The following is a 121,896-nucleotide window of genomic DNA, read 5'->3' as shown; positions in this document are numbered from 1 at the left end:
GTGTGAGGAGATGATGGTCTGGACTAATATGGTAGAAAGTAACTAGTGGCAGCTAATAAAATAGTCCTGATGTAAAGGCTAATCTGGCCCCCGCTATGAGAGGCTCCAATTTATGAAGGAGATAAACAGATGATCTCTTTGCGTGTTGTACTAATCTAGGCAGACCATGACCTCTGTGAAATCATTCTCAAAAGTATGGTCTCTGGTTCTTATAAGCATCTCAGCCAATTCCAGATATATTCATTTTCACATAAAACTAAGGCTTACTTGAAACCTACTGAGTTATTAAGGGTTATGAAGTTCTGATACTCAGACTAAAATTAGTAATTTGTTTAGTGAGGACTGATTCAGTGTTCTTCCAGGAAGACAGGATGCATGCAAAGCTGCTAGATAGCACGTGTGCATATATGATTGGTAGAAAAATCCCATAATTTTCAGGAAAGACATTTTTATTATCAGTACTTCATCAGTATTATTTTAGGTTGGTTATGGTTTTTAAAAGTTGCTATTCTTACATTCTATGCTCAGTTAAGATTTATCATTACCATTTTGCTCTGGGGTATCGATTAACTTGTAACGTGCAGTAGTATATATTTGCATCAATAGTGTCTTTTTTAGCATGCCGTTTTCCAATATTTAGACATTAGGATATGTACACATTGTTCAAACAATAAGCTATACCAGAATTGCAAAAATAGATGCGTATACAATTTCCCATAGCATGACACTTCATTGTTATTCCCAACTCTTTTTCCATTGGAAAATGAAAATGAGTACACAGGGAAGTAAGTATAGGGTGTGATTTTTCTAGAGCTTTTTCTCCTGCCTAAAGCTGTCATTGGCATAAATAGTTTGAGACCAGCTGCTCTGTTCTAATTACCTGCTATTAATAAATGCCCGAGCCTTTTCTTTTCTTTTTCTTTTTTTGGGCAAAATAGTGATCTGAATTATATAAAGTAAATTTGACAAATATTATGATCTATTAACTTATCCCTCCATTTACGTTTCTTCAATAGAGTATAAAATTGTTTATCTGAGAAGCAACTTATCTGATGGCATCCAGATAACAGAATTTTTCTAAAAGGATTATTTTAATGATCAACCACTTAAACAATTAGCCCATTGCAGTAATGTAAGACTTATTTGCTCTAGTAGTGTTTAGAAGTGACAATAGCTACTTAGGATGCAAATGATGACTTAATTTTTCTGAGTAACAAGTGTTTAAAAGTGTTAAATTGCAATTTTATATCTGCATGTATGTTGTATGAATGTGTAAAATATATATGAATATTATTTACTATATGCATATAATGGATAAAATGGTAGAATGTCTTTTTCTCTTTTATTATGCATTTTAAGATTATTAAACTCCAGAAAATTCTTTGCTCTGGAACAGGTTAGGTCACAAAAATTTAGGATGAGTGATTACTCACTGTTCTGCATAATCCTAGTTTACAACTGTTTATACAGTTACGGGGAGAGACCTTCAGAGAGGCTGTTGATAGGCTCATTGGTCTAAAATGGGCAGCCCAGAGGGGTATTTGGGCCATGCAACTTTTTAAAAATTAATTCTTAATATTGAAAAGCTGGGAAATTTACATAAAATCCAGATGTGAGGTTTCTTTTGGGGGAAAAATGCGTTTGACACACTGGGTCTATATTCACTACTCAAAGTGGTGAATCAGCTGGTCCTTTAGCGTGGTACCTGTTATTCCCTGACACTGATACTGAGGATTAATTGCCATTTAATGTCATACTAGCACTGTATGCTTTTTGTATTCACCATGCTCACTCATTTACTTCCCGGCCTCTGTAGGCATTTGAGTGTATGATATCTGGGTTGACTTACAGAGGGCTTGGGATAATTATGGAATTTCACCTAGAGCATATTCATGTAAGCTCAGTCCCATATAGAAAAGTAGGAGGGGGTTCAAATTTCAGTATGCTGCCCCTATGTTTTTAAGAAAATCCAACTAATGGTGATTTCTATTCCAGCATAATTTCATTTATTGGCTAATGATATTGTGCTTATTTTAAAATATGTTGCCTTAGTATTTCTCCAGCTAGGCTCTGTGGAATGCCAGAAAATGGTGACTGGAAAACAAATGCTTCTCTGGTCAATTAAGCTTGGGTAGTACTGCATAGTAGACCCCGCTTGATGGTAGGTGCATAGAAGCATACTGAAGGCTCTGAGAAGTCCGGAAGTCACTTTGTTTACTGGTTGATTAAATAAATAAACTTATTTGACAGAGGAAGAATTTTTTCTCTTTCACTTGGAAAATGCCTCGTCCATCCATTGATCCAACAAATTTATATATGAAATGCCTACTATGTGCTAGACTCTGTGAATAAGACAGAGTTGGCCATGACCAATATTTTCACTTTCTATCAGCCCCTCACTTCTCATGAGAGCTGTTTCAGGGCATTAGCTGCACTACCTTTTGTTATGTCACTAATGGTAATTTTGTTAATGGAGAGAAAGCAAAAGAAGTTGGGAGGAGACATTGGCAAAACTGGATAGAAATGGGGAATTATTAGGTTGGTGCAAGAGTAATTGCAGTTTAAAAGGTTAAAAATAATTGCAAAAACCGCAATTACTTTTGTACCAACCTAACATGAAAAAGACTGAATGGGGAAATTGTGATGCTTTGACAGAGGCAATAAACTTGAGCAAGCTTTGGGGAAACGAAATCTGATTTGTGACGTAGGTATCAATTAGGATGCTTTTGGCTGCAAGTAATAGAAAATTCAACCAATGAGACATATGTAGTAAGGAAAATTATTGTCTCACTTAATGAGAAATTTAGGGGTAGGGAGGCTTTAGAGTTATTTAATTCAGTAGCTTGATATCATCAATGAATAAGGCCCTTTCCAAATTTCCTCCTTCCTGCATAGTGAGTTGGTCTTTGTCCTCAAGCTTGCCTTTAATGGTCACAAGATGGCTGCCACAGCTCCAAGTATCACACCCTTACAAAATAGTAATAGCTAAAATTTACATAGCACTTTTGACAGGCCAGACACTGTTCTAACTAAGCACGTTACGTGTATTAGTTCCTTTGCTCCTTACAACAACCCCCATAAATTGGTTCTATCAACCCCATCTTAACGGATACGAATACTGAAGTACCGGGAAGTTAAGTAACTTTCTCAGAGTCAACTTGCTAGTGAATGGAATCATTGAGCTACAACTGTAGGGAGTCTGGCTCCAATAAAGGAAGAAAGTACCTTTCTCACATTCGTTTATAAGAGTTAGGAAACATCATTAGAACCCCCTACTTCCTGCCTATTTCCTCTCAAGTATCATTACCCTGATTTGTATCACATGCCTATTCCTAATCACCCAAAAGGGGGAATAAAATTATCGTGGATAGTTTAGACCAATCTAGATTAATCTCTGGGGCTAGAGAGTAACTCAACCTACCCCATACATCAACTAAATGAGATTCTATAACAGGACACAGACTGAGGTGGGGAGGCTTCTGGGAAGGCAACCAACAGTGTCTGCTACAGCCTGAAGTGCGCTGGGGCCTTGAAATGGACAGATCCAGTAGGCATCTGAAGCCACATCAAAGGATGGGCCTGGTGCGCCACGTACGGGGTTGCGATGCCTTGAGGCAGTAGCTGGAATTATGAGAATGGGGCACATATCCAAGGAAGGTGGTAGAGAAATCAGAGGGCTAGAAACTGAACCTTAAAAACATGGAGGACAGGAATGATTGAAGCAATATAGTCAAAATCTTGAGAACTGTTTAAGCTGTGTGATAGGTACATGGGGTTCCTTATATAATGTTCCCCTCTGTTTTTTGTGTGGATCTGAAAATTTCTCTAATAAAAAATTTTGAAAAACAAAACAAAAACCAACCACGGAGGCTCTGGAAACTCTCACCATGTAGGAGTTTCCTGTCCTTGCTTCCCCAGCCCCTCTGCAGTCCTGTACCTTAACCCTTTTCTAAGGTTTGAACCCACTCCCGTACTTTGAGACAAGTTTGGGTACCAGACAGGGAGGATATAAGAGGCCCTAGTTTGGCTTCTCAGTGGTTCCATTTATAGCCAGTTCTGTCTGTGGTCTCTGCTGGCTGTTCTGATGAGAGTTTCTGCCTTCCTCACCATTTCTACTTGGCTTCAGAGCCTACATTTCTCAACCCTGATCTCCAATCTTTCTGTGGCCAGGTCCTGATAAGATACCTACCTTCAGATCAGTTGTCTAACTGCTGGGGTCTCTGCTATTTGCCAGAAACATAAAGCCTTTATTTAAATTTGGCCCTTATTACAAAACCTTTTAAACTAATAGAACTCAAGTCCTGCATGGCCCTTTCACCACCAATTTTTTCATTTGGGAATATTTCCCTGAACACTTGTTCTGAGAATAATTCACCTGTAGCTTTAGTCCTGTGTTCATCTCCTTGATGTCTGCTCCATCCTGAAAGTCTGCCTGGATCAGCACTCATACCCATCTTTAATAGGAGGAGAAACAGAGCTGTCAGACAAGTAAACAGGAAAGGAACAGTTGCAGATGTGGAAGAAAAGTAAGGGGAAAGTAGCACAATGTTTCCTTTAGGTTTCTGAAGCATGCACAGACCACTATATTGCATAAGCAAATGGCAATGCTACTAAGGAGCAAAAGCTGAAGAGTTGGCAGAAATTGTATAGTTTATTGTAAAGAGAAAACAAAACATAACAAAGCAAATGGATAATGTAAATGAACTTGGGCATAAATGCTAAACTGCTTACATAAATGGCTGATATTAGAGCTCTCCACAGCCAAGCATATTTAAACATTTTGTAGTTTTGCAGCCTTTATATAGTTGGGCTCCAAGTGAAAAGTGTTTCTGATACCACCCACTGTGTTGTAACCCTAATCTCAATCATCTCATGTGTATGACACACACTTTAAAACGCAAAGGAGCATCTGGCTCTGAGGCAGCCAGTTTTGGCCTCCAAGGCTATGGGGATTGCATGCAGGATGGCGATAACTTGATCAACTTCCTCTCTTAGGAGGAAGTGGGGTGGGGGGCAGGCCCAGCCTTGGTGGCGTGGCACTGAGGAAAGGGAAAACATTTAGTGAACTACTTGAGGTCTCCTAGATTCAATTCAGTAAATACTCAGTGAGCATCTACTGCGTACAATGCACAACAAAATAAATAATATCCTTGCTGAATTGGTGACTACTATCTCAGCAGGGGTTATTACTCCCCGTACTTATTTATTTATTTTTATTTTTTTGCAAAGTGTCTCTTTGGTGAATCTTGTGAATTCCTTCTCAGAACAATGTTTATAAATATGTAAAATTAAGTTCTTAAGATCTCAAAGGAAACCAATTATATTGAACTAGTCATCAAACTTAAAACAGCAAGCACATTTGTGATACAGTACTCTATATGCTTCTTTATGAGTACTTTAAATAACAAGATCTAGTGGTGAGTGTAATTATTCCTGTAATTTCAAAGTAATGTTGGGTGTAAATGATATTTCGAGAGATCTTCATCAACTCTAATGTGATATGAAAATATGCATAATTTCTGTTGGCGATATGTCACAGGTATTGCTAGTGCTACTGTGGTTTGTTGTTTGCATTTATAAGAAAGAAATGCTAAATTTCAGGTAGAGGTTAGTAAAAATAAACGTGTGAATAAACTTGTGAATTCAATCCCCTTGGACTCTCTGGACCCTAGGTTAAGAACTTCTCACCCTGTGTGTGTGTGCACATGTGCTCATATACATGTCCTTCAGAGAGGAGAGAGTGCTGGAACAATAAATTACCGAAATCATTACAATATGAGGCAGAATAGAATAAGTGATCTAGAATTAGAGTAGCAAAGCGCTACAGGGACTCAATAGGGAGAGGAACTCAGAAAAGGCTGAAAAAGAGGTAAAGGGGAAGAAAAGGAAGTAAAAAGAGGAAAGACACGAATTTTACCTTCTGGGTCATCCTTTTGCTCCCATCCTCCTCTTCCCCACCTCATTAAAGGGACTAAAGCTGGCTTGTCTTTAGAGCTAGCCTTAGGTGGAGTAGGATTTAGAGCAGTTCTCCAACGGTTTGGTCTCACCATCCCTTTGCACGCTTCCAAATTGTTGAGTACCCAAAGAGCTTTTGTTTGTGTGGGTTATATCTATTCTATAAACATTATTGTACTAGAAATTAAATTTGAGAAATTTAAAAATATGTATTAATTCATTTTTAAAAACCCATTATGTGTTTACATAAATAGCATGCTTTTGGTGAAGCCTAACTATATTTTCTTCAAAAACAATGAAAATGTTTGTGAGGAAGGAGACATTGTCTTATATTTTTGCAAATCTCTTTAATATCTCGCTTAACAGAACAATTGGAATCTGTATCTGCTTTTGCAGTCAGTGTTTCAATAGACATGTTATATAGCCTCTGTAAAGCTCCACTGTATTCTTGTGAAAGAATGAGAGTGAAATAGGCAAATAATGTCTTAATATCATTGTGAAAATAGTTTTGACCTTGTGGACCCTCAGGGATCCTCAGACTATACTTTGAGAACTGTTGATTTAGGGATTTCTTCTAATATGTTTCTTCTTTGTTTTATGATTTGAATTTTTTTAACTACAGAGAAAGATTAATTCTATAACTAGAAATAAATGGTATAAGAATTCAAATATGTGTGTGCTGGATAGCTCTTATTGTCCCTCCAGATGTCCAGCTGTCCTCCATCCTGTTCTGGGACCTGCATGAATAATATCAACAGGCTCCAGTTGAGTTTGGCCAATGAGTAGTGCCGGCAGGAGAGCAAAGGTTGGCAGGAGAGTGAGGTTGGGATATTTATTCCCTAGTTGAAGTGGGCTCCCTATGCCGTTCACCAAAGATCAGAGTTCATGCCATGGGACCAACGTTCTGCGTACTACCCTCTATCTACAGGTTTCTGCAAATCCTTCTTACCCTCATCCCTTCAGGCATAGAGGTGATAATATGCCTCCCTTATACTAGCCTAAAGGAGTTAGACCTTACAACTTATCTCTACCCTGTCTGCACCTTTGGAAAGAGTCCTTTATTACACTCTTCTCAAAATTCCTAATTTGAATGCACTATGCGTTTCTTGCCAGACTCTGATTAATGCAAGCTGTGAGAGTTCCGTGACCTTAAGGATAAACTTCAGTTATAGTATTCTGCATGGTATCAGATCCACTTGATTTTAATAGAAGTTAGAAAGCTATAAAGCCCTGGTGTCTCAGAGCCTGAGGTCTTTAATGGCTCAGGAAAGAGAGAGCCGGATGCATTGAAAACCTGTTGGTGTCTACAAAGACTTCTTGGTTTTGCCACTGCTTGAGTTGATTTTCATCTGTGCATAAATAAAACAGAAATATAGCTGTAGAAGTATTTGTAAATGCTAATGTGGCCATGCTTCTGGGCAGCAGTGTGCCAATGCCAGGCAATAGATCATGATTGGCCTAAGTCAGTAGTTCTTAAAGTGTCCCTGGACCACCAGCAGCAGAGCAGCAGCAGTAGCAGCAGCAGCACCTGGGAATGCAAGTTGTTAAAAATGCAAGTTCTCAGGCCCCACCTCATACCCACTGAATCAGAAACTCTGGGAGTGGAGTCTAGCAATCCGTATTTTATTATAACAAGTCTTCAAAGGGTTTCTTACGCATGGTAGTTTGAGAAGCTTTACTCTAAGCAACTCAGAACATCACAGTTCCCTACTTTTCTGGACTCCCTTGCAGCTAGGGGTGCTCATGTGATTCTCTCATACCCTACTGCCTTCAATTGGACATCTTATCTGAAGCTGCAGTGACCATCCTGCAATCTTGGGGCAACAAGATAATAGAAGCACTGTAGAAGCACAGTAGAAGCACTGACCCTGACATCACAGTTCATCTCCAAACTTCTTGTTAATTGAAAAAATACCACCCTACACCCTCCACTTATTTAAGCCACTGTTTAAGTTTTGTTAGTTGTCGCCAAACATATTTCTAACTGATATGACATGGTGTTTTTTTTAAAAAAGATTTTTCCCCTTATGATGATAAGAATTTTAAACAGTCTTTTAATGTTGAAAGAAGTATTAAAAATGGAGCAGAGGGCAAAATGCTTGTGGATTTGTAAAATAATTTTTAGCATGTGTGGCTCAATTCTTGCTAAATCCCCAGAAACCTTGTAATAAAAGGGCTTCAGTGCTAAGGAGTCCTCCTCTGGAAATGTTTGAGAAGAACTTTTAAGAGAAACTATGTTGGGGTTTCATGAAAGTCATGTTGATCATTTCTAAGAAAGTAGCAATGGTCAAGAAAAGGGAAAACTTGTTTCCTATTCTGTTCATGACACTGCTGACACCAAATGTGTGGGTGGTTTCCTTCACATTAAACAATTCTGACACTACCTGGAGTTAGCACAGTCCCTACAGGTGTAAGGGCTCAGTCCCCCAAATTGCCCCAACTTCAGAGACCAATTACAAGTCCCAGGTTTGTGACCTGTGTTTCTGACCAACCATGTATAAATCAGGGGTTCCCACAACCTCCTCCTTCCATTCAACAATGTGCTAGAACAGCTCGTGGAAATCAGAAAAGCTCTTTACTTACTATTACCAGTTTATTATAAAGGATACAACTTAGGAAAAGCCATATGGAAGAGATATATAGAGCAAGGTACGGAGGGGTTTGGAGCGTCCATGCCCTCTCTCGTCTCACCACCCATCCAACCACCTCAACGTGTTCACCAACCCAGGACTCTCCAAATCCAGTCATTTAGGGTTTTTATGGAGGCTTCATTAAGTAGGCATAATTGATTAAATCATTAGCCATTGGTGATTAAGTTTGTTTCCAGCCCCTCTTCCCTCCCCAGAAGGCAGGGTTGGGGCTGAAAGTTCTAACACTCTCATTACATGGTTGATTCCTCTGGCAACCAACCCCCATCCTCCAAGAGTTACCTCATTAGCATAAATTCAGGTATGGTTCATAGGGGCTTATAATGAAGAGCAAAAATTGCTTCTCTCACCCCTACTACTCAAGAACTACAAAGGTTTTAGGGATAAAAACCAAATATATATTTATTATATCACAATATCACAGGTAACTAATTTCAAAGGCAACAGTACCTGTTATCTACCATTGTACCCGATTCACGGTGAATGCTTAATAAATATTTGTATAGTGGAACTGGTGGGTTTTTTTTAAATGAACAAAACAGTCTTATTAGTGGAACATTTCCAGTGGTTAAGAAAGCAGTGGATCAATCTACTCAAATAAGACTACTTGAAGTTTGACGCTGAAGCTCCTTTTCAGAGACAGCACTGTGATCTGCATGTAACGAGCACATAAATATGCTGACTGACTGAATAAATGAAATTTCTTCTAGGTGACATATGACGATTCCTGTTCAACTCTGACAGGCACTGTCACAGGTGCTATTGTTATATACCATATCCCATTTAATCTTTGAAATAATTGTGTGAAGCAGGCAACAGTGGATTACTAGTGACTGAGTGTGGGCTTAGTGTACCAGCACAACTGGGGCACACAAATTTGTTTGGGGAAAATTGATATCTGATGTCTTATTTAGAAAAGAACATCAGAGTACTGTAGCCAATATTGGAAAAATCAGAAGTTTTTTCTATGTTACATTTGCGTATTCTTCGCATTTTAAATTATATATTGGGGAGTGCTTTGTATGACTAAGACCATCTAAAGCTCTTCATCTGGCTCCTGAAGATGATTCCCATTATATGGAACCAACTAAGGCTCAGAAAGCTTAGTTACTAGCACAAGTCACACTTAATAGCAGAGCCCACTATAATGTTATTCAATATTTATTATACATTATATGTTTATGATGGTACATACCAATTTTCCTTTTAACGGTGTGAATCTTGTTGGGCCTTCTTTAATGTTTTAATCACATAAAGCATACAAAAAAGTTAATCTAAATATCTGTTTTGATCCCTATTGTATTCTCAGCACCTAGAACAGTATTAAATATACTTTAGTTTTAGCAACTGAAAGTATAAATGATGGCAGTCATCAGCCCACCTAAATGATTGTGCTTTGTGTTAGTTTTGGGGTCAACCACGGAAAAGTGAGAAGGAAATCAAGCAGATCAAGAAAGCTTCTCTGATGCCCGTCTGAGGTTGCTTCGATTCTCAGACAAGGGTCCCCAGATGTCTTCACTTTTACCATCTTTAGGTTCCTATTTTGGGAGCTGGGGTCCCAGACTCCCTTCTCCCTATATAAAATAAAGTGTGTCAGGCAAAGGAATATGGTTTAAGAAAATGTATTCTGTAAGTCATTTAAGAAATATTTCCTGAGAACTGTATGATCCCATACTCATAATAAAGGGGACAAGAGAAAGACAAAATCTAAATGGGCTGACATTTTTTTCTTCTTTTTTATTTTTCCTTTCACCACGCAGTAGTGGGGACACTGAATTTTAGTATCACCTATGCTAGAGGGTCTCAATCATTGGTGTGCACAAAAACCACGTAGGGAATTATTTTAAAATTCACCTTTCTAAGTCTTGTCCCTAGAGTTCCTGATATTATAGGTATGAGTGAACCCAGGACTTCACCGGACGTGATTCTGTTGCTGGTGGTCTAGCCAACATGTTGTAAGAAACACTATCTTTACACAAACTTGAGTAGATTAAAAAAAAAATCTGAATTGTAATCAAGTCTTTATTTCTGCCATCCTCACCATTGCCTGGGCAATTATCCTATTCCTAAATTTGTCTTTCTCCCCAAAACATCCACAGCCCCTAAGCTAAGTGGCACTCTTTTGGGTCTTAGTTTAAATTATCTGCCCAAACCAATTTACACAAAAGAATGAATAAGAGTTAAATCCTCATTCAGGGCATTTTCATTAAAACAAAAAAGTATCCTAAGCCATTAGAATCGTCATTACACTTTAGTCTTGTTTCTTTTTTTGGGAGGAGGGGAGGATTAACCTGACAGCAACTTTTAGTCTAATTCTACTGCTGGAGGATTCATGTCCAGTTTCTTTATCTGCCTATTGAATCATTCGTTCTAGACTCATCCTATGTCTGTAAACCTATCCTCGGTAAGCCTATCCACAGGGACGACTCTTTATATCATCACCATGCCTTGCACGTTTCAATTATAGCACTTATCATCTTATGTTGGGAATGGCTAATTCATTTTTGTTATTTCTAGCTCTACTTACAGGCCCTGGCAAACAGCAGATGCTGAATAACTGTGGCATTAAAGAGTGAATGGCAAAGACTAGGCTGAAAGTTTTAAAATCAGTGTTGACTGAGAAACTAAACACGGAAATGGCAAGGGCTAAATGCCAGGCAGTGCGGGCCTAGAAGGAATGAAAATGACCACTAACAGCACAGAATCCCCCTGAAGGGATCACCTGTCCCATTTTCTCACGTCGCTTTTTTGGCCTCTCCTGACACCCCAATTTCCCGCTCACTAACTCAATTCTCTTCCCTTTCTGAGGACAGGTCAGGCAGGTATCCCAGTTCAGCTGCTCTGATTGGTCCGCGATGATTTCATTGTTAGGGAACATCCGGGCTTTTCCCCTCCCCGTAACACGTCCCCCAGAGCCCTGCCTTCCTAGTTTCCCTCTCTCGCGTGCGCCCCACCCGCTGGCTGAGGCAAAACAACCGCCTCCCGCCAGACCGCTTCTTGTCCTCGCTTGCGCCATCCCTTCCTGTCTCTGCGCCAAGAGAGGCGTTTATAACTTCCAATGAGGGCTTAGCCGACTTTGTTAGCCAATCAGCAGCCAATCCCCTGCAATTCCGGGTGGGCCTAGGCATCCACACCTATAACTGGACAGCCCGTTGGCTCCTTTATGATGCTTGTTTTGTGCAAGGCTTACAGGTCGAAAATAAAGGAGCACGGTCCTTGTAAAACGGGAAGGATCCGCACAGACTTTGGGTTTGACTGCTTTCGAAGACTAGCCAATCGCTTTTCGGATACTTCCCCGCCTTTTGCGCTTTCATTTAAAAAAAGCCGGTGTGACGGACTTGGAAATTGGTTCAGTGACGGACACATAGAGAAAGCCAATGACTGAGGGTTCGGGCCATCCTTTGGGCCAATAAGAAAAGAGAATCGCTAGGGTTTGGACTTTGCGAGGCGGAGCGCAGGTGGGTGTTATTTGATTGACGGCGGTCTCTACTTATGGCTGATAGGGCGGGTTGGTCCCTGACGTCCGGACAGTATAGCAGAGGCGGGGCTGAATGAAGTAAATGGTAATAAAGGGTTGGGTCTCGCTCAGTGGGCGGTGTTTGATGGATAGTTGACCTTGCCAATTGAAGGTGGTCATTGATGCCCAATGGAAAGCTAGGAACTCAAAGGCGGGGCATTGTGGGCGGGGAAAACTCCGTACGGAGGTACAGTGGCAGCCGGAGTGGGAGGTTGGCCGGTGATTGACGACCCGCTCAGCAAACCGAGTACAGTGAGAGGCCGCGCGGCGTCCCAATGGGTGGGATCTGGGGGCGGGGCTCGTCGAGGGGCGGGGAAGGACGGGGTTCAGGGAGGGGGTTGCAGAAGGAGCTGAGCGGCTGCTGCTCAATGGCGGAAAAGCCGCCGGTGCTCTGACCGCCTCTTCCCCCTAGCAGTTGCGGGGGAGTTTCCTGCCGGCGCGGCTGGAGTCTCTGTTTCTCAAGGTTTGGTGGCTGGAAGATGCTCCAGAGAGACGAGGCTGAGGCGGAGGAGGTGGCGGCGGCCGAATCGGCAACGGCACTAGGGTGGAGAGAAGGCGGCAGCGGCGGCGGCGGCGGCGTGCGGGGCCCGACGGTGTAAACAGCCCGGAGGCGGCGGAGGCGGCGGCCGAGACCCCCAGGGGGAAGTAGCAGCCGAGGCAGGGTCGCGCCTCCGTTGGAAGCCTGGGCTGAGTGCAGTAGGGGTCTCTGCGGCGGCGTGAGCAGACGCCCTAGACCTCGCCTCACTCGCTTGCCCCAGGTAAGGCCGCTCGGCGCCCTGCCGTAGGGAAAACCGCTCGAGGGCACGGCCGAGACCCCGGACCGTTTTCGGGGTGCCGCGGTGCCTCGGCCAGGGCCTCTGCCCGTCTAATCCTCGCCTTTTTCCTGTGCCGCGGAGCTGGGGGGAGCGGAACTCGGGCCTGGCTCCCGGGTAGGCCCCTTCCCCAGCCGCCGCCTCCGCGCTCGGCCGAGGCTGGGAGAGGCTTAGGGCAGAGAATTTTAGTTTGCTCCGACGCCTGGCAATTGCTTGCCTCTGTTCTCTGCTTCAGTCTGCGAGCATCTCTTTCACATGAAAACACTGGGGCTACCCTACCCCAGGCCTTCACTCATCCCTTCCTGGTGCTTGCCTATTTGGAAACACTACCTTTCCCATTTATTTCCTCATCTGCTTCTGCCCTACTTTGCGCTCCACTTCACTTCCTTGTTAAATCTTCTCTTTCGCTCTTCTGTCTCTGCGTCTCACCACCTTCTTCCCCCTCTTAGTGGCTTTAAATCGTTTCTCTTTCTCCTCTTAGCGGACTCCGGGCTTCTCTTTCCTGCCTTGCCCAGCAATCCTTTTCGGATGTCATTCTTTTTAACCAGTGAAGTTCTTAAATGAAATTTGCTATCGTCAGTACTCCCAAATCGACCAGAGGCCCATTAACAGTAGACTCGCCAGCTTTATGTGGCAGATCAGTTTTTTATTATTTAACTGAGCCTAACATACCTAAAAAACGATTGTATTGTTAAACGTAAATGTGAAAATCACCTGAAGTCATATTTAAAACGAATGTCACAGTGAGTGTTGAAAATAGTTATTTCATTTTTTGAGTTGCATGACCGCTTGTCAGATTTAGCAGAACTAGCACATTTGCCCATCTTATTTGGCAGAAATGCTTCTTAAGCGTTTGATAGTGGCCCAGATTCATCAGCATTCAAGTTGGCCTGAAAACAGCTTGAAAACTTGAAAAAGAATTCGACATACGAGCCACTAGGAAGCTGTTTTGATTAAGTCACAGCTAAAGACCTTTTAAAATAGGCTCCACATGTTTAATGTATCAAAATAAAGTTGGCAGGAGTCTTGTAAAAGGATTATTTAGGAATTTGAGTAGTCTTAGTGTTATAGCTATTTTGGGAAAAACATTCTTTTTCTGTTAACAAACGTTTACAACTCCTGTGATGTGAGAATTACTGAGGTTTACTGTGGGATTAACACAGGAACTCTTTATTTGAGCTACTGCATGGATGTAGAAATGGTAAATTGTTCAGAGTAGACAGTGTAAGTCAGTATGTTCTAAGGAGATGGAGAAACATGCCATCGACACTGAATGTTAATAGACATTTCATTTACTTTCTCTCTTGTGCAATAGCAAAGTTCCTATTGTTGGCCTACTTTTAAATAGAGCATTTCTAAGTAAATAGTGAGGCAAGTTATTCTAATTATTATAATAGTCTTTTCCAAGTGTACAGGCTTTTTTTCTTTTTTAAAATGTAGTTGAAATTATACTATTAAAATGATAATTTTTAAAAAATATTTTTGTAGGCCTCCTGAGTAGGCAGTGTGTTGTTTCAGTAGGAGTTTTAAAGTTTAGCATTTAGAACAGATTTTTCTTTTTAAATCAACAGATTTTCTTTCAAGGATAATCCTGATTTTTACTGAGCTTCTTACTCTCTCTCAATGTCGTTTTTGTGTTTTGTTTTGTTTTTTAATCGTTGTTTGTGTTTTCCCCTTTCCATCTTTATTTTTGCTCTCATAAAGTATTATCACAGTTTCTGTACTGATTCTTCATGTTGTTGCATTATCAGCATGGAGTAGTATTTTTATTTGGGTTTTCATAACCATTAGTTAAGATTTCTCCAGTTTCTAGTACATTCTTTTTTGGATTTGTTCACGTTATGATTATTCTCTTAAAAGTGACCAGCAGAGCTTTCAACACCTGTTTTCTTATACTGGGTGTCTGATTTCTATGAAGACTCCAGGAGTAGGCGAAAGCCTTTTCAGTTTATCTGACAGACAGGTCAGTAAATACTATTTTATGTAGTAATTCGTATGTTATTAATTACAAAATTCCTTAAGATTACATCATCTGAAGGAATGGTGTAGTATCTAAATAGCTGTGCTTCTAAGAACACCTGATTCACAAGTTGACAAGGTCAGAAAAAGTGGCCCTTGTTGAAAATTTATTTTCCTATAATGGACATTTTTTTTAGAGTCCCTCACTTTTCCTGTGAAATATGCCTTTCTTAGTTCACTGATTTTTAAGCAAAAATTAGTTGGGAAACCACTGATAAATCAGTTATAATGGTTACATTTTTTAAAAAATTCCACAATTTTAATAGCAAAATTTATTAAAAGAATGCTTAGCTTAAAATATAAAATTACAATTAATGGTAAGAGAATTTGGGGGAATATGGTTATTTCTGGATTTTCAGTGAGTCTTTTTCACATTGTACTTGATTCTTTTTATTTTTTTTTCTTGAGTGAACTAATTTTAGAATTTGAATGGAAACAATCTGCTATTTATAGATTTAAAGTTTTATTGTATATAGAATGTATCTTATATATCATAGCAGAATTGTGGATTAAGAGAACTGATTAATTGGGGATATGAGGTAAGATTCCTACCAACTGGGTAACCTCTGGAATTAATAGCCTGGATTACTTCCCATCTCACTATCCTGCACTCATACTAAACAGTGAAGGTGAAATAGGGTAGATTTGGGGAATACTGCTTTTTGTATTAATAGTTTCTACTTGACTGTCACAAAATTTATAAAATGACAGAGCTCAACATGAGCTTCTAGCGGCTGGTCTAACAAGTATAGGTAAAAAGAGGGTGCTTGGGCTCCATAATCTGCCTTTGTTTTTCTTGGTGGTACTTGTTTACATCAAAACATTGATTTAAAATAAAATAACTTTTGGTCTTTTCGACTAATATAAGTATGCTAATATCTCTGATTAGTCATCTTGGAATGTTTTTTCAAATGAAACATTTCTAATGTGATTTAACTTCTTTGTGTAGATTTGACTTGAGTTACACTTTTCAGCATTCCATCTGTATTCCCCCACACCCACCAAAAAACCCCCCATCATTTAGACTAGCTTGAGATATTTGATCCAGTTGTTGAATCATTGTTACAAATAAAAGAAGTCTTTACTAAATTCTTGACAATGTTATGAAGTTTTCCAAAAGTGTAGTCTATATGCTGCATTTCTCAGACTATATAAAATTTTTGAGATTTAGTTTTTGGTATCATCTAGCAACCTAGGAAACAAATAACGTGTGATAACTCATACCTTTTTTTTTTTTAAGTTTCCATTTAAATTTCAGATTTTTATTTCTCCCCTTCAGTTTAATGTTAATAGCAGACATAAGTATTTTACTCTAAATTATGATAGGTCATGCATGACACGGAGGAGTTCTCAAGTAAATATTTTTCTTTTTATTTTATTACAACTAACTTATGACGACATCTGCAGTATCTTATTCTTTGGCATAACATATACCTTTTATAATTATACCCTTTGCAATAACTTACTTAACTTTAAGAACCCAGTAGCTTAGCAATCAGGTGTAGTATTTCAACTTGTTCATATATTTAGAAATTTAACATGGTTTATAACATTTAAAGCACAGTTCACCAGTATAAAGCTCTTATGACTTAGCTAAATAGTTTAATATTCATTTGCTAATAAGGAAATGGATTCAAATTTTTTCTTTTGGAGTATGTTGAAATACCAAGATTATATTTATTGGCTTTAGATTGATTTGTTTCTTAAAAAATTAAAGATCTTAAAATTTAGAAACAACACTAGTTGGCAAACTTGTTTTGCATCCTTTTGAACCAAAGAAGACCCCTATATCATGGTCTGCATGATATTTAGAGGAGAGACAAACATTGGCAGACTTCTATTGGATATTAAGGAACTTTTCTTACTCTTAGAGATGGGACCAGTTATATGTAGGGAGGATAAAACCTTTCGCTAGTATTGCCGTACTTTTATCTGTGTAGAATGTTCTCCACTTCAAAATAGGTTATGAATGAAAAGTGCATTTACATGTTAGAAACATGAAAAACCTTTTCCTTCATGGAAAACTATTTTATATTGTGGTTATGTTATCAGGTATAATCAGATTTGTAGTATAAGGAAAAAAAACCCTGATCCTTTTGTAGTTCATAAGGGTGATGATGATTGGGTTGGGTGTTCATGCTGTTTTGTGAGATGTGCCTCCTTTAGGCCTTCTATGATAGGGCACGTTACCTGGCTGATGTAAAAAAACAGAAAAAGAAGGAAAAAACCCCAAGTGAATAGATTTCATTTGATAGGTCGTGCATACAGTAATCCCCCCATATCCACAGTTCTGCTTTCCGTGGTTTCAATTACTAGCGGTCATATTAAAAGGAAAATATTAAAATATTATAATCATATTAAATGGAAAATTCCAGATATAATTCATCAATTTTAACTTGCACACCATTCTGAGTAGCATGATGAAATCTAGAGCCATTTTCTGGTATGTAAATCATCCCTTTGTCCAGTGGATCCATCTCAGTTCATCTCATCACATAGGCATTGTATCATCTCATGTCATCATAAGGAGTGAACACAGTACAATAAGATATTTTGAGAGAGCCCACACTCACATAACTTTTATTACAGTATATTGTTATAATTGTTCTGTTTTGTTGTTAATATTTTACTGTATCTAATTTATACGTTAAACTTTATCATGGGTATGTATATATAAAGGAAACATAGTGTATATAGCGGTTGGTGGCTTCAAGCATCCCCTAGGGGTGTTGGAACGGATTCTCCTCTGATCATGGGAGACGACTGCTACTCTGTGTACCTGAGGAGAAGCAGGTTAGATAAAGGGTATATAATTTGAAGTTCTGAAGGATTTATAAGCACTTTAAAGCTTGAGAGTAATGTCACTGATTCTTAGATCTAATTTCCTTTTATTTTCTTGATGTAAGTATGTGTAAGTACACTCTGCACATTGAAAAAGGATAGTTAATAGATGTTCTTAGGAGTAGGAGAATCTAGAAGGGTCTATATTGCTCATGGGTGCCTAACCTATCTCGGCAGAGTTGCTTTTCCCCTCTTCTGATGAAAGTGGTAAATGTGGAGTTAATGAACTGGCCTTATCCGTTGAACACTGATGACCCTTCTTAGTCCTTTACAAAGAGGAAATAATTAACACAAAGGAACTCTAAATGAAGACTGACTGTATGGGAGATCAAGTTTAGTTACTGAGAGGCTTCCTGTTACTTTTACTTACTCCAGGCTACCAACCCATTGAGAAGTACAGAATTCGGTCTAGTTTAATGGTGTTTAGTCCGGAGGTAATTCCCCCACCCCCAATCATTATTCTTAACATTCACTGAGTGCCTTCTAATACACAAGGCACTATTCTAGGGTGGAGACTGAACGGAACAGACAACATTCATTCCTGCCCTCATAGATTTTCCATTCTGATAACAAACACTCTTCCTCAGTTTACATTACAACGTTCCCTTTGTGGATGGCTTAAATTATGATCGGAAAATTTGGGATGTATGGTGTTTCCTACTGTGCTTAAAAGCTGTGATTAGAGCTTCACTGTTTTTAACAAAAGGGAGGGAAGAAGAGTTTTTCTATAACTGGACAAAAACTGGGATGTGAAAAGAGGAAGTAGGAAGGGGAAAATGTACCTAAGATTAAAAATGAACGAAGATAGAAAAGAGATCCCTACATTAGGCATGAGGAAAGCTGGGGGCTTCAGGCGTTTCCATTTACTGTCCAACCTTAGGTAGATGAGTTCCTGGATAGGAGAATGGGAGAAAAGGTTGGGATAATGGGATCAGGGTGAACAGGACTTTAAGTATGGCTTAAATAACTTAGGGCGTACCTCTAAAATATATGTTGTCATGTTTGTTTGGAAGAGACGCTGTTTCTGTTCTTTGTGAGTTGTGTATACCTGAAAGATTAGTGATTGACCAATAGCTACTTCTGTTTTCACAGTTCTGTTGAAGATAACTGGTAGAGCCAATCTCTTAGCCTGTTGTGCTCAAATTGGTGTGTATTTGTTACTGGTCCCCTTAATAGCTGTGGTGTATTACTTGAAGTTGTGCCTTTAGTTTTCCTAGATTGTAAATGTCTGCATGAGGATGTCCTATTGTAGTTAGCTTTGAAGCAGGGGCTTAGTTTTCTACTTTCTGTTCTATAGTTTTCCTAGTGACGGTCCAGTTTGGTAACGATGTCTCCTCCTGAGTTTACACAAACGTTGCACACTTAACAATAAGTGTGAGAAATCTTTGATCTTTGTTTTTAATGCATTTTTTTGCTTTCATTTGTGTCATTGAGTCAGTGTCATGTGATCTTACTTGCTGCAATGAATTGATTTTTTTTTATTTTAAAGCAAATCAACTTGTGTTTATTTCAAAGTTCCAATATAAAAATGAACACTAGTTCCATTCATGACCTAAGAGACCTCATTTACAGTACCTAAATAAGCCTTCAAATTACTAGTTTCACTTTTAATATATTTTTGTAACTGTATTTATCACTTTTATCAAAACGCTGATGTACAAAAGTACTTGAAATTTTGAATATATTAAATTTAGTACTGTAACTCAGACCAGGTTCATTAAGCTGTTAACATTTGGACATCTTTGAGGGCCGATATTTTAGATTAAAAAACAACACAAAACAACCTTACTTGATTTCTCAAATTATCTCTTATAACTGGTTTGTTTATATAATTCAGAATTTTGTCAAAGCTTTGGTGGTTTTAGGTCCTAAATGTAAGGAAACTGAGTTTAATTTCTAATCAACCATTCTGGAGTGTTTTTGAGTCAAAATGTGAAAGTGAAATGATAACTTGATACGTAATGGTTTTCCGTTCTACTCTCCCATTTTGTGTGTTTGTTTTATCAAATCTAACTCCAGTTTGGAAGGATTAGTGATGATTTAGATTTAAATTGCATTATTGCTCTTACCCTATGTCTTGAGTCTTTTTTACAGTGACAGGTTTGTATTTTTATTTCGGGTTATTTGCTGTTCTCTTGTGCTTTTGGTTTGTGTTGCCTTTTTTTTTCCCCGTCTTTGTTTACTTAATTTTTATTTAAGCACAGGGTGGCCGTCAGTTCTGGAAACACAGGTGCATGTACAATAAATGGTTTATTGATGTTACAGTCCAAAATATGTTAAAGTACATGTATGTTTTCAGACTTTATGACCACCTTATAGAATGGAATTCATGTAGGTGGGTTTTTTTGTTCCGGTATATATTGCATGGCCAAATTATGTAGTCCAGTACAGTCATATGCTACATAACATTTTGGTCAACAACAAACTACGTATATATGATGGTAGTCCCATAAGGTTATAATGGATTATAAGTAAAAAGTTTGTTTGCGATGTTGAAAGAAAAGGCTGGACCTGAGTACATGTTGAATTTACTGCTAGCTCTGGGTGGTTTAAATAGACCAGGAGGCTCAGCCTGCTATCCACCTGTCTGAGGCTAGGAGTTGCTTAGCAATGTTTATTTGTGTATGTTTATAAGTGTATGTTAAGTGTAAGAAGCCTTTATATTTGGAGTGGGTTGTTTGTGGATAACGCTCCAAAAGGAGGCTGGTGATTGGAAGCACTGACTCTAGACTCAGACTACTTGGATTTGAATCCTTGTTCTACCTCTCCATAGATGATAACTTAAGTTACGTAATGTTTCTGAAGTTCAGTTTTATCATTTGTAAAGTGAGGATGATAACATACTTCATAAAATTGTTGAGTTGATATATAATCCATGTAAAAGCATCACCATAGAGCCTGGCACATTGTAATCACTAACATTTGAGTGCTTTCTATTGCTGTAACTACCATTAATACTGTTTACAACTACTACTACTAAATGACATGACATGGTAAGTTGAAAGTACCTAAACGAGGAGGCAGAAGACCCTGTTTAAGGTCCCCATTGAACCTTTTCATGATTCTGTGACTTTGTGAGTTATTTATTCTTTATAGGATTAGTAGCTTTAGTCTGTAATGCAGTATTTTACCTAGTCCAGAGGGCTGGCCCATATATCTTGAGGTCCTTTTGACTCTAAAATTAAGAGTTCTCTTCTAAGATTCTCGTTTTCTACCAGAGTACAACTGCATAGGGGCAACAATTGTGTTTTTTAGCTGTTTGTTCATGTATCTATATTGTATTCTATAAATAGTTGCTGAATAAATTTTCCCATAGAAACAGTGTCTTTTAGGGAGAGGAGACTAGGGGGCAGAAAGGGGGGAAAGAGATTCACATTTCTTCATAAGAACTTGGTGCTTAATTTGTTAAAGGTATGAACACATTTTTTATTCAATTTTTATTTAGTAAATATTGTCTGCTTGCACTAGGCACTTGGGGGAACAAGGATTATTTGAGTCTTCCTTGGGGGGTCGGGGTGTAAGAAAGAGTAAAACGTATATAAATATACAAGGTAAAAAGTTAAATGTGATAAAAAATTATAAGTATATGTTGTATATTAAGAATTTTCCTAAAATGTATGAAAATGGAATGGCAGTATAATTAGAGTAGCTTATAATTTTTGGCTTGTTCTCACTTTTAGAAATCAGATGCTTAAAAGGAGAAACATTAGGGTCATGAACTTGAGAATTTCTTTTGGGTTGATTTTGATATGTAACCTTGAGAACTTTTAGGGAGACTTAGGACTAATTTAATATTTGTGGAGGAGAATGATGAATAAAATTTAAGAAGCTAAATTAAATCTCATTGCATTTTTGCCTTTTATGAAAAATTTTAATCCTGTAGAACATTGTAACAGTATAGAGTACTACTTATCTACCCACCACCTAAGTCAACAGTATTTTATATTTTTGCCATATTTGCTTCATCTACATAACCTTTGCTGAACTACTTAAAAATAAATTATAGACATGATCATGTCATTTTCACTCATAAATACTCCTAAGTATGAGGCTAAAAAAATGATATTTTTCTCTATGCCTATAATGTTATCTTTCATTACGCAGTTATCTAATCCCAGAAGTCATGGATCCCTAATTTATTTACAATTGGGCCAAAAATGTCTTGTGTAGCTTTCCCTCCTCCATACCAAGGTCCAGTGAAGGATCATACATCACGTTGCATTTGCTGTTGCATCTCAATTCTCTTTTAAATTAAACACCCACTTAAAAAAGTAATACTCTTTTTGAAGAGATCAATTATCTTGTAAAATCCTATGTCAGAATTTGATTGTTTCTTTGAGGTCTTATTTAAAAACTTATTCCTTTGCCTTCTGTAAGTTAAGTTACAGCTAAAGACTGCGTTAAATTCAGGTTGCAGTTTGGCCAGGATACTTCATAGGTGCTGCTGCTTCATATGATACCACAGCAGGAGGCACAACATGCCTGATTGTCATACTATTAGTGGTGCTGTTTGATCATTGGGTTAAGGTGGTGATCGCTAGATGTCGCGTCGCATGGACCAGGAACATTTTTGTAATTACCGGGTTATTTGTGTGGCATGTTTTATTACTGTGCAAATCCATTTTCCTTCAGACTTTCACTTAATGGATTTATTGATTTCTTTTTTAAAGATGAATCTAGACAGGGTCACCATACTGTGGCTTACTGGCCAAATTTGGCCTGCTGTTTATTTTTGTAAATAAAGTTTTATTGAAACACAGCCATGCTGTTTTGTTTATATATTGTCTGACTGCTTTCCCACTACTATGGCAGGATTGAGTAGTTCCGACAAACAGTATGGCCCAGCAAAGCTCCAACTATATACTATTTTTTGATTCTTTAAAGAAAAACTTTTCTGACTCTTGATCTAGGATGTATGTATTGTTCCCCTTTTCTCATTGTAGCGGTACTAGTGATATAAAATTGGTGTTTATATAGTTGGTGTTTATATTACCATGTTTCCCTGAAAATAAGGTGTAGCCGGACAATCAGCTCTAATGCATCTTTTGGAGCAAAAATTAATATAAGACTTGGTCTTATATAGACTCGGTATTATATTATAAAGACCCAGTCTTATATAGACTTGGTATTATATTATATTATACCCGGTCTTATGGTAAAATAAGACCGGGTCTTATATTAATTTTTGCTCCAAAAGGTGCATTAGAGCTGATTGTCCAGCTAGGTCTTATTTTCGGGGAAACACAGTATATGTGGCTTCTCCTATACCCTTATGGTTTTCAAGGTATAACTGCTTTTAACATGGTTAAAATTGTGAAGATTTTGCTTATGTCCCCCAAACCATAAAGTATTCCCAGTTAGTGCTATACATGATACACAAAAATCATATGTTAAAAACATAGCAATATTTCAGTTGTAAAAAGTGTTACAAAGAATAATGAACACCAAAGTACCCACTACCCAGCTTAGTTTAGGGTATAGTACCTTGCCAGTATAGTTGAAGCCCTTCTATATGTTAAATAATCTTCCCAGATTCTGTCTTTTCTTTCCCATTATGCTGAATTTTGTGCCTACCCTCATATATATGATCTCCATGTATGTCTGAATAGCATATAGTACTGTTTAAGAGATTTTATAGTTTTTGTACGTGATCATATATGGAATGTCTTTTTACACAATATGCTTTTTTCAATTAACATTTTTATGAAGTTCTTGTTGCTCTAGTTCTTTTTTAGAATAGTATTATATATGTATTGCTTAGTATTTCATTGTATGATTATAACACATTTTGTCTAGTCTCTTTGAATGGACATTTGGATTGTTTTCGTAATTATAAACAATGGTGTTAAAACATCATTTATATGTCTTTTTGTATATGTATGACAGTTTCTCCATAGCACATACTAAGGCGTATAATTGCTGAATTGTAGACTATTCTCATCTTACAACATACTAGATATTTCCAAAAGTCTCTCCAAAGTGGCTGTACCAATTTGTGCTTCCACCAGTGGTACGTAAAAGTTTCTGTTGCTCTCTATCCAGTATCATTGCTGTCCTATAAAAGTATGTCTACCATATATGTAAAATTTTTCTAGTAGCCACATTAACAAGTTAATTTTAATAATATATTGTATTTAATCTAGTATATCAAAAAATTTTTCAATATGTAAACAAAAATTGAGATCTTCCTGCATTTTTCTGTTAAGTCTTTGAAATATAGTATATATTTTATACTTAACAGTAAATCTTACCTTGAATTAGCCACATTTGAAATTCTTATTAGCCACATGTGGCTAGTAAGCAGCTACTATATCAGATAGCACAGCTGTATATCCTTGTCCACATTTGGTATTGAAAATCTTTTTTCCCTTCAATCTAATGCAAGAGAAATGTCGTTTCATCGTGACTTTAATTTTGTATTTTCCTATTATTAGTAAGAGTGAACAGTCTCATCTTTATTGGACATTCAGATTTCTTCTTTTGTGTATTTGCTACTTTTCGAGCCTATTTTTTATTTTCTTGTTTGTTTCTTTTCTTGACAAAATCTTACAGGCATTAATGTGTATTTCCTTTAGAATACTGGTGTTTTTGTTAATTATTTTTAATGATTAATTAAATGCTGTGTCTATAAAATGACACATTAAACATTTTAACCTAAAGGTAGTTTTAAATTAACTCCAAAGATATTTGGATTGAAGTGAATGCTTGCAAGAATAGTACTTGAATGATACTATGGGGGTGAAGGTGGAGCGGACAAGGTCATTAGTTTATACTTAAGGTAGACAATCCTTTGCATATATTTCTTTTTCTCCATACATTCCTCCTTTTGCTCAGCTTAGTCTTCCTCCTTCTTTTCTTAACTCTGAGCCCAAGGACCCCTAGGAAGAGCGAGGCTGATGGATTGTGGCCTAAAGCCAAAGAGGTTCTCAAAAAGCACTGTGTGAGTGGGGAGTTGGGAATGCTTTATGCAGAGCACCTGGACAAACCAAGTGATGAATTCATTACTGTGCCCTCGTCTATATAAATGGGTGTAAGTGGCTCGGTGCTTTAAACGTGGAACACCGAAAGTAAAATTGTTGGAAATTAATAACTGCTTGTACTTAGCAGGAAATGGTACAGTAGTTTATGGTGGAGGTTAATCAGTGTTCCAGCAGATTTTTAGTTCTCTGCCAGTTTAGTTTTTTGTGTATGTGAATGTTGGAATGGCTGACTAGGATATCCTTTCTTGAAGGAGTATATTTTTAATGTGTATTTTACTCAGTACCTGCTAGGTGCCAAGGTCACAAGTTAGTAGGGTAGGAGGGAATACGGAAGGCAAAAATGTTAAAGGGAATATGGATAGTGGTGTACGAGTGGTGAGCGGGTGGGATGAGGGGGTGGGGCTGGCATCACGGAGCAGGTATGATTTCGTAGGCACCTGGCACGATTTGGTTAGCTCAATTAAAGAAGGTAGGACAAACGGACCGTGTGGTGGGAATGAGCGTGATGTGCTTATCGTGCTTGAAGCCTCGCCAGGGCAGATCAGAGGAGGGTTCAGACTGGTGTTTTGTACTTAATGTCACTTCGGGGGTAGGAAGTCACTACATTCTTTGGGACAGTGAAGGTATGTTTTAGGGAAATTAAGCTGGTCGTAATCTTCAGGGTAGATTGAAGGAAGAGGAGTTGAAGTCTGTCTGGGAGACCAACTAGGAGGCCATTAGATAATCCAGACAACAGTAGAAGGTGCTCAAGATTATGATAGAAGACAAGAGAGGCACCTAAAAGGGGAGATTTGATGGATCATAGTAACTGGTGTATAGTGGTTGGATTTATATATAAAAAAAGGATTTATGGTTTCTAGTCTGAGTTACTAGAAGAGAGATTATGAATAGGTAGACTAATGGTAGTTAATATAAATAGATTGGGATATGAAGGTAGTTTGGCTGCAGAGATGAAGAGTTTGGTTATGTTTGTTTGAAGAGATACGAGAATGGCCAAATTTAATGATTAAAATCTAGACTAAAATCTAATTTGAGAAGTCAGTATAGAAGAGATAGCTGAAGCAGTGGTTTTGGATCAGAGGGCAGATGCTGTGTGTTGGGTTGAAGGCTAATCACTGTTTTAAGGGGTCCACTTCCCTCTTGAATTTAGGAGGCTGAAGGAAAAAGGCAGTGTGAATGCTGAGTGTGTTGATTGTGAGTGTTTTCAAATTCAGCAGCAGTGTAGAGTTTCAACAAGGGAGGAGTTATCAAGTGTGAAGTACTACAAAGTACCTTATCTTGAGAAGCCTCCTTTTTAGGGCCAGACTGATGTAGGAACTAATTCTATCAAGCAGAAGCTAATTCTCCCAAGCAAGCCATGTGTGTTTGAGTTGTTTTGTCCGAATAGTGGTGATTTTTGTACTGATAAGGTCATATATTATATCATGATGAACACTCAATGTGTAAAACATTCTAAATATGTTGGCCATACTATGGCCACACCCCAGGGGAAATTCACTGGTTAATATTAGGATTATAACTATACATGAGAGCCATGTTCTGTTCCACTTCACTACTTGTCATAAACAGCACTAAAATGATTAGGCAGTCACACTACAAATAAAATTTCCTCTGAAAGCTTCATGAAACCTTTGCTATCTGGTATTTTTCTTAATTTGCTTTTTATAATGTGGAGTGGTTTACTTAGGAGGGAGGAAAAGACAGAATAATTGGAAGTAAACTCATATAGCCCTGAACTTATTTGATTGTCATAGCTGATTGAAAAACTGTTGGGATTAGGAAGAGCAGTTATTTTTATTCCTGGGCTGCTTTGCTGAAGTTACAAAGGTGATCTCTGAAAATGTTTGAAATCAATCTTGTAGTAAAACAATCAAGCATAACGTCATGACAAAGTCCACAGTACCTTTAGCCCTTGTTTAATCATCCAGGTAGTCAAATACAGATAGGACATGAACTCCCTCTGATTTCAGTAAGGGCCGAAAAAATTAGTGTTATGGTCAAGGGAAAAATTCTTTTACCTTAGAATATTAAGCTTTTAATGGGCGTGAGCAGGCAGCTGGTGATAATCTTTACCCAGGCCTAACCTACTTTTTTTAGGCTTTGCCTCCGTCTTCCAAATCTATGAGGACTCAATTTTTTTTGCTTTGTGGCTTTTTTTAGCCTTTTAATTGTTTTTATTACTCAGGCAAGCTTATTTTTTGTATTTAGCTTTCTGATTCTTGCTTGTTGTGCCTTCAACACTTTCACAACGATTTTCTGCTCCTCCATAAGGAAAGCACGCTTGATCCTGTCATGGACACACTTAGCACATATGGATCCACCGTAGGCCCTGCTGATGTGTTTTTTCATTTTAGACAACCTTTAGAGCTTTAGGTCTCACTGCACGAACTCCATGAAGTCAGCCTGGGCACACACCACATGCAGATTTTGGTGCTTTCCCATCCTTCTTGGTTTAAAGGGAAACCATCGTATTACCGGGTGGTGGGACAGTCTAGTTTCCTTAGAGGCTGGACTGTAGGACAGCGTCTGACGGCATGTCTAAAGCTGGACCATTCTGAATGCCTGTAGACACCATCCTGGAAGGGGAGGGCTCCAAAGTTTTTAAAAGCCATGGAAGCAATAAAAAGGAACAAACTGATAATAAACACAACATAGATGGATCTCAGAAACATTACACTAAGTGAAAGCAGCCAGAAACAAAGGAGTACATACCATACGATTCTATTTGCATAAACTTCTAGAAAAGGCAGCACTAATCTACTGACAGCACGTCAGTGGTTGCCTAAGTCTAGAACTGAGGGGATGATTGACTTCCGAGGGGCATGAAGGAACTTGTTTGAGTGATAGAAATGTTTTGTATCTTTGTTGGGGTGGTGGTTACACAAGTATATATATATATATATATATATATATATATATATATATAGTCAGAACTCATCCAACTACACATAAAATGGGTACATTTTATTATATGTTAAACAATAACGGGGGGTCTTCAGCAATAGGGGCAAGTTGGACAGCAGAATGGAATTTTATGAATTGGACTCTAATCTGAAGTTTTCGTAGTGAATTGGCCTTTTTTCACAGTAAAGCTCTCTAACACTGTTGATACCCCTTGGTATGTCTAATGGAGTTATATGTAACAGTAATTCAGATAAATGCAGTGATTTTACTACATTTGAAATATAAGCAAATGTATATGTATAATATATGTATGTATATAACATATATATATAAACATCAACTAAAATGTTCTGATAATGTCTCATTAAATAAGGTTGTTTTTTGGTTTGCTGGTTTCAGAAACCACTGAAGGGATTTCAGGAATGAAAAAGCTATTGAAGAATATTTAAATATAGTTGAGCCTAGCTGGAAAAACTTGAGAGGGCAAGATGCCATCCATAGGATAATCATTCTCTAAACATCAGATATTTTTTCATCTGTCAACTTAATATGGATAGTTGATCCTGGACATAAATTATAATTTTTCTGTTTGAATACATCTCATTTTATTTATGTATTAGGCTGGCTGTGATAGACTAAAGAATGCTTTATGGATTATAATGGTAATGGTATTTCTGACGCACTTACTTTATGCCAGGCACTGACCTATGCACTTAACCTGTACTATCTCGTTCATTTACTGCTACAACTCTGTGATACAGGTGCTCTTTTAGAAATAATTAGGTCAGGGTCACACAGTAAGTGGTTGAGTTGACATTTGAATTCAAGTTTATTTTGTCCTAAAGTCCATACCTTTTTCTTTTTAATGCAAAAAGGAAGCCCTGAGAGGGAGATTGTTGATTTAAAAGAGATGATGCGACTTGGGGTTTCTGTAGATTCTGTGACCCATGCTAAATGGATCTTCGATACCCAAGAATCTGGCATTTCTAGCTTTTGACAGCCCATGATGGCTGAGGGTGCTTCATGGACCTGAGCGAATGGTCCCGATAGTCATTGCGAATGAGGTTTCTGCCATTACCAAGGTCATTCCTCCAACGTTCTAGTTCTTTGCCCTCAGGAGATCCTTTCTTTCTCTTTCTCATCTTCACTTCTACCATCCTTATGTCTTTGTCTCACATCAGGTTCCTCTGGAAGGCCTCATGGGAAAAATATTCCCTTAATTCTTGCATGTTCATCAGAGTTTGTGTATACTGTTATACTTGAAAGACAGTTTTGCTGGAAGTAAAATCTGTGGTAATGTTTTCATTTCTTGCATATCTTAAATGTCTTTGTTTTCTGGCATTGAGCATTGCTTTCAAAGTTTGATGACAATCTGATATAGCCTGGATGCATATTCTTCACAGTTCACATATGCATATAGTCTAATTTTTACAACACGCCACACATACCCAAACAATGATGGGTTTTTGTTTTTCTCAGAAAATTTGCAGCTAACGTGAAATGCCACTGTCAACAGAGTTATTTCCATTTTATGACCTACCTTTCCCTTACCGAAGGGCTAGGGGAGGGATTAAGAAGTGGTACTGTTGCCTCAAATTTGAAATTTCTAGCTATGCTTTTGAGTTAGAACATCTAAATTATTCTTATATCTGGTAAACCTTATTCATCATAAATTCATTTCACAAAATCTGTGACTTGATTTGTTTTCATCATCTAATCTAGACCTACAGTTTTCATTCTTTGAGGGATTCTTAAGACTGCCCAGCATATGCCCATCAGTAACATCTCTTTATTACTGGAGCTGGCTGTGGTCAATGCCCAGATATCTAACTGTTGTAATAAAAACAGTTAAGAGTATCAATTTAACAATTATTCAGACTCTTTTGAACTTTTTCTCTTATTTTAAACTAGTACTGATGCTGCAGTACACCAAAGGTGATTTGGAAGAAGAGAGAACTTTTAATTTAATACTGAAAGCATTAAGAATTTGATGGAGGAATGAGAGCCAAATGTTCTGGTTCTCTGAGTTTGGTGAAGGGGGAGTGTGTACTTCCTTTGCTTCTCAGTCAAGCAGAGACTAGTGTTTAGGATTTGATGCAGATATTTGTGAAAGAATATGGCTCTGGATTGGCAGTAGTACTATGTGACTTTTTAAGCATCATTTCAAGCATGAGCTGAGTATGGATTTTATTTTACTATCATTAATTTCAGCGACACAATAGTGAAAGCTGTTAATCTAGGCGTTGTTCTAGTAACAGGCTGGTGGTCAAGACTACTTGGCTACATCATAGAAACATTTCTTGATAACCCTTAGGAAAATATGTGGCCTCAATTAAAATTTGAAAATAAAAAGAGGCACTGTTCTAAGCATTTCATGTGTATGAGCTTTTTTAAGTACAACGCTCTGAGGTAGAGATTATTCTCCACATTTCATGACAGCTGAGGCTCAGAAAGATTAAGTAACTTGACCAAGATCACTTAGAATGTAGGAGATAAATGCATATCCGTATAGCTTGGCTTTAGAGTTCTTGCTTTTAACTGTAAATAAAATAGAGTGCATTGAAGAAATACATTATATTAAGAGGTAATAGCTTGGCATTTTCCAGACTTGAAGAAACCTGGATCATCTGATTCAGAAAGGTCATCGATTCTCAACTTCAAAGTAAAGTGTTTAAAAGTTTAGGGTGCTTAGTCAGGAATCTAGGGCTACAGTTCACAACATGAAATTTAATCAAATTGTATGTTGTTTCTGCCCCCACGTTTTTCCTGCTGTTGAATTACAGATTTTTAGTATTCTGGCTAGTTTAAAGATAACATACCAGTACTTCTGTTATGAATGGTATAATTACTATTTATTATCAGCAGGCATGTTTCCTTTAAATTTGTTTTGCCTTAGGTTTTTTTTCATTTCTAAATACCATTTTATTACCTTTACAACTGACTTTTTTTTAATTCAGAGAAACATGCTTCATGTTTTATAATAGAAAGCCATAAGAAAATAAGTTTAGTTTAACTTTAGTTTGCTAATCTATTGAGTAGTCTATACAGCTTAATAAAGATACTTTTATATTTAACAATTTTTAAAAATCAAAGTAATACATGCACAGTTTAAAATAAAACAAATTTTATAGAGGGCTAATGAGGAAAATAAATATAGCTTTCCAGAAACAACACTTTTTGGTAATATGTGTGGGATCTTCTGGTAATTACTTGCATTATCTTTAAAATGTTTATACAACTATTTCATGATTTTTTTTTAGTTAGATATTATCATTTGCTTTTCTGCTATGGAACTTGAGTAAAAGGCACTTTCTATCATCTAGTTTTGCTGATGAGAAGTCCTATGCCATTTAGATTCCTGTTTTTGTGTAGCTGACTTTCTCGCCCCAGTCTTATCACCAAAAGCCTTTTTTTAATAAAGTTTTTAATTGTGGATAAAATACATAAAATTTGCCGTCTTAACCATTTTTTAAACGTAAGTAGTATTAAGCATATTCACATTGTCGTACAGCAGATTCCAGAACTTTTTCATCTTGCAAAACTGAAACTACACTCATTAAACAACAACTCCTCTTAACCTCCTCCCTTCAGCCCCAGTAACCACCATTCTACTTTGTTTCTAAGAATTTGACAACTTTAGATACCTCTTATACATGGAACCATGCAACAGTTGTCTTTTTGTGATCAGCTTATTTCACTTGGCATTACGTTCTCCATTTCCTTCTTTTTTAAGGCTGATTAATAACGCGTTGTATGTACATACCACACTGTGTTGATTCGTTCATCCTTCAGTGGACACTTGAGTTGCTCCCTCCACCTGGCTGTTGTGAATAACGCTGCTCAGACCAGGGATGTGCGAATATGTCTTCCAGACCTTCCTTTCAGTTTTTTTGGATGTGGACCCAGAGTGGGATTGCTGGATCATAGGGTAGTTGTAGTTTTAATTTTTTGAGGAATCACCATGTTGTCCCCAAAAGCTGAGTTCTGAAGTCTCTTCCACTTCTGATTTGCTACTTGCATAGTCTAACCTGCGGGTTTAAACCATTCTGTTTTTTTGTTTTTTAACGATTTTATTGGGGAAGGGAACAGGACTTTAAGGGGCACAGGACTTTATTGGGGAGCAGTGTGTACTTCCAGGCATTTTTTTCCAAGTCAAGTTGTTGTCCTTTCAGTCTTGGTTGTGGAGGGTGCCATTCAGCTTCAAGTTGTTGTCCTTTCAGTCTTAGTTGTGGAGGGTGCAGCTCAGCTCCAGGTCCAGTTGCCGTTGCTAGTTGCAGGGGGCGCAGCCCACCATCCCTTGCGGGAGTGGAACCGGCAACCTTATGGTTGAGAGGGTGCGCTCCAACCAACTGAGCCATCTGGGAGCTCAGTGGCAGTTCAGCTCAAGGTGCCGTGTTCAATCTTAGTTGCAAGGGGCACTGCCCACCATCCCTTGCGGGACTCGAGGAATTGAACTGACAACCTTGTGGTTGAGAGCCCACTGGCCCATGTAGGAATCGAACCGGCAGCCTTCGGAGTTAGGAGCATGGAGCTCCAACCACCTGCGCCACCGGGCTGGCCCTAAACCATTCTGTTTTGTTGGTTAATCTAATCACCATGCCCCCGTCTGCCTTATGCCTTCCAAAGATTTTTGATATCTCCCCTCACTGCTCCCTCCTAAGTTTTCATTGTTGTTTGTTTTATATTTTTAAAAAAATTACTAACATTTTGATGGTGTATTGAAAGGGAAGAGCGATAAATGGTTGTGTTCCATCTGTTTTGAACTAGAAAATCCTTTTTCACATGGGTTAATATATCAATATGAATGATTATTTTCCTTATAAATTTATTTCACTAAAAATTGACATACCATAGGGCATTTGTTTGTGTACAGATGGTTATTTTGGCAATAGTATAGATAAATTTAAATGTATTGGATTTTGAGAAAACACTGAAACTTTAAATCTCATGCCTCGTTTCTTGTAGCACTTTTGAAGCTTTTCTCTCCTTTGCTTGGTCCCATTTTTACACACTTTTTCCCCTTTTTCTTTTGAAAATAATTTTAAAGATCTCTCAATTTAGTGGGCAGATAAATTTAAATGAGTTGATCTTTTATTTGTAAGTGTTAGACCAGGCGTCTGTTAAAACAGAAGTGACATTTATTTTGGCTAAACAGTTTCTGTTCTGCATATGTGTTTACATAGCTTTTTCACACTCCATAAATTGAACAGAACAAGTAATTATATTTTTGGATTGGCTAAATTTTACTGTAATATTTATAAAGGAAATGGGTATTAGTGACCATTATATAGTAAGGGAAATGTGTTGGAATGAAATTTTACTGAGACATGAATTTTATATCAGTGTATGCAACTTTTTTAACAGAATGAAAATTTAAGTTGATTCTTGACAGAAGGATACTTGTTGCCTGTCATCACAATTTAATGGACACCAGCTTTCGCTATGTTCACTTCAAACTGCTCTCAAAAGGAAAATGCTAACAGTTTTAGCTAAATATTGTCACTCCATCTCTTCTGTCTTCTTCCCTACAATTAATTTATTATCAGGTTGGTCTTGATAGTTTTTGTTTTTATACTACTCTAGCATGCTTTTAATACTTTTCCTGTATGTTCACACATCTAAACTAATCTATTTTGTAAAATTTGTGATTTTATATAAATAGCATCACAACTTTTCCAGCTAGTTTTGAGATTTATTCATGGTGATACATTTAGGTATAATCCATACTTTTAAATGCTGTACAGTGTTACATTACATCAGCATCACTGTGTGTGTTTCTCCTGGTGGGTAGTTGAGATTTCTCTATGGTGGATATTATATAACCTGACAATGAAATTACGTGCATCTTTACCAGATAATTACGCTGAGATTTCTTGTGCTGTTCTGGTTCCTGATTCTCTTAAGTGTGACCTGTTCTTTTTGCCCCCTCTGGGAATTTTCAGGGTTTTTATCTTACCAATGTTTTGAAATTTCAGTTACCTCTTTTTGTTGTGGTGGTTCTACTTTCATCAGTTTTGCTAGGCACTTTCAATCTCAACACTTATGTTTAGTGCTGGGAAATTTTTCTGAATCATTACTTTGATAAATTTCTTCTCTTTGCTTCTCTTGTTCCTTCTGGAATATCTATTAGTTAGATGTCGTACTCTAGACTGATCCTAAAACTTTCTTAGTCTTATTCTCTCCCATTTTGAGTATATCTGTCTATCTATCTATCTATTTATTGGAGGGTTGGGGAGAGTTCCACTTTTTTGGCTGTTTTTTTTTCCCACTTGTTTTTGTAACCTTTTATTTAAAAATGTCTGTCCTCATTTAGTTTATAAGAGCACTTTTTTTTTTCTCTAAAAAAAATGTTTATAACATCTCGTTCTTGTTTCATGAACACGATACTATTATTTGTCTTGAAGACTTTTTTTCTGCACTGTCTTTTCTTTCTGGTTTGTTTTTTGTTTCTTTTGATTAATTCTGTTTTTCATGTTGTATGTTTTCCTTCAATGTCTGGGTATCTTTGGCTGTCGAATTATTCATGTTTAAGTTTGGAAGACTTGTGTGAACGGGCAGGTACTTTCATTTGGTAGGCCTCCCTGTAAGTGACCTGACTGTTTTATTGAGTGTTCCTTGTATGTAAGTAATCTGAAAGTACTTGCTCTGGTACTACTGAATTTCCTCAGAGAGCAGTAAAACTGTTGCCTGCCTGAGGTTTATAAGATTCCTGAAACCTGAGTTGGGAATGAAGGCTGAGGGTTTCAGCATTCATTATGCAAATTTATAGTGTAAATCTCTGGCTTTCAGTAAGGTTTCTTAATTAAATCTGCTGTCAAATCCAGAGCCTTTGTAGTTTAGCCTTTTCAAAGTAAACCTCCAGCCTTTTGCCATGTGTGGTGGTTTTTAATACATGTCTGCAAATTCTTTTTTATCTGCCTCTGTGAGAGGTGGGGTCTATGTCCCCTCTCCTTGAATCTGAACAGGCCTTAGTGAATTGCTTATAACTAACAAAATGCAGCACCAGTGACAGCCAGAAAAGGCCAGGTAGTTTCTGCCTGTTCCCTTGGGACATTCCCTCTGGGGAAAGCCAGGTGCCATGTAAGAAGTCTGACTACCCTGAGGTAGTCAAACTGGAGAGACCACATACAGCACTCCCAGCTGAATGAAGGCCCAGAGGAAATCGAGCCAACAGCCCCCATCTACTGCCAATCATTAGATGCGTTTTCAGGTGAATATTCCCCAGCCAAAATCTGAGAAACTCCGTGGAGGAACTACCCAGTTGAGCCCTTACAATTAATGAGCCTGTATTGATGCCTTATTATTAACTAAAGCCCATATTTCCTCAGGTTTTGTTCGTTTCTACTTAGTCTCTTTTTCTAAGATCTTACTTAGGTTATACTACACTTACATTAAATTATCATGTCTGCTTAGGCCCCTCATGGCTGTGGGAGTTGCCCGGACTTTCCTTGTATTTTATGACCTTCACAATTTTGCGGAGTACTAGGTCAGGTACTTTATAGAATGTTTTTATTGGGATTTGGCTAATGCTTTCCTCATGATTAGACTGAGGTTATGGGGCTTGGGAAGAAGACTACAGAGATGAAGGGCAATTTCATCACGTGTATATCAAGAGAACATACTATGAACATGATTATGACTTGATTTTGACCTTGATTACCTGGCTGAGATGACGTGTGTCAGGTTTGTCCACTGTAAATTTACTCTTCCTGCGGGCCCCCTCCCCCGTCATTTTGTGCTCTTTGAAAAAGAAAATCACTATGCCCAGTCCACACTAAGGGGTGGGAAGTTACGGTTCAGGGGAATAGCTATTTGAATGTAGAGTATCGACATAAATTACTTGGAATTCTTCTGCAGTTGGGATGTGTCTGTTCTCTCTCATTTATTCATTCAATCATTTTTATTGGTGTGAACTCATGGATATTTATTGTATATTTTGAGTCATAATTCAATGCTACTTTATTTCGTTGCTCAGATTATTCCAACTTTGTCCATTAAATTGTTTGATCTACCATGGGCCAAGAGTGGCAAATTAATTCTTTTCTGTTTCTGGTTCTTTCCACTTGCATTACCTGTAGTTTTACTTATGTATTTTGGCGTTGTGTTATTTGGTTTATCACTAAAAATTTCTTTGTGGATTATATTTCTTTTAAACTGGATTTCCCCCCTGAATATGACCTAAATTTGCTGTTCATTTCTTGGCTGTGATTTCTTTTTTATTGCATTAGTTGCCCTTATCATTTTATCTTTTATATTCAACCTTTCTGGGTCTCCTTATGTGTGGGTAAGTTTTTAAAATGTAGCATGTAGATAGGTGGGTTTTGTTTTGTGTTCCAATTTGAGAATTCTTTTTTAAATAGGTGAGTTTATTTACTAACATCATTGTCTTAGTTCTGAATCATCTTAGTTTGTTTGCTTTTTCTTTTTAATGTTTGAAAATTTAAAATATTTTACTGTCTTTTGGGCATGTTTTTGAAGGGGATTTTTGTCCCATTCAATTCTTTTGGGAGACTTCGCTTTTTAGGCAGATGAGGAGAGTGCAGTTGACACAAAGCCTCTTTCTGCATTTGATTTTCAAATGTCTTCAGCTCAAAATTCTTACGCCACTGGATATAATTTGCATCCCTTCACATGTTTGAAAGAACAACAGTTTAGTTAGAGATAAAACAGTTGTGTCATGCTTTCCTTCCTAGAAGTATTTGACACAGCTCCCCTTCCTCCTTCATTCCATTTGGAAGACTGAAACTAGCCTGATTTATTTACTCTTCTCCTGCTTTATGTGGCTTTATTTAGGAGGGTGTGGAGGAGAATGAGGGATTGAATTCTCTTGGGATTCTTTATTTGCCTTTAAAATTGAATAGCCAGAATATATTGTGCTATTTTTTCCTTAATCTAAATTGTAAATATGTTTTCCCCAAATCTTAGTAGACATGTCTGTATAATATTTTATCCTGTAGGTAAGGTTTTATTAGCCTTAGCACTGTTGACATTTGAACCATTAATTCTTTGCTTCAGGGCTGGTCTGTGCATTGTAGGCTATTTTACAGCCTTCCTGGCCTCTGCTAACTAGATGCCAGTAGCACCCCCTCCCATGCCAGTGTGACAATCCAAAATATCTCTAGACATTGGCAAATGTCCTTTGGGGGCCAAAATCTCCCCTCGTTGAGAACCACTGCTATAGATTTTTATTCCATTCCTCTATTGTTAGGAATGCAAGTTATTTTTATTCTCAGTATAAATTGCTCTGTAATGAACATCATTACATACGAAGGTTTTTCTGTTTTGATCTGTTGTTATGATGAGTTACATTATTGATTTCCAAATACATAACCATTCTTCTGTTATAGAGGATTTTAAAAAAATGTGCTGACAGATTCTATTTGCTTAATCTTTTAAAACAATAATACAATGCTTACGTACAATTTGAGTTATTTCTTTAAGATAACTTCTCAGAAATAGGATCCCTGGGTAAGTTTCTAATTATTATATAATCTTGGTATTTTTAGGGTACATCTAATCTACCCTAGCTTGACTCACAAAATCACTGGTGGAGAGAATTTCTGTAGCCAGTTTATAATCCTTGCAACACGTCGGTTGGTATGAAGTGTTCTACTCGACTGAGCTGTACCTGTTACTTTAATTCTTTTAATAAACTTTTAATTTTGAAGTAATTTTAGATTTACAGAAAAGTTACAAAGCTAGTACACAGTTCCCACATACGTCTTTAAACTGATTTTCTTACATTACTAGGTGTATTTGTCTAAACTAAGAAACCAACATTATTAGTATTCTGTTAACTAAACTCCAGACTCTTTGGATTTCACCAGTTTTTTTGTTAATTCCCTTTCTCTGTTCCAGGATCCAACCCACGTACCACATTACATCTAGGACTCTTGCCTTTTGAGTCCCCAAACATTTATATAACTTTTTTTTATTTTAAAAAGGAAGAAAAACATTTTTAAATGCAGTAACCACTTCAGCCTTGAGATGAAGAGTACCAGCTTGAGGCTGACCTGCTTGACTTGAATCCTGATTTGCCACCTAAGTTGTGTTGTCTGGGTCCACTAGGGATCTGTTTTCTCTGTTGGAAAATAAGAAGAGAGTAATGGTACTACTTTCCTAAATTGTTATTTGATGTAAATGATAATAGTGCACGTCAGTCTTTTAATATAAAGCCTGGTGTACAGCTCACAAAAAGTGAAGCATTATTATTTATGTTTCTATTACTTACTATTTATTTATATCATTAGTATATTACAATATACTAGTCTTCAGAACTTCTTTAGAGGAAAATCTTATCCATGTGCCTAAGGCTTCCCTGACACCCCCTCATCCTTTTGATAGGAAGCAGATGGGATGGACAGATTGTGCTGTTTCTAAGCAAGGCTCGCCAGTGTCCACGTGCCACCACCCCGCCCCAAACAGCGTGCCAACTGTAGGAAAGGGGGGCGTTTCACAGTTTCTGGATGTCCTTTGTGGAAATGTCACGATTTTCTTTGTCTAAAGATTTTTGGCTAAAGGTTTCTTTGAGAATTGTTTGCTTTTTTGATACTTGTTTTTCTAAACAGTAGAATTTAAATGAGTTAATGTTTGTGGAGCATTTAAGCATACTGCCTGCCATAGAATGAGCACTGTGGAAGGATTTGCTTGCCTCAACTAAGATAAACGCATGTTATAATCATTTGCTGTAATGAGCCCCTGGAGCAAAAATTAATTGAAATAATAAGAGGTGAGGGGACCATTAGCCCTCTCAGATTAGTCAGTCACGTAATTGTCCCTGAAGGGGCCTGGTTTCTGACCACACCTCTCTGCAGTCTGCTCCATCTGCTGCAGAGATGGATTCAAGCAGCTAAAAATTCTTACCGTTGGCCATAGGGCTGGTAAAAGTGCGAGTAATATCTGGCATTTGTAATTATGAGGGAATAAAGGGAGAATGAAATTGTTTAGGCATTTTTTTTCCCTACATGTCCTGCAATTTAAATTTCATTGCAATCAAAACTATCCAAGTGTGGTTTCTCAGGAAAGAGGTGGTCCTAATTTTGGCAGGACCTAAAGAGACAACATTAAATTAGGTTTTTAAAAATTCTGGTGATGGAAAATTTCAGATATACATAAAGGTAGAAATAGTATATATTGAGCCCTCAAGTACCTTACCCTACTTCAACATTTACTGACATGGAGCCAATACTTCTTTTTTTTAAATTTATTGGTGTGACGATGGTTAGTGAGCCAATAGTATTTTTAAATTGCTGTGAATTCCCATAACATCATCAGTCTAACAGCAACCATTTTCACTTTTGTATGTTTTATTTTATGTGTACAAATTTTACATTAGGTATTAGTACAAATATTTTTGTTCTTTGTGTTATTTGTGTGTTTTTCTGTAAGTAGTATTAGCAATAATCAGTTGTTTTAGTGGGTTTCACAATTACTATTTTATGTTCCTCAGTTCTCCCTTTCTTTATATGCTTCTCTTTCCATATGCTATTCTGACATTACCTTTGAAAGAACACTGATGTTTTTCTGTTGCAGTAAATGATGCATCTTAGTTTTCATGTATTTATAAATAACAGACGTCTAATACAAAGCTGTCCTTTTTTTTCAATCCTTGGTGGGGGTGGGTGGAGAGTGCATGTAAATTTTAAAATGTTAAGTGATTGAAGGACAACTGTACTCGTTTATCTTGATTGCATCCTTTCTTTCAGCATTATCCTCTTTTTAAAATGTCTTAATGTTAACCAGACACCTGTCTTTATCCATTGATCCTAGACCTGTCCTCTGGAACAAGTAAATCTTTTCTTTCACAAGGATTCAGTACTTACTCTCAGCTCTGCTAGGACTCAGTAACTCCTCTATAGTGTAAGCAGTCCCAACTACAAATATTCTTCACATGTTGTGTTTTTGAGCTGCCTGCTGTTCTTCATTCTTTTGTTTAGGGTATATTTTAGTTTTGTCAATGTCTGTCTTAACATGTGGTCCTTAGAACTGAATGCAGTGTTTTACATGTTTTGCAAGTTGAATTACTGAAGCTTATATTAACCTAGAGTTGCATTTGTATTTTCTAGCTTTAATGAGCTTGAGTTAGGAACCATGGTGCAGCCATTTTCAGTTGCAATAGGCCTCCCGTAATGTGAGTGTTATCAAATGCATGTTATTTTTAGCAAGCCAGCTACTTCATTTGATGCTCACATGCTCATTCATTCATTCATTCCACAAATATTTATGGAGTGCTTACTGTCCGCCATGAGTGCTTTTAGTCATTTTTGGCAGTGAACAAGACAGATGTGGCTTGTCTTGTGAGTTTACCTTCTGGTTGGGGCAAAAATGAAAGAATTTAATGAAAAACAATTTCAGCAAGCTATGAATAAAATAAAGCAGGAAGATGAGCGGTGATGGTGTTTGGAGAATACTTTGGGTAGTCAGGAAAGGCCATGCGACTTTGGGAGTAGAAAGGTAAGGGTAATTTCAAAAAGAGAAACCAGTAAAAACAAAAGTCCAGAGGTGAGGAACAAGCGTGGCGTACTGAGGGAATAGAAAAGGCCACTGTGGCTAGAGAGCAGTTAGTGATGGTGGAAGAGTTACAGGAAGTAGAGTGGGAGAAGTAAATGGGTCAGATCACAGAGGGCTTTAGTAAGAAGTTTGGATTTTCTTCTAAATTCAGTGGGAAGTCAACAGTGACGCTTCCTATTACATTTAAGAAAGATGACCCTGGAGAATAATAGGGAGGCCGAAGTGGGAGCAGGGCCACTGGTGAGCGAGTTACTGTAGTCGCGTCGGCAAGAGACGGTGCCAACTTTGGGACGGTGCAGCTGCAGGCGGAGAGGTGCCTGATTGGGGCTGTATTTGGAGACAGAATCGGGAGGGTTTGCTAGTGAGATAGTGTGTCTGAGAGAGAGGAGAGTCAAGGCTCTGACATATACTTTTGTTCATGTGAACAAAACAGATTGGTTTCAACTCTGGAGAAAAAAGCTGGCGTACCATTAATATTTACCGGCCGAGGTCTGACAATCAAGTTCCCGAACTTGTGGCAACGATGCTGCTAACCTTTTTTGATATCAGAGGGGTTATTCATTATGAATTTGTACCAACTGGACTAACAATTAACCCAGTTTACTATTTGGAAGTGCTGAAAAGGCTGCGTGAAAAAGTTAGACGATCTGAACTTTTCGCCAACAATTCATGGCTCTTGCATCACGACAATGCACCAGCTCACAGACACTGTCTGTGGGGGAATTTTTAGCCAGTAAACAAATAACTGTATTGGAACACTCTCCCTACTCAACTGATCTGGCCCCCAATGACTTCTTTCTTTACCCGAAGATAAAGGAAATATTGAAAGGAGGACATTTTGATGACATTCAGGGCATTAAGGGTCATAGGATGACAGCTCCAATGGTCATTCCAGAAAAAGAGTTCCAAAATTGCTTTGAAGGGTGGACTAGGCACTGGCGTCAGTGCATAGCTTCCCAAGGTCCCAAGTACTTCGAAGGTGACTGTAGTGATATTCAGCAATGAGGATGAGTTTGGAACTTAATTGTCTGACCTCGTTTCGTATGTTGATGTTTAAGAGAATGGAGTTTGAAGCCAGACAGCCTGGTTTACAACAGCTTTGCTCCCTACCTTGGATGAGTTACTCAACCATTCTGTTAAGCAGTGCCCTCATCTATAAAATGAGGGCAGATATTTATCTTATAAAGTTGTTGGAAAGATTAAATGAGCTGATTGACATAGGTGAAGTTGATGTAGGCTCCAGTGCCCGGTCATATTAATGATAAATGTTAGCTTTCATTCTGTTAAGGGTTTTTGCAAGGGTAATCTTGAGTCTACATAATATTTGCCATATGCTAACTTTCTACAGTAACTCCTATATAAGATGCAGGTCTACCCTTTAATTGTAATGTTGCATTTTTTGTTACTCCTCGGAGGTATCTAATTCTTTGTTTACTGCCATTGTGAAAATATGGAAAAATTGCTTTGTTTTCCTTTGTATGTTGCAAGATAAAATTTACATTAATGTTGATTGCATTTGTATCAAGTTTTAGAATATGCTTATACTGTATGTCTTACACTAAAGAAATGTCTTGCAAGAATTATCAGAAATACTGGATTTTTGCTAACATGCCACAAAATGCAGCTTTTATATTCATCTCTAGAAAAGTATCTTAATCCTATTTCCATAAAATGTACCGTGAGAATTTTGTTTTCACTTTGTCTCTTAGAGAAGTGCAATTCATTTAGGTAGAATTTGATACTTGTATTTACAACGTAGCAGCACTAAATATTTACGAGTTTTCCCCTGTTATGTGGTATATTCTGTGAATTTATAATATGCTTTACCATAGTTTGATTCCATCTTATAGAGGCTATTACATCTCAGTTTTCATCTTACATTAAGTGTAGAAGTCGTGCTTTTTATTATTATTTTTTAATAGCAGGATTCACCAATGGGTTTACTTCTTCAAGGAAATGACAGCATATTAAAAGGAACGGATGTATCTGCTGGGTCTTAGTGGTTCGCTCAATATGTCAATGTAGATGATTGTTTCTTTCTTTTGCAGAGACAAAAACCTTTGGGTATCAATATATCAGTGTTTATAATGGTTTAGATTTTTTTATACATTATAGCTTTTGACTGCAAAAATGGATTCACTCAAGGAATTTTCCTAATTGAAATAACATTCATTAACTGGTATTAAGTTTAAGTAATTTAATTTTTGTTACATTTACACATTTAAAATTGAAAAGGTACAACATGGCGTATAATGGAGAGCAACTGTTTTATTCCTGTCTTCCAGGCTCTTGATTTTCCTTCCCCAAAGTTTCCAGTTCTGTGTGTGCTTCCAGAAAATGAATATGTGTATCTGTATGCATGTGTGCACACATCTTTTTTTTAATTGTAGGGTATTATGTTTTATCATATTTTATCATTAAATATGCATCATGATTCATCATATTAATCAGTTCCCAAATGAGTGATATTAAGATGGTTTTATGTATTTTACTCTTCCTAACAGTGGTGCAGTGAATACTTGTTCTTTTATATGTAGGAGTAAACCTGTATGTAAGTTCTTAGAATTTGGTTGAAAAGTATGTGCAACTGTAATTTTTGATAGACTTTATTAAATTGCCTTCCCACTGAGATTGTACCAGTTTACTGGTGTGAACTGTGTGTGTTTCTGTGTAGTCTCCTTGAGAGGATGGTCATCAAACCTTTGGTCTTTGACAATCTGATACATGAAAATGATATCTCATTGTAAGCTTATTTTCTTTTCTCTTATGAATGTGAGATTGGACATAATTTAAGATCCATTTGTGGGGATTTTTTTGTCCACTTTTCTATCATGTTGGTCATTTTCTTAATGATTTAAAGGAACTTTTTAAATACTAGGGCGATGATGTGAAATGCAGTTCCTTAAATCTTATGTAGCGTGCTACTGTTTTTCTTTATACTTCTTTAATTAAAATAAACATTAACATAGTTTAAAGAACCAACCAGTTCTACAAACTCCTCTTTTTGGAGAAGATTTCACTGGAACTACCCATTTCACACTCTTAAAGTAGCAGAGTTCTTTGGAATTTAACTTTAAATCTCTAAATAATGTGCTTCTTGATTTTTATTTTTTATCTTTTTAGTTTTTAGTTTCAGGAATTATCTGTCCCATTACCGAGGATGAGATTTAACTCTGTCACTCCACTACCCCAATCTCTCTCTCTCTCTCTCTCTCTCTCTCTCTCTCTCTCTCTCTCTCTCTCTCTCTCTCTCCCCTCTCTCCCCTCTCTCCCCTCTCTCCCCTTTTCTCTCTCTCTCTTCCTGATCTTTCTCATCTTATCAAGATAGGGTTACTTTTTATTTCCTTCACAATTTCTTGTTTTCCTGGAGTTAAAGTTTTTGTTCAGTGTTTGATGTACTAATCATTTATTCAACTCTTTATTTCCCCCCAGCTGAGACCAGTGTCATTCTGATTCTAGAGCTATTGTATGAAACCTTTTTCTCTGTCTCTCAAAGCTTCTTGGCTGTTGCCCTTACCTCCAGTGTTGTGAAATTTTTGGTAATGTGCCTTTATAAATGTCTGTTCTCATCCATTGTGCTTGGCACAGAGTGTGCCCTTTTAATCTTGAAATACATGCCCTTCAGTTTGAAATTTTCTTAATTACTTTCAAAAATTATTTCTTCGCTTTAATTTTTTGTGTTCTCTTATTTTCTGTTTTTGGGCTCTTGAACCTTCTGGATGCTCTGTGTTTTACCATCTCTGTCTCGTGCTATAATTTCTGGGAGTTTCCTCCAACTTTTATCTTCCCAGCTTTCTCTTCTACCATTATGTTTTCACTTTACAGGAGCTCTTTTGTTCTGAAGGTTCTATTTTTCCGTTTAATAACATCCTGTTATTTCATGGGTTCAAAATCTTATCTTTCTGAAAAGAGATTGCTTGCTTGCTTCCTCCCTTATTTCCTTTTTTTCTTAAATTTTCTTTTCCCAATGTAGTCCCTGTCTTTTCTAAGCTGCACTTTTCTGCTTGTTTTGGCCCCTCTTGTATTAGGGAAATTCTTCTATATTTGGCCATGGACTGTTTGCTTATATTTTAAAGTGGGCATTGAATAGCTGATTGGAAGCTCTGTGACTGTCCACAGGACTTACTGGCTGTGAGGTTCACTGCAGGGTGATTTGGCTGACCTATTTTTTCTTTTTTTTAATCTTTAATGTTAGTTTCTTTAGATCTTTCCTATAGGGCTAGTGAGACTTTAAAAAACATAATTATGTAGATTCTTCTCATGTTTTGTTTAGAGGATATAAATATGATTGCCCGCATTTTAGGAACCAAGTGTCTGAAAGGGGCTAGAATATCAAGTAGTAAGTATGTAAACTGTCATGTAAATTTATGTTTTAAGTCTAGTTTCCTGCCCTCATCCCTGCCTGGTATTCTCGTTACAAGAGTCCTGTTTACCTTCTTCAGAAATAAACCTCCATCCCTTTTGTGGGTGAGGGAGTGGTATTCATTCATTCAGCTACACTGAACCAGACAGGAGAATTCTGGGGAATCCAAGTACTTCTTCAGTGGGCTCTTAGTCCTGTTTTTCGCTTCCCTTTCACCGCCACTGCAGAGGTACCACCAAAACCGGAGCCTTTGGGTACAGTCTGCAGTTCTAACTAGTTTCCTCACAGCTGGCTTAGTTTTTGACTTAGTATTCCCAATCAGAGTCTAGGTTCTTCTGCTTCCCAGCCTTCACAGTTCAGTTGCTGATGTCTCTGCTCCCATTGACTTTATCTTTATGGATTTAAAAAGCCCCTTATTACAGTTTAGTGGGATTTCAGAAGAGAATATTTTTAGCTCATTCACAGATAAGCTTGGATCAGGTAAAACTAAATTCTCTGCTTTTATGGCTATTGTTTTTCATCTGCTTTTGCTGTCAAGTTCTTTGAGAATCTGATGAATGTTTTGAACTCCATCTGAGCAAAAAAAAAAAAATGTATATAATGCGTCCCATAATATTTTGTGTAAATTTCATATTTTTAGAATTTATAATCTATGAGTCAGAGGTGTTCTCTTCTGAAATGTTATTCTTTTCTTTTGTCAACATTCTTCTAGGCAGAATAGTGCCCAGCAATATGGAGAAGCATTGACTTCCTTTACATAGAATATAAAACTAAACTTCCCTAGAAGATAACTATGCCAAGTTAGTGACTCCTGCCTTAAAAAAGCAAAAAAGTAAAATCCAAATTGGGTAAATAATTAAAACACAGCAAGCAAGCTTAGTTCTGCTTAAAGGTACGTTTCAGTAAGTAGGCTGCTTTTGCTTTGAATAAAAGGTTGAAATTGAAACTTGGTTCCATGAGACATAAGCACATACAGTTAGAGTGGTATAAGTGTTAACCTTTAATATAAGGCTTGTCATAACGTAGTATGTGGTTAATTGCCTCATGTATGAGAGACACTGACTACTTCCAGGGGTTCAGAAAGATGATAAATACTTGTTTTGATTGGAGGGGTTTGTAAGATTTCATGTAAGAGGACATGCTTAACTTGATTTTTTTTTTTTTTTTCAATTTGGAAAAGAGGGTAATAATGGTTGCTATCATTTTGGGATCCTTGGGCAATGAGTCTACATAACTTCTCTAACTTTCATTCAGGAATTGAGAGATCTGGTTAAAATCCTTTTCTTTGTTCTTTTTTACATTAATCAGGTATAGCATATGAAATATGAACTTGTCCCATGGTACGTGTTCTATCCATTGTAAGCTGTATTTTGGTCTTACAATGTCTTGTATAATCTTATAGCTGTTGGCAGCAGTTGGTAATTTACTTACTAATCAGACTCTAAAAACAGAGAATTTCAAAACTGGAAGAGATGTTCAATATTGTTTTGTATAGCTCTTTTTTTTAAAATAGGAAAACAGATACTGGGCGCAGAGCCAGGAATCAAAATCAAAAATGTTTTGGCATTTTTCCTCTTGTTTCCTACAGATCATTGTCTTAAGGTATGTTTATTGCATGTGTTTGTATTTTGGGTGCAAGTTAGTTTGCTTTTGTTTATTAGAAAATATTTTTGTAGGCACTGGAGATTTCTTGGTTCTTTGGGTACCATTTGGTTTTGTCTTTTGAAATCTAGATCTGTGTGTATACTCAAACATATAGTTTGTTTTCTGGAGTTTTTGTTGCATGATCGTTTCAATAAAATATGGCACTTTGTCCTAATAATCTCTAATAGATGTTTTTGTAATTCATATGAGCAGTTTTCATGGCCAAACCTTATGGATTATCCTATGAAATGAACTGTTAATAGATAAAATGACTTTATGATTGTAATGTGTGAGTAAACTATCACTTCTTTAAAAAAGAAAAATCCAGGTCCTGGCAAATAGGAGTAGCCCAGTCCTCTCATTCCCAGCTCTTTTGCTTAAGACAAAATTTCTCTCCCCTTTGGCAGACTGTATCCCTTATCACTTTTGCCCCTCACTACTGACTTAAGGACGGCAGAGAGCATTTCAGTTTACCTTCAATGCCCTCTCTAGAATATGAGCATTAAGAATTGTTCCCCTTAATTTGACATAATTGAGATAAGGTAAGAACTTTTAAACTTTAATAAAGATAGAGGAAATCCAAAGAGAAATAAACACAGAGCACAATAACCAAATACACAATCTAGTCGTCTGTGCCTTGTGTTCTGGGATGCACGGTTCGTTCCTCTAGTATAACTCCTGGACGGCATTCTTGTGCTGGCCACCGTGTTAGCATCCATTACCCCAGATCCATTCCTGCACGCTGACCTCACAGGCCGGCCTCTGAGAGCTCAGGCTCTTCTGTGATGTCGGGGTGATGAGTTCAGGTTTTTCACCTGAGGCCTTTCTCTTTTCAGTGTAATTCAAAGAACGTCTATTTCCATCGTGGGATCTCCTTCAATTCTAGGAGGGTTGTGGTCTTACTGTAAAGGCCACATAACAAATTTACCACATTTGTTGAGGATGGAAGTGTTGCTTTATTAACCCACTTCTCTCAAAATAATTTTTTTAAAAAAGGGTCTTCTGACATTTATTCAGTCCTTGTTTCGGCAGGGAAATAAACACACAAGTTACTGTATTGGGAAATGGAGGTATACGCTAAGGGCCATTAATTATGCAAAGTACCATGTGCTAAGTGCTAAATGGATGAAACAGAAGTTGTACTAATGAAGTATAGTAGCGCATCATGGGGAAAAGGTTTCTGGAAAAGGCAAGACCCAGGTCTGACTTTTCAGGAAGGATGTAACTTTGCAGAGGTGGAGGGTAGTTAAGGAGGGAGGGCACATTTTAAAAATATAGTAATTCAGTGTCCAAATTATGGTAGACAAAGTAGTCCTGCTTTTGATTTTAGGTTAGAATCAGTGATTGCAGATGTTTAATGTTTTTTTCTTCACTTTTATTTTTATATTTGTAATTAACTTGTTATTTGGAAAAATGAATCTATATTCTTTGATGACCTATTGTCTCCTACTGGGCTGTTAGTTTTCTTTGTAAATGTGAAGTATAGTTGGGCTTGATTGTAAATTGAGGGCAGCTTTGAAGTGTGTCCTTCTTGCAAGAGTATGATTGATGAGAACAAATCAACCAGCAAAGGCAAGGGACCTAGAACTTTAAATTCAAAGGAATTTTTAAAAAACAATGCTTCAGATAATTTTACTTGTTCTTTGTCAGAGAGTGTATCATAAACTTGAATTAACTAAGTACTATATTTAGTGTTCTCCGGAATATAGAGAATTTTATCCATTGAATCTTACTTGGGTGTTTTATAATTGGAGATTAGCTTTTTTTCTTCTCCAGCAACTGTATGAATCCAGTTCTTCAGAGGAAGTTCTTCTATTCCTTAGATATGTTTAAGGGGAAAGAGAAAAAAGCCTCTGATACGGATCCATTTGAGTAAGGAGTAGAGATGATTTTGAGTGAGCTAAAGGGGGATTTAGAAAAAAGGGAACCTGGAATTGAGCTTTGCAGGTGTTTTGATCTGGTGATGATTAGTGCTGCTACCTTTTGAATATGCACATTTGCCTACATTTGACTTGTTTTGAACATCGTAGGAATATTTCAGTTTGAGTACTTGAACCAGCTCTTAAAGTTTCTTGTAACTGAAATTTGGCTTGTTATATGTAAAGGTTGCCCACCCCCCTCCCTTACTCCCTTTCAGAGTTGATTTGTAAGCAAACACGAAGGCGTCAGAGTTTTTTGTTTGTAAGCTTAATTCTAGAGAAAAATACAAACTATAGATACCTGTCTAAGTTTTAGGGCCTCGAGAACTTTTTTCCAGTTTTGTTCTCGGTGAAAAAAAGCACAGTTGTTCTCAGTTGGGTTTGCTGCTTGCTCAGGCACAAAGTGGGTGACCCGTCTGAGTTCCCAAATCCGTGATTCTAATGTAAGTAGATAATGGACGTCTTGGTAGGAAGTGGTATTCTTAGGATTTCAATTCTTCTGCTTTGCCCCTTGAAATGCTTGTGTGTACACACACACACAGACCAGCCATACCAAATGAATTGTACTCTTAATCTTCTTCCGTCTTTCTTTATGCTGGCTAATTCCTTTCCCCACTTCTTTCTTTTAGGCCTGAGCTTAGCTTTCGTTCTTCATTTGGAAAAATTTTAAACTCCATTAGGCTATTTTTGATACCTTCTTGGCATACCTGTATGTATCCCATTGTACCCCGTATCACAGGCTGCTTCATAAACTATGCACTGGTCTTTTTTTTTTTTTTAAGTAAAGAATATTTTAAACGTAAGTATAGTTGGTACGCAATATTATATTAGTTACAGGTATTTCTGTGCATTAATCTTGATCTTCCACCAGACTGTAAGTTCCTTTAGGGGAGAGGGCATCTTATTTCTAGTAATTAGTACAATGCCTGGCATGTAATAGGCACTCAGAAAATACTTGAATAAGTGACTGTTGTACTATTGTTATATGAACTTTTAAATTAATTGAACAAAGTTAAAGTATTCCTGTGACAAATACATTAAAGGTGTGACTAATTTATTGCTGTATTTTTTGCACTGATTATAAATGAAACATTTTTTTTTTTTTTTTTTATAAATGAAAAATTTTATAATCACCCCAGAAGAAAATACTATATAATATATAAACACATGGAAAGCTTTTAAGTGATTTTTAAAATGTGATTACTTAAAGTCATTTAAGCAAATCACTTAAAGAAAAAAAAAGCACAAAAAAAATACACCAGCCAAAAAAATACATCAGTCTTTCCAGGTATGAGAACCCTTTTTAAAAGAATCATTTCTCAGATTCTTACTTAATAGCACACTAACTATGTACCATTGATTGAGAAAGTAAATAATAACATTCTGTTGCTATGGGTTCAGTAATGTATTTTTCTCAAAGAAAGCAATGGAAAAAGGCAGATGTGCAGAGAACACTTCTTTCAGTCTTTAGGCAGTCATATATTCTCAGTCTTGTAAAAACTCTGAGGCCCACAGAGTTGTATAAACCAGAAATCTCTAAAGTGGTATGCAGGACCATCCATTAGTATTAATATTTTAAAATTAGAACTTTTATTTATTGTCTTTCATCTTGAAAAAGGCTACTTGCATTTAGTACAGTGATTGACACTGGCTTCCCCACACTGTCAGTACGTCAAATGGGCCAGTGAGAGATCCTAAGGAAGGGTAGAATTTTCACATCCTCATTTGTAGTCAACATTATATCACATTGAAGTTTACATGTGATGACGTTGATTTGCATATGATCTTGTTTCAACTAAAGTGTATTCAAAAGAATGAGCAAGTGACTAAAAGATTCCTACCAAAAAACAGATTGATTAAAATTATAATAAAACACATAACGTAAAAAAGAGTTAGAGCTCCTAATCCCAGTCTGAGCTCTTATTATGGCATAGAAACTGTGGTATAATCAGATCTGAAATATCAACCTCTCAGGAAAATCTGAGATTGTCAAAGAGGAGTATTTGAAATATGGTTCTATATTTACTGTTGTTGAAACTACCTTGCCTAACTAAGTGTACAGTGTCGCTTAACATATAGCTAAGAGGTAGCATATCATAAATTAGCAAGGCATTTAGAAAAATTATGCATTCTGAGGATAAAAACTAACCTTTAATAAGTTTTTTCCAGAGATACTTGACAAAACCATACAACATTCAATGCAGTACTTTACAGAATTTCACTAATTTTAATTATAAATGTTTACAAGGCCCCTTGAGGTTTCTTGTTGAAGAGTAAAAGACAGGAAATCATACCACTGGGGAAATAACTTGTTATTCCTACCTTGGTTGAAGTGACTGAAATAATAATGTAATGTATGGCAAAAAATTAAAAGGTGTTCCTTTGTCATCAAATTCCTTTGTAAACTGCCAATTTGAAGAAATCAGTATCAGAACAATTACACATTGTGGAAGGTTGGCTTTAAGGTTGATGAGCGTATAGGTGTTTGTAACATACTTCCCCTTAGTATTTGCTAAGTTGTGTTTCAGTGATAAAGACTTCTGGGGGGGGGGGTGAATAGTAAAATCAAATAGCTGCTACACAAATGTATATTGTCAACATAAATGGCTTCTCTAATAACCTTTTCTGGAAGAAAAACCATAGTCACTTAAGGTGAAAAATTTCACTGCATCATTCACAGACAAATTACTGCAACAAAAAGTTGACCAAGGAGTTTACTAAGAGCTGTTAGAGTGTCATCAATGTAGTTTAGTTAATTTTGTGAAAGCAAGACCTTTAATATATATAGTGAGTTATTTACAGTGCTTATAAATGAGATGAGAAGTGATCAAGAAAGTAATTTTACCACATAGAGGTTTTCTGATTGTCTTATAGCAAAAAGTTCTTTGCTTTTGAAGAGTTATGGAACTTAAAATAGGAGTTGCTAACTCTTCAGCGGTCTGCAGATATTTTGGGATAAAAGAAAACACACTTACTCTTAAGCTTTTCAAGAGTACAGTTACTTAGAAAGTAGTGTTAGCAAAAGCATTTGGGAAATAAATGTTTGGAAGTGGTTTTTTATGATTTTTGTTGGGAAAAAAGGTCATCTATATTGACTGTCAAATTTGTATATTTTAAATACATGGGAATTCACGTATATATTCTAGGAAAACTCATGCATATGCACCAAGATTGTTCAAAACAGCACTGTTTTATAATTTTAAGAAATGAGAAATAACTCAAATATTCATTGATAGTAGAATGGTTAAAAATTGTGGTACAAGTATACAAATGGCATGTTATGAACTATAGCTCTGCATCAATGTGGATGAATCTTGGATATACAATGTTGCGCCAAAAAAAAAGTGCTAAGAGTAATACACACTGTACATCAATGTAAAATGTCAAACACATAAAACTAAACAGCAACACATGAAATTGTTTAAACTACAAGGGATGCTAATTATAAAATTCAAGATAATAGGAGGCTTCAGTAGTCTTGATAGTATTCTGTTTCTTAAACTGTTTATTTTATTACAATTTAGCTAAATGTATACATTATATAAACGCTTACATATGATATTTCGTGGTGTTTAAAAAATTAAATCATATGGGACAACCCCAACTTTAAAATGAGATCAGTTTGGAACTTTTTAAAAAATTGTCAATTTGTGCAAGAATGCAGTCCAACTTGTTAACTCTGGGGTGAAATATGTAAGATTATGTTATATATTATTATCCGGTCTTATAGTAAAATAAGACCAGGTCTTATATTATTTTTTGCTCCAAAAGACATATTAGAGCTGATTGTCTGGCTAGGTCTTATTTTTGGGGAAACACAGTAGTGAGTGTTAGCGCCAGGACAGGCTGTAGGAAACATTCCAGGGCATGGTGTTGTGGTTTGGAGAACAGTCAGTCCGAGTAAAGTGGGACGGGAGGGTGACACTTGGTGGTACTTTGTAGTTCTGTCTATGGGTTTATTAGCAATAATATGTTTTTTAGCACATCATAAAAGTTGTATTTGGTTTTAACAGAATCCAGGTAATGGATTTCAGTCAATCCAAGTAAAGTTTTCAATTTGGTATACAGTAAAAGCTTGAACATCAAATGTTTGTAGAATGTAGATTTTATGCTTTAACTGAATTTTGGGGTTGTCTTCAAGATCACTGTGGGGAAATCTTGATTACAACACTTGCTTTTAGAGGAAGTCCTTCTAAAATATATCAGCATACTCTTTATTGAACAAGATGTTGCACCATTCTGAATTCAATCTTACGTACTTCATCCCAGAGTTAATAAGTTGAATTAAAAAAACACACACAAAAAACAGGTTTTGTTTCTTGGTTTTCCTTTCTCCCAGAACAGTGGTTCTCAACTTGCTGCACATACGAATCACCAGAGAGGCTTTAAAAAAATACTGATATCTGGGTCCCACCCCCAGAGATTCTGATTTAATTTGTCTGATGATTCTAATGTGCTAGGATTGAGGAACACTTTTCTAGAAAAAGGACGTACTGGGAAATTTTCTAGGTTTCTTTTTTCTTTTTGGGGGCTGTGGTGCCACTAAATTCAGATAATAGTGAAAAATATACTTGGATAAGGGTTACTAGAGAATAGATGGAATATTGTAGATAAATTCTCAAATTTCAACACCTACAATTTATTTTCTTTCAGATCCATTACTAACCATGGGTGCATTTTTGGATAAACCCAAAACTGAGAAACATAATGCTCACGGTGCTGGGAATGGCTTACGCTACGGCCTGAGCAGCATGCAAGGCTGGAGGGTGGAGATGGAAGACGCACACACCGCTGTCGTAGGCATTCCTCACGGCTTGGAAGACTGGTCGTTCTTCGCAGTTTATGATGGTCATGCTGGATCCCGAGTAGCAAATTACTGCTCAACACATTTATTAGAACACATCACTAATAATGAAGACTTCAGGGCAGCTGGAAAATCAGGATCTGCTCTGGAGCCTTCAGTGGAAAATGTCAAGAATGGTATCAGAACTGGCTTTTTGAAAATTGATGAATACATGCGTAACTTTTCAGACCTCAGAAATGGAATGGACAGGAGCGGTTCAACTGCAGTGGGAGTTATGATTTCACCGAAGCATGTCTACTTTATCAACTGTGGTGATTCACGTGCTGTTCTGTATAGGAATGGACAAGTCTGCTTTTCCACCCAGGATCACAAACCTTGCAATCCAAGGGAGAAGGAGCGAATCCAAAATGCAGGAGGCAGCGTAATGATTCAACGTGTTAATGGTTCATTAGCAGTGTCTCGTGCTCTGGGGGACTATGATTACAAGTGTGTTGACGGCAAAGGCCCAACGGAACAACTTGTTTCTCCAGAGCCTGAGGTTTATGAACTTTTAAGAGCAGAAGAGGATGAGTTTATCATCTTGGCTTGTGATGGGATCTGGGATGTTATGAGTAATGAGGAGCTCTGTGAATTTGTTAAATCTAGACTTGAGGTATCTGATGACCTGGAAAATGTGTGCAATTGGGTAGTGGACACTTGTTTACATAAGGTATGTAAGTCTTTTTGTTATAATTAAAATACCCTATTCATTTTGAAAAGACACGGTAAGTAAAATTAAGGAAACTTAAATTTTGAAAACTTAAATGTTTTTATTAGGGCAGACCTGTATATTTTAAAATTATTTTCTTCACCAGACATGGAACCTTTTTTTTTTTTTTTTTTGCCATCCTTCCTTGTTTGCCTCAACCTTCTAATTTGAAAATTAAGTTTGAGAAATTTGTGGTTTTTGCTGTCATTTAAGTACTTTATGGCTTGTTGTGTGGCAGAGGCATCTATACAGAATTGTGACTTTTGATTCAAATTCTCAACATTGGCAGTAGCTGTCTTGTGCCTGATTATGAAGCAGTTTGATGAAATGTGTATATCGTATAATTCTGTACTAGATGTACAGAAGATCAGGAGACACATAAAATATTGGAAGATATACTGGAAACTTAGGCTAAGTAAACTTTTGTCCTTTAGTTCTGAGCCTCCTAGCAGCTAAGGTAAAAAACTGAAGTAAAAGTATGAGGTGTATATTTCTTACTGAGTAATAAAAGAAGCTTTTTCCTAGCAAGGAGATCATACGGAATTTACATGTGACTCTGTGTAACTAATATATGACGTGGTGGATAATATCTTTTGTAGGAGATATCAAAATACTTTATATATATATATATATATATATATATATATACATATAAATGTTTGTATCATCACTAATAAAAGACCCAAGGCTAGTTAATATAAAATGTAATCCTGTGAAGAATTTCTGTGGAACACTAAAGTTTAATTTGGATGTGTAATATTCAGTGAATCTTAGCTTGATACAGTAATGGGAAAATTCTAGACAAATAGATAATTAGCAATTCCCTTGGCAGTCTTTAAAATAGTGACTAGTTCCAAGTGGATTTTTGACAGCATCTATATAGTAATCAATTAAAGTTTGAATGATCTGGCCAGTGCCTGAAATATGCAAGTATTCTGACTCTGATTAAAAAGGCAAAACTAACTTTTAGTTATATGAAATAAAGGTGTTGTTGACTTATTTATTCTGTCTAGATTAGAACCATTCTACCTCCCAACCATGTAAGTTGCTGTGGAAAGTACAGTCACAGCCAAAAACTTTCTCGAGAAAGATCTCAATCTATAGAAATGCCCAGGTTTTGGTGAAATATCTAATACTTTTCCATAGAATGGGAAGATAAACCTTCAAAAAGAAAATTTAAGAGCTAGTAATTCTAGTTGGCAAGCATGTTTTTTTCGCCAGACTAGCAAATGAAAACAGGATTTTCTTGATTATGAAAATAGCATATGCTTGTTCGTGAAAAAAAAAAAAAAAAAAAAAAAAAAAATCCAGGTAATACAGAATATATAAAGAAACACTCAGAAATTTTGCTCCCACCTAAGTTGGCTTCTTGCATTGTTGTGGTATTTATCTTTTCAGTCTTTTTTGCCGGCCTGTTAGTGTATATATATTTATAAAAATGAGATCAATATACTTGTTATACTACAATCTGCTTTTTTCATTCAACAGTATATTGTACAGAGAGCTCCACGTTTATAAGTATTGATCTAAATCATTTTTCATGGTTACACATCATTCTGTTGAGTGACATATAGTTTTGAGGGAATAGCCAAAAAGCTATTAGGTGTGTAATCTGAAGTCAAGAAAGAAGTTTGTATTGTGGATCAACTGCCCTCTCCCTTCCATTGAAAGGATGCTGGTGTTCAGGAATTTGGCTCCACGCCTCTGAAGGTGGGGTTTCAACAATTCTTGTCGCATATTTCACTTGATAGCTTTTATCATTTTAAAGTGATTAGATATTGGTGGTAGTGTGACATGATTCTAGGCAGAGTCCTAGAATCTCAGAAATGATAAATGATAGTAATAGGGACAAGAGGTTGGAACACGGGATTCATTCCATTTTGGTGGAAGCTGACCATCACGTTTCCTTTGAATGAAGCCGTGTTCAAATTGAAACCAGTTTTGAGAAGTTTAGTTAGCTGTTTTGTATTGAAACATAATATTATGAACCACTGCGTGTTCCTTATGGAATTAAATAAACCTCTTATCCATTCTTGTTTTTCTAATTAACGTAATTTTGTTACTCCCCTTGTTTGTATTGGAAAACCAATGGTTAGCAATAATATAAAACCATGTAATTTGAATAGAATATGATCGCTTTGAATTTAGTTTGAAAGATTGAATATAAATTTTAAAATCCATGGAAAGCACTTAGTCCAGTGCTTAGTACTTAGCAATTTCTCAGTAGGTGTTAGCTTCTTTAAGAGGAGAGAGAAATAAAAGTAGATCCAATTTTTAAGTAGATATTTCCCTGACAATAAATTTAAATATAGTGTTAATATTTTCTACCACTGATAACTCTTGTCATACCCTGTAGTTTACAAACACTTTTATATGTTAACTCATGAAATCTTGGGGGATTGTGATAGTTATCATAATCACAGTAGTTAATCAATAAATTTTTGCTTTCTATGAGCCAAATGTTATTCTAAGCACTTTACACTTTTAAAAAAACTCATTTAATTTTCACAACTTAATAAAAGGTAGTTAGCATTATTGTTTTTAACAATAATTTTTCAGGGTTGCCATTTAACAACATGAAGCTATCTGTAAATGTCGAATGAATACGTACATCCTATCAGTTGGAAAATTAATTGATGATGCAAGGACGATTTGCAAAAAACCAAAAAGGGAAGAATCTTTTTCAATTGCTGTATAAAAATTACTGAAATGCTCATATTTTGAGTTTAGGGGAAAGTCATCTTTTTGTAGAAATAGAAGCAGCATCATTGAAATCACACATGCTGAGGTGTAAATGTAAATTATTTCCTTTAAATATCTTTGGATATTTAAACTTGTTGAAACTATCTTTCAGCTAATTTGTCAACTAATAGGCTGTATCTTTTATAACTTCTAAAAATCTAATGGAGATTACATATACTGATTAGGAATGACTAAACAAACAGTGCTCATGCTGTTGTTACCAAAATAGAAAATGGTTAGAAGGAACTGGATTTCTAAAAATATACGGCATTGATTCTGTTTATTCATAAAATTGCTTTAAAAAATCATTAGTGTTCAGTGAAGCTTGATTTTTGAATATCTATGGTATAAAGTTTTTGCTTGACCTCAGCATATGTGGTAAATCCTGATTCTTGTGGAATAGATTGACTACCTTTTTTTGCTATTTGGAACCATATATGTGTGTATATATTCATACAGCCAATGCAATATTTCTAATATTAGTGATTATGAAATTTTTGGTGGGTTTCATTAAGGAATGAAATTAGTTTGGGCCATTTTGGAAATCCTCATTCCCCTCTCTCCCCAGATATCAAAAATCTGATAATATACTCATGATAGTTCTTCCTACTAAAGCATGAGAGTCTGTGGAGAGTTTACTCTTTTTGAAGCCTTCTTAAGACCCGCCTCCACTGCCTTCAAACTTTGCTTCACTAATTTTTAAGAAGGAGTGACAGAAGTTCTTCAAGGCCTGCCTGTTTGTTTTTGTTTTTTTGGCTGTGTCATGTAGGTTCTGAAACGGTAGCAAGTCTGAACCAAACAATGCCTGCCTGGATTCTGGTTATAATTACTGAAAAGACTAGAATAGAATGGGTATGGCCTTGGCTTTTTTCACTTGGGTTGGCAAACCCCACTATCACACAAAATAGCTACCAACTCCATTGACTTAATTTTTTAGAGCGGTGAATAGGGAAAAAAGAGCTTGAAAAAAATCACTATTCCAAAAACAGTTTCACTCCATTCTAAGCAGCTCGGTTAAAGTAATGCACCTATAGGAAAAGTAATGAGAAAGTGTTTTAAAGTTAGTGCTAATGCATGGTAATAGAGAGTATATATTCTGTGCTTCCTTTTTAATATAGATCATTTGTAAAATCCAGTGTCTTCAAAATTTATTATATCTGACTACAGTGTATCTCAGCCATCCACTTACATCCCATTGTTTTTTGCTGTACTCAGAACAGTTTCTAATTTAACTGTTTTCTTTTCTGCTTGTAGTTTAGTTTGGTGTCTTGGTTATCCTAATTAACAGTTTTCAGCTATATCAAATTCAGTAGAGATTTTAGTAGCATTGCTAAATGCAGGTTAATTAGCTGGGGGAAAATTGCACATTTGTTTGGGAGGATGTTTTTGGCTTACGTCACTTCAGGAATATCCAATCTTGAGTGGGAAATAGTTTAGAAGATTTAATATGTATGAAGATATATCTTCAATTCTCAGATTGTAGAATAGTGGTGGGTAAGAATAAGTATACAGTGTAATCAAAAGCCATAAAATAATTACAGGTCTGCCCATACCTAAAGACCTTGTTCTTCATGGTATGCTTCAAATAGTTCTCTTTGGAATGAAAATAACCTGTTGAATGTGTACATTCTGTTTGATTAAATAAACTATGATTGCTTAATGTAACCAACTCTGTTTTGAAGTAAATAATAGAAAGTAGACTAGAGAAATATAATTATTTTTCTTTCTTTCTTTAATGTACAGGGAAGTCGAGATAACATGAGTATTGTGCTAGTTTGCTTTTCAAATGCCCCCAAGGTCTCAGATGAAGCAGTGAGGAAAGATTCAGAGTTGGATAAGTACTTGGAATCACGTGTTGAAGGTAAGAAAGATGTCTTTTTTTTTTTTAAAGAAGGAAAGGAAAACTATTCTTCCTTGTTTATCAAGTAGTTCTTTTAAAATTTCCTTAGAAAAAAACAATTAAGTATTTCAAAACAAGGCCTTAAAAAGCAAACATCTATGTGCCTAAGATTTATTATCACATCTTGGACCAATGTGTGGGAATTTATTGGCAAGGAGAAAGCAATATGTCTGTTATACCACCAAAGAGAAACATAATTTGAAAATAGTCTGTTAAAGCTTACTTTGTTTTTCTTTCCCTGATTACATTTTTAGTAGGAAGTGAAGAATCCGTTGAATTTTGCCTCAAATTTAGAACACCAAAGTGCTATAATTCCACTAACACTGTATCTCCCTTCCCAAGTTAATTATAGGAATTCATCACCATTCTTTCATCATACCGATAGAGTTAACATTGATGTTGTGAAAGATTACTAATTTCACTTATTTTTAGCTTTGTTTTACAGTAATTTTAAACTTACAGAAAAGTTGCAAAAATATTAAGAGAACTTTCATATACATGTAGTACCGTCTACCTAGAGTCACCATTTGTTTACATTACACCTCATTTGACTGTTCACTTTCTGTAGCATACTTTCTGATTCATTCCCCCCCTCTTCTTTTCCCCCCCACCATATTGCTAATTTTTTCTGAACTAATTGAGAGTAAGTTGCAGATATGATATCTCAGTACGCCTTAATACAAAAAGGACAGTATCTTCAAAACTGTACTACATCCATCAAAATTAGGAAGTTAACATTGATATAATATTATCATCTAATCCATAGATCCCATTAAGATTTCCCCAGTTGTCCCAGTTACGACTTTCATTGGTCCAGGATCTAGTCCAGAGCATGTGCTGCATCTAGCTTCCATGCCTCTTTAGTTTCCTTCCCTGTGAAAAAGTTGCATTGTTTTCTTGTTTTTACTGACCTTGACATTTTTCAACAGTACAGGTTAGTTACTTTGTAAAACGCCCCTCAGTTTGGGTTGGCTGATGTTTCCTCTTGATAAGATATAGGGTATACATTGGCAGAAACACTTCAGAAGTGATGCTAGATCCTTCTCAGTGCGTGGTGTCAGGAGGCACACCATGTGGTAAATCTTAATTTTCATCACTCGCTTGAAGTGTTCTCTTTCAGGCTCCTCCATTGCAAAGTTAATTAAAATGAACAAACAAAAAAGTTAATAAATATGTTCTACTTATTAATAAGTGTTCAGTAGGGAGGTTCTTTGAGATTATGTTAATAACCTATTTCTCAAATTTTCACCTACCAGTTTTAGTATCCATTGGTGGTTCTTGCCTGAATCAGTTGCTACGAGGATAATAGGCAAATGGTGATATTCTAATTCAGTTATTCTTTTTATATGTATTAGTTAGAATTTTACTGTAAAGAAAAATTTTTTTCTCTTCTGCCCATTTGTTTAATTGAATCCATATGTGAGCATGGATTCAGATTCCTATTATATTGTGTTATAATCTGTTACTGTTACTGTCATTTTGATGCTTATATTGTCCTAGATTTGGCCAGTGCAAACCCCTTCAAGCTTGCTCCAGTGTCTTTTGACCTGTCTCTGTAATTCCGTGAGCAGTTCCTTACTTTCTGGCATAATGAAATACTCCAGGCTCATCTTCTATTTCCCTGCACCAACCCTGAAATGAGCCACTGTTCCAATGATCTCTCTTTTAATTTTATTTTTATTTAGGAATTGGGATTTGTGCATAAGGTGTGCTGCTGGGGTATTTCTGTTACTATACCCTCTCAAAAGATAGAGCTGTTCCCTGCCTCCCTCCTGCTCTCCCTCCCTCCCTGCCTTCCTCCCTTCCTGTCGGGATCTATCTGGTCTATCCCACCAATAACTAACTCTTGTGGAATACAACAGAGTTCATTCTAGTTTTCTCTCTTCATATTTGTAACTCTTCTCCTACAATGAAAAACCTGGCTCCTATTATCAAGCTAATTTGTCACTGCTAACCCTTGTGTAGCTGCCTTACTTACTCTGCAGTGGCTTTCAACCCCATTCTAGGTCACACCCCCACCAGTACTAAAGCTTTGCTTACTGTGCTCAGCTTGAATACCTCATGCTGGACCCTGCTACTGCCACCATTGTCCCTTCACCCTTGTAAGCCTCACATTGTTTAGCCTTATCGAAAGGATTTTTGGGCTAAAAATCCATTATTCAAGAGAGGGAGGGGAGAAGCTTTATCTTTAATATAATTGCTGATGTGTTTCTGTTTAGATCTATTCTTTTTCTTTTTTCTCCTTGCTTGCCTTCTGTTGGGTTAATCAGCATCTTCTGTTCCAGTTCATCTCTGCATTTGCTTATTAGTTATACATTCTTTTACAAATTCATTAGTGGTTACCCTGATAAATTGACAATGCATGTTAGAGAGTGTGGCAGGATCCCCAACTTAATGACTACATTTTGATTTTATGTGTGGTGTTTAGAAATAAAATTACTTTTTTTGAAGTTATACTGTGTTTCCCTGAAAATAGACTGGGATTTATATTAATGTTTGCTCCAAAAGATGCATTAGGGCTTAAGTTCAGGGGATGTCCTCCTGAAAGATCATGCAAGGGCTTATTTTCCAGTTAGGTCTTATTTTCTGGGGAACACGGTATCAGTTTTGTTTGTTTGTTTCAAGCTTGATGTCATTCTTACAAAGTTCTTTCCTGAATTCAGGATTACATATTGACCTATATTTTCTCCTAACACTTTTATGGGTTGATTTTTTTTTTTTTTAATAGTAAATACATTTGAATAATAAAATTAATAATCATGATGTCGTAGGCTTGTAGAATTTGGTCTCTTATGAGTCATGTTTTGGATATAGTAGCCATAGTAATTGGTGAGAGTTTTATGAGGTGAAGATTTGCAATTTCAAATGTGTAATTGCCGCAGGAAAACTGCGTGCATTTGCAGGTTTGGCGGGGGAGGGCAGATTTCTTAATGGAGTTATATTGCAGTAGAGACCAATTCTTTTTTCTTTTCTTTTTTTTTTTTTTTTTTTTAAGTAGAAGAGTAAAGCAAGCAAGCAGAGGGTAGCAAGGAATACTGGTTAGGAGGGTCTCTGAGAAAAGAGATTTGAGCAGATACCTCTGTATGGGAGAGAATGGTTATCTGGGGGAAGAGGATTCCTGGCAAAGGGATCGGCAAAGACTGAGAAAGGAACGTGTGTAGAGAGAGTGACGAGATTAGAATTAGCTGGTAGAAAAGTGGAAGGCTAAGGGAGGCTGCTCAGCAGCAGATTGTGGAGGGTTTTACAGACCAAAATTAGGACTTGGGAGTTTATTCCAATGGTGATGGGAAGTATTGGAAGATCTTGAGCACTAGAGTGACTTGATCTGACTTTTTTCAGAGGCTCTCAGTTATTGTGTGAAGAGATTGTAAAGACGGGACAGGAGTGGAAGCCTGGAGACCGATTAGGAATCATGCATTAGTGTGGGTGGCAGATGGTTGGGGGGGTTGCACTGCAGTGAAAACTGGTTGGCAGAGTGCTAGGCTGAAGAGGTTCTCAGCTGGGGGAGATTTTTAGCCCCCATGAGTTGTGTGGCAATGTCTAGAGCATTTTTGGTGTCATAACTGAGGGGATGCCACTGGCATCTAGTAAGTAGAGGTCAGGGATGTTGCTTAACATTCTGCGATGCACAAGATAAACCTCCACGACAAAAAATCAATCGTCCATGTCAAAGTGTCAGTAGTGCGGAGGTTGAGAAACCCTGCTCTATAAAGATACAAGTTTAAGGTAGAAAAATTATACTCCTGCCTTTGTGAAGCTACAGTCTGTGCTACAGTAAACACTGTGTACAATGGGAGTGTGTTGCAGTGTGCCTACTCCAGGCGTGACGTGGAAAGTGGAAACCTGAGGGATAAACACGGGTTAACCATTCAAAGAGATTGTTGGTTGGATTGGCATAAAAAGTGATCCAAAGCAAGGAAAAAGTACATGTGAAGATCTAAAAGGAGAAGGCTTCTTTGAATAGAGCCTGTGGAGATAATAGCAGTCAGGGGCAGAGCTGAAAGGGAGTAAAGTTTAAGGTCACAGTGAGGCTTGGTAAACAGTCAGATTTTGCATCTTGTGGGCTGCTTTGGACAATGCTCTTTTGTTGTCTTAAAAGTAAGTTGCCATTGTCTGATTTTTGAGGAGTTTATGTCTTGATACTATCCAAATAGTCATGGTTCAAAAATCTGTTTTCCATAAATTATAAATACAAAAGAAACACGTAAATGTTTTGTTCTAAGCATTAGCAAGTTCTGGGATTCATTTTCCCTTTTTACTTTTAAATAAATTGTTGTAGAACATAACTATTTAGATGTCAAAAAACCTATAAAACAATTTTTAATTTTTCCTCTTCTCCTTATAATTTTTATCCATCCATTGCTTTTATTTTCCTATAATAGTATTAATAGTTTTTATAGTATTTTTACATAAAGTCAGATCAAAAGTGTTTCTCCATGTAGCTGTACTATGTTCATAGGGATTGTTTTTGGTGCTTATATTATTTCATTCAGTGGCTATACCAAATTTAACTGTCCCTTTATTGTCGAATATTTAATTTGTTCCAGTTTTTCTTTTATGAATAATGCTGGGATGAGCATATATATGCAAATCACTTTATATTACCTTTTTTTGTTCTGTGTGATGTTTGCTTTTTATATTTGAACATAGGTACTGGCAAATAGTACACCCCCTGTTTTCACTTCTTTGTGAATACTGAGTTGATCACATTAATTTAGGAACTTTTTTTAAAAACCTACAGAAATTATGGAGAAGTCGGGTGAGGAAGGAATGCCTGATCTTGCCCATGTCATGCGCATCTTGTCTGCGGAAAATATCCCAAATTTGCCTCCTGGGGGAGGTCTTGCTGGCAAGTAAGTAGAACAAAAAGAACTTTGAGTTTGTTTATAATTAATAATTAAAAGTTTTGGGTAAGAGGTACATCAGTTACCTAAAGATGAAATGGGTTGATGGTTCTTATACTAGAGAAGATCTATTTTATCTAAAAGAGATTGTTTTTAAAGGAATTATTTATCATACTCTGAGGATAAAAGTCCTTCTTTCCTGGGTAAATAAGAACAAATGGGTTGTGCGGGATCAAATTCTGAGTGAAATGTAGAAACTATGTTTTTGGCAAGTATTTAATGTCACAGTTAATTTTTGAGTGTAGTCAAGATGTATTATTTTAAATACCAGGAGCTTAATAATTGTACTTTAATGAAACTAAAGCTAAATTATTTTTTAGGCGCAATGTTATTGAAGCTGTTTATAGTAGACTGAATCCACATAGAGAAAGTGATGGGGTAAGTTTTATTTTATTTCTCAAGCATTTTTAATAATTTCATAATATAAACACTAGATACGAATATACTCACATAATGAAATCTTTAATAAATTACTACTGCTTTTATTTTAAGGAGTCAGTTAAAGTTTAAGGAAATGTATTGCAATGGAGGTAGAAGTAAAATTCTTTTTTGTAGTATGTTTGTTGTCACTTAATGGGTATCAAATGCCTTTTTGTTTGGGCTGTACTTATTTCCTCCCTGTATGTCTGCCTTCTCTTTCTCCATTAAATCTTAATTTTGAGGCAAAGAATGTGCTTTTAAGTATCTCAGTTTCTTCTTTTGCTAGCATCACTGGAAGTTAGTGATAGTGAATGAATTGTTAATTTAATAACCACACCTTTCAGTGCCCTTGTGTGCTCAGTTGAATACCTGAGGATAATTTCTTTCTAATCTCATTGTGCTGTGGGTTTATGTGTTGAACTGAGATAACCATTTTTGTTGTATGCTGCTGTGCTTCATCAGAGCAAATCTCTTTAGCCCTTTACTTTCCTTAGAAATACTGATAAGCTGTTAGCTGCTTCTCTGCAGTTTTTGTTTTATTTACCAGGAGATAAAACAGTGTTGTTGTTTTTTTTAAATTGCCCTAAATTTCAAAGATAGTAAGTCAGATAAGTATTTTCTCAAAGGGTTTTTAAGTTTTTGGACATCTGAAATGAATAACTTAATTTTTAACATGTATGCTTCAAAGATTTAAGGGAGCCAGACTTAGTAATGAGCTTGCTGAGGAGAAACAGGCTCAACATCCAAGTCTCCAGCTTCCTTTGGCAGCCACTGGTAGCAATTATGTATCATCTCCGTTGCATCTTGTTTTCCAGATTCATTACTTCACAGCAATATCATACTGTCTTTTTTATTAACAGTAAACATGTCCTGTCAAAAAGGAGAGTTTTATAATTAATCCATTTTAGTGAATTGAGCGAAAGTGATAGCTATATATTGCTAATAAGAGAATTTATATCTTGATCTAGAGCAGTGATTCTGAATCATGCTCTTGTGGCAGGTACCTCAAAATACTAAGAATTGTATCCAAAGCTGTGAAAATTGATTTTAAAATAAAGATATGTGATACATTTAGAAAATTCTAAATCAAACAATTGAGGATAGGATGTTGACATAACTAAAAAGATGGTGGTAATTGGCAGGCAGAGTGAAGAGAGTCTTACCTCTTCAGCTGGATTATAGGTTCCATATAGCATCTGCCACTGTGGTTTGAAAAAATAAGCCCTCAAAAGTTAATTATTGATACATTTATTAGACATATAAGTATTCCTGTTTCTTCATGTATTTGAAATGCAACCCTAGTGTGTGATCTTAAAAAATTATTTCATTACACCTTGCTGAATTTCTTGCTCCAAAAAGTTGGCTGCTTTTACTCCAAACAAGATTTTTAAAGTGTTTTATAGCCCTAAGTTTCTGTTAAACATATACCAAGGAGGACTTTTAAACTTTTTTTAAAAATAGAAAATACTTATACAGTGTAGTTTTATAGACAGTGAATGAATGGGCAACAGAACATGAAGTTACGGTGAAATGCTGAGATGTAAAACTTGCCTTAAGTATGATTATTATATAACTATATAAATTAAGGAGATGTATACTTAATTACCTTCATATATAAGCTTTCTATTAATATCGGCAGATCAAACAGTGACAATCTACCATGTAGTGAATTGATGTGGAGAGCAGACTACAAAACATAAGACATGGTCCCATCCCTACTCTAAATGCAGCTTGCAATATAGATATAAACACAGAAGTTAAATAATAAAAATGTTCCACATCCTTTAGTGAAGTAAAAAGAAATGACAAAATCTAGGTTGTGATTATTTGCCATGTGACTTGTATAGTGATTGCTGGGAAAGTCAGATTTTCAGAGAAAAGATAGGATTTGAAGAATAATTTGAGTGGCAGAAGTGAGATGAGGAGGGTGATTGTTCAGGTGGAAGGGGGAGAGCCAAGAACAAAGTAAAGGCTATCTTTGACAGAAAGGACATCATGTTTACTAGCGCACAGTACTGCTGTGGTGAAAAATAAGAATTTGGGATATCAGAAGTAGTTTTGAAGAGACTTGGAGAGGCCTTTTGAACTTTACATTTTAGATTGAAGAGCTGCCATATGTTTGGAGCATAAGAATGATAGACTCAAAGAAATATCTGTAGTATTTTAATCTGTTAGAAATATGTGCAGTATTAAAGAGATACTGGAAGTTAAGTAGTTGTGAAATAATTAATTGCAGAGATCAGGTTGATAACTGTAAATTCATTATTAGTAGACACATACATGGGTTAGAGAAACTTCCTATTTACTATAACAACTTAGCTTTTGCAGCCTGGAATCTTATTTTGGGAAACATGCCTTTATCTTTTCAGAATAATCATAACCTTGGAAAAATATTGAACCATAATCACAAGTAGCAGAAATGTACTAAAAAATACAGAAGAAGCAGAAAAAAAGGAAGAAATTATACATGTTTAACTAAATTACTAGCTCTCACCTTGACCTGCTATAGAAGTGAAGTAGGCGCGTCTTGACTTCATTAGATCTGTGCCATGTGGAAGATGTCGCCAGGAAGTACAGTGGCAGGAGCTGGTAGTTAATTTACAGAATGGGAAAGAGGAAAGTGTAGAAATTCAGAGGAGATGACAATTGGGGGGGTTGTATAAAATTAAATTTTTTAATAAATAATTTTTTTAGGTAACTTGAAAAAAAGAATGCTAGTGAGAGTTAATCAGAGATTCATTTAGATTCCTAAAATGTCTGTAGCAGAAATGTAATTGTTCTGCTGTAAATGCCTATAAGTAGTACCATTAGAAATAGGGATTCATTCATTTTTCTTTAAAAAATCTTTTGGTTAATCTTTTGCTTAAAAAACTGAGTTGAATGTGTCAGAAATTAATTAAATCATTAAAATATATTCAGAAAGTCCACTAGGGTAATCTTATTAAGTTGTTTACTAAATGTGTTTCTTAGTTCAACTTTTTGGAATATGCTGTCTTTTTAATGTAAGCAATATTGTATTTTCCATACTTTTAAAATCAAAATCTATAGAAAAGAATCTATAATAGCAGGAATTCTTAATGAGTGTGATTTCCCCAAAATGCTTTTGCAAGTATATTTATGTGTGTACATATATGCTCTTTAATGATGAGTATGTCTATGATTTTTGTCAGTTCCTCAAAGGAGTCTGTGACCCCAAAAGAATAATCACCTAGAGGACCAGAAAAAGTAAACTTCATTTTGCTATAAGTTGTTCTTATATTAGGCCAAGCTCTGAGATCGCCCTCTTTTCCTTCTTCTAAAATGCTAGTTTGTGTTTTTTAACTAGAATATAAATTCTATGAGATCTGAATCTTCGTCTGATTTATTATGGCTATGAAGTCCCAGCACTTGACAGCAGTGCCTGGCATATGGTGAGAGCTTAATTAATACTTGTTAAATAAGAATAACATTTCTGTTTATTCATTTCTAGTTGTAGTTTGCTAAGACTATCCTTCAGTCATACAGTTAAAAAAATAATTTGAGTTTGATAATTAATATGAGAGTAGTTTTGAACTTTATATTTTCTATGCAAAAATGTAAAGTTCTTTCCCTCAAAGAAGACTTATAATGCTTTTGAATTAGTATACCACTGATCAAGTAGCTGTGTGAGTTGATGATATTGCAAGGGTAAAGGGGGAACGTGCGCGCGCGTAAAATCATAGGTAATCTCAACACCCTTCCTATGAAGAAAAGACTGAGAATCATTGAGATGAGGTAGCTTGCCCAGGTTGCAAAGATAAAATAAATAGTGTACTCAGATTTGAATCTTAAGTCAGAGTGACTCCAAAAACTCTTCTCTTTACACCTTTCATGCTGCCTCTAAGAGATTACATATATATCTGTAGCTGTCTGTCTACTGTCCAAGAAAAATCATTTCGTATTCTTTGGTGAATCTCATGTTTAATAGTCTTACGCTACTCTGTTTTTCATGAGGAATATTTTATAAAGTTGTTAAAAATAAGCAGTTAAGCCTGGTTTCTTAGTTATTTTTCACTTAAATATACATTTTTATTTCTCCTAATCCAAAAACTTTTTAAGGTATTTGGATTTTTGAGAATGGGAAAAAGAACAAAACCCCCAAAGAATGTCCACATTCTGTTTTCACATCAAGTTTTATATAGTCTTTTAACTTTTATTTTAAATAGATCAATTACAATAACAGTAGCTGCTTTTTACATTTTTGCATCCCAGTTTTAGGACTTTATGAATACTAGTTTTATGTAAATTGTTTCTTGCTTACTTTTTAACTGGTCAAAGCATTTTTTATGGAGAAGACCTACATTATTTGAAAATGGACTAACTTTAGTCACTGTTTTTTAAGGTATGATTTGACATCTCTTAGCCGTGTGGTTTTAACAATTTTAGTGACTCTTTAAAATTTTTTCAAATTCATTAAATTTTACATGATCCTTACAAATAACACCTAATTTATTAGATTCTTCATTAGTCATTGTTAATTGTATTTCATGAAATCACATTGGAGAATCTTTAGTTCTAAAAATTATTTTTAGCTGATAGAGCATAGGACTCCACAAAAAACACAAATAATACATATTAGCATAATAAATATACTAGTATTCTTTTTTCCACTGTTTTTAGCTAATCATTTGAAAAATTTTGCTTATGTCAACTGAATTTTTTAAAATTCCTACAATTAAGATTAGCTAGTGAAATTTTATTTTTTAAATGTGCTTAGACCTTTCCCCCTTTTGTTTGCTTTGTTTGATTTACCTAGATTCCTGTGTCTTATTTGGTATATTTTCATTAGAGATTTGATTTTTAAGCTCTGCTAGTCTAGATGACAGTAGAACCTTACAAATAGAAACAGAGGAAAATCCTAAATTCCCCTCTCTGTAATTGCCTTAAGTTTATTTTGCTGAATAATTTGAACCATCCCATCTATATGATTTTTTTGTCCTGTAATTTTATTTCTGTTTCTATATCAAGGACATATTCTACAGACTTTAATATGAAGTAATTTGTGGTCTAGTTCCAAAATAATTTAAACCAGTATTTATTTAGAGTCTATTTATCTGAGGCACTTACTGTGCAAAACTGTTCCTTACCATAATACATTCAGAAGAACACTGAAAAGGACATAGATGTTAATTACATCTGTACACAAATCTGAGCTCTGTCACTTACTAGCATTGTCACCCTGACAAATAAATCTCTCTGAGCCTTAGTTTCTTCACTTAGAAAATTAGGGCTTCAGTGCCTATTACTTCGGGTACCTATGAGGACTAAATGAAACTATATATATATATATAAAATTCTTAGCACAAACATTAATTTTCCTTCCCTGTGTGGTAGGGAGGATACTGAAAGTAATATGAAATTATCTTTACTTCAATGAGTTTATAAGTCTAATCGGAGAGACTTGCGAACAGTTGCAAGGTGGAATTAATTGCTATGATAGGTGTGTATACTTGATGTACTATATATGTATGAATTCAGGTAAAGAAAATGCAGCTAAATAATAGGTTCCTTTTCTGATATTAATGAAAATCCATGAGTGATGTAATAGTATTTTGAAGAATCAAATGAAATGGCTGGGGAAGAGGTTTCACCCATCCATCATCTGTCCACCACAATAGGGAAATGTAATTTGCTGTCAGATAAAATGACATTTAAATGGGGCCAATAGCTGGAGTTCTTTTCAGTTTAGTGGTTCTATGATGCCAGCCGCTATAAATCCATGCCTACTTAATTTATAGATTTGATTGTAATGTGTTTTTTCGAAAAGCAACTACGTCTCCCCAACTATTGCTACTACAGCAGTTTGCAGGAACATAGATGATTACTGTAATAATAAAGGTGTCAGATGGAGAGTGAGAGGCACTTATCTTTTGAATCCACCAAAATTGACTGAAACACAACCAATATAACAACCTTTGATCCAACCTTATCGATAAGTCCAAGTAAATAGAGTTATACTGTTTAGTCTATGTCTGTGGTGCTCAACCTCGGCTGTATGTCAGAATCACGGTCAGACTGTTTTAAAAAGTCACCCCAACCCCCCTGAATTTGAATATCGTGGGATGGAACTTTGGTATCTGTATAAATTTGAAAGCTCCACGGGTAATTCTGATGTGAAAACCAAGGTTGATAATCACTTACACTATGTGTGAGTCAACGGCCCACTTGAAGCAGATTTTTTTTTTTTTTTAATGTCCTGGAAGTTTTTTTTTTTTAAAAGGGAGTTGTTGCTTTGAAGTTTTCTTGTGGAGGGGAGGAGCTTTATGCCCGTCATTAAAAATTCTTTGTGATATACTCTCCAGTAGAGAATTGCCTTTTGGAAGATCTGATTAAAGACTAATAAGCACTAATTGTTCCATCTTAGCCTTTCCTGGATAGATTCAAATGAGAAACTTTATTTAGGGAAACATGTTTATTTAGTACAGAAGAAAAGGTAAGGGGGGAAAGTTAAAAAAAAAAAATCCTTAACAGAGCATATTTTATTATTTCCACACAATAAATTTTGAAAATTAGATAAAGTTATTTTGACAGTTAATGTGCTTAATGTAGAAAATTGGAGAATTCAAAGGAAAAAAAGCATCTGTAACTTCATTATGCATTATCATTATTTATATAGTGCAGTGTTTTACCAGGCAATTTATATATAATATATATAATGAACAAATACATGGACATACACAAACAAACACATAAAACATATGCTTTACACACTATTATCTCTGGCTTTTTGCCGCAAGTGCACTTAAAAAAAAAAAAAAGCATTCAAGTACTCTCGTTTTTCTGTAAACATTGTCATTTATTATGTGGTTATACTAGTGTTCATTGCAGAATTACAGAGTAACAGTCTCCAAAGATGGTTAAGAATTTCTCTCAGATCATCTGTATTAGTAACCTTTTTATTGTCCCAACATTTTATGACGAAAACTTCCAAACATACAGAAAATTGAAGTGATCATAGTGAACACCTGTATACATACCTTCTCTCTATATTAAATAATTGTTAACATTTTACCATATTTGCTTTATCTCTTTATACATGTATGTGTATAAAGAGATACTTTTTTCTTTTTTTGGCCAAACCTTTGATAGCAAATTGCAAACATCATAATATTTTACCTCTAAATATTTTGGCATGTACCTCTTAAGAATGAGGACAGTTTTCTACCATGTTTCCCCGAAAATAAGACCTAGCCAGACAATCAGCTGTAATGTGTCTTTTGGAGCAAAATTTAATGTAAGACCTGGTCTTATTTTACTGTAAGCCCGGGTATGACATGACATGACATGACATGACATGACGGGTATAATATAATATGATGTAAGACCGAGTCTTATATTAATTTTTGCTCCAAAAGATGCATTAGAGCTGATTGTCCAGCTAGGTCTTATTTTCGGGGAAACACGGTACATAACCATAACTTGTATCTAAGAAAATTGATAGTAAATTTTATAATATCTAACATCAAGTCCAAATTTTCCAAGTTTTCCCTAGAATGATGTTTATAATTGTTGTTTTGAACCATGGTCTAATCAGGTTGTGAGGTTATCGATCAAGTATATTAAACAAGCCTTTAATCAAGCCCCCACTTTTTCCCCGTTGACACTGAATATGAAGAATCTGAGCCAGCCTTTTATAGGATGTCTTACATTCTGGATCATATGATTGTTTTCTTGTGTTGTAACTTGATCCTCTTTTTCTGTTTCGTGTAAAGTAAGATTTAACTTTATTAGGTTTATATTAAACATTTTTGGCAAGAACCACAGGGACATGGCTCTGTACTCCTAATTCATCACATCAGGAAGCACATAATGTAAGGTTGTCTGGCTTTTAGTCTTTCAGCTTAACTATGATCAGCTTGGATTTTAGAGCTTGTTCTACTAATGAGATTACAAGTAGCTACTACTGTTGTAGAAACATGTAGGTTCTCCAAAATTTAATAAAATATATAAAGGATAAGTAGTTACTCATACCTTATTATAATGTTTAGTATAATTTGTCTATTTTTATCTAAAGATATATTTTATTAAAATAGTTAAAGGAAAAAAGTAAATAAAATTTTTATCCACAAACTCTTTAATTTCCCCAAAATCCAGTTTAAGCTTATATAGTTTTACGTTTTGTATCTTCTCTCTTACCTGTCATTTAGCAGAAATGATGAAGAAACTAATGTTCTAATGGCTTGCTTTTCTGTCCTTTCCTATTGCTTTACACACTAATTTCCTTTTATACTAAATCATTATAGCCAATTATTGTTTTTTTAATAAGTAAGTCAGTTTTAGGAAATGCTAATGTTGCTGTTGAATTCTAATAGCAGAGTAAATTTCAAATTAAACTTAAAATTACAATGTGATATAAGACGTAAACTAGTTAATGGTAATTGCTAAAAATAACTTGAGATATTTCAGTTGGAAATTTTTATTAATTGACACAAGACAATACTTATTTAATGAAATGTTCTCGTGTGTAGACTATATTACTCATGGTAGAGAAATGAGTGTTTTGCTGTGATATGTTATGAAATACATGTGATATCCTAGTTTGTCTACTGACACTGGGGTCTTGAATCTTAAAAAAAGGCCTCCGATGAAGCAGAGGAAAGTGGATCACAGGGAAAATTGGTGGAAGCTCTCAGGCAAATGAGAATTAATCATAGGGGAAACTACCGACAACTTCTGGAGGAGATGCTGACTAGTTACAGGCTAGCTAAAGTAGAGGGAGAAGAAAGCCCTGCTGAACCAGCTGCTACAGCTACTTCTTCGAACAGTGATGCTGGAAACCCAGTGACAATGCAGGAAAGCCATACTGAATCAAAAAGTGACCTTGCTGAATTAGACAGCTGTAATGAAGATGCAGGGACAAAGATGGGTGGTGGAAAAATATGACTACTTCGTGGTGATATTTTTGTGATCCTTTGATTTGATGGTTTTTTGCTTAGGAAGTATAATGTATGCATTTATATAACCGTTTTGTTATTTGAATCTTGGTAAACTAGTTTTATTATATTCATTTATAGCCTTGTTTTTTAAGAAGGCCTTTGCATACACCTTTATCAGACAGTTTAAAATTAACTATTTATAGTACTTTGAATTTAATAAAATTATATGTCATTTCATATTGTATGCCAGAGTTGTGGCTACCAGTTATTGAAGTCAGTAAATTCATAGTAGATAGGATTAGAGATTACTGATTAGCGAGATTAAAATGTATTGTGGAAAAACTTGTTAATGTAGAATTATACTATTTTATTATTTTACATATTAGTATACTTATAGTTAGCTTTGTAATAAATTTGTGTTTTCTTTAGTAATTTTAGTTCTTCAAAGAATGGCAGATGTTGGTCTGTAATTTTTTTTTCAAGGATGATTTGTGTGTTCTTTGACTTGTTTATATTTTACATCTCTGTAGTTTTATTTTTAGAAGTTCTGAGCTATTGGATGTGTGGTTATTTTTCCTTTCTCTGTATTCTTTATGAAACATAATTTTTGAAAAACCTGTGTATTATTCATATAGCTTTGGTTTGTATATTCTGTATAGACTAACTACATACATCAAAATGTATGTCAACCAAGTGTTTAGAATGAATTATAAGTGTTTAAGTCCAAATAAAGCATGTGATGTGGAATAATCTATGCATGTTGTACTTATTTTTAAATTATTTTTAAAAAAAACAACAGGCTTGGTATCTTGGAAAAATACCAATTAGAAATTCGTTTATATTTATGTAAAATTTAGAAAATGTCTGGCTTGCCCTTTTCCATTAACTAAAAAAAAATTTAGAAGTCTTGCTTAAAGTAAATCAATTCCGTTTCTTATCCCCTTTTTGTGGTACAAAATAGTAATATTTGGACAGAATGGACACACATAGACATGTCAGAAAATTGCCATGGTGAGCATTTTAAAGATTTCAAGACTGTCAACTTCACTGCAGGTGTTCATCAGATATTAATAAACGCAAGAATTACGGGGTGTTTTAAATAGTGCAGATACAAGTTTTGCCTTTGTTAAAATGGATATTTAAAGTACAGATAACTGTTAGTCACATGGGAAACCATTTCTTAAAACAATTATTTTGTGAATGTAGACATTAACTTTTCTTCTTTGTGTTTATATTTATAATGTGTCTAAAGTTGCTTAAGATACCATAAGTTGAAATTTTGGAATCTTCAGAGGTTGCTGATGTTTCAATCATATTTTTCTAATGCTGGAATACTTTTAAGTGGTGTAAGAGGAAGGCATTTGGTAGAGAGGGGAGAAAAAAAGCAGCCAGTTATCTATATTGTATCCATGGGTATACACACAATATACAACACACACACCTCTCTGTAAAAGTACCTTTTCAAGCGAAGGTAATTTGTTCGTCTAATTTTGTTTTTTTGAATTCAATCCAACCTGGAAGTGGTGTAGGTAAATAATAATAATAATATTCTTCCTTTTCTCTTCCTGTAGGGTGCTGGAGATCTAGAAGACCCATGGTAGCCTTATAAACCTTCTAAAATGCTTTTGATTCTGAAAATTGGGGGAAAAAACTTTTAATCACAATTTTCTTCAATACAAGGGAAAAATATTCTTGTGGATTTCCAACGTTTTGTGATACGAGCCGAAAATCATTAGCATTTCCCATCATTTGTTCACATTTGTGTTTTCTGATAATGCCACTTGTAGCATTGCCTGTACTGCAGTATTTTTGCCAACCTCAGGCATACTGGTTACATCTGTATTGAACTTGTGGCCCTAGAAACCAATGGAGTTACTTCACCACAAATAACTATTGGGCCTGAGGTGCATGGGAATATAGTTAGCTGTTCTCTGAAGATACATTATGTTTTTTTTTTTTTTTTAAACAAGACACAACATATAAGCATGTAAGAGTAAAGAATTATATGAGATGTTCCTTTTTTCAGTTCACCAAGTTGGAAGCCTTTTGCAGCTCTGTGGCTTGAAATTTCATTTGAGCAATTTACTATAGGATATATTTATTAATTGTTATTTAATTTTTTTCCAATTTTACCTGTATTACCAAACTGGGTTCTCCAATAATGTCCAAATTGTAATGTTGCCTGCTTCAAGATAAAGTGTATTTGGCAATAATATTATAAACCCTTACAAATTTTATGCATGTATTTACTACATCCTTCAAATCTCACTAGAAAATCTTTGAAACCAAATGGATTAATTTATGGCTATTTATAATTTGCTTTGACATCTCACTGCTGCAAATTTTTTAAATGATGAAATTTGCCTTTATAATGTAAATTGTGATTTTTGTTTTACATGTGGGTTTCTATAGTTTTAATTTTTCAGCTTTTAAGATACAAGTTTTGTGTAATTTGGTATAATTTTTAATTGTTTATGTTATTTTAAAAGCTCAGAATATCACATTGAAATGACTATAAATACATTTAAAATTATCTATTTTAGATCTAAGGAAATATTACAGAGATATTTTCATGGGTTCAGTAACCTTTCATTTTATAACATTGGGCACGGTACAGAGTGGCTGTCACATGAGGTACTTGAAGATTATTAGTTTAATTCTATTTTTACAATAACCTTGAATTCTTTTTGAGTTTTGCATGTATCCTATTAATGCTGAACATGAGAGTAAAATATTTATCTAAAAGAAGCTATTGGGGAAGGAGAAGCAATGAATGTATCCATTCGTACACGGCTTACATGTTGTGGATGCTTTGTAAACATTTCCCTATCTGTTTAAATTGTGTTTCAGCAAGATATAATTGCCCTTGTGTGTAATTAAAATGAGTCATCATCTGGTCCTAAGTGAGATGGAATTCATGGTATTTTCTGTAACATTTTCCTGAAGCTGTTTCTGGAGAGCCACACATTTGAATTCAGACAGCTTCCTTGATCATTTGATTTATCGTGCACCTGATTTTTGGTCTAAAAGGAATTATTGCCACGATATATTTTATTTATTCTTTAGATTTTAGCCTTGTAAGTTAAAGTGCTTTACATGATGATGTTAAAAGCTATTTGTCCCTTTACTGGGTTTGGGGGGCTGTTAAAAGATAGGGAATGAAGAATGCAAAATGGTTTATTGTTCAAACTGTCCACTCTGATCCAACCCTGTACTGACAGTACCTTTCCAGTATGATATTGTGATGTTTCATACAATGCAGTGAACATAACCAACTTGTTACCTAAATAAAGAATTGATAAAAACAGTGTGACACATTACTATCTGGTATGATTTTTTAACATAGCAGTCCAGTTTTGAGTGTTATTTTAACCATTTTATATAGTTAGAATATTTATTGTGAAATGTTTCATACAAAACTGTGTAGGTAAATTATAATCCCAACGAATCAACCAAACTGTATAGGACAATACTAATTAACCTCTTCTCACTCCCAAAACATTTTCTATACCACTTTTAAAAATCTTTCTCTGGGGGCTTTAGTGGCCCTTGAAATACAAATGATGTGTGAGTTAGCAAAAGAAAAACCCATAGTCAGTGTTTAAACATCTGAGCGCCCTAATCCAGCTGTTGTAAAATATTTTGGTCTCAGGACACATTTAAATCATTAAAAATCCCAAAGTATTAAATACTTGAAGTATTAAATACTTGAAGATCCCAAAGAACATTTGCTTTTGTGAGGTATCTGTTGGAATTTATTGTGTTAAAAATAAAACCATTGCCTCTTAACATAAATAGCATTGTTTATAAAAAAAAAATTATTTTCCAAATCTAAAAAGCACTTGTTTCTGTTTTTCTAAATCCTTTAATGTTGGGCTCAATTCTCGTATCTGCTCCTGCATTCAGTTTGTTGCTGTGTGGTGCTTTGAAGTATATGAAGAAATCTGGCCTCACATAAATACATATTTGGAAAAGAATATTTTAATAGATTCAGATAATTGTGGATATTCCTGATACATATCAAAACTTCAAAATTGGTAGTTTCTTGAAGGTTAGTTGAAGTCTGAAATCTGAAACTTATTCAAATTTTGTACTGTTACGTAAAATTTATTTGATCTATCTGGCCGTTTGAATGGACTTGTACTCTTACATGACTGTGACATGCATTGCCATTTGGAAAAGACTTTCATCGAATTACGCAGTTCTTTAAGATATTGATAAGTTATTATGCAGTGTTTAACATTTTTTTTGGTTAATATAACTGATCTCATCCAAAAAATCTTTTAAGTGTTGGGAAGCTGTCAAACTCATGGTGATGGATACAGATTTTTCAAAATTCTAATTTTCATTTGAAAGCTGAAATTTTATCATTGGCAACAAGTATTGTCAGTTGTTTTCCTCAAATAATGGGCTTACTTCATTCGTTTTAAAGAAAATGCCTGCTAAATAGCCATAGCCTGTCAGTCAGTCTTTCAAGTAAAAATTGTGTTCCATGAAGAGGGGCTAGTTCCACGCCCTTCTGAAATCCCTGCGTTCAACACCTTCAGCGGGCTGTAGAACCAGTACTTCCCATTTCATCATACAGGATATTAAAAAGATGAGTACCCAAGGATAAAGTTGTAATAAAATCACTTTTTAATGCTTCATCAAGGACACTGAACCGAAGCTGGCTTCCCCCTCCCCTTTTTCTTTGTGAGTGCAGCAGTGAAGGTGTAATAGCGACTAATTTGTTTGGTGCTACTGCTGTTTTGATTTGTACCAAGATGTCTGTAGTTTTAGGCACCATTTCTTTTGCACAATCAGTGCAAGTGTCAATACTCTGAAAAAGAATTATTAAGAAAATTGTTTTGATTTCATGGACCTCCTTGAAAGGTTCTCTGGAACCCCCCAGACTTTCAGAATTGGTGCCCTCATCCTTCGGACATATTCATAGTATGTTCATTTGTTCCAGACATCACAGTGTGACAGTAAGTGAATGTTAAGTCGTGCAGATCTGACATAAAATTTACTTGGGGGAGAGGTGGTGGCTCTATGGTTATTGTTACACTGAAACTTAGAAAGCAAGATAAACAAGGGGGAATCTAAATGGTGTGCTTTTTTCTCCCAGAATATTCCTGTGATGGGCTTCAACTTGGAAAACTCATGACTTAAGGTTAAACTTAACAATAGAGTTGATTTTCATAGGGCATATATTCAGACCGTTTTAATCTTTTAGGGTGTCTTCAATGACTGTAGATTTGTGTTATTTCTTTTAAAAGGTCTCAGTTCTATATTGAATTTTTAAATTCATGTTTTTAAAAAAATACGACAACTGAGATGTCACATCAAGTTGGTCAGATAAGGACAGGACTTTTTAAATGACAATTAAGTGGATCAGGACTTTATACTAAAGTTTTTTTGTTAGGTTTTGCAGTTTTCTCAACATTCAACAAGGTTAGGGAGAGTTACCGTGGACGTGTTAGGGGAAAAAAAAACATTTCTGTCACATGTTATTTCTTGCCCAATTATGAGGCTTGTTGATTATAAAACATTTACTTAACATCACTTGTTACTTGAGTTTTTGGTTTTAAATGTGTTTGTATAACCAAGAGTAACTACAGCTCTCGTTTCACCTGTATTCGGTTTTATTTTCAGATGTGTGGGATTCAGTTGGGATTTGATGTATTTTCATAGTGCTATCAGGTTCTGTCCAAATAGCTAACTAGACACTTAGTCCTCCTAAGAAACCATAGCATAATTTAAAACTAAAGTGAAGGTTGGTTGCCGATATAGGGGGAAAACAAAACAGCATACCTATCTAAAAAAGCTCAGTTTATTTGGACTTCTTTAGTAGTAAATATTGAAACATCAAGTTGCATATTGAGATTTAGTTTTAAAATAACCTCTCATTTTGAAGGAAAAGCAAAGAATCTAAGCAATAAATGACTAAGCTGTTTCACCATTAGTTTATTAGCCTCAGTACGGTTTTTGACCATGATTCAATATCTGAATGCTAAATGTAGAAATGCTTTGGGAGTTGCACTGTCATTGATAGATGATCTTCCTATATGAAAAGGATGGTGCCGTCATACCCCTTGAGGTCCATTTTTTTTCTAGGACCTCAGGCTTCACAATAATAACTAGTCCATTTGAGCCTCTTCCCATATTTCCTCTTCCAAATTGTCTTTGTTTTTTGTGTAAGTAATAAGGAAAAGCATGTGATAAAGATTTTAGAACCATGTTTTAGGTGGCTAAAAGTATTTGGTGAAGATAGCATACTGTATTTTTTTTTCACATTAAAATGCATAATGTGCAGAAAATCCATTGTGTTTGTAAGATGGTCAAATGTTGATATAATCATTAGAATTTAAGTTAGGATTTCATTTCACAGCAATTCTGAGAGTTATTTGCTTTTGCAAGTCAATTCTTAGTGGGCATTTGCATTGAAGTTTTTTTTGTTGTTGTTTTTTTTAAGATATTATTAGGGAAGGGGAACAGGACTTTACTGGGGAACAGTGTGTACTTCCAGGACTTTTTCCCAAGTCAAGTTGTTGTCCTTTCAGTCTGAGTCATGGAGGGTGCCGTTCAGCTTCAAGTTGTTGTCCTTTCAGTCTTAGTTGTGGAGGGCACAGCTCAGCTCCAGGTCCAGTTGTTGCTAGTTGCAAGGGGCACAGTCCACCATCCCTTGCGGGAGTCGAACCAGCAACCTTGTGGTTGAGAGGACGTGCTCCAACCAACTGAGCCATCTGGGAGGCAGCTCAGCTCAAGGTGCCATGTTCAATCTTAGTTGCAGGGGGCGGAGCCCACCATCCCTTGCAGGACTTGAGGAACTGAACTGGCAACCTTGTGGTTGAGAGCCCACTGGCCCATGTGGGAATCGAACCGGCAGCCTTCGGAGTTGGGAGCATGGAGCTCTAACCACCTGAGCCATCGGGCCGGCCCCTGCATTGAAGTTTTTATGCTCAATTGCTTTAAGATTTTTTTCTGTTCAACTTTGGGAATTAAGTATTTTTTAAGCTTTAATGAAAATACTAAACAAGTGTTTATTTTTGCCCATTGTTTTGGTGATTTATGTATGTTACATTGGGGTCTAGAAGTGAAGCAGTGTAACTACTAATACAGAACAAATTGCCTTTCAGGCAGCATCACCACCCGATTCTCATTTCTTGCTAATTTCTTGGCTATGGTATCTTCTCCCTCTGATTTTTTTGTTTCAGTTTTATTCTTTCCTTGCAAACACTTCTGTTAACTATGTGTATCATTTCCCACTCAGATACAATTGTAAGCTCTGCTCTTCTAGTTCAGGAATGAGGGGTGTATAATCTTGGTGTTAGAGGTTAGTTATTAGTTATTATCTCTTGATATCTGTAACTTTTATATGTGGGTAGAACCAAAAGTGGGTTATTTTTTCCTTTGACTAAAAACCCTAATCTATAATAATATTTGCAACAGTGATTTCTTTAGTGATTAGATCTGTACCACAAATGTATTTTATTCTTCCCATATAGTATCTACCTGTAATGAAAATACTTGGGCATGTGTTTGAGGTGAAGAAGACCAGTACAAGCCAAGAATTATTCTAATATATGGGTCTGAAAACCTTAACTCTCCTGGGACATTTATGCTTATTTTTACTTGTGCATTAACTATGAAGAGGTGGTTTTCCTTCCTTTGTAAGTCTTGAAAACATGAAGTGCAGTTTATTTTGACAAAAGTTGCACAGTAACATGATTTAGAGGACCATGGATTTATTTTCATGAGATTTTGCCAATAAATGTAAGTAAATTGATAACAGTATTAGGTTGGTGCAAAAGTAATTGCGGTTTTTGCAATTTTTAACCTTTTAAACTGCAATTATTTTTGCACCAAACTAATATAAAGTAAAACCGGGTCTTTATTAATTTTTGCTCCAAAACACGCATTAGAGCTGATTATCTGGCTAGGTCTCATTTTCGGGGAAACACGGTAGTTCTGCTTTTTGCTGTGTCAACTTGGGATTCCAGCTAAGATTTAATTTGAATAAAGGTTCTTTGACTTTGAAAAGTTTGAAAACTGCTCGACTCAGAGTGTAAGTATGACTAAGCAAATGAACAGAGACAGTTACTCTTCTACAAGAAAGGAAAGTGAGGTTTCACTGAACTGTAAATGGTATTTACAGGTTTTGAATTGATGATCTACCTGTAATTGTGATTTAGTTTAGAAGGTGGGGAAGGGTAAGTGGGGTTAGACCAAGAGTCAGATGCCACCTCCTCATCCGTTTCCCCCGCCCGTTTGGTTACTTTTGATTTGGACGGGGTATGTTAGGGAAAAAAGGGTGGTGTTACTCCCAACCTGAGGTTGGAATTGATCTGCTCACATTATTACCTCTATATCCCCTGTTCTGTAAAACCGGCTAATGGTTAAACAAAAAGATAAACTGGTATAGTACTCCTTGGTGTGACTACACCACAATGTATCCATTTCTCCATTGAGGGATATTTAGGTTATTTGCAACTTTTTTAGTATTAAACGGATGCAGTGGGCATCTGGTATGTGTCCCTTGCGCACATGTACTAGTGTTTCTCTAGTATTTGCCTAGAATGAAATTACTAGGTTATAGGGTATACTATCTTCAAGTTAATAATGCAAACATACTGTAATAAAGGTGTACTAAGTTACACTTCCATTAGAAATGTATGAACATTCCTATTCTGCCCTGCCCCATCCTCAGTAACACTTGATGATGTCACACTTTAAATTTGCCAGTTAGATGAATATGAAATATTTAGTATCATTTAGTTTGTATTTCTGATTATATGTAAGGTGACCAACTGTCTTTTGTCTTTTTTGTGTGGGCCATTTGAGTTTTCTCTGAACTGAATGCTCATACTCTGCCCATTTTTCTTCTGTTTGTCTTTTTTTCATGTGTTTGGAGTTTTTTGTTTAGTCTGGATACTAATTCCTTGTTACATGTGTTGCAAAACCTAGTCTCTGTTATTTTTTACGTTTATATATGGAGTCTTGTTATTTATCGCTCTATGGTTTGTGCCATTGTCTTCCCATGTTTAAGAAATCATTGCCCTCTCGAGTTTGTATAATCTCTGTTTTCTTTCAGTTTTTTAAAGGCTTCCTACCTCCCAAGCACACATATTTAGGTTTTCAATTCATCTTGAATTTAATGTTACATATAGTATGAAATAAGGAAGCTGATTTTTTTCCATACAGCCAGCTAATTGTGCCAGCCCTGTCAGATACCAATTCCCCATCTATATATGATCCAGTTCTAGTTTCTGAATTCAGTTCTATTGTCTTTTTGCCTAACCCTATGCAAATATCACACCATTTTAATTACTGTAGCCTCATAAATGCAGATACATGGAAGGTAGGTATTGTGTTCTCTTATAAACCTAGTTTCTTTTGATAAAACTAGAGTTAATCACATTCTCTAATTTTTTAAATATTATTTTCAGGTGTACAAACACATCGTTTAGACATTTACACCTCTCACAAAGTGATAACCCCAACAAGTCTACTACCCCTCTGGCATCTTACATAGCTATTAAAATACCATTGACTATTCCCTATGCTGTAGTTTACAGTCTGTGAATATATATATTCACACACACAAAGTTGACATTCAAGAAGGAAATAACTTTGATGGTAAACTTGATAATTTTGGGTAATTAGGAAGTTGTAAGTATCTTTTTTTGGAGACTACATTTCAAGTTATGTGGAGTGATTTTTCCTTGTATTTAAAACCTTTCTCAAATTACACATGTCATACATGGATGAGTCTTTGCCCATCCAAAAATTTTTTCCACCCGTATAATTAATTGTTAGTCACATTCTCTAATTCTTAATGGCCTGCATTCATCTGGGGATCTAATATTGAAAATGGTGCATCCTACCTATGAAAATTACTTGGTGTGTTCCTGTTGCATATTTGCATTTTAAACTAATGTGCTACCGCCCCAATCACTCCAGTTCTTTCCCTTCCCCATAAGGCTGGACCAGTAACAGTGCCCTGCCTTACTTACTACGTGGGAGCCTGAGGCAAGGGGAAAGTTCAGTGATAACTGTATTTAAAATGAATGGCTTTTGCATTAGTTTTGATTCTTTTAAATGTTGCATTAAAATTTTTCCTTGATTACTGAACTTTTTAAATGTTTTTCCCCAAGGCCAGTGCCTCACTCCCATCACCATTCCCACTCCCATTTGAAGTGATTGTCTCTAGACTATTTTCCTGATTTGAGGCCGATGTTACCATGGAGGAATGCCTCAACCTACTAGTACCCTTTACATAAAAAGTTTTTTCTGGGGTGCTTAGTGAAATGGAAGGAGGGGCAGGCAAAGAAAAGAAGCCTGTGCTCCAGCCGCAGCCAAGTGTTACTGGCTTTGCTTCCTTAGGCAGGTAGGCCGTCTATTAAGACTTTGAAAACAATGCTGAGAGAGAAACAGCAAGTTCCAAAAGGATGTCATTTCTGTAAAAGCTTAAATCTCCAAAATGCATTTTTTCTTCCTATTTTAATATCTTCGAGAAGCATCTTCAGTCAATGGCGTCTTACAATTGCCACTGGTTAGGCAGTTGTCCTGGCACAATTGCACCAACTTGGTCATAGCTATTCCTATTTCAATTCCAGAATTGGTTTTTGTACACTGTTGGAATTGTGTTAAGTTTAAATGCTGTTTAAAATGTCTTCAGAATGATTACACTAGGATTTAACATAGAAGCAAAGTAATTGTGTAAGCAAAACACGATGTAAGAGATTTTTTAAAGTCTAAGTCAAAAATGTGTTACAATAAAGTATAAAACAATCCGAAGTGTTATTAAAGCATTGTTTCATAGTTTAAGTGGAAGCGTTCTTTTTCTTAATTATACATTCAAAAATGATACATCATGATGGAATCTTAGAGTTGGTGGAATAAGATATAATTTATTGATATATGTGTAAAACATGTATGGGAGTAATTAATTTAGGACAGTGGTTACTTCCTCAGAAGCATTGGGAAGTGTGAGATTTTTGTTTTATCCCTCCACCCCCAAGTAAAGATAACAAAACGTTAACACCTGTTATATCTGGGTAGTAGGTATAGGTATCTTATAATCTTTTCTATACTGTATTTTTGAATTTTTTATAAAATTGAATTTAAACTAAAAGAAACTACATGAATTCAGTGGTCCTGAGTTGCCTTCCAGGAAAAGGGTACCAATTTATATTCCCAACAGTATACAGAAATGCCCATGCTTTGTACTTCCTTGCGACTGCTGCACATATCGCCAGTCTGGTGGATAAAATATTGTAATTTATGATTTTCTTGATTTAATTCTCAATTATTTGATTACTAGTGAGAGTGAACATCTTTCTCTTATTTTGGCTAATTATATGGCTTTTATTAAAGCCCATTCACATATGTTGCTTATTTTCTATTTACAGGTATCGTTTTTCTTATTTTTGAGCGTTACTTGTGTATTTAGGAAGTTAGCCATTATTCTGTTACATATGTCATGAATTATTTTCCCCAGTTCACTACTTGCCTTTCAGTAGTTTGTGTTTTTTTTTAAATAAGGATATCAAGGGATAGGACTAAGAACAAAGCACGTCTAACAATACTGAAATGACCTAATGCCTGAAAAACTACAAGCTCAGTAGCATAAGTTTTTTCCCCCAAAATCTTACATCATGCTACTCTGTTTCTGTGATTTTTCTTACACAATAACTTTTTGTTTCTATGCCAGCTTTTCCTAGAGGCGGAATAAAAGCTTTCTACACACTGTGATTGGAGAAGCACTTGAGAGAGCTAAGATGCTGTGATCTGAAGAGTATTGGATGGCTCTCTCGGGTCAAAAATACTCCGTTTTACCCTCCAGATACAGTTTTAAGTCAAATATAGTGGGGGGTTTTAATTGAAGTAAAACTTATATACAGTAAACTGCAAAGATCCTAGGTGTTCAATTTGATAAGTTTTGAGAGGTGTGTCTTGGTTTTTGCATTCAAAGGATTGAGAATTTTATCATTTTCTTTAACAGTTTCAAACTTCAGTTGTATACATAGACGATTATTTCACATTCTGAGTAAGTAAATATTTACATATATTTTCTTTTATGACTTTGGCCTTTTATTACATATAATACAAATAGAACTTATTTTGGGTATTACTACAGAGCAAAAATCTCATTTTCCATCATTCCCTCAAATCAGCTAGTCTTTTCTCATTTAAATGCCTTTTTACTATATATTGTATATACTTGTATTTTTATGAGTATTCTGTTTCATTGCTTTGTATTGTGTGTTAGTATGTCATCTTCATTATAGTATTATTGTATACTTTATTATCTGGTAAGGAAAGTGCTCCCTTTTTAGTCTAACAAAAATTGAATGTTTATTTTTTCACATGAACTTCTGAATAATTTGGCCAAGATTTCCATGCAAAGTAAAAATCCTGTTAATGTTGAGTTGTTATATGTGTAGATTAATTTGAGGGGCCTTGATATCTTTAGCAGAGATAAATTCTATTTCAGGAAAATGCTATGTTTCTATTTATACAAATATTTTTAATGGTCTGAGTAATTTTTTTTTTAGTTTTCTCCATGTTCTACACATTTCATAAATTAGTTCCTTGTTATTTTATATTTATTATTACTGTTATGAATGGTTTACCCCCAATATATTTTTAAATCATACCTTCTTAATAAACAACTGATTCAATCGCTTCCCCCCCAAAAAAAAAAATTATTTCAATTTCTGTCATTTCCACCAGATGGCAGTCTTGGGCATGTCCATTTGTAAACCCTTTGAGAGCTCGGGTGACAATAAAGACGGTGTCTGGCAGATCTTCCAAACTCCTAAAAGGACAAGGACAAAAAAGGTTTTTTCGTAAACCTGACAGAAAAATGAACCTATCATTATGGAATTATAGTATTTATGCTGCTATTAACCATTAATCTTACAACCCATTAGTAGAGACAGAGAACTGTCACTGTACCCTTCGAAGTCATATATTTCTCCGTCCATGTCATAAATACCTGTGGCTGCTTGGCAGTACTTTTGATTTTATTTCAAGGACTCTCATGGTTAAAGGCTGGCTTTAATCTGCCATTATTGTTTCTCGTCTCCTAAAAGCACCATTTAAATCAAGTTACTGGATTTCTAAATGTTTGTGGACTGGTTTTTATGATGCCCAGATCTCTTCTGAAATGAGATAAAGTACTTATCAATATAAAGGAAGTAGTTTGTAACTGGTTTATTCTACATGAATATACAAATCTTAATAACCCCCTTAAATTAGATACTTTTTGGCTTAATTTAGATGATTTCAAAGACCGATGCTTAGTATGGAAGGTAGTGAATTTATTTCTTGGTCAGGCAAGGAATCAGCTCAAGTATTTTTCTCATTGACTTTTCCTAGTGGCGAAAAAATAGAACTTTTGGACAAAAATACATCACCTAGGTAAGCTCCCCTCTATACCTTTTATTACAATTCCACTGTTAATTTACTTTTAGATAATCAGGGAGAAGTAAATGACTGTAACTTGTACAGTAACTGTACATTCCCTTTCTGAGACATAATATTTCCACTCTGAGTTTGAAAGCTGTGCAAGAAAATTTGATAAGAAAAAGGAACCCGTTTGGCCCTTGAGCACAAAGATACGCCGAGGTTAATTCTTGTTTTTCCAAAGAAAATTGATATAAATATTCTGAGAGGTAATATACCAAACATTTTGACAGACGGTTGGTAATTTCTTGTAGGGAATACCATGGGGAAGTTTCACTTTTCCGTCTCTGGATAATTCTATGATGTAGTTGTTTAGCAAATTTCTTTAGTGTGTTGCATGGATTTATTCATGTTTTTTGTCATCTCTGAGAATGAATATTGAAATGGATTTATGGGAATCTCAGCTATGTAGTAGTTATGCCTAGAGCACGCATATAGTGTTCTAAGACAAGGTCTGACAGTTAAGTTCACAAACTGGCTACCATGTAAGTGCATAATGGCAAGTTTGCGAACTTAAGTGTCAGACCTTTGTACATTTAAGACAAAATTGGAATTGGGTTGGAATTAGGTTCATGCTACACATTTCCAGCGAGTTACAGGTAACCTAAATTGTATAAATAAGACCATAAGTTAATGTACCTGGAAGATTGGCTATATAAAATTACTTTTGAAAAAGAATGAATTTTTTTCTGTAACCCATATTAATATTGTCTTTATATATATAATTTTTTTTAGGGCTGTTGGCTTTTTCAGGGTGGGATATGCATAAATCTGGCAGGTAAGACAGAATGTTCCCTATTATAGTGTAACAGTATACCACACTATACTAGTGAAATGTCTTTCAACATCGGAAATTTATACATCAATGCTGATTGCTTTAACATGGGGTGGGGGAGCCAAAATAAACTACATTTTCTAGACTGACTTCACTTCAAAAAGCAGCACACATTTCAGTTACATCTCGGTAAAATGGAGGGAGGAGCAACACACAAAATTTTGTCCGTTTGAGAACTAAAAGACTGGCCAATAAAGAAAACTGAATGATTTGTAGTTTTACATCCTCAAAAGTTTTCACATAGTAGTTCTGAAGAATTGTCATTTGTTCTTCAAAGATAGAGTAATGAATTTTATAGCTGGACGGATCTTTAAATACATATTTATGAAATCACTGAGTTGGAAAAAAACCTGAATACCAGATGGCCCTTTAGCAGCGTCTGGTCTGACTCGCCAGGGACCAGAATCTATTAGGTTGGTGCAAAAGTAATTGCAAAAGTTTAAAAAAAGTTTCAAAGGTTAAAAACAATTGCAAAAACTGCAGTTACTTTTCCACCAACCTAATAATTCTATCTTTTTGCAGCTCTGCTGGATCTAGTTGGTTCCCTATTTCCTACCTTCATTTCTCTTCATTTTTGCTACCAAACATTTAACTACAGCTATTATGACTCCCAGCATCTTTTCTGTTCTAGCCCCAGTTATATCCTCATCATATATTGTGGCTTCAATTTCTTTACCATCCAAGACCCCTCTCTCCAAAGACTCTCGTTTTTTATATCTTTTCTTTTTTATTAAAGTTTATTGGGGTGACAGTGGTTAGTAAAGTTACATAGATTTCAGGTGTACAATTCTATAATACATTATCTAGATCTCACATTGTGTGTTCACCACCCAGAGTCAGTTCTCTTTCCATCACCATACATTAGACCCTGTTTACCCTCTTCTGGAGTCCACCTCCCCCTTTACCCTCTGGTAACCCCTAAACTATTGTCTAAGTCTATGTATTTTGTTCCTTCATTTGCTTGTCTTGTTCTTTTGTTGTTTTCAGTTTTATATGCCACATATCAGTGAAATCATATGGTTCTCTACTTTTTCTGTCTGACTTATTTCGCTTAGCATTATAATCTCAAGATCCATCTATGTTGTCACAAATGGTACTATTTCATCTTTTCTTACCGTCGCATAGTATTCCATTGAGTATATATATACCACAACTTCTTTATCCAATCATCTATCAAAAGACAAATGTTGTTTCCATATCTTGGCCACTGTCAATAAAGCTGCAATGAACATTGGAGTACACATGTCTTAATGGATAAATATTTTCATGTTTTTGGGGTAGATACCCAGGAGAGGGATTGCCGGGTCATATGGTAATTCTATTCTTAATTTTTTGAGGAACATAACAGCTGCACTAGTCTGCATTCCCACCAACGGTGTATGAGGGTTCCTTTTTCTCCACAGCCTCTCCAACACTTGTTACTATTTGTCTTGTTGATGATAGCCATTCTGACTGGGGTGAGGTGATATCTCATTGTGGTTTTTATTTGCATTTCTCTGATGATTAGTGATGTTGAGCATTTTTTCATGTCTATTGGCCATTTGTATGCCCTCTTTGGAGAAATGTCTCTTTAAGTCCTCTGCCCATGTTTTAATTGCATTGTTTTTTTTCTTGTTGAGTTGTATGAGTTCCTTGTATATTCTGGATATTAGCCCCTTATTGGAGGCACTGTTTGCAAAAATCTTCTCCCATTCAGTTGGTTGCCTCTTTATTTTGTTGATAGTTTCTTTTGCTGTACAGAAGCTTTTTAGTTTGATATAGTCCCATTCATTTATTTTAGCTTTTACTTCTCTTGCCTTTGGAGTCAAATCATAAAATGCTCTTTGAACCCAAGGTCCATAAGTTTAATACCTATGTTTTCTTCTACGCAGTTTATTGTTTCAGGTCTTCTGTTTAGGTCTTTGATCCATTTTGAATTAATTTTGGTACATGGTGACAAATAGCAGTCCAGTTTCATTCTTTTGCATGTGGCTTTCCAATTCTCCCAACACCATTTATTGAAGAGACTGTCTCTTCTCTATTGTATGTTTTTGGCTTTTTTGTCAAAAATTATCTGTCCATGTTTATATGGGTTTATTTCTGGGTTCTCAATTCTATTCCATTGGTCTGTGTGTCTGTTTTTCTGCCAATATCATGCTGTTTTGATTATTGTTGCCCTTACATCTTTCTTAAAGTGTACAAACCAGAAGTGAACATTTATAGGTAGCAGAACTGTCATGTCCTGTGTTCTAGTGAATACTCTTCTATTTAATAACTAAATATTGGACTCGCTTTTCGGATGCGTACATGGTACTTTTTGAGTCCTTTGAGGTTAATTATTTTTACTGCTGTCACACACTCTTTCCCCCTCCTGCACTTGTGCAGTTGGTGTTCTGTTGAGCCTACTTCGTAGGACCTTCCTTTATTCTTTTTTTTAAATTACTTTCAGGTATACAAAACATCATCATTTATTCTTATTAAGTTTCCTTGTATTCAACTCATTAACCTTTTGAGATGTTTTTGGATTCATCTGAGCTATGTTGCTAACTTTCCAGTCACTCCAGAGTTTGATATGTAAACCTTCTATATTGAATGAAACAAGGCCGAGGATAGCAGCCCACAGGAGGCCTCAGCAACTGCTCTTCAGTGTGATACAGATTGACTGATGTGCCAGTCAACACCCATTATGTAAGAATTTCAGTGCCTAAGTGATCAGCCCATATTTCTTCAAGGTTTTCTATAAGGATATCATGAGATCTTACATACCTTGCCAAAGACCCACATTTCCCACATGTTAGTTGAGTAACTGCCCCCAAAAGTTCATGAAGTTAAGTAAAACCTGCTGATTCATAGTGAATGATGTTCTTTTTCCTAAAGACTTAAAAATTATTATTATTATTTTATTATTATTATTATTATTATAATCTATTCAAGGCCTTTCCTGGGATCAGTATCAAGTTGTCACCATCGTTTACCTCTTCCAAAAATTGGAATGACATTTACCCTTTCTGATGATGTGGCCAGTAGCCGACTCCACACTTCTGTATAACTTACAATGGCCACCCAGAAATATTCTTTGATTTTCAGTATCATTTTCTTGTTTCCCATCAGCACAAAATAGAAAATGAAGTTCTTATGGGCCCTATCACTTGTATATAACTCATTTGGTGTTTTCACTTTGATTCTGTTCCTGTGGGTACATGCAAATATCTGGGGTTTATTTTTGCTTACGGTGTTTCTTGCATTACTTATGCATTTTTGAAATTCTGAACTTGTTACATTTCTTCCTGTGCGAACTGGTGGTTTCTTCTTGTTTTATCGTTGTTGTGTTATTTTTTTTAAGTACATCTCCCTTTTTTATCCTGTATGTATGTGATTCTTCAATAAAAAAAGGTGTTTTACAAAATGACCCCAGTACGTTTAAAAAAATCAAACTGTAACTTGGTCGACAGCCTGTGGCCACATGCAGCAGGTGTAGTGGACAGAACAGAACACAGCCGTGTGCCAAAGGACGCTATTTACATCTAGGCAATGGGGGTTTATCTGTCATAACTTTCCAGCAAGTGGCAGGAAAGTGTGCTTACTAACAAAATTAGTATTGCTATATTGCAACACATATCTGACAGGTGGAGATAAAATGACTCAAGAAAGGATTCCTCAAGAGAGGAGATTTAAAAATTTACCAAGGATGCCAGATTGACTAGTGGCAGCCCTCGAGTCTTGCATTTGCTCTGGGAAAGGAGATGATTGTAGTTTCTCTCTTTACATTCTTCCATACCTGTATTATATACTCTTTCCCTTAAAAAAAATGGGAAAAGATGGCACTGGAGGAGTATGGCAGAGGAACTGAGCCACATGTAGGCAATTGTGGAGGACTAGTTTGGCTTCCAGTCCTGAGTTCAGACTTCGGGGAAGGGCCTCTCTGTGACACACACTGGGTGCAGGGCTTGAAAAATACCAAGGAAGAAAGGAAGAATGGAAAGGAAGGAAATGCCCCAGATATAGACAGCTTTGTAAATGTCTGCAGACTTATGTTTTTTATATATATATATACACACACACACACACACACACACACACACACACACACATATATACACATATATATACATCTATATACATATATATAATGCCAAAAAAATGTATACACATTTTAAGAAAGGAAAAACCTATTAAAACTGTAGTACTCAATATATACCGGTAACAAAAGATGAATACAAGTCAAATTTGACTTCCGCAATTACAAGAGATGCTCCAAGTAGTTACCATCAGCATAATTTATATATGTACATACGTATATATATGTATGTATATATGTATATATATATGTGCACATTTCTGTATGTATGCTACACTTCAATAAAATTTTATTTTTAAAAAGTCATGATTGATGCAGTAAACTTCATATATATTTATATTCATATGAAGTTTTTGTTAACAGAACACATGAAAATAATTGAACAGATGTGGGGGGTATGCTTTGGATAGTGTGAACTGAAATACAGCTTTTGTTTGATGAGAAACTCACTTTCAGGGTTGTGAGTGTGCGTGGTGAGGGAGCCTTAAAGAGATATAACAGCATTTTCATCAGGGTAAGCTAAACTGATATAACAAACAAAACAAAACCTCTAATGGGTCAAACAATTGAAGTTTATTTCTTGCTTGTGTATAGGCCAGGATGGGTTTTCCAGGTAAGTGTGCTGCTTTCTTTCATGTGGTGATTCAAGTCTGAAACCTTCCCCATTTTGTGGCTACATCATCATCCAGGGCCTTGTGTCATCTGTATCCAAGCAGCATAAGGAAAGCGAGCAAGGAAAAAATACCCCTGCTTCTTAAATGTCTCACTAAATTTAAGGGGGATTGAAATCATACAAGGCATACAAGGCATATTCTCTAACCACAGTGGGATTAACCTAGAAATCAATAACAGATGAAAACAACATACTTCTACATAATTCATGTGCCAAAGAATACATTACAAGAGAAATTAGAAAATACCTTGAACAGAATGAAAATGAAAACTACCAAAATGTGTGGGCTACAGCTAAGGGAGTACTTAGAGGGAAATTTATAGCTTTAAACACTTATATTAGAAAGCATGTAAGTTCTCAACTTTCCAACTTAAGAACTACAAGTGCAGGAAAGGAGGGAAACAATAAGGATGAGAACAGAAATCAATAAAATAGAAAACAGAAAATAGAAAAGTCAATCAAATAAAAATCTGGCTCTTGAAAATATTAATAAAATTAATGAACTTCATACAAAATGGAGCAGGAAAAAAAAAACGAAGGCAGAAATTATCAATATCAGAAATGAAAGGGGAGCTATCACCATGGATCTGACAGACATTAAAAAAAAGAAATATGAAAAATATGTTAATGAAATTGACACCTGAGAGGAAACTTTAAAATCAATGTAATTCAACACTGGGAGGAAAAAAAGGGAAATCATATCATCTCATTACATTCAGGAAAAGCATTTGACAAAATTCAGGGCCCATTCATAATAGAAATTCTCAGGAAACTACAAGTCAAAGGGAACTTGCTCAACCTGAGAAGGGTAACTAACACCTAAACTTAACATCCATTAACAAACTTAATGGTAAAGACTGAATACTTTCCCTCTAATACACCAAACAAGGCAATGTCTGCTCTCATCACTTGTATTCAATATTGACTAGAAGTTTTAGCCAGTGCAACAAGACAAAAAAGAAAAAAAAAAAGGAAATTAAAAACATACAAATTAGAAAGAAATGTAAAACTGTCTTTATATGCAGGTGGCATGATTGTATAAGTAGAAAATGATAAGGAATCTATAAATAAGATACTACAACTAATAAGCTTACTACAACTAATAAGGTCACAGGATACAAGGTCAATGTACCAAAATATTTGTATTTCTATGTACTAGGAACAAACAATTGAAAACTGAAATGGAAAAATCAATAACACTTGTAATAGAATCAAAATATATGAAACACTTGGAAGTGAACGAAATCTGTGCAAGACCTGAACATGGCAAACTGCAAGCCATTTTGAGGAAATTAAAGATCTAAATAAGTGGAGGGAGATAACTGTGTTCTTGGGTGAAAGATTCAATATGGTTAAGATGTCAGTTATCCCCAAATTGATTTATAGATTAAATAAAGCCCTAATCAAAATGCTTAGCAGCCATTTATTTGGTAGAATTTGACAAGCTGATTCTGAAACATGGAAATGCAAATGGACCTAGAATATTCAAAGCAATTTTGATAAAGGATGATTCAGTTGGAGGAGTCATACTACCTGATTGCAGGAATTACTATAAAGCTACAGTAATTGTAATGTCCTTTTGGTGTCAGTCTATACACATGTTAGTGGAACACAACAGAGGGTCCAGAAATAGACTACGTAAGTATGTAACACATGGTCACTTGATTTTTCACAAGGTTGACAAGTAATTCAATGGGGGAAAGGAAAGTCTTTCAAACAAATGATTCTGGAACAAGTGCACAGCTACATGCAAAAACCAAACAAAAAACCTTGACGCCCTTATCTCATGCCACACAAAAATTAACTTGCAGTGAATCACAGACTTAACTGTAAGAGCTAAAACTAAAATTTCCAAATGGAAAAAACATCGGAGGGTGTCTTTGTGACCCTGGATTAGGCAAAGCTCAAATAAGAGTTAAAAACTTGTCTTCAAGAGACTCTGTTAAGAAAATGAAAAGGCAAGCTTTAGGCCAAACATATCTGATAAAAGGAGTTGTGCTTACAATAGACAGGTTTCACAAAGGGGTACAATATTGAAGAATGCGCATTTCACCAAGGAAAATATACAAATGGCAAACAAACACCAATACTTTAAGTTACTAGGCATTAGGCAAGTTACTAGTGGCAAAGTATTAATACCACTACAACTCGCTAGAATGACTGAAGTTACAAATACTGGCATTACCAATTGTCAGCAATAATGGAGCTCAGGCATAGCTGATGGGAAGGTAAAAAGGTTCCAACCCCTTTAGAAAACAGTTTTTTATAAACCTAATACTAACTCAGCAATGTATATACTCGTGACCCAACAACATTCCACTCCTCAGTACTTACCCCAGAGAAATCAAAACATATGTCCACACAAAAATCTGTAAACAAATATTCTTAAGAGCTTTATTTACAATAGTCCAAAATTGGAAATACTTCAAAAGTCTTATCAACTAATGAAAGGATAAACCACATCCATATAGTGAATGCCATTTACCAATAAAAGGAATGAGCTACTATTCATGTGACAACATGGATGGATCTCAAAAGCATTAGTCTAAATGAAAGTAGACAGAACAGACTACCCACTTCCATTCATCTTGAAATTCGAGAAAACGCAAAATTATAACAACAGCAGATTCGTTGTTGCCAGGGTTTTGGTCTGGGAAGAGGGGCTTGACCACAGAGGGACATGAAGGAAATTTTGGGGAGTGATGGAACTGTTTTATATTGTGATTGTGGTGATTATGTAACATTTGTGAAACTTCATCAAATTATACACCTAAAAGAGGTAAGTGTGTATACCTCATTAATCTTACTAAAAAAGAGAATAGAAATGTCTTAAATGTAGTTTGGGGTTTATGGGTATTCACTGTAGAATTTGTTTTAAATCTGTTTTATGTTTAATATTTTTCTTATAACATATTTCAAAACATATGAACTCGAGATGAAATTCACAAGAGAAGAAAACTCCAAATTTTATGCCCTGAGTTTTGTAACCTTTTAGAGCAGCCTCTTTTTTATGGCATCCTCACTAGTGCATCAGTTCCAAAACTAAAACCACTGTCATTTTCTACTTATAAGGAATGCCTCCATTTTAATTATGATTTTAATTTTGATATCTTCTCAAGCTTAGGAGAGGGGATTTCTGCCTTTTAAGTACATACTGTTGCTTTTCTGGTACAAAAGTATATAGGCGCAGGGTGACATCCTTTGAGGCTTTTGGAGTGATATATATTTTTTTATTTTTGGTAATAATCTCAACATATTTAGTTATTGTTCTCTATTCTGTAGATCAAGGGTTAATAAACTTTGAAAGGATCAGAAAGTAAGTATTTTAGGCTTTGAGGGCCATGTGGTCTCTGTCTCTTAATTCTTCTGTTGTAGAAAGCAGGCACAGATAACACATAAACAAATGAAAGCGGCTGTGTTCCAATAAAACTTTATTTACAAAAACATGTATTGGGTTGGATTTGATGTGGGACAAAGTTTACTGACCGATACACACACTCTTCAAAACAGACCTGCTACTTGTTGTGACAAAGTGTTTGTATAGTCAAATAACATAGGTACTTCTGTGAAAATAATACTGAATGATAACAGTGGAGTTCAAAATATGCTACCCCAAGATATGGCACCACGGCACAGTGAATATTTCAAGCTGAGAAATTTGAGAAATGGCAAGTGCAGGAAGAACTTTCTGACCTTCCCCTGAAGCACATTACAAAACCCTTTTGTGAGAGGTTTATACCCTCCCTACACCAGAATGAATTTTAGCTTTGCCAAGGTTTCTCCAATTTGCTACACTTACTTCATACCCTTTCTCCTATTAGATCTTTCCACAACTTTCCTTACCAAATCTAGCATAAAAACATTCAGGATTAACTATTTCTTCAGGTCTTCATTTCCTGTTGAAGGCTCCCATGTCACACAAAATTTATATTAAATTTGTCTGGGGAGGCCAGTTACCTCAGTTGGTTAGAGCCCGTTGCTACTAACACCAAGGTTGCTGGTTCGATCCCTGCATGGGCCACTTTGAGCTGTGCCCTCTTTAAAAGAATGAATGAATAAATTAAATAAATAAATAAATAAATTTGTTTTCTCTTGTTTGTCTTGTCCCAGGAATCTCAGTCAGGGACTTAAAAAGATAGAGAAAAACATATTTTTCTTCCACCACAATAATAAAATGTTCATCAGAAGGCTCCATATCAGAAAATCCAGATATGCATATTCTGGTACTTCGTGCGATTAACTGTTGTACAGAAACATCCAATTTCTAGAAAATATGAAGATCCTTGTCCAAGATAGCTTGCAAAATATTTCATGTATTGGATCATGGCTTTGCTTGATAAAGTGTACAGAGAGTAGACTTTACTTTGTTTTCCCTGGTATAAGACGATACTTTTTTTATATTTACCAAGTAACCAAAGATAACGACTATTCTTGTTAGAACATTCCAATAACCCACATTCACTCCTGTTGAAGATCTAGTTCCACAATTTTTCATTCTTGGTTGTAAGGAGCAGATAAGGACACGACTAATGTCTATGACTAGAACTGACACAGTTTGTGGTGCTCCCTGTATTTAGGTCATTTCCTCTGATTTAAAGCAGACTTGCTACTTAAGGACTTCCAAAGAATCAATTATAATTCAAGTCAAAGTATGATCATTAAATCGAACTTTGAAGAGATAGAGAGGCCTTGTCTTCATGGTCTTATTCAAATTAAACAAATATATATTTTTAAAGTGGAAATAGAGGAAATAGAAACAAAAGGGATATGTTGGTTGATATTATGCTCTACTGCTTCTAGCCTCTTCCTATTCAGTGTTTACTAACAAGAGAACTAATATTTATTTCTTATTGAGGGAGAGAAGTTCCTAGTTGTCTCTTGAAATAACTGAGGATAGAGACATTATCTCCAAGCAGATCATTCGTGGTTTGTGAAGAATAATTTGGAAATTTCCCTTTAGTTCTGCAAATGTAGTGAGTAGACCCTATTGTCCTGATACTTAATATTTAATAGTAATTGTTATTATAGTTGTAACGTTAAAAAGAACAGCTTTTATCTATAATATAGACCTCACTATGCAGAGCTCGTTGCTGGGGAGGAAGCTGACCAGTCTTTACAAGAGGAGCCTGTTACCACTGGTAAGGTCGTTTGTCTATGCTATTTAATGTAATTTTTTAAAAAAATTTATTTAAATGTGTTTTTCCAATTTTTAAAGTTTAATTACGTTTAATTTATTGGGGATGATCTCCAAGACCGTTTCCTTCTGAACGTCTTCCAGGGGCAATGCTCTGTATTATTCACTGTGGTGATAGGTACTGTCATCTAGGACGGGAAGACCACATAAAATCATATTTTAAAATAACCGCCATTATAAGGACGAATGGGAGTTCTGGGAGGACTAGACCAGTGTCCACTGGCGTGATACTGGTGAGGGCTGGGGAAGGTGGATGGAGCAGGGCCTGGAAAAGAGCCAGGAACAAATGTCCAGAGTCAGTGATGAGGGAACGGTGAGCCTCAGTGGTTGCCTGGAGCAGAGGGCTTGATATTACCCGAGAAATCAGATTAGAAATGTAGTATTGGCACAGATTGCAGGTTAGGCTTCTAGGCTAAGACGTTTGGACTTGTTCTCTTTATGAGAAGCCATTGACAGCTTTAGAGTTGTGAAATGAGTGTTTTGAGAAGATTAATGATGTGGCCGATTGTGGAGGGTAAGTGGGCTTTATTTTAAAGAAACACATTCACAATGGTATTATGTACCTGCCTAGATGTGGGTAAAGGAATTTCCTTACAGTGTGACATGTGTGTTCTCAGAAACCCTGACCCAGCACCCAAAGCCATTCCAAATATTTTCTAGCTTTCAGGCAGGCCTTGTTCAGAGAGTGTGCATTAAAGGTCAGGGCCTCATAGAGCCTCCTCCTGGAACACTGGATCTGGCCAGGGAATTGAGGCATTCAGTCAACGTCCAAGAGCCACATTTCCCCAGCTGTAGATTGCAGAGACTGACGTTTGTGTCCCAATGAAGTTCTAACACTCAGTGTTCTCAGATGACTGCAGCGTTTTGAAAGTAGCATGTGAATCATGCTCTTTGAATTTACCCCATGACTATCCGTGGCAGTACAGCGTCTCTCGATGTTAATAATTGCAAGTTTTCCAGAATAGCTCAGTGTGTCTGAATTTGAAATATTTATCGTGGGGTAGGTAACCTGGCCGTTAGCTGCTAGGTGATCTTTTTCAATAGATCTTTTGTTAAAGACCAGATACTATGTGTCATTGTTTCTTTTGTAATGCTGGACTGTTTCTGAGAACAAAGCCTTTGAACAGTAAAGAATTGAGACACCCTAAAGCTAAAAACCTTTATAAAACCAGCCTTTTACACTGTGGATTCAATTACATTGTTGGCCAATGATGTCACATAAGGACCTAATTACGCTCTTTTGTTTGTATGTGTTGTTTAGCTTTGTACTGTCTGGAGGACTGGTCCACAGGAAGGCACAGTGGTGAATCGTTGCTATTAATAGCAGTGGCTCCCTGTTGCCAATGGCCACAGAAATCCCCTAGCTGTGATTGTCAAACTTGGGTCTGAGATACACTGAAACATCTCTCCCAGAGCTGCACCTGGTGCCTGTTGGAAGTAACAAATTAAAACGTTGTTATAGTTCAACAACAACAAATATTAAATAATCTGATTAAAAATGGGCAAAGGACTTAAATAGATATTTCTTTAAAGACGACATACAAACAAGCACACGAAAGATGCTCAACATCATTAATCATTAGGGAAATGAGTATCAAAGCCACAATGAGATACCACTTCATACCCAGTAGGATGGTTACTATGGAAAAAACAAAACAAAACAGAAAATAACAAGTGTTAGCGAAGATGTGGAGAAATTGGAACTCTTGTTCATGATAGTGAGATTGTAAAGTGGTGCAACCGCTATGGAAAACTGTATAGAGGGTCCTCAAAAAATTAAAAATAAAACTACCTTATGACCCAGCATTTCCACTTCTGGGGATACAAAAGGTCAGACGATTAAGTTCGCAAATGTTCCACCGTGTACTTACATGGTGAACTTAATTGTCCAACCTCGTATATCCACAAGAATTAAAATCAGGGTCTTGAAGAGATATTTGCACAACCATGTTCATAGAGGCATTCACAATAGCCAAAAGATGGCAGCAACCAAATTGTCCGACAGATGAATGGATAAGCAAAATGCAGTATAGACATACAATAGAATATTATTCAGCCCTTTTAGGAAGAAAATTATGTCACATGCTATAATATAACATGGACAAATCTTGAGGACATTATGCTAAGCGAAATAAGCCCGTCACAAAAAGACAAATACTGTATGATTCCACTTATATGAAATAACCAAAGTAGTCAGATTCATGGAAACTGAAAGAATGGTGGCTACTAAGGGCTGGGAGGAAGGAGAGAAGTGAAAAAGTTGTTTAATGGGTATAGAGTTTCAGATTTGCAAGATGAAAAGTTCTGGTGATTGGTTGCACAACAATGTGAATGTACTTAACACAACTGAACTGTATACTTAAAAATGGTTAAGATGGTATATTTTATGTGGGTTTTCCCCCCCCACAATTTAACAGAAAACACTGTTAAGATACATCAGAGATTAATTGTATTAATAGCCAATTAATGGCTTCCCTGTATCCATGTCCTTAGTCCCTTCAGATATGGACCCTGGGCTTGGTATATAAAGTACAGTCAAAAAGATGTGATGTGACTTCTGAGGCTAAGTCACAAAAAGGATACTTTCTGCATTGCTTTCTCTCTTCCACCGGGACACTCAACGTTTGGGACAAAGTCAGAATGCTCTGAGGAAGTCCTAAGTGGCCAATGTGGAGACACTGCATGTAGAGGGGTACTTGTGGAGAGGACTGTGACCCTTCCAGCTGAATGCCAGCATCAGCTTTACCTAATTAGATGTATACGGATGGGGAATAAGCCCTGGAAAAATATTCAGTATCATTAGTCATTAGAGATGTACCAATTAAAACCACAAAGATACCACATTAAACAGACTGAACTTCCCAAGTGCTGGCTAGGATGTGGAAGAACTGGAACTCTCACTTGCTCCTGAAGACAATGTAAAGTGGTACTACCACTTTCTAAAATACTTTGGCAGTTTCTTAAAAGGTTAAACAAGCACCTACCATATGACCCAGCCATTCCACTTGTAGGTGTTTACCTACTGTGTTTCCCCGAAAATAAGACCAAGCCGGACCATCAGCTGTAATGCGTCTCTAGGAGCAAAAATTAGTATAAGACCTCGTCTTATTTTACTATAATGTAAAACCGGGTCTTATATTAATTTTTGCTCCAAGAGACACATTACAGCTTATGGTCCAGCTTGGTCTTATTTTTGGGGAAACATGGTCAGAGAAAAGAAAGCTATATCCTTACAAAGACTTGCACATCATTGCTCATAGCCGTTATAATAGTCAAAAACTGGGGGAAAGAATGTCCAATTATAAACAGTGGTGTATCTGTACAATGGATGACTACTCAGCAATAAAAAGGAATGTACCATACAACAGTAAAGTAGCACTGTACTCCTATTAGAATGGCTAATATCCAAAACATTGAAAACACCAAATGCTGGCAAGGATGAGGAGCAACAGGAACTTGCATTCATTACTGGTGGGAATGTAAATCGTACAGCCACTGGGAGACAGTCTGGCAGTTTCTTATACATTGAATATAATCTTACCATGTGATCCAACAATCTTGTCTGTTGCTATTTACTAAAATTAGTTCAACACTTATGTTCACAAAAAAACTTGCACACAATGGTTTATAGTTGCCTTATTCATAATTGCTAAAACCTGGAAGCAACTAAGATGCCCTTCAATAAGGTGAAGAGATAAACTGTAGGACATCCAGACAATGGAATATTATTCAGCAATAAAAATAAGTGCTCTGTTAAGAAAAGGAGAGAAAACTCAAATGCACAGTGATAGAAGCCAGTCCGAAAAGGCTAGTACTGCATTATTCCAACTTGATCACTTTCTGGAAAAGACAAAACTACAGAGACAGTAAAAAGATCAGTGGTTGCCAGGGGTTTAGGGGGGAGGGAGGGCTGAATAGGTGAAGCGCAGGGGATTTTTAGAGCAGTGTAACTATTCCGTATGATACTGTAATGGTGGATACATGACATCATGCATTTGTCAAAACTCATAAAACTAACTATACAACCTGAAGTGTGAACCATAATGTAGTGGACTTTAGTTAATATGTCCATGTGGGCTCATCAGTTGTACATTAAATGTACCACAGTAATAAAGCTGCTAATAATGGAAAATGAAGGAGTAGGGGAAGAGAGGGTAGATAAGAACTCTCTGGGAGGTGGCCGGTTTGCTCAGTTGGTTAGAGCGCGGTGCTGATAACACCAAGGTTGCCGGTTTGATCCCCTCATGGGCCACTGTGAGCTGCGCTCTCCTTAAAGAAAAAAACACTGCAGTTTGTTCAAGTTTTCTATAAAATTACAACTGCTCTAAAAGCTTATCAACAAAAAAATGAAATATTGATACACACAAGATGGATAAGTGTCAAAATAATTATGCTGAATAAAAGAAACCAGACCTACAAAAGTATATACTTATGTGTGATTCCTTTTATATAAAACTCCAGAAAATGCAAACTAATCACTAGTGATAGAAAACCTCTCAGCGGTTGCCTCGGACTGGGGGTGGTGGTGGGGGCGCAGGCAGAGGTAGGAGGGAGAGATGACGAAAGCGCAGGAGGAAACGTTTGCTGATGATGGACATGTTCAGTATTTTAATTGAGGTGATGCTTTCGTGGGTGTATACAAAATGTAAAAACTTACCGAATTGTGTACTTTTAAAATGAGTGCAGTTTCTTGTCAATAATCCCTCGATAAAGCTGTTTTTGTAAAAGCCAAACCCAGAAAGTAACCCAACCATTTATTAATTCATTTCGTGACAGGACACTTATTGATGGGACAGTGTGGCTGCTACCCTGGGCTAGGCTCACAAATCCCACTTGCTCATGCATCTGTGGTCAATTGGCTGTCTGTCTGGGGACTGGCTAGCCTGGAAGACCCTGGAAGGGAAGAGTCCACTCTCCTTCACACGTCTCCCACAGCTCTCCCGCAACCCCCACTCTGCAGCAGGCTAGCCTGGGCACGATCTCATGCTACTGGCTGAGGTGTAAAAGAGGAATGGAAATACATTAACATTTTTTTTAAAAGTCTCTTTTTGTGTCAAATTTGTTATTGTCCCATTGGCTAAAGCAAGCCACATGGCCAAGCCCGGAATCAGTGTGTTAAGGCACTAAGAAATTATGGGGCAAAAGTCATAGATACAGGTATTCCATTAATTGGGCTATTAATGCAATTAATATACTATATACCTTAATGATGTTTTAATTTAGATTTCTTTAATTCTATCAAGAAGGTACTTTTATGTGATGTAATTTCTTAAATATAATTTGCAATCTCTTAATCTCTTATTGAATGTGATTTAGCTATTGATTTTATATGTTTGCATTAACTATATGTGAGAGAGTAATGTTTTGTTGTGACGTTTGCTACATTTTCATGTTCTATTAAGATTTCTTTTGCTGTGTCTGTTATATTTGGCTGAAAAAATGTTTTTCAATTGTTTAACTTTGAACAAAATCATGTTTAAATATTCTCCTTTGATTTCAGTGGTTGAATAAGTTGAACTTCCATCTCTAGCTAGGATAAATCTATTTTTCTGTTTCCTTCTAATTAGAACAGTTTTTAAGAACATTTTACTTTAAAATATATTTATAGTGATAACCCCGGATCCAAATTAAATTTTACAGATGAGGTAACAGAGGCTTAGAGAAGCTGGCAAATTTACCTAAGATCTAGAGAGCAAGTGGTGGAGGTAGGCTTGAATCGTCCTCTGACTTAAAATTTCGCTCACTAAACTGTACCAAGGTAAGAACATTTGGCTAAGTGTTAAAAAACTATATTTTATGCAGAATATAATTTCCACTTTTGTTCTCCTCCTCCTTCTTTTCCTCTTTCTCCTCCTTTTCTTCCTCCCTCCCTTTCATCTCCCGCCCCCCCCTGCTCCCCCCCACACACACCCTTTTCCTCCTCCTCCTCCTCCTCCTCCTTCAGAATAGGGTGAGGTCTATCCATCTTTAAGTAACTTTTTTTATTCATTTAATTATGTATCTGGCACTGAGCTAGATTCTGGGAACTTAAAGATGACTATGCATTATATCCTATCTTTAGTTCACAGAGGTCAAAAGTCATAGATACACGTATTCTATACAGGTAAATGTAATATGGAAAATCCTCCTATTTTTAGATATTTACAAATCTGGGAGATTATATGTCATGTGTCACTTTGGTGGGTTTGCTGCTGAGTGGGAAGTCTTTATGATATGATGTTTTTAAAATTCATCATATGTATTTATATTTTTCATTTGTTTACTGCTTTTTAAATGTTTGTTTAATTGCAGGTTATTTCTGGACCCTGTGGTATTCCCCATTGTTTTGTCATCTGTCATCTGTTTTCCAGATATTTCTTTGCCTTTTTTTTTAAACTTTATTATCACAATTGTGCAACTCACTTGGAATTTGAATTTACTGAGTTTATCTTTATTATCTCTGATTCTTTGTTCTGATTAGTTGAGTTAGCTCTTAAGCATCTTTAGTGTCCTTGTTACTTATTAATGTTTACAAATTTTAACAGTAGTGTGTTTGACTTTCTACAGTCAATATTGCTTTTAAATCTCTTTGAGAGTAATTAATACTGATAACCTTTGTGCTTGCTTAGAATGCTTTGCATTTATAGTGGGTAGCTTCAGATTTGTGGCAACTTCCTGTTTCCTCCAGTGTTTCAATACTTGTTCAGTGAATCCATCTTTTCTTTCTGCTTTTTGAAGTTTGCTTTTTTTTCTCTATAGATATGAATATGAGGTGTTTATGAATTTTGGGTGGCTGTTGCTTGGAGGAGTCACCTTATACTGAACTCTATTAGCTGCCTGGAAGTTCTAGGTAAACTCCCAACTCAGGGTTCCCTAACTTAATTTTTTCCCAGTGGAAGAACAATACATAATTATTATAGAAAAATTAGAAAAATCTAAAAAAGGTAGAACAACAAAATGAGTATAACTTTTTGTTTCTATACTTTAATTTTGAGTGAAATTTACATTTGATGTTTATTAACCACTTGTATGTTTTTCCTGTCAACTGTTTATATCCTTTGTCCATTTTTCTATTTTTTTGGTGTTAATTATAAAATTAGTTTCTGTAGTGTGGAAATTAGCTTGTCCTATGTGCTAAATATTTTCTTCTAGTTTGCCATTTGCCGTTTATCTCTATGGATTGTCTGTTTTTAAATTTTAGAACAAAATTTATCAATCTTTTCCTTTATGGGGTCTAGGTTTCGTATTTTGTATTATATTTGAAAAAGCCTTTCCAAATCCAAGATTATTTTTTAAAATATACAAACTTCTGTCTAGCATTTTTACAGTTTTATTTTTAAGTCTGATCCACACAGAATGTATTTTGATGTAAGGAATAGGGTAAGCTATATAGCTTTCTTTTCCTCATAGCTAGCCAATTGTCTAACATCACTTGCTAAATAATCTTTCTTTTCCTCTAAAGAATCTTTTCCTCACTGATTTGAAATTTTGCCTTTTGTATATTCTAAATTCCCTAATGTATAGGGGTCTATTTTTGGTTCAGTTCATCTTTTGACCTATCCCTTCTTTAATATCAATTCTTTATTTTTCTGCAGTTTTTATTTTTAAATCTGGTAGGGCTAACCTCATTTATTACTCTGAAAATGTTAACACTCATGATACACTTTGCTAAATTACTTTCTAGAATTATTATGCCAATTTACATGGACCTTGCCGGCAGTGTTATCTTTTAGGAGTTCTTTGCCAATGTGATTGAAACTGTTTATTTATTTCTCGGATATTGGTGAGTTGATATGTGTGAAATGTCTGTTTGTATATTTTTTCAAGTTTTCTACTGACATTTGTATTTTTAAGTTGATATTCTGAAATTTCATATATTCATATAATGTCTAACAATATATACATACATACCTTTAACGGTAAAGGCATAACTTCTTTGGGATAGTCATTACCAATATATTTCCCAATTTGTCATATGCTCTTCAATTATTAAGCTTTATGATATAATACATTAAACAAATTTTATTCAATCTGTTAAAAAAACAAAATTCAACGGAGTAAATTTGAAGATCTAATAAGTGGGGCAGCATCCCATCTAGCAACTAGAAAGATGTTCCAAGGGCTTGTACAGAATAGAAGGTTTTTATATGAAGAAGGCTAGGATAAGGGAGCTACTGACAAAAGGAAAGATTATTTGTGGGCCTGGACAGCTTTTCTTTGAGGAAAAACAGGGTTTTTATCATGCAGATTGCCTCTTCTTTCTATAGAGGTGGATGGAGAGAGCTCGTGTGACAGATTATTTTACTGGTGCTTGACCAGAAAATTCCAGACTGGTTGATTAAGATTATGTCTCTGGGAAAGGATGAAACTGCAATTAGATCAGCTCTTAAATGTAGGTTTGGTATCAAGGGCTTTTAGCACTGAGTGACACCATTTTGGGCCTGTGGTTTTCTCTTTAACGAATCAATTCAAGCAATATCTTTTGTAATTACTTTTATTGTTTTAAAAAAATCCTCCCACCAGAGGCCATATAATTATTCCAGATTGTTTTTAGAAAGATTCTAGTTTTCATGTTCCGGAAATGCAAAGTATTATTGTTGTTATTGTTACTTTAAATAAAATGTAGAGAAGCTGAAATAGAACCTCTCTGTCATGAAGGCATATTGCTATGATGTAGAGTTTTCTCTAGGATTATATGATGCACACGTAGAATTTAAGGATTTATCATTAAAAGTTACTTTTTATAATTTAAACTTATTTTATTTTTTAAATTGAATTATTTTTATATTTCAATTACAGTTGACACTAATATTATATTAGTTTCTGGTGTACAGCATAGTGGTTAGACATTTATGTAACTTACATAATGATGACCCCAATAAGCCTATACCCTTCTGACACCATACATAATTACAATATTATTGACTATATTCCGTATGCTGTACTTTCTATCCCCATGACTGTTTTATAACTGCTAATTTGTACTTCTTAATCTCTTCACCTTTTTCACCCAGCCCCCACAACGCCCCTCCCATCTGGCAGCCATCAGTTTTTTCTCTCTATCTATGAGTTTGTTTCCGTTTTGTCCGTTCATTTATTTTGTTCTTTAGATTTCACAGACAAGTGAGATCATATGGTATTTGTCTTTCTCTGTCTGATTTATTTCACTTAGTATAATACCCTCTAAGTCCATCCATGTTGTCGCAAATGGCAAGATTTCATTCTTTATTATGGCCAAGTAATATTCCATTGTATATATGTACAATTTTAAACTTATTTTAAAACTATGGGTATCTTTGCACCTTGCTTTTCCCCCCAAATAGTACCTGAATTTCAAGAATTAGCTCTTATTGTGAAAATTACCATTAGGTGTTTGAGAGATAAAGCAATTTCAAGACATAAAATTTAAATTCCTTTGATTTTTAAAATATATACAATATGCATAATTAATAATGATGCTACTTATTGGATGCATTCAATGAGTGGGGTACTGGGATTTACTCATTGAAAAATATAACTTGGCCAAGATCAAACAGCCAATTCCTCTGTACCATGTACTGCTTCCAAGTCAGTCTACAAAAAAACAGTAATGGTAGAAATTAGGAGTGTAACTTGCCTAATTGAAAAAAAAAAGTCTTCTTATCTAATCAAATGATTGATAGGGCTATGTGTCATTGATTAAATGGAAACCATGAATCATCATACCTTTGCAGAGTCTTCTAGGAAAGCACACTTAACTTTAATACAACTTCCTCAGGGTTGCGTATTTTATACTTGTCAATGATTAAACAACATTTTAGTGCTTGTGTAAAGAATCGTTTACCTATAGTAAAGCACTTAAACTTGCAAAACATAATATCCTTCCCACTCCACCCCTGCTCCCCTTCTGAAAGTGCTTCCAAGACTGGGCAGTGGTTTCCTTTTCTGAAACTAGGAAACAAGGCTGAAGGCACCTGAGGTTGAACTGTATAAATATCCATACAAATGGATATTTATAGTATTGGCTTGAACTGAGATAAAATAAAATTAGCTTCAGCAACAAAGTGGTATTGTTTCCTGTCTCCAGACCCTCTTCCTCTTGGATTTGTAAGAAGAAAAGAGAGCTTCAAAACAAAAAATAAAGACCTGTTTGTCCCTTACAAAATTCGGTATTCATTTCTTTTTCTCATACCTAGCTAAAAAGAAAAGCTTTTTTATTGTGGTAAAATAGACATAAAATTTATCATTTTAACTACTTTAAAATGTAAAATTCAGTGGTATGACGTACATTTACATTGTTGTACTACCAATACCACTATCCATCACCAGAATTTTTTCATTGTCCCAAATGAAAACTCTGTATTCATTAAACAATAAATCCCCATTACTCCCCTCACCCTTCCACTCTGTCTCTCTGAATTTGTCTAGGTACCTCACATAAGTGGAGTCATACAATATGTCCTTTTGTGTCTGGCTTATTTCACTTAGCATAATGTTTTCAAGGTTCAACCCTGTTGTAGCATGCATCAGAATTTCCTTCGTTTTTAAGGCTGAATAAAATATTCCATTATGTGCTTATTATCACAGTTTGTCCATTCATCTGTCGATGGACGCTTGGCTTGTTTCTACATTTTGACGATTGCGAATAGCACTACTATGGACACTGTTGTACTCAGTTAAGTAACATCTTCAATTGCAGTGGGACCCTGCTGCTTCTGCCTATTTCCCCTCCTCTGTCCAGGTCTGTCCCAGCCCAGGTCTGAACACCTCGGTGTTGCTACTCTAGCTCCATCAGCCTCACAGGTGGAAAGAGAGTTGTGTGTATGTGTTGTTGTTTTTTTTAAAAAAAAAAACCCTGTACCTTTACCCTTTCTTCCTTGACTGGACTTTGTCCAGCCAGGTTTATTTATAAACCACACAAACCTCATTAACATTACCAAGCATTTCAGCAATCCACCTGTCCACCATTCTTATTGCAGAAAGGAACTCCCCAGGAATAAGACAGTGAGATATGGCTGAGGAGAAAAGCAAGCGAGACTGCATTGGAATGAATATGAAGGGAGGCCTGACAAACAACGGCTTTGTCCAAAATGAAGACATCCTGGAGAAGGACCTGGATCCTGGCAGCGCAGCCAACAGCCCGCAGTATTCTGTGTGCATCCTTGGTCCTGAGGAGCCCGGCTGGAGGGACATCCAGCCCTACGCAGGGATGCCCAAGGAGGTGCTGTTCCACTTCTCGGGCCAGGCCCACTACCGGCTGCCCCGCGAGATCCTCTTCTGGCTCACTGTGGCTTCTGTACTTGTGCTCACTGGGGCCACCATAGCCATCATTGCCATCTCTCCAAAGTGCCTTGACTGGTGGCAGGAGGGACCCATGTACCAGATCTACCCAAGATCTTTCAAGGACAGCAACGAGGATGGGAACGGAGATCTAAAAGGTGCCTAGGGGAGAGAGTTTAGGGCGGGGCCAGGATGAGGTGGGTTTGTGGCTTTCTCTGTCCTTGAAACTGAATGGTGCAGAGGTTGTGCAGTAAGCACATTCCTGGATGGCTGGTCACACTTGGTTTATGATACTTCTAAAAGCCACTCAGCAGAATCCAGAAATGCTTCCCAGGTGAGGAAAGGCTACTTGGATACCTTTAAGACCCCAAAGAGTTGTTTAATTTCCTACCCACCAAGTACACGTGCTTAGTTGGTCATCAATTCTAGCTGGTTATGTGCAGCAGGTTTCTTCTTGAAAGTTTCTTGCTTCTGTGCACTTTGTAGCTGATTATCTCAGAGCGACAATTTAAAATTGCTTTGCCAGTCTATGTAGTGGCTAGTTGGGCAATTTGGCTGAGAGTTTCTTATTAGTGAATAAAGAGCAAATAATATTTTAGAAAAAAATTAAGTCATGTCTTTAAAGGGTGTATGCTGAGTCTTTGAAGTTTGAATCCTGAGAAATGAAGAAAAGGAGTGAAAGGCATAACAGTCATTACCTGGTCATTACTTGAAATAAGGATTATTTAAAACAATACCCATATTAGTTAAAAAAAAAAAAAGTAGAAGTAAAAATGATTTGTTTTAAAGTTACGCTAATAATCTCCTAGTGAGTTACGTGTAGGATGTCCTCATAACGTATTGCTCAAACCAGGACACTTTTAAGAGTAAAATGATGCCAAACAGCAGGCATAAACTGGAAGTGTCCCGGGCAAATCACTTGATACGATCACCCTCGTGATCACCCTCGTGAAGGGCAGTGATAAGAAACAAACTAACAAGGGACGTTTTGATAGTGATATTTGGTTTAAAGAAAATAAAGCACAATGGTTATTTTCATAAAGTGTGGGAAGTAGGAATGAGCTTAATCTAACTTTAACATGTGACAAATAGAATCTCCAATTTTCCTTAATAACTAATAAAGAGCTTTTCTTTTACATGCTCATATCATTTATTCTCTTTTAAAAAATCTTCCTGCACCTTTGCTAATTGATAACTATCTGTCCTTCAAGGTGTAGTTCAAACCCATTTCCTGCATTCATGTTTTTTTTCCTCCTGAGAATCCTTCCTAATATAGAGCTCTTGTGCTGCTTTTGGACTGTGTTTATAGCACCCTCTGATAATACTGTGGAAAGTAGCTGGGTGACTTCCCTTCCACACCCCTCCACCCCCAAAGGCCCTAGCACCTGCTGCCTTTTACGCAGTCAGTGTGTAGCAAAAATGATGTGTAGATGTAAAAGAGCTGTTGACGTAAGAACATCCAAACCTGTAGAGAATTTTCCTAAAAATTTATTTGAGCCAAACAGAGGATACACCTGGAAGCAAGATTGCAACAGACTGAGATAAATACTTTTGAGAATAACAGTTTGCAGTTTATTTTATGCATAGGAGGTGAAGGAGGGAATGTAAGGAAGATGACATGGAGGTGGGAGAAAGCAGATGGGAATGAGATTATAGGATAGTTGAGAATGTGTGTGCTCTCTTGCAGGCTTTAGAAGGAGGGTCTGAAAGGGGGCATTTCTTTTTTTAATTTTATTTTTATGTATTTTTTAATTTTATTAAATTTACTGGGGTGACATTGGTTAATAATATTATATCGGTTTCAAGTGTACAATTCTATAATACATCATTTGTATATTGCATTGTTTGTTTACCACCCAGTCAAATCTCCTTCCGTCACCATATATTTGACCCCTTTAACCCTCTTCTACCTCTGCCCCCCAACTGCTTTCCCTCTAGTAATCACTATACTGTTGTCTGTCTATGAATTTTTGTTTGTTTGTCTTGTTCGTTTGTTTCTTTCAGTTTTATATCCCACATAGGAGTCAAATCATATGGTTCTTGATTTTTTCCATCTGACTTATTTAGCTTAGCATATTTTCAAGATCCATCCATGTTGTTGCAAATGGCAGTATTTCATCTTTTCTTATGGTCAAGTAATATTCCACTGTGTGTATGTACCACAACTTCTTTATCCAATCATCTATCAAAGGACACTTCAGTTCTTTCCATGTCTTGGCCACCATGAATACTGCTGCAATGAACATAGGGAAACATACATCTTTATGAATAAATGTTTTCAAATTTTGGGGGTAGATAGCTAGAAGAGGGATTGCTGGGTAGTATGGTAATTCTATTCTCAATTTTTTGAGGAACCTCCATACTGTTTTCCATAGTAGCTGTACCAATTTACATTCTGAAAGGGGGTATTTCAGAGGTGTATTAACCCAAATGCACAGAAGCAATGGACAGGGCTTACTTAAGGCAAAGATAAGTCTTTTAAGTAAAGAAGTTAGATGCCCAGGGTATGACTGCTCACCATGACCACCCCACTTAGGAATTTATGATCAGATCACCCTGTGAGATTACTTTCCATAGAACCCCTTTTTTGTCCACAGAGATAAAAATCCCTAAACCCAAAGATACATTCCCTACTTTCTGGTTCTCCCTTTGGAATCACCTTCTGGATACATGTTTCCCCCACTATGTGGACATAGAATGTTCCTATGAAAGCTTTTGTAAACTGAAATGGCATAAAGAGAGTAAGCAATTACCATAGATTTATATGGAAAATTTTTTGAGCAAAATTTAACCAAAAATAACCTACTGAATCATACCAAATAACACATACAACCTAAAGTAACATTGACATATAATAACAGCAGGAAAGATATGATAAGTATACAGGACACATCTTGCTAATGGATACCCAAAGTAAATCGAGATAAAGCACAGATGCTCACAGATACAGTTCACAGCTGTGGCACTTGATGCCGAGATGCTGAGTGTGGTTCCCAGAGAAGGAGCTGGTGGGGCCATTCTCGCTGCTCCAGGTGTGTGCTGCCCCTGTAAGGACTCACTGCTGAAAAAAGGCTGAACACTATTTATGCTTCTCGCCTTTTTCTTAAAAATGAAAATCCTCTTTGGATTTCTTTCGGTTAGCAAAAATAGGTATCAATGGTAGGTCTTCTGAAAAAGCAAAGTGGCATAGTGCAAACTTTCGAAAAATGGGGGACAACTGTATACCCCAAATTTCTGTAAACAGGGCAGCTTCTAATCAGCCCTTAAATTTGTCATTTCCCATAACTTTTTTTTGAGAAACTGGCTGCTTCCTATAATCAATAGGTATTTGTCCTTGAGGTTGAAGGGATTTTGTTATTATTTTAAGAAACCATTGCAGGTTTCAGTTTGGGTTTGGTGATTGCCTTCTGTCCCCTGGAGTGTGAGCCTGGGATCCCTTTTTCACTTTTACTTTTTGTCTGTCCAGCCCCTTTGTTTCTATCACCTTATGCTCACTCTTAAGATGTATCATATTGTTTTTCTTTTTCTTTTTTTTAATTAAATTTATTCGGGTGACAATTGTTAGTAAAATTACATAGATTTCAGGTGTACAATTCTGTATTACATCATCTATAAATCCCATTGTGTGTTCATCACCCAGAGTCAGTTCTCCTTCCATCACCATATATTTGATCCCCCTTACCTTCATCTCCCACCCCCCACCCGTTTTTCTGACTTAAATCAAAGTCTGTTGCCTGTTGACACTCTGTGATGTCTCATAGCCACCTATATGGAGGAACTGAGGCTCAAAGGGGACAAAAATGAGAAGCCTGTTATAGGGGAAGTCCAGGTGACTTTGTATTTTGGGCTCAGTGACCTTCAGCCTGTGGTGTGACCCTGACAGGCTCTGACTGTAGCAAGCCTACAGGGATCCCACAGAAAGTTACTAGAGATTGAATATTAGACAACTCCTGAGTCAACATTAGGACTCTGAACTAGAAGCAAAAAAAGAAAAACACACACACTATCTGCTAATTACCCTACCAGGTTCTAAGTACAAAGTGTTTCTTTGCTGTATCTCTTCTCAGCCAAGTCTAGAATTCTCTTCTTTGTAAATTCTTGGCTTCAGCATTGTCCAGAGGAAATAGAATCACATATGTAATTGTACATTTTCTAGGAGCCACATTAAAAACAGTAAAAAAGAATCAGGTGAAATTATTTTTAATACTATATTTTGTTTGTCCAATGTATCAACATATAGTCAGTATAAAAGCGTTAATGAGATATTTTACATTCTTTCTTTTCATACTGGGTCTTCAAAACCCCGTGTGTTTTACATTTACAGCACATCTCAATTCAGACTGGTCACCCTGCAAGTGCTCAATAGCCACGTGTGACAAGTGGCAGCCACACCCCACAGTGTAGCTTAGACTATGAGACCATAAGGAGCCATGTGTTATTCTTTGTATCTTGGCACTTAGCCCAGCACCTCGCCTAGATTAGGTGCTCAAAAGCCACGTGTAGAATAAAGGAACAATACTATAGTGTTGGTTTTAAATATAAAAAATGAACAAGTCACAGATAGATTTTATAAATGTTATTGCATCTATGTTAAAGGTCAAAGGTCATTGCTAGAAGACTAATTTGATGATGTTTGTAGAACCAGACCTTGCTATTTGAATTTTCACTCAAATTCAATGAAATTCCAAATATTTCTGTTTTGATATAAATATTTTGATTTTAGGCATATTTCTTTTATTTTTAATTTAACCAAAACAAAACCAAAAACATTATTATTTTTCATGACATTGAAATTTTTTCTTCAGGTATTCAAGATAAACTGGACTACATCACAACTTTAAATACAAAAACTGTTTGGATTACTTCATTTTATAAATCATCCCTTAAAGATTTCCGACATGGTGTTGAAAATTTCCGAGAAATTGATCCCATTTTTGGAACAATGAAAGATTTTGAGAATCTGGTTGCAGCCATACATGATAAAGGTAAACTGAATGGAAGGTGGGTGGGATGGGGCTGGGGTTGAGAAAAGCATTTCTCTAAATACTTAAAGCATTTTTTCCCCTTAATTGTCATGTATTATTCTAATAATGTTTTCCTAACATTTGAAATGTTTTCATTCACTAGGTTTAAAATTAATAATCGATTTCATACCAAACCACACCAGTGATAAACATGACTGGTTTCAATTGAGTCGGAACCGAACAGGGAAATATACTGATTATTATATCTGGCAGAACTGTCTCCATGAAAATGGCACAATCATACCACCCAACAACTGGGTAAGAACCAACTTGCCTGATTTACAAAGCAAAAATGGTCATATCTTTAGGAATTAAACAGTTTGTTTATAAAGTTCTTTTAAGGAAAAAATGTTAATTGGTATAGGTTATGAGGAGAAAAATTTTCCAAAGAAATAGAAATAAAGATACCCATACCTCCTAATGTCATTTGGATTTTTTATTTCATTGTAGAGCTGATATGTTCTAGCAAATTAAAACCTATTCCCTCTATTAGCCTCTCCTTCCCTCACAGACCACTTTGTCCAATTTATGTTCCATGACTCATTAGTTCCGTAAGTGTCTTGCTACTCTCCAGACCCTTTCGCCTTTCTGACTTTTTGCCTCCCCTGTCCAGTAAAACCCTAGCCATCAATGAACCCAACCATCTACTCTGTCTTTCCCTGAAATCTTTGCCTCTGGAGATAACACGCATTCATTAGACGCCTGAACTAAGCCATCCCTTCTTCCTATGAATTTTACTGAAGTCCCACAGATCAACATGCCTTCCGTCCTCTTTAAATTTCCTAATTGCCTTTTCCTATCTTATCACTCTTGGCGGCAAACTCTAAAGAGAACAGAAGCCAACAAACCTGCCTGCCCCCATCCCCACCCTGTTTACACAATTTTTACAACAGAGGCCATGCCCTACGGTTACCAGATTTACCAGTAAAACTCCAGGAAGCCCAATGAAATCTGAGTTTTTGATGAACAATGCATATTTATTTTGCTATAAAATATTTCATGGGCCAAAATCATGTAAATAATTATTCATTGTTTCTCTGAAATTCAGATTTAACTGGGTGTCTTAGTCGTATGTGTCAAAATTTATCAAACTACATTTTAAATATGTGCAGTTTATTATATTCAATTATACCTGAATAAAACTCTTTAAAAATATTCGTAATATATGTCTAAGCTAGGGAAGATAATAATTAGTGAACATCAATTAATCCATCCCCAAATTAAGAACTCGAACGTTACCAACACTGCTGACACCATCTCTGGGCTCTTCCCTGTTCCTCCCCGTGCCTCCTCTACAGGTACCACTACCTTGGATTTGGAGTTTTCCAAATCCTTGCTTTGGTTTGCCTTTACTACACAGGCTACATTTTTAAAAAAATATTACTTAGTTTCTCCTGTATTGAACTGTATGAGAAGCATCATGCTACCTGTGGTCTTCTGTAAGTAGCTTTTTTCACTCCTTGTTTTTCATATTCATTCATGTAGTTTCTGGTACCTGTGGTTCATACATTTTCACTGTGTATAGTATTCCATTATGTGACTAGCCTATGATTTACTTATCCCCTCCTCAGCTGATGGGCAGTTGGGCTGTTTCCAGAATCTTTACTGTTATTAACGATGCCCTTGCAAGCATTCTCATTGATCTATTTCTCTTGGGGCACGTGTGCAAGAGTTCCTTTAAGGTAAATGTCTAGGCGTGAAATTGCTGGGTGTAGGATACCGCATGCTTGACTCTACAAGATAATGCCAAATTGATTATCAAAGTGGCTGTGCCAATTTATATCCCCTCTAGCAGTATAAAAAAAACACATGTTCCCATTATTTGCAGGTACTGCTAGACTCGATAGTTTTTACCAAGTGAACATAAATTGGTATCACATTGAAGTCTAAATTTTACATTTATCTAAAAAAAATTACTAATTATGATTTGTCTAATTATTAATGTCATCATTATCTAATGACTAATAATGTTGAATATCTTTTCATATATTTATTCACTTGTGCTTCCATTTCTGTGAAACACTTGTTTATGGCCTCTCTCCCCAATTTTTTATTGAATTGCTTGTCCCTTTGAAATAGATTTGTAGAGTTCTTTTTGTATTTAAAAAAAAAAATTTTATTGGAGAATATTGGGGAACAATGTGTTTTTCCAGAGCCCATCAGCTCCAAGTAGTTGTCCTTCAATCTAGTTGTGGAGGGCGCAGCTCACTGGCCCATGTGGGAATCGAACCAGCAACCCTGTTGTTAAGAGCTCGCGCTCTAACCAACTGAGCCATCTGGCCGCTCTGTCTTTTTGTATTCTTGATGTGATCTTTTCTTGGTTACATATACTGTAAATATCTTATCCTGGTTTTTATCCAGGTGGGCCATGAGGTGAGCTGGCGAGGAGGGTATGTTTCCTCGAAAGGCAGCAGCTACTACTTAGGTTCAGCCAGGTGTTACTATGGCAATATGGACCCAGGGTGACTAGATCTTCCAACGGAAAATAAAAAAAAGATGTATGCAAAATCCTTCAGTTTGTAAATGATGTCCAGATGTTCTCGTTAGCATGAAATGAACAAATGTCCCAAGATGGATCCCTGAGGAAGTCTCACATTTAAGGTCCCTTGGAGTAGACTGAGAAGGAATGGTGGGAAATGCAGGAGAGTCAACTGTGAGTCATATCCTGTGAGCATTTCTAGAAAGAGGAAACACATCAGTGTCAAATGCTGCTGGCTACCAACACTTGAAGTTGCTAGATTTCTTTTATTCCTGAGGACTAGCAGAGTTTTTAAGTGAATGGTGCTAATACTTTTCTGAGGATACAGTTTAAATATTCACTCTATCTGGACTCAAACTCTAAGACCAATGAAATGTGTCTTTCTCCCAAACTGACCATCATTTGCTTTTCTTCACAAACAGGAGTCCAGAACCTGGACAAAAGATTCAACAAAATATGCTAGAAGTGTTTGCTCCTTAAGTTGCCCTTGTCCAGCATTTGAAAGCATTAATTTGCTACTATGGTTGTCATGAACAGCTTCTACTGTACAAATACCTCACAGCCAGTTTGGGGGACATTAGGTGGCATGTTAGGGGATTAATTTATCTAGTGCTCTCCCTAGAAGGAAGATTTTGGAGTTCGTGCACTCAACCTGCATGGGGCCAGGATGGCAATTATCATTTTTATATGGGCAATGCCATTATATGAGTAATGCTAACTAACTGATTTGCTATTTTCTGTTTGCTAGTTAAGTGTATATGGAAACTCCAGTTGGCACTTGGACGAAGTACGAAAGCAATGTTATTTTCATCAGTTTACAAAAGAGCAACCTGATTTAAATTTCCGCAATCCTGACGTTCAAGAAGAAATAAAAGTGAGTTCAGACACCAACACAGACTTCCCCATGACACAGGTCCTTAAGTGGTTATTTGATACACTTTATTTTGAACAATAATTGTGCAGGCACAATCACGTAGTGTAATTAAATTCTGGAATTAAGGTGTCTGAGGCAAAACTAGACTCTCAGATGTGTCTGTCAGTGACGCCTTCCTTCCTCTAACCCCAAATAATCAAAATGGGAGGGAGACAGAAACATCTGCTACCTTAGCTCTGAGCTACCCTGTGCCTGTGACAATGAACTGGTGCAGAGAGGTGGGCCAGGTGTGGGCTCCGTGGTTTGGATCCAGCCCCATCATTGGTTGCAGTGGGCTTCTGGGTGAGTTCTTTGGCTTTTCAGATCCCTCATCTATGAAATATGGTTGATGGCAGTATTTGTCTCATGGGGCTTTTTGAAAATCAGATGAGCTCACCATACCACACTTCTGTGTTCACTCAGTAGGTATTAACTGATGTCTGCTGCATGCCAGGTCCTGTTCTAAGCTCTGGGAATATAGTAGTGAATAAAAGCAGCCCTGCTCTCAGGGAGTTTCCAGTATACTGAGGGGGAAGGCAGACAGTTAACAATTAAAAATATGTGACATGTCAGGTGGTGATGAATGCTAAGGGGAGGGGGCCTCAGAGTGCCAGGGAGAAGTTGGTTCAGAGACACCCTTAAGATGAGGTCCTACTTGGACAAAAACCTCAGGGTTTTGAAAGGGAGGCATGTGACTCTCTGAGGGAAGAGAATTTCAAGCAGAGAGAAGAGTCAATGCAAAGATCTCCAGGGGAGAGTGTGCTTCATGTGTTTCAGGAGTGACCTGGAGGCCAGTGCGAAAGGTTACCCAATAAAATGACAAGATACCTAGTTAAATTTTAATTTCAGATAAACAATGAATAATACAATATGTGGGACGTACTTCTCCTACAGAATTACTCATTGTTTATCTGAAATTAAAATTGAACTGGCTGTCCTATATTTTATCTGGCAAGCCTACCAGCGTGCTGGAGTGAAATGAGGGAGTTAGGGAGCTGAGGTGCAAAAACGGGGTGGGGGCTGATCCTATGGGACTTTCGATGTTGTTGTAAGGGGTGCATGTGAGCTACTGAAAATCCCTCTGCGACCTGTGCACAGATTTCCTGCAGTGACCCAGGTGGCGCCTTGCATCTGTGTGATGACGCCTTGCATCCAACAGTACCTGACACATAATTCACAATAGACATTAGTCGTGTTGCTGTTGTCATTATTGCTGCTACTGGGGCTATAAATGGGCCAGAATTTAGGTGAGTGGGGTCAGGGTGGGGAGGAGACCAGGAAAGAGAGGTGTGGGTCCCTCTCTACAGCTCACCATGTCAGCCACACGGAGAGGATTCAGGCTGCCATGTTGGCATCACTAAGGCGCCTACACCCCGTAGGTTGTTCTTTTGTTTTTAAATAACAGTTTTATTGAGATGTAATTTACATAGTATAACATTTACCCCTTTCAGGTGTATCATTCAGTGGTTTGCGTGTATTCACAGTTACGCAACTATCACCACTAATTTCAAAACATTTTCATCAGCCCCAAAAGAAATCTATTGGCAGTTACTCCATTTACCCCCCACGACCCCCTCTTTTACTCCTCCTGGGCCCTGGGCACCGCTAATCTACTGCCTGTCTCTATGGATATGCCTATTCTGGACATTTCACATAAATGAAGCCCCACAATATCTAGCTATATGTCTATGGTATGCATCTATATTTATAATTTATATTTAAGTATTTAAGAAACTGCCAAACTGTTTTCCAAAGCCGTGGCGCCATTTTATATTCCCACCAGCAATGTCTGAGGGTTCCGATTTCTCTACATCCTCACCAACACTTGTTATTATCTGTGTATTTGATGGTAGTTATTCTAGTGTGAGGTGGTATCTCACTGTGGTTTTGATTTGCATTTCCCTGGTGGTTAATAACATTGAACATCTCTTTTCAGGTGCTTAGTTTATTTTTATATTTTCATTGGAGAAATGTCTATTCAAATCTTTTGCCCAATTTAAATGGTGTTTTTTGTCTTTTTATAGTTATAAGCGTTCTTTATATATTCTGGATAGATGATTTGCAATTAATTTTCTTCCATTCTGGGGGTTTCCTTTCTACTTTCTTGATGGTGCCCTTTGAAGCATAAGAGTTTTTCATTGTTTATGATGTCCAGTTTATCTATTTTTTTTTTTTTTTATTGCTTGTGCTTTTAGTGTCATATATAAGAACCATTGCCTAACCCAAGGTCATAAAGACGTACGTCTATGCTTTTTTCTAAGAGTCTTATAGTTTTGGCTCTTACATTTAGGTCTCTGATCCTTTTTTTGGTTACTTTTAATATATGGTGTGAAGGAATCCAACTTCATTCTTTGGCATGTCACTCCCCAGTTATCCCAGCAACATGTGTTAATAAAAAGATTATTCTTTCCCCATTGAACTGTCCTGGAACACATTTGAAAATCAATTGACCATCAATGTCAGGGTTTATTTCTGGACTCAGTTCTGTTCATTGGTCTATATATCTATCCTTAAGCGAGGGCCACACTGTCTGGATTAGTATAACTTTGGAGTAAATTTTGAAATAGGGAAGTGTGAGTCCTACAACTTTGTTCTTTTTCAAGATTGTTTGGCTATTTTGGGTCCATATGAATTTTAGGGTCTGCTTGTAAATTTCTGCAAGAGGCCTGCTGCTGGGATTTTGATGGGGATTGCACTGAATCTATGCATCAATTTTGGGGAGTATGGCTGTCTTAACAAGAAGTCTTCTATCCATGAACACAGAATGTCTTTCTACTTTTTTAGGTCTTAAATTTCTTTCAACGGTATTTTGTAGTTTTCAGTGTACAAGGCTTGCATTACTTTTGTTAAATATATTCCTATAGACTCCTTAGTTTTAAGACTGTTTTTACTATATATGCTTGATGCTTTGCAGAATTTAGATGGATTGCTTTGGGGTATGTTCTAGAAGCAGGCGCCTTGTCAGGGCAGCCTTGTCTCACTGGGAACTGGGGACTTAGGGGGCTGGGAGGAGGTAGATGCAGTCCGTCAACTAACTAGGGGTTAGTTTTAAACTTCTCTGGTGGTGTGTGGACTCTGCTTATCTATCACCAAAGATCATTTACACACCCACACACACTCCCCACACACATTTTAGACACTTACTTTGAGCCAAGTGCTTACCTGGATCATCTCATTTAATGTTCAGAACAAGCCTAATTTAGGAGATTATGACCATCTGACAGAGAGGAAAACTGAGGCTTCAAGAGGTGAGGTCACCCACCTGGTGAGAGAAGGTGCAGGATTCAAACCCAGGCATTGGCGCTCCAGAGTCCTCACGCTTACCCACAACTCCACATCTGATTTGAGGCTGTCTCCTTCTCTCTTTGTCCTTCACTTTTCCTACACACTTTTTTTCAAAGAGGTTTTCAGCGGGAAATTCATAAAGATGAGTATAATCTGATTGGTGTATCAGGCAGTGGGTTTCTCCAGGCTCCTTGTGGCAATAGACATGGATTGTCTAGAGATGTTTAGACAAGTGTGATAAATTTTGCCAAAATGTGCCAGTCACTGTATTAATTATGAGAACTACCCCAGCTGTTCTCTTGTACCTGCAAGTAGTAGAGTGTGTGAATAGGAGCCTTATTTACTAGTCTTGCAGGATGCAATGCCTCTTGGGACGAGTCATCACTGCCTCCTGTTGAGAGGTTAGATATTATACTCTGTAGGGTTGGTTTAGACGTAAATAAGAAAGGTCAAGAAGGGAAGGCTCTTTGCTCCTGGAAAGCAAGCTTTTACACAAAAGAGACTTTTGACACACCCCTAACCCCCACCAGCACTTATCTCTGCAGTAGTTAAGCAGGTTAATCATTTGCAACCCAGAGAGTTTGTGGTGGGGAGGCACTTGGAATGACTCCTGCTTGCGCATGAATTTGCACTCAAGGAGCCTGAGCCTTCTTCCTGGAGGCCGCCACCAGATTTCAGACTATCTGCACAATGGGAGGCGGGCATGCAGGGGACATCCAGCACAGGGCACTGTCCTCTCTCTTGCACTGGTCATCAGGGGACTTGGCTGTGCCATGAACCTCCCCAGGCTTGCGTGCTTTCAGCTAGAAAAGTCAGGAAGCCTTCTTGGAGAAGGTGGGAGTTTATATTTATATATATTTTTTGTACTTTTCCAATTACTTTGGTTTTTACTTGCCCTCCACATCCCTTATTTGACAAACAGGAAAACTAAAGAGGTGAAGGAACCCAGTGGGTTAGAGGCATAGGAAGGAGGAGGCTGCAGGTGCCCCGGCGCCATGTCGGGGGCGCTCAGCGTGGCCCTGGGCCTGCCGTGGGGGAGGGAATTCTGAGCCCTGGAGTTTGGGATCCTAAGGAGTTAGTGAGTTCACAGCAGCTGGGAACAGGGAGCCTGGATGCTTTGCCAGCTTAAGATGAAATCCAGAGCACAAATGTCAGCTCTGCTCCACCCCTACTGAGCATGGTATTGCTGGAAACAGTCAGCTCAATTCAAAATAAAATCTACTCACTGCCCGCTGAATAAACCAGCTCAGTGCTTGATGATAGTAACTGTACTGTTTATTGCACCTCCTATATGCCAGGCACTTTATGATAAATCATTCACTCATTTAACCATATGGGACATCGAAAAGTTCAATAGATAGTCGAATATAAGGACATGGAACTCAGGGACATGTGTGGTCTGGAGAGAAAACTTTGGGATTTGTTGACATATGGACAATGCCTACAGATGTCAGGCAGGTGACATCAGTGAGAGAGCTCGGCTGACTGAGATGAACAAGGGGGATCAACTGCAACTCAGCTTGAGCGGATTATGTGGGAATGAGGGCCAGGTGTTGTCAGATCTTCCAATTAAAACATCAACATCACCTATCTCAAACTTTTGTAAAGCACTTAGGACATGTACTCCTTATTATATAATTACTTGTTAAATAATCAGTAAATGGATAGATACTCAATAAATGAGTAAATCCTGTTGTGAAGTGAGATGAAGAGAAGGTGGAAGATAGAACCCCTAAGGAGCAGTAACATTTAAAGGACTGTGGAGTAGACAGACAAGGGGCCGCAAACCAGGAGTGGGGTGTCCTGGAGCTAAGGGACATGAGTATTTCTAGAAGGGGAGTTGAGTCAGCAGTGCCAAACATGGCAGAGAGATCAGTACTGAAAAGACCAACCTGTCAGGTGACTCCAGCAGCAGTACCTCATTTACCTCACAGACACCCTGCAGGTGGGTATTATTTTACTGAAGGGTCAGGATGGTCGTGCTGATACTCTAACTCATACAGCTGGAGCGTGGGGGTTGGGATGGTACTCGGATGGCTCAGATTCCGGATCCCATCATCCTTCCTCTACACCCGGCTCCTGGAGGACTTAGCAAAGAATTTTACTAAGATTTCTGAACAGCGCTACGGTCAGTGTTCTTTCCTTTGCCTGTAAATGGAGGATACAGTTTTTTCTCTGTGCTTCTGAAGTATCCACACTTTCTCATTCCTTCTTGAGATGGA

The 121,896-nt window shown here is 36.3% G+C and overlaps 2 protein-coding genes and 1 pseudogene across 5 annotated transcripts in view; all 3 read left to right on the top strand.

Moving 5' to 3' along the window:
• Window positions 1-12,450: 12,450 nt before the first annotated feature.
• On the top strand, window positions 12,451-75,844 carry PPM1B (protein phosphatase, Mg2+/Mn2+ dependent 1B). Of its 4 annotated transcripts, none has more exons than XM_074331936.2 (7): window positions 12,452-12,878; window positions 52,766-53,625; window positions 58,150-58,267; window positions 63,048-63,159; window positions 63,531-63,588; window positions 66,956-67,040; window positions 74,096-75,844. In XM_074331936.2, the coding sequence occupies exons 2-6, from the start codon at window positions 52,780-52,782 to the stop codon at window positions 67,004-67,006; spliced, it is 1,185 nt and encodes a 394-aa protein (XP_074188037.1). In that variant the 5' UTR covers window positions 12,452-12,878; window positions 52,766-52,779; the 3' UTR covers window positions 67,007-67,040; window positions 74,096-75,844. The 4 variants fall into 4 exon arrangements, with proteins under 4 accessions (XP_019604181.1, XP_074188037.1, XP_019604182.1 ...); XM_019748623.3 differs by lacking the exon at window positions 74,096-75,844 and adding an exon at window positions 72,226-73,278; XM_019748622.3 differs by lacking the exons at window positions 66,956-67,040; window positions 74,096-75,844 and adding an exon at window positions 72,226-73,278 and having other exon boundaries at window positions 12,451-12,878.
• Window positions 17,042-17,151, top strand: LOC141571999 (small nucleolar RNA U13; annotated as a pseudogene).
• A 31,782-nt stretch (window positions 75,845-107,626) lies between the features above and the next one.
• SLC3A1 (solute carrier family 3 member 1) overlaps window positions 107,627-121,896 on the top strand; it is a 27,451-nt gene continuing 13,181 nt past the window's right edge. The window contains exons 1-4 of the mRNA XM_019748618.3: window positions 107,627-108,131; window positions 112,779-112,958; window positions 113,101-113,255; window positions 116,225-116,350. Of these exons, the coding sequence (XP_019604177.3) occupies window positions 107,705-108,131; window positions 112,779-112,958; window positions 113,101-113,255; window positions 116,225-116,350 (888 nt within the window). The 5' untranslated portion in view covers window positions 107,627-107,704. The remainder of the gene's footprint in view (window positions 108,132-112,778; window positions 112,959-113,100; window positions 113,256-116,224; window positions 116,351-121,896) is intronic.

This window comes from Rhinolophus sinicus, chromosome 2, assembly GCF_057876585.1.
Source record: "Rhinolophus sinicus isolate RSI-liver-muscle chromosome 2, RSI-T2T, whole genome shotgun sequence".
Classification (NCBI taxonomy): Eukaryota; Metazoa; Chordata; class Mammalia; order Chiroptera; family Rhinolophidae; genus Rhinolophus; species Rhinolophus sinicus.
This window is presented reverse-complemented; position numbering and strand designations above follow the sequence as displayed.

Excerpts from the sequence above, each read along its gene's own strand:
- PPM1B (XM_019748622.3), top strand. The coding sequence starts at position 52,780 with ATGGGTGCATTTTTGGATAAACCCAAAACTGAGAAACATAATGCTCAC. Across the intron at positions 63,160-63,530 it reads GGGGGAGGTCTTGCTGGCAA|GCGCAATGTTATTGAAGCTG; the intron begins GTAAGTAGAACA and ends ATTATTTTTTAG. Across the intron at positions 63,589-72,225 it reads CACATAGAGAAAGTGATGGG|GCCTCCGATGAAGCAGAGGA; the intron begins GTAAGTTTTATT and ends TCTTAAAAAAAG.